This window comes from Felis catus, chromosome C1 (genome assembly GCF_018350175.1).
Source record: "Felis catus isolate Fca126 chromosome C1, F.catus_Fca126_mat1.0, whole genome shotgun sequence".
Taxonomy (NCBI): domain Eukaryota; kingdom Metazoa; phylum Chordata; class Mammalia; order Carnivora; family Felidae; genus Felis; species Felis catus.
Window position 1 is genome coordinate 197,417,843 of NC_058375.1, and position 144,179 is coordinate 197,562,021.

The 144,179-nt window shown below is 37.0% G+C and overlaps 1 long non-coding RNA gene across 2 annotated transcripts; it reads right to left on the reverse strand.

Moving 5' to 3' along the window:
- Positions 1–29,473: 29,473 nt before the first annotated feature.
- On the reverse strand, positions 29,474–82,959 carry LOC123379264. Of its 2 annotated transcripts, XR_006583519.1 has the most exons (5): positions 82,668–82,959; positions 63,439–63,551; positions 57,359–57,411; positions 51,324–51,561; positions 29,474–29,777 (listed from the first exon to the last, which is right to left on the reverse strand). It is a non-coding gene; the product is annotated as an uncharacterized LOC123379264 (long non-coding RNA). The 2 variants fall into 2 exon arrangements; XR_006583518.1 differs by lacking the exon at positions 29,474–29,777 and having other exon boundaries at positions 49,259–51,561.
- Positions 82,960–144,179: the final 61,220 nt, after the last annotated feature.

Here is a 144,179-nt window from a genome sequence, read left to right on the forward strand (position 1 = left end):
AGTCAACAGCTACCTGAGCAAAGTCAATAATGCAGGCAAATTGGAAGTGGTAGCTTGAGCAAATTCACCTACTCAGCAGAACACAAGAGTCTTTCCAAAGTCACACAATTAAAGCCAAGATGGAGGCACTTGCTAAATACAATGTAAAACAGACCATAGAGACTCTTAGAGAGAGGCTAGAAAAGAAGGGAAACAGTAAATGGTTGAGTCTTGGTGCCATGTAAATGGGGTTTAAGGTTAAGGAGACAGCCATCCTCAGATCAAACAAGTAATGTTATTTGAACCGACAAACAGGTGAATCCTGGTGAGATAATATTTACATATTTAAATATCTCTAACAGAAGAATTTAAGCAAACTTTCATTTATTTACTTCCCCTGTGACATTTTTCCTTGCAAGCTGTCAAATAATAAATTAGGTTTCTCATTTAGTGTGTGTGTGTGTGTGTGTGTGTGTGTGTGTGTGTGTGTGTGTGTGTGGTTGTCATTTCCCATAGCTGGATTACTTCTGGCTCAACTGGTAAAATTACTGGTTTTTGAAAACTACAAGTTGAGAATCCAAATCTAGAGGCACTGTACACCTAAAAGCACTTACATGGTAGGAGGGGGCATGAGATACTTACTGAGCCTTCTCTCACAACTTCCCTTTAATTCATTTTCTCCATTCCTTACTGTCATAATCATAATCCAGGCCCTAATTAACTCATTTATCTATCCAGTGAATCCAGTGAATCCTAAACACTGCTTCCATTATGCCTTTTCTAACTCCATTACTTCTACATAAAATGCCTCTAAACTTGCCATATTTCAAGGTCCAGCTCAACTATTACTTCCTTCATGAAGATTTTCCACATCACCCACCCAGATATTAACTACTCCTTCCAGGAAGCCTTATGGTAGTGTACTTATGTTACACAAATAGGGCTTCTTTACCCCCCTTTTTGGCAGTTTGTGTGTGTGGAGACAGTGTGGGTGTAGGTGTGTATATTACCTTATAATACTCACTAATGATTCGGAAAGTTCCTAATAACAAGCACCACATCTTTACTCCTTGCATAGTGTTCTCCGCTCATGCAAAGCCTGCACTCCCACCCTGTTTGTCACCCATCTCAGGATGCCTCTTGTATTTTTAATTTTTTTCCTTACTTCTTTTTTTTCTTTCAGGGCTATTATCAATGCCTGTATAAACTAATGTCACATATACATAAAAGTATGGGAATTTTGAGAGAGGACAAGATTAGAAAAAACTATTTGATCTTCATCAAATCATATATTCCCTCAATCAGGAATGTAGTTGAGCCCTCAAAGCCCTTAAATTTTAATAACTTTTTTTCAATTATATTCAAATACCCCCGTTATCCATAAGCAGAAAAGCTTGTCAGACACATAAAATAATGATAAATGATTCCTATGAGATTATCCTTTTTACCTAGAGCTTCTATTACTTGGACAATATTTGATGAACATCATGTTGATGACTCACAAGCAGATAATTCATCATCAACCAAACAAATAAAGTCAAAAGTAAACGAGTCATGCTTTTGTGTCAATGCTGCAAATTATACCATGCCTAAAAATTCCTTTCAATACCAATTAGTTAAGTGAAACGCACCATCATTTAAAGCTAAATAAACTTCAAGGAGGACCAATTTTCATGGTCTTTCAATAGGCAGGTGCAAATGTACAAGACATTCCTTCAGTATTTGTGTATGTGAGAATTCTGTAAAGCCTCTGCAGTTCTGCCAAATTCAAGTCTATAGTTTAAGTAGACCAAAAAAAAAAAAAAATCAAATAGTGATTTTTGGTAACTAACCATTGGTTCTGGAATGGTTCCGGAATGAAACAATTTTCATTCAAGTTATAAGATACTTGATCCTGAACCACCAAAATAAATCTAAGCTGGCCTCACTCCAATTTCTAGTAAGCTCTATTTGCTCAGGAGGTGACATTGGCCATACTATATTGTGCTCTGGTTTCCTCATCTGAAAAATGGACATGAAAATTACTACCTGATTCACAGAGTTATTGTGAGAATTGAAATAATCCATATAACTCTGTATAAGCCAGAGTTCATGCTTGATAAATGTCATCTATTATTACTATGTGATAATTCTTACATTTATGCCAACACTGCATTTATGCAATACCAAAAAAACTGATGAAAATTAAAATATCAACTATGCATTTTACTCTAGAGACTAAACTTTGAAGAACAAATGGATAAGCAACCATGATTTTAAAAAGCTGCAATGTTTTTCTAGGACTCAAATGTTTTGAATTTCATATTTATTTATTTTGATTTAGAACATATGAATCTATTGTAAATGCTAATCATTTGTGCCCTTGAAGAAGATCAGTGTGTAAACCTGCCAAGTGATCTTGAGTTTCAATAATAAAATAATATTTGAAATTTGCACAGGTTATAAACTTTTAGCATGCTATCTCTATTGTACATCTATGACAAATCAAGCTAATGTGGGACAGCTCAATTTAAAAACAGCAACTCAAAATCTTGTGCTTGGCTCTTTCTGATACAAACATTAACCTTAGTTCAGCCCTTATCTCCTCATTTTTTCAAATTTACAGATGTATTGATTCACTGAATTTTTTCATTTTCTGTCTGAATATGTTGGTGTCATTAGAGTAAGCATAGTATAAAGCTCCTAAATGACTTACTGATGGGGACAATAAGCATTTAAGTAAACAATTTATATTCCTGATAGTCACACTAATACCTCTTTAAAAGAGAGCAAGTCAAAACATTAAAAAACAAACTTCATTTCCTCTTATTATTAATTGAAATGATTTTCATTAATGGTGATAGAATAAATGCATTTACTAGTTAGACTACTAAGTGTCCATTATCAAGTGCTGATAAGCTGCAAGAAATTACCCTTCCAGGAGCAGTGTAACCTGAATGCTTTCTGCACTTCCATCAGCTCAGATAAGGTTCACCAAATTATCTTTCCAACTACAGTGTGTCACCTGAATGCAATTAACACCTTATTAAGTGTTAAGGCATTTCTACAGGTAATAAATTAGTCATAACTCAGTACTCTGCAACACTTCTTTGGTACAGTACTTGATACACTCACTGTAGGCTATGGAAAAAACTAAAAACAATTAAATTCTTTAGAGCAATACAATTACAGAGATAATTTTATATTTGTCTTAGTCATGCTGACTGCTTAAGCAGTTAGAGGATAGAAGAAAATAAATCAAAGATGTCTGTTTTTATGATTGTTGTGTTTCTTCTGGGTTTAGGCAAAGTTTTATGTCAGAAAGCTAATAGTGTATTTTTGGAAATTTTTCAAATTTAAGTCACTAAATATTTCCTTTACAAATTCTTACCCACTTTCTTCCCTGAACTGAACATCTTAAGACATCAAAAACTATTCATTTTAGCTAAAGAATTTCAAGATGAATGTGAAGCAGTTCTTAATACTTAATATAAAAAAATAATTTTAAAATTTTGTAGCCACTTTATATATCTAAAAACCTTACCCATTTGAAAATATCCCTTCTCCACTTTCATTCTACAAGTTAAAACCCAAATACTAACAACTTGTTCCATAAAGAAGGAATGGATGAAATATCCTTATATAATAGAAAAAGATATAAATGCTGATAACTCAATAAGTTTTACCCCCCATACACACAAATTTTAAAATAATTTCTATTTGCATTTCTTCTGAGATTCAAATGTTGTTTCCTTTCCTTCCCCTAAAGAATCATTATCAAAGTCTAAAAGTAGGCACAGAACTTGTAATTTGTAACAACATCGGTTCTTCCATGGGAACCGGAGAACTTTCCTTGGTTCGGATGATAGAAGTTATAAGATATTTGATTTCCCCACTAAATATAAGCTCTAGTTCTACTACTGTAGAAGTGAGTTTGCACTATATATGCACACAGTAGTAAAGAATTCAAAAGTTATTTGCAAATAAACATCTCTTTAGAATTTGTCTGCATATATTTTTTAAATGTAAGTGATATGATTCTTTTTTCTTTCCTTGTTAGGAAACTAGGCACTAGTATTAAGTGCCACATAAATAGCTAATTGGGTGGAATGATCAGAAGATTACATAAACTGCTTCTCAGGTTGGAACCTCTGAGACAAACTACAGAGAAATGTGGGTCAAATGTTTAATTGCCCTTTTCTGTGCATATAAAGTTAATATTTCTTAGTGAACTCCAGATGGGCAGATGAACTTCAGCTTTTTTACTAAACTATAAATCAGACCATGATTACAAATCTATTAGGAGGCTAAAATCACTCTAGTCCACTTCCTCAAATTACAGTTAAGAAACTAAAATCTAAAGAGGTTAAATCTTGCTCAAGGTCACATAGTGAGAACCCAGATCTTTTGATGCCTCATCTGGAGCTTCTATCACTACATTATTGGCATGTACCTTCCAAAGAGGCTTTGGGTGCCATGTTCTATTACTTATCTCTAATCTCAGAAGTTGGTAAATTAAAGCATATTTTAATATACACACAGTATTAAATTTAAATACTCTTGTTAGTTAACGTACAGAGTGATATCGGTTTCAAGAGTAGAACCCAGTGACGTATCACTTACATATAACACCCTGTGCTCATCCCAACAAGTGCCCTGCTTAATTCTCATCACCCATTTAGCCCATCCCCCACCCACCAACCCTCCAGCAACCCTCAGTATATTCTCTGTATCTAAGAGTCTCTTATGGTTTGTCTCCCTCTCTGCTTTCATCTTATTTTTCCTTCCCTTCCCCTAAGTTCATTTGTTGTGTTTCTTTAATTCCACATATGAGTGAAATTGTATATTTGTCTTTCTCTGACTTATTCTGCTTAGCATAACACACTCTAGTTCCATCCACATTGTGACAAGTGGCAAGATTTCATTCTTTTTGAATGTCAAGTAATATTCCATTGTGTATCTATATCACATCTTCATCCATTCATCAGTCAAAGGACATTTGGGCTCTTCCATGATTTGGCTATTGTTGATAGCGCTGCTATAAATATTGGGTTGCATGTGCCCCTTCAACTCAGCATTTTTGTATCCTTTGGATAAATATCTAGTAGTGCAATTGCTGGGTTGTAGGGTAGTTCTATTTTTAATTTTTTGAGGAACCTCCATACTATTTTCCAGAGTGGCTGCACCAGTTTGCATTCCCACCGACAGTGCAAGAGTGTTCCTCTTCTGCACATCCTCACCAACATCTGTTGTTTCCTGAGTTGTTCATTTTAACCATTCTGGCAAGTGTGAGGTAGTACCTCATGGTAGTTTTGATCTGTATTTCTTTGATTATGACTGGTGTTGAGCATTTTTTCATGTGTCTGTTAGCCATCTGGATGCCTTCTTTAGGAAAGTGTCTTCATCCAGCTACTCTTTGACAAAGCAGGAAAAAATATCCAATGGAAAGAGACAGTCCCTTCAGCAAATGGTGCTGGGAAAACTGGACATCTACATGCAGAAGAATGTAACTGTACCACTTTCTTACACCCTACACAAAAATAAATTCAAAATGGATGAAAGACCTAAATGTGAGACAGGAAACCATCAAAATTCTACAGGAGAAAACAAGCAGTAACCTCTCTGACTTCAGCTGCAGCAACTTCTTACTACACATGTCTCCAGAGGCAAGGGAGACAAAAGCAAAATGAAATATTGGAATCTCATAAGTATATCCTAAAGTTATAGTGATTTTGCTTTGATTACATTGGAGTAGCTATAACAATATAAAATATTTGTCCTGTATTGTGACATTTTTCTTATCTGAGGTTTCAGAATATTTCTCCATTTTTTTTTACATCTCTCAGAAGTAAGACAATAGATTTTTCACAATGTTTCAGCATTATTAAAATTTTTATTGAGGCACCTGGGTGGTTCAGTCAGTTAAGCATCCAATTCTTGATTTCAGCTCAGGTCATGGTTTGTGAGATTGAGCCCCACATCAAGCTCTGTGCTAACAGTGCAGAGCCTGCTTGGGATTCTCTCTCTCTTCCCTCTTTACCCCTTCTTCCCCCCACTCCTTGAAATAAAAAAATAAATAAATAAACTTAAAACCATTGATCTTACAACTTGCAATTTTAGGCCAGTTTGTCAGTTTTATCTTATATTTTTCTTATATGATTTATCAAATCCTAAAATTAACTGAAATAAGCTATATTTCTTTTTTCTCAAATGCAAAGCCTTCCATAACATAAGAAATAATTGAAGAGATCTATGAAAAAAAGAAGTAAAGGCATCATTTAAATAATAGTCACAAAATACTAAGAAAAAAAACAATTTAAAAAAGATTCTGCAACTTTTACAGTCATGGTGCTAACAACATGATTTTTCCACAGTATTCAAATAATGAAGTTTAAATAGCATTTTTAAAAGCAGCCCTTTCATTGCAGTTAGTTTAGAATAGGTTACAGGGATGATATGCATCAGAATTAGTGTTTAATTATTCCTTTGAATCAATGGTATTTTTCCCATGTAGCAATCACTGGTGTCTACAGAAATGGTTAGTTATATGGTAAACAGCAAGCCTACTCCCACCATTGTCCTTGGATGACAACACTGAAATTTGATAAATGACAATAAACATTAAAAACTATTTTTCTTGAGGGGCGCCTGGGTGGCTCAGTAGGTTAAGCGTCGACTCTGACTCAGGTCATGATCTCAAGGCTCATGAGTTTGAGCCCCATGTTGGGCTCTGTGCTGACAGCTGAAAGCCTGGAGCATGCTTCAGATCCTGTGTCTCCCTCTCTCCCTGGCCCTTCCCCTGCTTGCATTCGGTCTCTGTCTTTCAAAAATGAATAAGTGTTAAGAAAAAACAACAAAACTGCTTTTCTTGAACATCCAAGGTAAGGTGCCTATATTACTTCCAGCAAATTATTAACCAATTTATTTCTGAAAATACACACTGACTATGGTTGAGTGCTATTTTTCTCTACAATGATTATAAACCCCACTGTTTATATAATTACATTTCTAGAAATATATGTTGTAGAAATCAAGATAAAGTCAAACATTCATAAAAAAATATTTATTGTAGCATTATCTAAAATAAGCAACAACAAAAAAATCCTTAGAAGCTAGAAAATTGTTACCCAGTAAATCATAGAGCATAGTTTTACCTTATTACTTTTATTTTTTTTAAGTAGACTTCATACCAAGTGCAGAGCCCAAGGCAGGGCTTGAAGTCACAACCCTGAGATTAAGACCTGAGCTGAGATCAAGAGTTGGATGCTTAACTGACTGAGCCACCCAGCCTCTACCTTATTCTGCTTATTTGTTAAGCTTCCCTTAATAAAATGTCTAAAGGCTTTATAAATATTTTAAAATGTCCTTTAACAATAATAAAATTAAAAGGTTCAATAGAACCACAATATTGTACATGCCAGTGTCAGAAGCTATGTTCTAAATGTATGCCGAGATAGACTGTATTTTCCAAAGAGGGGCACAGTACTGTATTTCATCTTACATGCTCTTCTTATCACATGCCATCCAGTGGTGATGCCTAAGTCCCCTTTCTATGAATCTTCCCTGACATTTATGAGTACCTCTACCAACAGAGTACATTGAAACCATAGTACATTGGAATCTTTCTGATTTCCAAGGTTAGGTCATAAATATGTCGTTCATATCTACCTTAGTTGTTTGTTTGTTTGTTTGTTTGTTTGAGAATATTCTTTCTTCAAACTCTACCACCACCATGCTATGAGGAAATCCAGTCTAACCCACATAGAGATACCACATATTGATGCCTCATATAGATGTTTTGGATAACAGCTCCAGCTAAGGTCCCCCAAAATAGCCAACATCAACTACCAGATATGTGAATGAACAAGACAAGAGATGAATTCATCCTCCAGCTATCAAATCATTTTTCTTTAAATTTTTCCAGTTGAGCCACCAAACAAATCGTCCTTTCTGTGCCCTTTCTGAAATCGTGAAACACATAATCTGTGAGCAATAAAACAGCTATTGTTTTTGCACTACTAAGTTCAGGAGAGTTTGTTTTGTATCAATAAATATTTGGAACATATACGTCCTCCAAAGAGAAATAGTTACTTTCCCCTAAGAGAAAATAAATAAATCAATAAGGTGTTCAACTCTCAAATACCCAACAGAGCAAATAAAAAGTTTGCAAACAACATTATGAGTTGATAAAAATAAAACTGATATGTTTAAAAGAATAGTCAAACTATCTTGCTTTAAGTGTTTAGAATCAAAATTGAATTTTCAGAAAAGATTTTGAGTACTAAGTGAATCTCTTACTCTAAAAGAAAAGTTACCAAGCTTCACTCTAAATGTTGAAGACCTTGGGGCACCTGGGTGGCTCACTTGGTTAAGTGACCGACTTTGGCTCAGGTCATGATCTCACAGTCTGTGAGTTCAAGCCCCGTGTCGGGTTCTTGCTGACAGCTTGGAGCCTGGAGCCAGCTTCAGATTTTGTGCCTCCCTCTCTCTCATCTCCTGCCCCAACACACATCTGTCATTCTCCCAAAAATAAAATAAAACCATATTTTTTTAATGTTGAAGACCTTGATTTCAGCCTCAATTATACATAACAAAGACTACCAAAATATGAGAAAAGAGAAATACTACATTTTCACTCTGATTGAGAGTATATATTGTAGTCCATAAGACATTGCTACAATGGAATGAAACATGAGTTCTTGAGGATTAAGTCAATTTTAAAAATAAAACAAAAAAAACTTTTAAAGATGATTTAAAGCTACACTTCCTGAGTTACAAGGTGAATAAAATACAACATTTTTAGTACTATCATAGTCAGGAATTACTGTATGTAATAATCTAACATCTATCATGTTAATATAGAACAAAATGTCCTCTTTTGCTATGAATGTGTCATTTGACACTCTGTGATACAATCTGAGTATAATTTACTTGTTCCTTTGGGTGAGTGATTGTTGTCCCATCTGTACACATAAATGTCAGAAGGAGATGAGACTAATTAAGTACATCTTTGCTATAATAGAGTCATAAGCTAAAAGGTCATTAAATCATTCATTCATACAGTGGGATACACTTTTAATATAAAGACTAAGTATAGGGTATTAAAGGATATCTAACAAAATCTTAGGTTGGGAATAGAAAGAAAAGGTCTATGTTGGTTTCCCCAAAGAGATCATGTTTAAGTTGATACCTGAAAGTGAATAAGACTGCAGCAGATAAAGAGACAAGTGGTAAAACAAGTAGAATTAAAGCCTGTATAAAAGCTCAGAGGAGAAGAAATGTATGGTATTTGGAGGAAATTCAAGTTATTTGGTTTGTCTGGATCTTAGACTATTAGAAGGGGAGTGGCAGCATTGGAGACTGAAGTAGGGAAGCAGGGCTGGGACATGATGTGACCATCATATAATTCTGTATTTAGGTTTTATGCTTTGACCATGAAGTGTTTAGCTAAGAAAGTGACATGGTCAAACTGATTTCTATCAAGATCTCTCAGGATAGAAGCAGAAAGATCAAATAGATGGTAGTTTGTATTGATCTAGGAAAAGGACATTAGTAGCCTCAAATAAAATACAGACAAAGAAAATGCAGAGAAGTGTATTAAAAGAAGTGATGTTAAGGTAGAAACATCAATAATATTTGTTGATTTATTGATTGTAAGGCTGAAGAAGAGATTTGGAATTGAGAAAGTACCAGAGTATCTGGCTTGAACAACTGATAATATGGTAGTCAGAATCTCTGAAACAAAATTTTGATTTGGGTGGGGTTAAAGAAATGCATAAACTTTTTAGAGATGATGACTTTGAGATGTCTATGGAACATCCAGGTAGAGATATTAAGGATATTCTTGGATCTGGAGCTCAGGGAAGCAATTCATTCTAGCACTAGTGAGCTGGAGACCAGTGGTTTGTAGATGGTACTTGAAACATCATGAGCAAGTGAGATCATCTTGGGAGAGTATGTGACATGAGTGGTGTTACAAGATTAAGTATGTGAACACCAATGTTATTTATGGGTAAGGTAGAAAAAGGACAACATTCAGCAGGTAGATAAGAGGAACAATCATAAAGACGGGAGGATGTCCAACAGGGAGTGGAGTCACAGAAGTAAAGAAAATAGAACTGTTTACTAAAGAAGGATTTGTCAATAGTTCAAATGCTACAGACAAGCAAAAGGAACACTGGAAAAGTTCCAGTGAATTTCACCTATCTTTTTGCTAGTCCCAAACTTTCAATTTGGTTGCTTCCTCAATATCTTTAGGTTTCTACTAACTTCAGAAGGAGAACCTGTTTATTTACAGCAATCATACATGCAGGGACATTTAGGATAATTTGGTGATGATGATGATGACAATGACAATGATGATGATGATGATGATGCCATTCAAAATATATTGGATAGAAAAAATATGGTAGAATTTTTTTCTCTAAAATTACCTTTGTAAGTTATCATCATAATAAATTTAATCTAATAGTTATGAATTTGCTACAAGTTTCTAATTTGAAAATAGGTAAACTAAAACAGGATCATTTAGGTATCACCTAAGGCTTATTAAAGTATATGAAATGGTCTTTAAACAGGGACTCATATATTCTGATGCAGACACTTATGAACCAGGCTCTAAAAAGCACAAGCAAACAAATATCTTGTTAATTCCTGGTAGAACATTTTTATAATATCACATTATTCAGCCTTTATCATTCTTAAATAGACATAAACAACTTCAGAGTTTCATATAATTAAAAGTTTTACACGTTGTGTGTGATTCTTTAAAGCCCTCATCAGTTTGTCAATTAACAAACAAACTAAAAAACTCATTTATCCTAGTTATGCCTGGAAGCTGATGTTCCTAATAAAAAGGCTTCTTACATAAATAAAAGTAAGTGCCTTAAAGAATTGACTTTCCCCAACTTCCAGAATTATAAACCAGTTATTGCTCTTCCTGAGTACATTCAATACTTTCTAAGTGCAAAACAGAGAGAGAATGTGTTAATCCCTTCTGCACTATAATATTTCTGTGTTTAACCACAGTGATCTATGTACTATTTCAGCAGGTGGACAGCAATGGTAGATGTGCAAACCAAACTGACTCACAACTGCTGTGGTACCTGCTATATATTTGTCAAGACTCATTCACCACATCCTGCGGAAGATAAATCCAGGGTATGGTCAACAAAATGCACTCATAGGCCACATTTAGGCCTGAGCAACTAAAAGAGATAGGTAAAAGAGGGAAGGCAGTTTTCACTGCTTTAAAGTCCAACATGTTTTATTCAAATAAAACACAGAAATGAAATACATTCAACATTCTAACATTAGTATAAGAGATGAAGAGCTGGTGGCACCAGATAAGGCCACACCTTAGGATAACCCTTAAAAATCAACAGCCACCAGCACAACAGAAACAATAAGATGTAATGATTAAAGAAATCTTTAATTGTTCATTATTTCAATGGATATTTGCTGAGCTTCTATCCTTAGTGCTCAGCACTAAGGATGCATATGTGAAAAAGTCATGATCTCACCCTTGAGGATTTACTAGAATGCAAAGTGGGAAACTGAATCACAAAGGAGAGCACTGGGAAGTACTTTAGCATAATATAGCATGTCAGAAGACACTCTTGGCTGCCCACCCAACAATCATCATCTTTCAACCCTTTCTCCCTTTTTACCCCAGACATTTGCCCTCCTATCTCCAGCCAAGGCTTCAAGAGAGGGTAGCCTCAGACCCAGTTCCAAAGAGTGAATCTTAATTGGTAGAAGGCATTCATTCTCTACTGATTCCTCTGGCCATGATTGGTATCAATATGGGTACATGATACAAGTTTATCCAATGAGATCAAGGAATTCTGCCAGCATCTTCTGGAAAATGCTTCCTCAATAATAATGAGAATTATACAGGAAGAGAAAGTCCCTCATTCCACTGGATGTTGTTGCATCGTGACAGGTATCTCATTCTTTTTTTTCCATTTTATGGCCATGAAGGCTTCCAGCCTACGTACTAGTAAACCTACTGAGAACTGTAGGGAAAGGAAAAGATACGCACACATACACATCAGCTCCCAGTGATGTCTTCTAGCCACTAACTTTTTCTTATGGTAGATGGTAAATTGTCTATGTTGTTTAAATCATATGGATCAGTTTTCTGACTATTGCTATCAAATGCATCCTAACCAATACACATACTCTCAATGCACAGTAGAGATAATAGAGACCCTGTAATTAAAGGGATCAGCCAGATGTCAGACAACTAGCTATATCTAATATTTTTATCTCCTCTTAAATCAATGACCATCACATTTGAGATGGTTACTCTCCACCTATGCTAACCTGACCATGCCAAGTTAAGGAAATGCCCTTCTGTTCCTGATCTATTGTCTTGATTTTGAAAACATCATTCCCATTAATAAACAAAGAAGAAATTGAAAACTTGATGAGGAACAGAATATTACACACTTACAAAGTACCATGTCAAAAAACACTTAACAATTACAAAAAGAATAAAAAGTAACTTCATAATGGAGAAGACTGGTAGGCACCACCTTAATCAAGAAATCATCAGTAATGGGACAAATCAAACTTGTGCACTGACTGATAGAATGCAGTGAGAAGAACACATTGTTACTCCTGCGACATCTCTATGAAAAATGCATAATCAGAATCTAATATCATGAGGAGATTGTTTTAAATATAGGTTTATTATTAGTATTCAGGGATAGTGAGGTCAACATAGCAAAAGATGATTGCCATCAAAAGACAGTTTGTTATTCACAGTTTCTAAGATGGGGGGGGCGGGGGGGACATGCCATATCATGCAAGGCTACACAGGGAAGCACCCGGGTTGGAGAGGAGACCGAAAGAGCAAGAAGACAGCATGGGCAGGTGCCTTTACTGTAGTCTTTTCCAGGAAGGTAAGGCAAGGCAAAATAAGCAGGCTTAGGATTGGCCAGCTTGAATAATTTGCATAATACAGCATGTCAGGAGACACTCTTGGCTGCCCACCCAACAATCATCACCTTTCAACCCTCTCTCTCTCTTTTTCCCCAGACATCTGCCCTCCTATCTCCAACCAAGACTTCAAGAGAGGGGAGCCTCAGATCCAGTTCTGAGGGTATAGGGGCTATCTCTAGTTGTCTTGTACCATGGCTCTGGGATGATTAGAGAAGGGGAATATTGCTTTCTTAAGTGTGAGAACCAGATAGAAGAGGTAGTTCTCCATACTAGGTGGACCCTAGCAGTGTGAGGTCTAAATAGGTTGGTTTGCATATGAAAGACAGGTTCTCATGGAGAGTTGCTTCCCATCTCTAAGAACTAGCCTTCCCCAGGAGGGGCAGTCTCTCTCTCTAGTCAATAAGACCCCAAATACCAAGTATCAAAAATATACTAACAAAGCAAGATAGTTAATATAGAGATTTCAGACAAACTCATATTGAGGGTACTCAAAAAAAACTTGCAATATTCAAAAGTGTCAAAATCATGAAAGTCAAAGGAAGACTTAGAAACTGCTCCAGATTGAAGACTAGAGATGTGACAACAACTAAATGCAATTCTTGAAGTGAATCCTTTTTCTATAAAGAACACTACTGGGACAACTGGTACATCTGAAGGGGGTGTGAGTATTACATGGCAGCAGTGGATCAGTCTCTGATTTTGAAGGTTTATTGTGGTTATGTAGTAGAATGCCCTTGTTTCTAGGAGATCAAATTGTTCGGGGGGGGGGGTTGTTTTATACTTGCAACTTTTCTGCAAATATAACTTCTGCAATATAATTTTAATTGTATTTTAAAAGGTAATACAAAATAGTAAAGACATTAAATTGGTGTGCTTTAAATTCAGAAAATATTCTTAGAACTCTTAATCTTGAATTTTTTCTTACAAACTACAATTGTTTCAGACACATTATCTATAACATTTGATTCACAGCATGACTGTAGTTACTTCAATTGCCAGTGTGGGATGACAAAAAAAAAACAAAAACAAAAACAAAAAACCCAACAAGTTAAGGGGGTATGGATGGGGTAAATCTCAGTCAGGCAAAAATGCTAACCGAGATTCAGGCTTCTCTGGTAAATACCTCAGAAATTCACAGGCTGGGCTAGGATAAACCATTACAATGCCACCCCAAAGCAGGCACAAAATAAGGGACAAAGAATAAGCAGCAGCTGTAGACTTCAAGGAGGTACAGGAATACAGGTAAGACTGCATCACTTCCCTGTCTCCATGAGATTCCTCCCTTTTTATGTGGACAGAGCCAAGCTCTCTTTGACAATCCCAATCCCATATTTTCAGAGTTGTTGACTGCATGTGACTATATTCTGACTATTCCTTTCCCATTATTTCTCCTCACTTGGAACATAAAAAAAATACTGGAAAAATGATTTGCCAGCAGGCTGATTTTTGCTGATTCCTAGGCATAACTGAAGAAGACCGGATTTCTCCCTAGGCCTTGGCCTTTAATACAAACCTATCTTTGGCTTGTTTTATTCATGGTCTTTTTTATATATATAAACATGGAATTAATCAGGGAAAAATAAGTTTCTGTGCATTAACAAATACCACATATTAATTGTGGCAGGATAGTACCTCCTCCCTTATACACATCTAACATAGCACAACCCTGTAACAGAGCACAATCCACATCCAGTCTTGGAGACCACAACATTCATTGATTCAGCAATAATTTCCTGAGTATCTAATATAATCCAGGTACTGTACTAAGCATTTAGGATATATCAGTGAGTGAAACAAAAAATTCACAGAAACAATTTGGTTTTTATATTTAGCAGAAAAGAAAATAAATAAGCAAAAAAACACAATTAATAAGTAAATTACGGTATATGCTAAGGTAGTAAATGTTATGGGAAAAAAATGTAGATCAGGATAAGGGAGATTAGAATGACAGGGTTTGGAATATGCAAACAGCAATTTTAAAAACCAAACTAATAACAGAAGGGAGTTTTACTTTGTCAGGAAAAAAAAATTATAGTAATACATAAGATGGTGATAAGAAGTAGTCAATTTTAATAATACAAAGGTTTGTTTTGTCCTCAAGTCTTTATCCCCAGGTCCATGGAGGGGAAAATGGAACTGAGGCAGGGGAAGAGCAGAAGAATCAGCAGAACTTTGCAAGGATAACAGAGGGATAAGGAGGCTGAGGGGACTGTAAAGGAGGAAAAGATATGGGAGGAAGGCCCTGGAGGAAGAATTCCTCTGTGTCATCCAAGATGAAGTCAGAATCATCTGATGGGTAGTAGCACAGACATCTTTTGCACCATTCCCTAGGCTCCACCAGTCTTCTTGATTACATATTAACAAGGTTTCTCTGGAAAAGAACCATGTCTTCTTTTCCTGTATTTACTTATCAAGGCCACTAATGACCTCCAGGTTACCACATCTAATGGTCAATTCTGTCTTCACCTTATTTGAATTCTCAGTAACATCTGTGTGAACATTCATTCCCATTCAATACTCTACTCACTTGGCTTCTGAGTCTCCACATAGTCTCTGCTGCCCTCCAGACAGACTCTCTAGCCCCATTTCTTAGTCTCCTTTGTTGGTTCTTCTGTATCTTCTCAAATTTGAAGTATTATAGTAACCCAGTCCTCTGTATCTATAGTCACGCCTGAAGAAACTTGTATCCAGACTCATGTTTTTAAGTTTATTTATTTTAAGAGAGGCAGACACAGCACAAATGGGGGAGGGGCAGAGAGAGAAGGAGAGAGAAAAAATCCCAAGCAGGCTCCACACTGTCAGCACGGAGCCCGATGTGGGGCTCAAACTCACAAAACCGAAAGATCATGACCAGAACAGAAACCAAGAGATGGATGTTTAACTGACTGAGCCACCCAGGCACCCCTAGACTCACGATGTTAACTATCATCTCTGGGGCACCTGGGTGGCTCATTTGGTTGAGCATCTGACTCTTGATTTCAGTTCAGGTCATGATCACAGGGTTGTGGAATTGAGCCCCATGTTGGGTTCCATGCTGAGCAAGGATCCTACTTAAGATTCTCTTTCTCTTTCTCTCTCTTTCTCTCTCTCTCTCTCTCTCTCTCTCTCTCTCTCTCTCCCCCCCCCTCCTCCCTCTCTCTCCCTCTGTCCCTTTCCACCATTTACATGCACACTCTCTTAAATATATATATATATATATATATATATATATATATATATATATAATCTGAATGATGATTGCTGCCAAATTCATATCTCTACCTCTGAACTTGGCCTACTACTCAACATTTCCACTTGGAATTCTAATGGCCATCTCAAATTTAACATGTCCAAAACCAGACTCTTGATTTTTCCCATACACACCTCTAGACTTTTCCATCATAGTAAGTTACAATTTCATTCACCTAATTGCCAAGTCTAAAAACCTTAGCATCATCCCTGATACTCTTCAAGCATATTAAGAATACCCCTTTCTCAGGGACTTGGCATGTACTGACCCCTCTGCTTAGAACTTCTTTCTCTCTCTCCATCTACATAGCTCACTCCTTTCCCTTCCATCTCTGCTCAAATGTTGCCTTCTCAAAGAGCTCTTTTCTAATGACCCTCCTAAAAGTAAGATCCTCTGTCATTATGTAGACCCTTGCTTTATTTTTCTTCATAAAACTTTCATTACTTGATATATCATATTTTTGTTAAATTATTTATTTAGCACCTGTATCTCTTATTAGCAAAGAATCTCCATGAAAGCCAGAATTTTAAGTTTGTGTACCCCTATGGCCAGAATTAGTGCCTACTATATAGACATCCAGTGCAAATTTTTAGAATGAATGAACAAGAGAAATGATGTCATATAATACAGATGTAGAATGTGTACCAAGCTACACTGTGCTTTTTTTATTGAGATCAAGATGCTTCCTGTGCTATCTGAAAGCAAAACCACACGGAACTTGTGGATGATTGCAACAAAAACTATAAGTAAATCTTGATGAATGCCTATAATCTTTAGGAACACTTCTGACTATAGATCTTTGCTTACAAGATGATAGCATTTAGCCATGTGTGGCTATTTAAATTTAAATTAATTAAAATTAAATAAAATTAAAAATTCAGGTTGTTAGCTACACTCACAACGTTTCAAGTGCTCAATAACCCCAGGAAACTAGTGCTTACAGTATGGACATTTTCATCATGGCAGAAAGTTCTATTGAATAGCACCGCTGTAGATCAACACTTGCTTTCATCACATTTCAAGATTATAGTTACTTAGATCTTTTCCTCACTCACAATTTGCAAAATGTCAAAAAGTCTCTGATTTAGGTATTTCAGTGTTTATTTCTGGAGCTATCATAACCTTTCAAGGGATCCACTTCCATATACACAGAAACACACACATACGATTTTTTCCGAAGAGGAAAAAAATGCTCACTTCAGTGTTTTGCTGCTATAGATTCTATACAATTTTAATTCACTGAACCTACATGTATTATTGAATGCCTCCTATGTTAAGAACCCCAAGTTTGCCCCTCAAGAGATAATAAATGCACAAGTAACAATTAAAGGTGCTAGATGACTTAAGGAAGGGAACACGTGGAGATGTTGAAGCCTGTCATACTATATCCAGTGACCTAAACTAAAATGGTGGATTAGTAAATGCATTGAAGAACCTTCACAGATATTAAAGAAAAATAAAGGAAAGTCAACAAGACATAAGGACTGAATGGACATGGATAACATAGAGGAATAAAAGTCAGCTGTAACTCTTGAGTTGTGTGGGTTCCTACTATATGCACTGTGCTGACGTTAGAAGCAGCCAAACTTAGGGCATTAAAGTATTACTGATGCAAACAGACAAATCATGTGTGAAAGGAAACTTTTTAGGGGATTTAATAACGTTGTTTTTGAAACAATAATAGTAAGATACTCAAACAAAAATATCCAGCCAGCAGCTGGAATGGAGAGCAAAAGGTTTGGAAATTATCTCTAAAAATCTGTAAGAATGAATGAAAATGACAAAGACAAAAAGGGAAAAATAAACAGCATTTATCCTCTTCATGGGCACCAGCACCTTCAGATATTTTCAGCCTATAATTATGTCCTTCTCACCATCCCCTAGTCAATGTTTTGCCAATTTTCATTAGACCTCTACTCCAAGCTTTCACTGTATATCAAACATTCTATTCATAGCATTATGGTATTGTATACTCCAGTGAATTCTCATAATTTGTCTACTTCTTTGTACAATCTCCTAATTACCATTATGAACAGAAAAGTACTTTTATACTGTAGAAATGTACATGCAAAGTTTGTATATTTTGGAACATAGCCCAGTTAAACTGTAATAACATAACACATTAATGTACAGTTGTTTACATGCATCTCAGGCAGTTAAGAGTGTCTTTCAGGTTTAACAAGTACTACAAAAGCAACTGAGAGTTTGTAGTATAAACTCTGTCAATTGTTGGTTGCTTTTGATGTTGAACCTGAGAAACAGCATTTTAAAACAGAAATGAGAAGGGTAAAGTGCTTTTTTTTTTTTTTTTTTTTTTTGCTAAAGACAAGTGATGTCTACATATTTCTCTAAGGTTGTCATAGGGAAAGTAAAATTAAATTTCTATGTTTAACGAATAAGTACATTTTTACATTTAATATAACTTCCTTTTAAGAACCTGGTTCAACAGGACCATCAGTAAACCAGAATTCAATTAGCCATGGTCTAATTCAAAAGAAGCAAAACCAAAACAATATAAATATAAACAAAAATAAACAGAACTTCAGATCATTTCTATGCTATTTAGGAATACTGCAAAATTAAGGTCATTCATTCATTGATGAATGAGTTATTTTTATAACCAAAGTACAGAGTGCCAAGGAACTACAGAAAAGGTAAGCTTAGCCTTGTTTAGGGCATCAGGGAAGCTCCCCAGAAAGTAATTTTTTGACTCAGTCCTGAAGGATGAGTAGGAGCAATCCAAAAGAAGAGGAAAAAGGAAAAGCATCCAGGAACAGGCAACAGATCCTGTTACCACAACTTCCCAGCCTTAAAAAAAATAATGTAATAAAGCCATAACTGTAGCCTTTCCAAACTTCTGTGAGCCACTTGAAAAGTGAAATCACAATTATGAAAATGCATGGTACTATTACATAAAATTATATAAAATTTAAAATGTTGACATGATCTTATTGTGTGAGATGTACAGGGGTAAAATACTACAAATATTGGAAAGAATCATAAAACTACAACAAACAGACAAAAACACCTTTCTTGGGCCTTTTGAAATGGCAGCAGTTAACTGGAGAACTTTATTTTCTATACTTGCTCATATTTCTCAAAGACTAAAACCATCTCTAAGGGACAAGAAGAAAGTATGATAAAACTACCATCTTCTCCTGAATAAAATGTTATCAGCAACTCCTAAGATTACAAACCCCAGCTTGAAAAATATTATTCTAAAACTCTGGAAAGAATTGATAGATATATCCAAATACTAACAAAAGTAAACAGCAACTTTTGGTATGATTTCAGTTGCTTTTACATGAATCAGATTACTATACTATTGTAATCTTCCTTCTAATTCTAGACCATCAAAACAATTAAAAGAATTTTTAAATGCACCTTACACTAGCAAATGTGATTCTGATCTTTTTGTTCAAGGAAAGAGACTATCATTATTAGAAACAAAAAAAAAATATTTAAAGTTTTGCCATATTATTGTAACACTTAAAATCATAACTATAAAAACAGAAAAAAAAACATAAAATTAAGTGAAACACAATATTTTAACATTAACAAGCTTACAATTTAATTAGAAAAAATAAACACAACCAATCTTATATAAGCAAATCATTTAAATAAAACACTGGCTATGGCTTTGAATCCCTGTCCCACCTAGCTACATGACTTTGTGAGAGTTGCCTCATCTTGAACTTCAGTTTCTTAATCTGTAACACAAAGGAAATAATCTCTAATCTGAAGATTTTCTTTGAGAATAGGCAATAAATTATATAAAGTACCTATACAATTTGGGGCAATAAACACTAATGCCTTTTTCTCTCCTTTTCCCTGAACCGTTATGTTAAGTTCCATTAGTGACAAAAAAATCCACTACTAAAATGGGGAGATCAATACATTAGTAAGGAACACATTATAAACATACTTGATCCCCTCCATTATTGAATTAATCTTGATTCTTGATTTGAAAAATCCTATTGTTTTATAAAATATTATCTTTTAGTACTGATGTCCAAATTAACACCTACCTATTAAGACACAGCTGATAAATTGAAAGAGCACTTACAACATTTGTGAATACACGAACATTGTTTTTCTTTCTTGAGTCAGCATGTGAGGCATGGTAAGTTTTCTAAGGCCAAATTTCAGGATGAAAGCAACATAGTCATTACATTTTCCTCAAATATTTTCACAGTTATAATCATATAAAATATACTTCCATTTACTTATACAGAAACTCCTTTATATATACACATAGGTTTTACTGGGTTCTGAAACTGCAAAATGACACTTTACAAGTAATTGCTACTGCTTCTGTTGGTCTTAGAGTTGCTTGTGGCTACAGCTTCATTGATATCCACCAAAAGTGTATTAGTTAAAAGTCTATACAGGATGTATTATGCATACTACCAAAGGATATCAATGTAGTCCACTCAAAAAGATGTGGTAAAGATTTGTGACTGTGTCAGAGATCATAAATTTCTGATCTGTTTTTTACAGTAATTTATATGTTCATTTAGATCCAACTCTGATCTCTCATATCTATAGGGCGATTTTAGTAAAAACAATGAGCTCCCAAAATTACTGAAGTCTACAAACTTTATGATAATTTTATAGAGGATAATAAACTAGAGTTTAAAAGGACATGAGGAGCATAATAATTTTTTTTTACAAAAGTGTTCCTTTTTATCACAAATTTAAAATAAAAATAAATATTTGGATAAAAATTAGAGATCATGAAAAATTAGCTATAGTCTGTCTATAAGATCTATTGACTCTATTGTCTCCAAATGATACCCATTTATTATAACCGTTCTACGACCTTATAGAAGGTGTTCAGAATATATTTTATTATTTACTTGGCACAATACAGCTACAAGATGGGAATGATAATCCTTATTTTACAGATCACCTGAAGCTCAAGGATTAAGAAATTTTTTTCAAGATCTCACAGCTAGGAACTGAAGAAATCAGACCTGAATTCAGGTTTTCTAATTCTCCAAGATCTTCCTATCTCCAAGATTAAGAGCAGGCATAATCTTTCAGTGTTTTTGGTAAATGGGTCTTATATTATGGCCACAAAATCAAAACCACTAAATAATTAAGTATATTTATTGTATATTAAAAAGATTCTATGTTGTAGAGAAATTATAAATAGGGTCTGAGTCCAGGAACTGGTTCTAATCTAAATATTTTTAAGTAATATAATTCTTATACTTATTACTAATTATGTGAATTTCAACCAGGCAATTAACTTGAGAAGAAACTAACAATCTAGTTCAGTCTATCCAAGTGCTAAAATTATATTACAGACATGTGATATCCTAGATATTTTCCCCATATTTTAACTTTAGTAATGTTTAAAAATTATACGAACAATATATGCCACTGGTAAATATAAATAATAAAGGTCTAAAATTAAAATTAAAATTTCTTCTCTCCAAATCTCTAGTCCCAGTCATTAGGCAAACAGTAAAGTTTCCTTTGTATGTATCCAGAAAATTGATTTTCTATGATACATTCTCAAAGTTTTTATTAAATTATAACATATATAGAGAACAGTGCACAATTAGTAAATAGAGAGCTGATGAAGTATGATATAGTTAACACACCCAGGTAATTATCCCTTAGATTCAGAAATATAATATTACAGGTATCCCAGAATCCCCCTTGACACCATCTCCCGAACAAAACTCTCTCCTTCCTCCACAGAGATAACACTTATCCTGAATCCCAGCCCCACAAATCACTTTGCCTGGGTAAACAAGACCATACAAAATGTGTTCTCCATCAGGCCATTTACTCTCAACATTATGCTTGTAAAATTTATCCAAGATATTGCTTGTAGCAGTAGTTTATTTACTTATTGTATTACAATGAAACTTCTAATACATAGAAATATAGAAGATGTATATAGAATATACTACGTTTAATATATAAACATCACAATTTATGCATCCATCCTACTGTTGATTGACACTTGGAATGCTTCCAGGTTTGGGTTATTATGTATAATGCTGCTATAAACAGTTTTGCTCAAGTCTCTTGATGTACATACGTTTGAATTACTGATAGGTATTTACATAGAGGTGTAACTGCTGTGTCATACCATTTTTTATGCTGCTAACTTTAGGAGACAGTACAATTTTTCAAAGTTTTATAATGTAGTCTCCCACCAGCTATGAATGTGAGAGTTCCAGTTTCTCTACATTGTCTCCAACTGTATTAATCTAATTTTTTTAATTAGCCCATTTTGGTGGCTGCATAGAAGTATCTTATGTGATTTTAATGTTTCTTTTCCTAATGATTAATTTTGTACATGTTTATTGGCACTTTGGATATTCACATACTTTGCCCATTTTAAAAAAAAATGTGTCTATTGTCTATTTGTCTATTGCTTTGTCTATATAATATTTGTATTGTTAAATGTAAGTACTATGTGTCTTTTCTTACCATTTTTAATGATGTTATTTGATAATGAGAAATTTTTCCATAAATTGGTAAAGTCTGGTTAATCTGCCTACATTAAGTTTATCATTATAATTTATAACTTATAATTGCATCAAAAACAAACTATCTAGGAATAAATCTAATGAAAGCTGTGAAAGACTTTTCTCAACCAACTATATACCAGTATTGAGAGAAATTTAAAAAGACCTAAATAAATGGAAGGGTATGCCAGGATCATAGTAGGGGAGACTCAGTATTATTAAGGTGTCAATTGTCCCCAATTGACACATGGATTCAATGTAATCAAAATTTTTAAATGAGTAAGTAAATGAAAAAAAAATTTTAATTTCACCTTTTATATGAGGTTGGAATTAACCAATTACAAAGCTTTTATGGAAATACAAAGAGCCAAGAACATCCAAGGTAACCTTAAAAATGTAGAGAGAAGTAGGGGCGCCTGGGTGGCGCAGTCGGTTAAGCGTCCGACTTCAGCCAGGTCACGATCTCGCGGTCTGGGAGTTCGAGCCCCGCGTCAGGCTCTGGGCTGATGGCTCAGAGCCTGGAGCCTGTTTCGATTCTGTGTCTCCCTCTCTCTCTGCCCCTCCCCCATTCATGCTCTGTCTCTCTCTGTCCCAAAAATAAACGTTGAAAAAAAAAAATAAAAATAAAAAAATGTAGAGAGAAGTTGACCCTGTAAATCAAGACTTATTACAAAGCTAAAGCATTTAAGATAATGTAGTATTGGCATAAGGAGAGACAAGTAGACTAACAGAACAGAATAGTAAGGGGCACTTGGGTGGCTCAGTCAGTTGGGCATCTAACTTCAACTCAAGTCATGATCTCAGAGTTCATTGGTGTCAGAATCTGTGCTGACAGCTCAGAGCCTGAAGCCTGCTTTGGATTCTAGGTCTCTGGCTTTCTCTGCCCCTCCCCCACTCATGGTCTGTCTCTTTCTGTCTCTCATGCTAAAAAAAAAAAGAACAGACTAGTGAGTCCAGAATCAGCCACATTTATATTCATCCTTGAATTATAACAAAGGTGGCACTGCAGAGCAGTGGAAAAAGGAATATCTTTTCAGTAAGTGATGCTGGGCCAACTGACTATCTAAATGAATACATGCTGTTCTGAACTTTCCCTTCTTTCTACTGAACAACACATTTTAGCAATCTTTCCATATCAACACTTACAAATCTAACATATTTTTAATAGCTGCACAATAGTTCATTGTATGAATGTATCTCGACTAAATCATCCATTCCACTCTTGACTGATACTTAATTTGTTTCCATTTTTTCTTCTGTGGACCCTTTTGTCAGTGTATCTGTAGTAAAACATTCTAGAAATAGAATGCTGGATCAGAGTATATGAATTTAAAGTTATTGACATTTCCCTCCAAAAAGGCCACTGCTATGTATGCTCTTACCAAGAGTTTATGAAAGTGCCCAAATTGAAACATAAATGAGAGATGCTCCACACTTCCCATTGCTACTATCCATGACTCACAAAGGACTCTGTAAACAAATTTAATTAATCACACTGACCACCAATAAGTTAGAATGAAAGTAATGCCACCTCTGCAGAGATCAAAGTTAGGGCTGACAGAGCAAACAGGGTGAGCCACTCTATGATCTGTGTAAGGAACTGGTCTTAGGGCATGGGTTGTGAAAACATAGAAACCCCTTCCTGAAAAGAAGGACATAAGACCAGTAGCCACTCTTGAGTTGAGCAGAGAATGCTAACTCAAGAGGCAATATGCTGACTAGAAGTAAAGTGTCCTCAATTTCTATGCTGATTAAATTACACCCAATTGCAAGAGATTGAGTAAATTGTCATGTCATCAAGGAATTCTGCAGTACTGAATATTGTGTGGTATTTAAATAAGTGGGTCATCTGCTGGGATGCAGAAATCTCATTAAAGCTTTTCACTGGAATGGTATTTTTGTAACTGGATTGGACTTTTATCACACCCACGCAATTCAGCTAGTGCTGTCTTCCTTGAAAAAAATGACTCCTTTCTCTCAAATTATACAAATTCTCCTCCCGTCTTTGAAAGTTCATCTCAAGCCCCATTTTCTCCCTGAAACTCCATTCCATATTGACAGAATTTTTCTTACAAGTCAGCATTGCACTTTATCAAGCAGAGTTTTGTAGTGTTCGTTCACTGTTTCATATCTAATTGCATCACACATATATTGAGTTTCCCCAAGTTTACTATGAAAGAAATGTGAGATGAGAACCTACTTTGTTTGCACCTTTACTATTCCAGTAACCTTATTTGTCATATGTAACCTTTGCAACTACTCCCCAAGATTTGTATTAATATCACCATTTTTCAGATGAGAAAATAGAATTCCAAAGATCTTGGAATACTCTTGCTTGGGTACATACCTACTTAAGTGCCACTCCAGGATTCAAACTCAAGTCCTCTATTTCAAAGTCACTTACCAGAAATATCTTCCCAAAGACTGCTCTGCAGGCTTTTTGTGTTATTGTACCTAATTCTGGAGGCATTTGCACTATCAGCAGCATTCCCACCATTAAAATAGAAATGTCATGGGCTTTAGGTATTGGAAACGAGAATTCCAATACTGATCATACTACTCTGAACACTATTCCTTTCTCTTTTGGGGAAATACATACAAAATTTATCCAACCTCCAAAAGATGCAATCAGTCAAAAGGTATTAAATTTAATTCTGTGCATTCTTGGGGCACCTGGGTGGCTTAGTTGGTTGAGCATCCGACTTTGGCTCAGGTCATGATCTCGCAGTTCATGAGTTCAAGCCCCATGTAGGGCTCTGTGCTGACAGCTCACAGCCTGGAGCTTGCTTCAGATTCTGCGTCTCCCTCTCTCTATGCTCCTCCCCCTGCTCACACTCTGTCTCTCTCTCAAGAATAAAGATTAAAAAAAATTGATTCTGTGCATTTTTTCAGAAGTCCTATAACATAGTGTTCAAATTAAACTTTAGACTAAAAAGATTCAGAGTTTGAATCCAGGATCTGTCATTATTAAATTATTCAAATTTCAGCAAGTTATTTAATTTCTCCAAGCCACATATCCACATTGGTAAAATAGCTTTAATAATCACCATCTCACTGGATCATTAGAAGGATTAAATGAGATTATATACAAATTCTTTAGCCTATTTCTGGGCCATGGTAAGTGCTTCATAAAACTATCTTTTGTGTTCATGCTCACTAGATTAACAGAAAATAGGTATCTATGCTATAAGTATACTAATAATTATGCATTAGCACAGAAACTGATTAAATCAAAGCAAAGACGTGTAGAAAAAAGAAAAACATTAATTTTCTTTAGTCTTGGTGTCTGATACTTAGAAGGCCCAATGTCAGAGTACTAATTAGACTATAGCTATTATTCATGGCTGTGCAGTCAAATATTGTTGAAAATCTATAAAGAAAAATCACCTTTCTCTGTATGGATTGGAAAATAACTTAATCATGTAAAATTTTCTCAGGCATTGGTCCCATTTTCTCACAGAATTTTTTTTAAATTATGAGTAATAACAAACATTAGGACTCAGATCATAAACACATACACATTTTAAGAATCTTGTGTATTAGCTAAAACAATGAAAACATAAAATTATCTTATTTTCTCACCTTTGCCTGCATGTAAGCAATGAAAATAAAGCTAGACAGACCTAAAACAAGTAAAAATAACTCAGTTTAAAAATGGTGAACATAGATTTTATTTCTTTTACTGAGAACGGTTAAAATATCTTCAAAAAAATACATTACTTTCATTTATTTATTTATTTATTGTTTGTTTGTTTATTTGTTTGTTTGCCTGAGAGAGAGACACACACACAAGCAGGGGAGCCCTAGGGCAGAGGTAGAAAGGGAAAGAATCTTAGGCAGGCTCCACTCTCAAAACACAGAGCCTGACAACGGGGCTGAATCCCAGGACCCTGAGATCATGAACTGAGTTGAAATGAAGGGTTGGACACTCAACCAACTGAGCCACTGAAGTGCCCCAGAAAACACATTACTTTTAAATGAGCTCTTTGCATGTGACATAACATTGTGGATGCATTTTTCATGAGGAAACATACCAATATTTTAAAAGTTCTCTTAAGGGGCGCCTGGGTGGCGCAGTCGGTTAAGCCTCCGACTTCAGCCAGGTCGCGATCTCGCGGTCCGTGAGTTCGAGCCCCGCATCGGGCTCTGTGCTGACAGCTCAGAGCCTGGAGCCTGTTTCCGATTCTGTGTCTCCCTCTCTCTCTGCCCCTCCCCCGTTCATGCTGTCTCTCTCTGTCCCAAAAAATAAATAAACGTTGAAAAAAAAATAATAAAAAAAAAAATAAAAGTTCTCTTAAACAAATTGGAAGTATTTAAAGGATGTAGATGCAACCGAGTCAAACTTTACTCAAAAGCCTGTATACTTGTTTGCAAGAACCTCATTTGAATGCTGGCCTATCAAATCAAGCACAGCTATTTTAGAAAGAAAAAAAAAATGGACAGCAGGAGTTAAATTTGATGTTCATTAACATGAAGGAAATTTCTTGCGCCATTTAACTAATATCTTAGTTGGTACAGTCACAACAAACAAATTTTAGCTGTTAAAATCTATTATACCTGCTTTAAATTGCATCTCCCTGTAGCCAGAGGCTCAATAGTTGGTTAAATTCAATTTGAGTTGCCAGAGGCTGTTAATGGGTAGGTTTTTCTATTTGTTCTCTTAATTGTTCTCTATCTAAATTATCACTGATGATGAAATCTTATGTGACTACATTCTCACATAATAAGAAAGTCTAAATAATTTTTCCTCTTCAGGATAATGATATGGAACTAAAGGCCCATGAATATCTTCAGGGACAGTTTTGTTGTTGTCGTTGTTGTTGTTGTTGTTGTTTTTGTTGCTTTTATAATGTGTCACATTTAATTTCAAAATAAATAATTCTGCTTGGGCTTCAACAACATTAAAAAAATTAGAAATAATAAAAAAAAAACTAACTGAAAGTAATAACTGTTAAGCCCATAGTAGGCTCTTAATAAATGTGTAAATGAGTACTGATAGACTATCACAGTATATTTCTAGCATTAGGAGGCCCTTCTAAACTTTTAAAATGCAATTTTTTTTCTGTCTTGAGTACCTTTTTATAATTAATGTTATATGTATGACATGACACTGATATTTCATTCTTTAATTAGTTACTGAGTTTATGATATAATAGCCAAAGTAAAACACAACGAATTGGAAAGGAAACTTTTTCCCAACTTTTCCAGCAGAGGTCTCTAGAGAGCAACTAAAGTTATGGAAATAAAGGCTATATGTTCAGTAATTTACATAGAAAATTTAACTCTTCAGCTTTACATGAGCCCTTTCTTTTCACCCACGCCCCTTTCTCTTTTGATGTCTGTGCTCCTTCATCAGATAAAAGGCTGTCTAAAAAACTGATCAGAAGTAGACACAAGAGAACAGGTTAATCCCAAATGCACCGGTGTAATGTGTCACAAAACAGACAATGTAATTATCTCAGCAGCCTGTTTAACCAGCTAATTCGGCAGCTTTGCATACCAGGGGTGAGCTCATCTGTTCACTATATTACCAGCCAGGACGTTTTTCACCAAGATTACTACAGTTTTACAAAAGCTTATAAAAGCCTGAGAATTGAGTATTTCCTTCAATGTGGTATAACAGCTTTTTGCGATCTTTTATTTATAGGGAAGCAACAGACTAACAGAAAGAAGAAAATGCTGATTAGTATTGCTCAATACCAAAAAGATGAAGTCAATGATATAAATCTCTGTACATGCTCATTTAAAATGAAATACCCTCTCTTTACTGAGAATCTCTGGGGAAATACTAAATGACTTAACAGAAACGTGATTTTGATGGCAACGATTTATAAGCTCAGCTTTGCTTTTCTTAGAAGTAAATTTATTTGTCCCAAATGCATTCTGTATTTTGCTAATACTAGTTCTCTTTGGGAAAGTCAGTGTGGGCTTTACAGTCACATTGACCTGGACTTGAATCCTGGTTCTTCAATTTTATTAACTCCTGGTTTGAGCAAGTTAACCCCACAGTTTCTCTGTCATTAAAATGTGAATAATACATACATATTGCATGGTTATTGAGGGGCTTAAATCATATATAGGAAAATCCCTGGCACAAAAATACAGCCAAGAAAATGGTAGCTATTTTTTTAATTTAAGTTTATTTATTTATTTTGAGGGGGGGCGGAGGCAGAGAGAAAGGGAGAGATAGAACCCTAAGCAGGCTCCATGCTGTCAGTGCACAGCCCGATGCAGGACTCGATCTCATGAACCCTGAAATCATGACCTGAGCTGAAATCAAGAGTTGGACACTGAACCAACTGAGCCACCAACGCATCCCAGGAACTATTTCATTACATGATATACACACATGTGTATATACAAACATACATACATAATACACAGACACACAGACACACATATAACACATTATACTTACATAACTCTAGAAAATGTTAATTAACCAAAACCTGAAGAAATTATTCCAAGTCTTTTCCTTAAAATGACTATCCATTGACCATAGCGATAAACACACAACATGCAGGTCCTATAGCTAGCACAGTGCTTTGTGTGCTCAATAATATTTGTTGAATAAAAATAAGCATAACAGACTGAGGGAAGAAAAATACTGCAGCATATATAAATTTAGTCAACAGTATTGACAATACTTTAAAGTGATGTGTTTTGCTGTTCAATATTTTCAGCAAATTAAACTTCTACATCAAAGGACAGTAAGGTCTGTGTCTAACAGCTTAGATGTAGGTTATACCTTTGATGTCACATGTCTCATCATTTGACACAGCAAAATGACAACAGTGCCAGAAGAGTCAGAGAATAATGAAAATAGTCTTGAAGGTGAGGCAAAGATAAAGGAGGTTCTGATTTATAGTAAAGCCTGTGGAAGTGCCTATTATTAAACGAAAGTGAAGAGAAAACATAGATGAATTGCCCTTGAGGTGCAAAATGCCCAAGGAGATGGGGTGGAAAACCTCCAGAGCCAGGGATTGGTCAGGAGATAGACTTCAGAGTGAACCAACCGCCACCTCCCTAAGTCTTATGGCAGAGAAGTCTCTGTTCTTCAACAGCAAGTTCAAAGTCCAGGGAAAGGACAACCAGAAAGTACCTACCTTTGGCTTCCACTTGATTCCCCATAGAGCTTGTCTGCCACATAGCTGAAATGAAAATTGGGTTATTCAGCTTCCTTACTCCAAATCCTCCTACAAATCCTTTGATCTACATATTCCATATTGTTTCAAACCATTTTTATTTCAAATCCCTCTACCAAGAGGGATTGTCATTTTTTTTTCAACAAAAGCCTGGGGGCATTTTTGCCTACCATCAACTGTCTCTTCCCCTCTGACTTCTGTAAGGTGTGCTTCTTCATTCCACTTTCCCAGGACCCTATTTAAATATCACCCCTTACAAAGCAGCTGACCACCTATTTGGAAACAGCAACTCTAGTCATTCTCTGTCTTTTATGCTGCTTTCTTCTTTTTCATACCACTTACCTAAACCTCAGTTTACATTATTTACTTGCTTATGTATTTACTGTCTCTCACTCCATTGGAATATTAGTTCAGTGATGCTAAGAACTTATTTCATTCATTGGTCTATCCCCAGTGCCTAGAAAGGTCCCTAACACATAGTAGTCATTTGGTACACATATTTGTTGAGTAATTAGTGGAAAAAGAGGTCAGTAGTTGAATGTCTTTGTTTCCACCACATTGTGCTCATTCTAGCTTCCTATTGTACAGTGATTGTGAATTTCCATATTCTAGGTCCACCATTAGTCTGCCAGCTCCTTAAATATTGTAGAGCTAGATCTTAATTGAATTTTGACTATAAGGTCTGGTGCACTGTGGTACCTGAGAAAATACTTGTCTAGTAAACATAAATTTCAAAAATGAACAAAAAAGACTAAATATGAAAGCTATTGAAGTGTTTTTAAAATTGAGAATCATAGTGTATTTCCAAAAATAATTAAACATATCAAGATAATACTGCTGCGACATCAAAACTGGTCCAGTAACAAATATCTCTCTGTCTCAGCCATTAATAAAAGTACCAGACACTGATTTTATCTTGTAGGATTCTCAATATACCCCTGCAGGGTCCCATTATTATCATTCCTAAATTATAGGTAGGGAAATTGAGGTGAAAAATTGTTAAGCATCTTGTCCAGAATCACACAGCTAATAAATGCTAGGATTTGAATCTTAGTCATATTAAGAACTGTCTTTAGGAGTCCTTCAGTATCTACTCTTCAGACTGATCTGATATTTCAAATATTATTTTCTCCATTTCCTTTTACCATGAATCCCCATTTTCTATTTCTCTCTTCTAACAATCAAGTTAATATCACTAACTTAAGAACTTAAACACTGCAAAGCTTCATTAAGGTTTGGATGCTAAACTCTTAAAACATACTTAATAATAAATATGTATCCCCTTCCAAAAAGGGAGGCTAACAAAGGTTAATGTCGTCCTTGGGGTGGTAAAATTTAAATTTCATTAGAGTTTCCTAAGCTTATTTTAGAGGAAAAAAATGTTACAATCTTTTCATAAAACCTGCATTTCAAGGCACTTCTAAGATTTATGAATTTCTCTCCCATAGAAAACGAGTGATATATAGCTGGAGTCTAATTCATTCCAACTCATCTGATGTATTTTGTAATTCCATATTACCTTTTGAATCAATAGGCATTTAATACGGAGGAGATGTATTTAGGTTTGAAAGAGGATAAAAATTAGACAGTGAGCTATTCCTTACATGGAATCCTGTTAACATATTTTCATATGGTGTCAGGTCAAACACCTTTTTTTTTTTTTGACTCATTGCCCAATATTCTTTAGCTGCTGTATAATTTACTTACACTATGCTTATAGGCAATATTAATTTGCATGGGTTAAAAAGGGTCATTAGTGTATTATTAAGTATCTGTATGGCCTTTGACAAAGATAAAGTGTTATATTAGTAACTGTGTGTACCAAATTAATATTTCCTTACTCAGAACCTTAAATTTTAAAGTTTTTGGAGGGAATCCTGGGAAGATGGCGGCGTAGGAGGACTCTGGGCTCATCCCGCGTCCTGCTGATAACTTAGATTCCACCTACACCTGCCTAAATAACCCAGAAAACCGCCAGAAGACTAGCAGAACGGAGTCTCCGGAGCCAAGGACAGACGAGAGGCCCAGGGAAGAGGGTAGGAAGGGCGGCGAGGCGGTGCGCGCTCCATGGACTGGCGGGAGGGAGCCGGGGAGGAGGGGTGGACTGCGGGCCAGGCAGAGCCCCCAAGTCTGTCTGGCAAAAGCGGAGGGGCCGGACGGAGTGTGTTCGGACAGCAAGCAGGACTTGACATCTGGAAGGTTATAAACTAACAGCTCTGCTCAGAGAACAGGACGGCTGGAGGACAACGGGAGGGAGAGTTGTTGAGCCCCGGAGGACCGAGCTCAGCTTTGTGGGGAACAAAGGCACTCGCCAGCGCCATCTCCCTCGCCCATTCCCCAGCCAAAATCCCAAAGGGAACCAGTTCCTGCCAGGGAACTTGCAGCGAGCAAACACCCAACGCTGTGCTTCTGCAGATCCATCCCTCCGGCGGGTCTGGCTCCCTCCCAGTGCTGCAGGGCCCCTCCTGAAGCAGATCTCCAAAGGAAAAGCGAGCTGAGCCTGCCCCTCCCGCTCCCGTGCACCTTGCTGATCCACCGCAACTAATACGCCAGATCCCCAGCACCACAAGCCTGGCAGTGTGCAAGTAGCCCAGACGGACCATGCCACCCGACAGTGAATCCCGCCCCTAGGAGAAGGGAAGAGAAGGCACACACCAGTCTGACTGTGACCCCAGCAGTGGGCTGGGGGCAGACATCAGGTCTGACTGCAGCCCCGCCCACCAACTCCAGTTATACACCACAGCACAGGGGAAGTGCCCTGCAGGTCTGCACCACTCCAGGGACTATCCAAAATGATGAAACGGAAGAATTCTCCTCAAGAAAAGTCCAGGAAATAACAACAGCTAACGAACTGATCAAAAATGATTTAAACAATATAACAGAAAGTGAATTTAGAATAATAGTCATAAAATTAATCGTTGGGCTTGAAAACAGTATAAAGGACAGCAGAGAATCTCTTGCTACAGAGATCAAGGGACTAAGGAACAGCCAGGAGGAGCTAAAAAATGCTATCGATGAACTGCAAAATTAAATGGAGACAACTACGGCTCAGATTGGAGAGGCAGAGGAGAGAATAGGTGAACTAGAAGATAAAATTATGGAAAAAGAAGAAGCTGAGAAAAAGAGAGATAAAAATATCCAGGAGTATGAGCAGAAAATTAGAGAACTAAGTGATACACTAAAGAGAAATAATCTACTCATAATTGGTATTCCAGAGGAGGAAGAGAGAGGGAAAGGTGCTGAAGGGGTACTTGAAGAAATAATAGCTAAGAACTTCCCGGATCTGGGGAAGGAAAAAGGCATTGAAATCCAAGAGGCACAGAGAACTCCCTTCAGATGTAACTTGAGTCGATCTTCTGCACAACATATCATAGTGAAACTGGCAAAATACAAGGATAAAGAGAAAATTCTGAAAGCAGCTAGAGATAAACATGCTCTAACATACAAAGGGAGACCTAGAAGACTCATGACTGATCTCTCTACTGAAACTTGGCAGGCCACAAAGGAATGGCAGGAGATCTTCAATGTGATGAACAGAAAAAAATATGCAGCCGAGAATCCTTTATCCAGCAAGTCTGTCATTTAGAATAGAAGGAGAGATAAAGGTCTTCCCAAACAAACAAAAACTGAAGGAATTCATCACCACTAAACCAGCCCTACAAGAGATCCTAAGGGGGATCCTGTGAGACAAAGTACCAGAGACATTGCTACAAGCATGAAACCTACGGACATCACAATGACTCTAAACCCATATCTTTCTATAATAACACTGAATGTAAATGGACTAAATGTGCCAACTGAAAGACATAGGGTATCAGAATGGATAAAAAAACAAGACCCATCTATTTTCTGTCTACAAGAGACTCATTTTAGACCTAGGACACCTTCAGATTGAGAGTGAGGGGATGGAGAATTATTTATCATGCCACTGGAAGTCAAAAGAAAGCTGGAATAGCCATACTTATATCAGACAAACTAGACTTTAAATTATAGCCTGCAACAAGAGATGAAGAAGGGCATTATATAATAATTACAGGGTCTATCCATCAGGAAGAGCTAACAATTATAAATGTCTATGTGCTGAATACGGGAGCCCCCACATATATAAAACAATTACTCGCAAACATAAGCAACCTTATTGATAAGAATGTGGCAATTACAGGGGACTTTAACACTCCACTTACAGAAATGGATAGATCATCTAGACACATGGTCAATAAAGAAACAAGGGCCCTGAATGATACATTGGATCAGATGGACTTGACAGATATAGTTAGAACTCTGCATCCCAAAGCAACAGAATATACTTTCTTCTCGAGTGCACATGGAACATTCTCCAAGATAGATCATATACTGGGTCACAAAACAGCCCTTCTTAAGTATACAAGAATTGAAATCATACCATGCATACTTTCAGACCACAATGCTATGAAGCTTGAAATCAACCACAGGAAAAAGTTTGGAAAACCTCCAAAAGGATGGAGGTTAAAGAACACCCTACTAAAGAATGAATGGGTCAACCAGGAAATTAGAGAAGAAATTAAAAAATACATGGAAACAAATGAAAATGAAAATACAACAATCCAAACGCTTTGGGATGCAGCGAAGGCAGTCCTGAGAGGAAAATACATTGCAATCCAGGCCTATCTTGGATACAAATACAAAATCTAACAAATTTGTACAAATACAAAATCTAACAGCACACCTAAAGGAAATAGAAGCAGAGCAGCAAAGACACCCTAAACCCAGCAGAAGAAGAGAAATAATAATGATCAGAGCAGAAATAAACAATATAGAATCTAAAAAAACTGTAGAGCAGATCAACGAAACCAAGAGTTGGTTTTTTGAAAAAATAAACAAAACTGATAAACCTCTAGGCAGGCTTCTCAAAAAGAAAAGGAAGGTGACCCAAATAGATAAAATCATGAATGAAAATGGAATTATTACAACCAATCCCTCAGAGATACAAGGAATTATCAGGGAATACTATGAAAAATTATATGCCAACAAACTGGACAACCTGGAAGAAATGGACAAATTCCTAAACACCCACATGCTTCCAAAACTCAATCAGGAGGAAATAGAAAGCTTGAACAGACCCATAACCAGCGAAGAAATTGAATCAGTCATCAAAAATCTCCCAACAAATAAGAGTCCAGGACCAGATGGCTTCCCAGGGGAGTTCTACCAGACGTTTAAAGCAGAGATAATACCTATCCTTCTCAAGCTATTCCAAAAAATAGAAAGGGAAGGAAAACTTCCAGACTCATTCTATGAAGCCAGTATTACTTTGATTCCTAAACCAGACAGAGACCCAGTAAAAAAAAAGAGAACTACAGGACAATATCCCTGATGAATATGGATGCAAAAATTCTCAATAAGATACTAGCAAATCGAATTCAACAGCATATAAAAAGAATTATTCACCATGATCAAGTGGGATTCATTCCTGGGATGCAGGGCTGCTTCAACATTCGCAAATCAATGTGATACATCACATTAATAAAAGAAAAGATAAGAACCATATGATCCTGTCAATCGATGCAGAAAAGGCCTTTGACAAAATTCAGCACCCTTTCTTAATAAAAACCCTCAAGAAAGTCGGGATAGAAGGAACATACTTAAAGATCATAAAAGCCATTTATGAAAATCCCACAGCTAACATCATCCTCAATGGGGAAAAACTGAGAGCTTCTTCCCTGAGATCAGGAACATGACAGGGATGTCCACTCTCACCGCTGTTGTTTAACATAGTGTTGGAAGTTCTAGCATCAGCAATCAGACAGCAAAAGGAAATCAAAAGCATCAAAATAAGCAAAGATGAAGTTAAGCTTTCACTTTTTGCAGATGACATGATATTATACATGGAAAATCCAATGGACTCCACCAGAAGTCTGCTAGAACTGATACATGAATTTAGCAAAGTTGCAGGATACAAAATCAATGTACAGAAATCAGTTGCATTCTTATACACTAATAATGAAGCAACAGAAAGACAAAGAAACTGATCCCATTCACAATTGCACCAAGAAGCATAAAATACCTAGGGATAAATCTAACCAAAGATGTAAAAGATCTGTATGCTGAAAACTATAGAAAGCTTATGAAGGAAATTGAAGAAGATATAAAGAAATGGAAAAACATTCTGTGCTCATGGATTGGAAGAATAAATATTGTTAAAATGTCAATACTACCCAAAGCTATCTATACATTCAATGCAATCCCAATCAAAATTGCACCAGCATTCTTCTTGAAACTAGAACAAGCAATCCTAAAATTCATATGGAACCACAAAAGGCCCCGAATAGCCAAAGTAATTTTGAAGAAGACCAAAGCAGGAGGCATCACAATCCCAGACTTTAGCCTCTACTACAAAGCTGTAATCACCAAGACAGCATGGTATTGACACAAAAACAGACACAGAGACCAATGGAATAGAATAGAAACCCCAGAACTAGTCCCACAAAGGTATGGCCAACTAATCTTTGACAAAGCAGAAAAGAACATCCTATGGAAAAAAAACAGTCACTTTAACAAATGGTGCTGGGAGAACTGGACAGCAACATGCAGAAGATTGGAACTAGACCACTTTCTTACACCATTCACAAAAAAAAACTCAAAATGGATAAAGGACCTGAATGTGAGATAGGAAACCATCAAAACCCTAGAGGAGGAAGCAGGAAAAGACCTCTCTGACCTCAGCCGTAGCAATTTCTTACTTGACACATCCCCAAAGGCAAGGGAATTAAAAGCAAAAATGAAATACTGGGACCTTATGAAGATAAAAAGCTTCTGCACAGCAAAGGAAACAACCAACAAAACTAAAAGGCAACCAATGGAATGGGAAAAGATATTTGCATATGGCATATCGGACAAAGGGTTAGTATCCAAAATCTATAAAGAGCTCACCAAACTCCACACCTGAAAAACAAATAATCCAGTGAAGAAATGGGCAGAAAACATGAATAGACACTTCTCTAAAGAAGACATCCAGATGGCCAACAGGCACATGAAAAGAGGCTCAACGTCACTCCTCATCAGGGAAATATAAATCAAAACCACACTCAGATATCACCTCACACCAGTCAGAGTGGCCAAAATGAACAAATCAGGAGACTATAGATGCTGGCGAGGATGTAGAGAAACAGGAACCCTCTTGCACTGTTGGTGGGAATGCAAATTGGTACAGCCACTCTGGAAAACAGTGTGGAGGTTCCTCAAAAAATTAAAAATAGACTTACCCTATGACCCAGCAATAGCACTGCTAGGAATTTACCCAAGGGATAGAGGAGTAATGATGCATAGGGGCACTTGTACCCCAATGTTTATAGCAGCACTCTCAACAATAGCCAAATTATGGAAAGAGCCTAAATGTCCATCAACTGATGAATGGATAAAGAAATTGTGGTTTATATACACAATGGAGTACTACGTGGCAATGAGAAAATGAAATATGGCCCTTTGTAGCAACATGGATGGAACTGGAGAGTGTGATGCTAAGTGAAATAAGCCATACAGAGAAAGACAGATACCATATGTTTTCACTCTTATGTGGATCCTGAGAAACTTAACAGAAACCCATGGGGGAGGGGAAGGGAAAAAAAAAAGAGGTTATAGTGGGAGAGAGCCAAAGCATAAGAGACTCTTAAACTGAGCACAAACTGAGGGTTGATGGGGGTGGGAGGAAGGGGAGGGTGGGTGATGGGTATTGAGGAGGGCACCTTTTGGGATGAGCACTGGGTGTTGTATGGAAACCAATTTGACAATAAACTTCATATGTCGAAAAAAATTTTAAAGTTTTCTTATTTTTCTTTTGCTATTATATAATTTATATGGTTCTGTTCATAAAACTCATCATTTTGAAGTACTTTTCTTTATTCACATATTTATTCATTTACTCAACAAATACAAATAGAGAGCCTACTTATTATAACAGGCTCTATGCTTGTACTGGGAATACTGTGGGGGGAAAAACAGACACAAAGAGTGAAAAATAATGTGCAGAGGCATCTCTGAATGCCATTATAATTATAAAATTAAATGAATAGTTACAACTTATTGTCAGATATTACATACAGGCCAGGTCCTGTGGTTGAGGAAATGATGTAATACTTTAAGGGTTACATCAACTCTCTCCATTAACTATGGTACCATTTAAAATATATGTGCAATGTAAACCTATTATATATATCCCAATATCTAAGCATGCAAATTATAAATATATAGGTTGCTTCACACTTTACTAAGTTACTGCGGCATATTTTGAATTTATTTCTGTGCAGTCTTTGAAAAAAGAAATTGTTATTATCTTTTGGTCATGGTTTAGGTTTGCTTGGGATGGAAGACAGAAGAATGGGTTAATTTTTGAACCAATAAAGTCCTGGCATTTCATGTAGAAGAAACCATATGAGATGAGGCAGGGGGTCTGTGTGCCCAGGACAGCAATTAATCTCATTTGGTTAGGGCATAATGGTAGTGAAGAACACTGGGAGATAATGTTGAAAATGCAGTTTGGCAGGGGTGTTGAGAATTGTACTTAGCAAGTCAAGGAGTTGACAATTCTTGTGCAGGAGAGTAACACGATCAGAACTGGGCTCTGAAGAGATTATTCTGACAACAACGTAGAGAATGAATTGGGAGAGGGGACAGAGGAGAAAAAGATGCTAATGGAAGGCATAAAGGTCAAACCTAGTGAAGGACTGAACTACAAGAGTTGATGTAAGAATGCGGAGGTAAGAAAAAGTGCTGCAGAAAGACAATTAACACAGAAAGACAATTAACAACACTGGGGAACAGATTGGATTTGGACCAAGAGGAATCTTCTCACAAAATAGGGCAAGTTTTTTTAGAATTTGTCTCATTAAAGTTTCTGATAATGACAAATCAATACAAGGGGTTTTAAGGTTTCCTCATCTAAGATAACTGCCTCTGTAGAAAATGTTAATATTTATTAAAAATGAAATATCACACAAAATCATAGGCTAAATATTATATTTATATACATTTATTAAAGTTATTTTAATAATAAATAGTTATCAAGCACTTACCAGATAGCATGTTAAAATGTACCAGATGGCATGTTAAAGATGTTACATATTACATTCATTATCTAGCTGAAACCACAACAAACCTACAGGGAGGTTCAGTTATTATCCCCTTTTTACAACTGAGAAAACTGAAAATCAGAGAACTGAAGCAACATTAATCCAGAATTTGGACTCCGCTCTGCCAGACTCTGCAGTATGAACACTTAGCCAAATTTACACATGAGAGAATAATAATTACTTCACCCTGAAGACCAAAGAAGTTAAAAGAATTTGTACTACTTACTTATCAAAATGAAATGAAGTCTTTTGCCAAAATAGGACAAATGTCTATCTACTGAGTATGTACTGTGTGCCAACCTATGCTTTAAATGCTTAGATACTGGATTCTTAGGTACTGAATTCTTACATGACAAGGATAAAGAAAAAAATATATATAAACATTCAGAGAATATTTTCATTCCTATTGCTCAGCTACTTAGACACATTGCTGACTGGTAAAGTAGCAGAGAGAAACACTGGAGAGAGCTAAGAGGCAAACTTATTTCACCTATGAAGCAGCATAGGACTGCCCAGTGAAGAAGAAAAAAGGGCTGGAATGAAGAAGTAAGGATGGACTAAGATTGGAATTGGTGTATGCTAAGGCTTTGCAGGAAAAGAGGACAGATTAAACTATTTATGGTGCTGGAGATTATTGATGGTATTTGAGGGAAAAGGAGATGTTCAAAGGAAATGTTTTAGAAAATTTTACTCAATGGTGTGCTATGCAACCACTTCATTAATATTCTCAAGAGATATTTAGGGAAGACACATATTACATTTCAAGACGTTGGAGGATTGGATTTTTGTTAACTATGGATACATCACCATGCTAACCAGAATATACTTAGAAAGCAGCCTCAACGTTTTATATACATGTGGAATTATGTATCATGCCTGTTCTGAGATGTGGTCCCATGTAATCTATTTCTAATCATCTTTAAAGTATGAAAGATTAAAAATAAATAAATTCCTAGAGCACCTGGATGGCCCAGTCTGTTAAGCATCTGACTCTTGATTTCGGCTCAGGTCATGATCTCACAGTTCGTGAGATCAATCCCCACATCAGGCTCTGCACTGTCAGCATGGAGCTTGCTTGAGATGCTCTGTCGCCCTTTCTCTCTGCCCCTCCACTGCTCACTCTCTATCTCTCACTCTCTCTAAATAGAGAAATAAACATTTTATTTTTTATTTTTTTTAATTTTTTTAACGTTTATTTTTGAGATAGAAAGAGACAGAGCATGAATGGGGGAGGGTCAAAGAGACAGGGAGACACAGAATCTGAAGCAGGCTCCAGGCTCTGAGCTGTCAGCACAGAGTCCGACGCGGGGCTCGAACTCACGGACCATGAGATCATGACCTGAGCCAAAGTTGGACGCTTAACCAACTGAGCCACCCAGGCGCCCCGAGAAATAAACATTTTAAAAAAGAGTAAATACGTTCCTTTTTCTTTGTCAATTAGACTAGATTTAAGGATATCCTTATAATAATATTGTCACTCATTTAATTTCTGAAATTGGTTTTTGTTTGTTTGTTTTTTTAAGAGGGTGACATTGAGGTGGAGGCATAACTAGCAGCAAGGTAGTCAAATCTAACCTATATAGAATACAGAATGGCAATTACAATCATCTAACATAGTGGAGTTTAAAGATTAAAATAATCTACTTGGGTGGAAAGGAGTGGGAAATCCAAAGTGACAGTGGGAAATCAGGGATTGAGAATGGCAACCTTAGATAGAGCTCCCACTAACTAGTAAATGACCATCCACCTCTCTGTCTCCAAATTGTATAGTCCTATATTCAACCTGCCCCCAAATTCTATTACTATGTCCATATTTAGAGGGCACATAAGAAACATTAGATCAATAGCTCATTAGGGAAAGCCCAAAATTACTTCTCATCCTCCTCTACCTTAATATTTCAGAAACTAGTTTTGGAGTTTTGTTTTGCTTTGCTTTGAACCCCATTTTCCCTTATACCAGCCTTTTCTTCTCTACTCATGTTCTCCCATAATTACCATCACCAATGGATACATATTCCTAAATGGTAACTTAAGCTCTGATAAAGGTTTAAAAAAAGGTCTGTGAAAAGGAAAAAAAAAAACTGACAAAGATTATTAAACATAATATCCTGCTTGATTTTTTTTCCTTTTTTTTTTTTTTTTTTTTTTTTTTGCGGATCAATCTCCTGACCCATTTTTTAGGTTTGGATTCCTGTGTAATTCCTTGAATAACTTACCCTGTTTTTATTCTCAGTTTTGAATATTGTCTTTACCTTTGTCCTGACACTTTCGCATTTTTGTTCATCCATCTTGTGGCCAGATATGCCTCCCTTCTTTTAGACTATGAAACAACTCTAGCCTTGCTCTCTAATACTCCATTCTCCAAACCAACCCCACCCTCAGTTCTCCTGTTATTTTACTGCTGAGTCACCAGGGAACTGAGGAAGCCCAGGCCAGAACGAGAAAACTAGCCCAGCAGGATGTAAAGCAAGTGCGGCATAGAAGAGCTCATGTCTTGAGAAGTTCATATTGTCAGGAGCCATGGGATTCATAAATTCATTCAGGAAGAATCTTGGTTGGTATCCAAGATCTAAGATCTAACCAAAAGAGACTCATAAGACAGAGTTTGAGTCAGCCACCTGAAGTTGACTATGGACATAGACACAAGTTAGTCATGGTGAAACAAGCTAAAGATGGTCAGAGACCAGATTAAAATAGTGATGGGCAGGATGGGGTACTGGATAGAATCTGGATCAGGAAACCTGAAAATCATTTTGTTGTGGTATAAACAGCCTAAATAGGAATAAAGAGGAGATGTGAATGATCCTAGGGCAAGCACAGGGTACCTCCTACTCTAGTTATAAATGTCCTTCCGAGTATACATAATCTTGACTGCTTTGCAGAGTGAGTTGGCACTATAAAGGAAGGTACTTTCTGCTAATAATTGTAAGAGCAAGAAAGCTACAGACTTTTATTTAACATTCATCATTAACTTCTATAGTCATTATGTATCCAAATACATAATCTATTTGCCTTATTTCCCTATTGATGGTTTCTTCTCCCAAAGTATTTGAGCATTTTCTGTATATAATGTCTGCTTATTCAGAAATTAGCCATAATTTAATGTAAACTGAATAGTTACTATTTACTCTATATTGAAAAAGTTTGTCTAATTTTTTCAAGTAATTTCTCAGAAAACAAAATGTTAAATGCTCATCTGACAAATGGTATGCATATTGGTAACCTATTGGTAGGGTTAAGAATGGGGTAGGTAAGAAGATTGAAGGAAAAGAAATTGTTGACTCCAATTCTATACTACAGTTACAGTGAAGAATGTAGATTTTGTCCTCATCTTTGCCAGCACTGCTGATGTGTTAAATGTGCTAGATTACCTTATTTCCTCATTCTAACCTAATGTTGACTTTTTATGTACCTCATAAACATATGAGGGATAATTGTGAGATTGTAGGTAAGGTCATATGAGATCCCCTGAAAAATGTATCTTTGGAAGCACAGCATATTATAATTAAGACAATTTCCACAGCCTTGAAATCCTCAAAAGGTCCCAGGCTTAGTTTGGTTTGGCGCCAGAATATATCAGGTTGACAGCCAACAATCATTGCTTCTTTCTTTCTTTCTTTCTTTCTTTCTTTCTTTCTTTCTTTCTTTCTTTCTTTCTTTCTTTCTTTTTTTGTTTTCTAATAAAGAGAAGACTTCTGTCACACTTAGTCCTACATATTAAATTACCATACTACCACAGGAGTTTGATGAGTTTCCATTGATTTGAGCCAGCACTCAATATAAAACAATAGATGCTGACCTGACACATGAGGACAGGACAGTCATTTTTATCTTGGCAAAAAAAAAGGGGGGGGGCAAGGTTAGCTTCTCCTTTAAAACAATTTAGTGCTATCTCCTTATTTTGTTCCTATTAACTTTTCCCACTAAACAATATTTTTAAAAAAGGATATAATATTATGAAAATATGAAATTATAAATACATCCAGGGATGCCCAGGTGGCTCAGTCAGTTAAGCATCTGATTCTTGATTTCAGCTCAGGTCATGATCTCATGGTTCTTGAGATCCAGTCCCACATCAGGCTCTGTGCTGACACTGCAGAGCCTGTTTGAGATTCTCTCTTCCCGTCTATCTCTGTGCCCTTCCCCCACTTACTTTCTCTCTCTCTCCCAAAATAAATAAACTTAAAAAATATTTTTAAAATAATAAAAATACATACACACATACATACATACAAAGAACACATACCAGTGTCATGAACAGTTGTTGAAAAGGTGTTCACTATCACTCATCATCAGAGATGTGTGAATCAAAGCACAATAAAATATCACCTCACATGTTACAACAGCTACTATCAGCATCACCTGGTGGCTCAGTCCAGTAAGCCTCCAGCTTTGGCTCAGGTCATGATCTTGTGGTTCACAAGGTGGAGCCCTGCATTGGCTGTGTGTTGACAGCTCAGAGCCTGGAGTCTGCTTCAGATTCTGTGTCTCCCTTTCTCTCTGCCCCTTCCCTGTTCACACTCTTTCTCTCTCACTCTCAAAAATAAATAAACATTAATTTTTTTTAAAAAATTAAACAAAAATTTAAAAAGATTGCTACTATCAAAAAGGTAGGAGATAGCAAGAGTTGGTAAGGGTGTGGAGAAAAGGGAATCCTTGCACACTGTTGATGGGAATGCAAATTGGTATAGCCATTATGGAGAACAGTATGGAGGTTATTCAAAATATTAAAAATAGAACTATCATATGATCCAGCAATACCACTTCTAGGTATCTATCCAAAGGAAATAAAGTCAGTATCTCAAAAAGATATCTACCATTCCTACATTCACTGCAGCATTATTCATAATAGCCAAGATATGGAAACAATCTAAGTGCTAATGGATGAATAGAAGAAGAAAAATGTGGTGTATATATATAATGGAATATTATTCAGCCACAAAAAGGAAGGAAATCCTTCCATTTGTGACAACATGGATGAGCCTGGAGTACATTATGCTATGTGAAATAAGTCAGACATAGAAAGACAAATTCTATATGATTCCATGTATATGTGGAATCTTAAAAAGTCTACCTCATAGAACCAAAGAGAAGAGTGGTTGCCAGGGGTTGGGGGAAGCAGGAAATGCAGAGATGTTGGTCAAAGGTTACAAACTGTCAGTTATAAAATGAATAAAATCTGAGAATCTAAAGTATAGCATTGTGACTATTGTTAATAATACTGTAAAAAATTTGCTAAGACAGTAGATCATAAATGTTCTTACCACACGCACACACACACGCACACACACAATTATGTGAGGTGATAGATGTGTTAATTAACTTGATTATGATAATCATCTCACAATGTGTATATATATTAAACCATCACATTATGCCATTGTGCATCCTAAACAATTACAAATGCATATTAATAGGTTGTTTTCTCTATCAACATTAAGTAGCAAATGTTTTTGAAAAGTGGATTTAGGATTGGAAACCTTAGAAACACTAAAATGTGTGGGGAGCTGAAGAAGAATCACCCACAAAGGCACAGAGACAGAATGGTCAGGGAAGCTCGGAGATAGCCACAGAAAGCTTTATCATGGAAGCCAAAAGGTTATAGATTTTTCACCAGAAGCGTATGTTAGGTATGGTAGAGAAAATGTGCTCAGAAAGCAATAAAGAAATTGAATATGAAAAGGCTTGGAAGTGACCATTGACATTGACAATTAGGATGATGTTAATTTCATCATAAAGTAGCTTTCACAGAGTCCTAAGCTACATTGTGTGAATGTGTGAATAGACAGGGTCTGGATTCCAGCTGGAAATGGGAGTGGGCACAGTCAGGAAAATGACAGGGAAAGCCAAAGAGAAGAAAGGTCAAGAAAGACATTTTTTAAGACTTAGAGAAAGGAATATATTCAGTGCCCAAATGGAAGGAGTCAGTAGAAGAAAACAGACTGAAGACTTAGTTGAGAGAGAGGAGTTCTGGGTCCATTTTGAATCCTACCTATGCATTTAGCTATCACCTGGACTCCGGGACTAATTCTTCGTCCAAAGAGAATGTCACAAGCTTTAGGCTAGCATTTGAGTCTCAAGTCACCCTTGCAGATTTCTGCTACTTTCTGACTTTGTTACAGGTCCTAGTTCCTAGGCTCTGGCTTTATCTCTTGCGATCAAGTCCTATACTTGAGCCATAATTCACACAAATTCTCCTATTCCAAATTTCTACCTGGATTAATCTCCAAGATTCTTTGTTCCTCTCTCTAGAATTTAGATATTTGACACATATTCCACTGTTTTTCCTCAGGTATGATATATACACTGTGACCTGCTTATCCCTATGCCCTTCTTCCTGTTAACATAATCCCAATTCTGCTTAAGTACCAAGCGACCATATGTGTTAAGGGCAGTGAGCCCCTTCCCACCTCAGGAAGAATTTTTCTTAGTCAAAACTAGTTGTGGAAATTCTATCCCCCTGAATATTGATTTGCTCTCAAACAGAATGTGTCAAAATTTTCATCTGCTGATGGTCTAGGAAAGGAGAAGCCCTGGAAGAAAAATGTCAACTTTTTTTTTCTTTTTTTACTTGATATGACTGTGTCTACACAGAGTATCTGGCATGCAGCCACAGCCAGTGACCACAAAAGAACATAGGACTACTGAGCAAGAAGAGGGAGAGAACCCAGGTTTATCAATGAGCCTCTGAATTTGTCACAGAATTGCCTACCTTTAGTCTTGTTATATGAGATTATCTGTTTTCCTACATATATTTTATTGGATTTTTCTCTTTCTTTAAACAAATAGTATATAAATGACATATTGCATAAGTAAAATCTAGAAAAAAAGTGATTTCACTGAGGTCATACTACATGTCAGTTATTTTATATGCATTATTTTATTTAATTTTTACAACAACCCTGTGAGGTTCATGTTTGATCCACATTTAAGGGTGGGTCTGACATTTCCCCTGTGAAGTTGAAAATTCTAGGATGCATCTTTTAGTGTTGCTTCTAGACTTCCCTGATACCAGTTTGCTTGACCTTAAACTTTTCTCTTATGAATATCAAAGTTCTGTAGTAGAGCATAGGGCTATGAGTATAGTTTGAGAAAGAAAACGGACTGTTCAAACCTTAGTACAGTTATTAGATGTGTAAACTAAGACACATTACTCAGGTTCTAGACTCTGTATTATTATTTGTAAAAGACAATAATATTACTTACCCCCAAAGGGTTGTGGTAAAATATTAAGTTACAGAATGCCTATGTAACTTTTAGCCAATACAGATACCAATACCAATACCAACACCAATTTGGTCATATAACAAGTGTCTTTTTATTCATGTTACTACTGCTACTGAAAAATGCAGGGTCAATTTTTAAAAATCACATCATAGAATTTTAGGACTGTAAGAGACTGCAGAGATGAAATTCTGCCATATCTTCCATCAAAAGGTAATCTTAGTCTAATTAAAAATGTAGCTCAGGGAAAAATATGTAAGTGATCTTTTAATGAATTTTTTTAAAAAGTTGAATAGAATGAATTTAATTACTATTATGAAACATTTAGAATCAATGACCAGTTAACTATTCCAATAAAGCTACATGGGGGTAGGAAGAAGAGCACATCTAGTTAAAATTTAAGAACGTGATCATCTCCACTGCATTTTACCATACCTGGCTGACAACTTTGTAGTGTTGTATAGTTCAAAGAACACTGAACTTGGAATCAAAAGATGTAGCTGTGAGCAAGCCCCTTCTCTATTATTTATTAAGTCTGTAACTTACCATCTCTAAATCTCACCTTCTTTATCTTTAAAACAGGGTGATGATTTAACACTTTGCTTATCTCACAATATGATTCTAAAAATCAAAATATATGCAGAAGACATTTATACATTGAAATGTGCAGTATAAATGTAAGGAAAATAAAAATTTCAGGGAACACAAATGGTGGAAACTTCAGACTTTGCATTCTATCACATGTTCTTCAAGGTTTTTCTCCCCTTGGGATATTTACTTATTATTTATTCAGCAGCCTTTCTGAAACCTCACATACTAACACAGCACAGTGCCATGGATGGCTGTAGATTCAACCAGAGCCTTTTGATGATGGTGATCTTTGAAGGTTTCCCATGTATAGAGCTACTCTCACTTTGCTCACTACAATTGATAGAATCAAGCTACAGGCTTAACATATGATAGTCAGTTTGAGTCAAGGTTGGAAATCACTCAATCAAGAAACCACTCAGTCACTCTGTCTAAAAAACAAATGGATTAGAGAAGAAAAACCAAGATGACTCAGACCCAATTCTGAAAACGTTTTTAATGGGGCATTGATTCAGCCTCTACTGAATATTTACTAAAAATAAAAAATAATATTGGCAACACTCTTTGTGCAGTCTTTTCTAGACAGCTGTGACATCTAAGGAATACTTGGAACACTGCATATAAAAATTCTATAAATAATAGCATCATTCTTGTCTATGATTATTTTTCTCATTCTAAAAAGTCCTTGAATAAAATGAGCTATTTTTCAGGAATGTCAGAAAGCTCCAGAAATTAATAAAGTGAGCACCACTACTCATTAATCTATTATTGCAATTTTTAGTTAGTGTGAAAGCTCAGAATCCTTTTCTCCATATAAAATATACTTTATGGGCTGGTTAGATTCTCAGACTGGCCCAAAACTTGACAGCAAACTCCATGTGACACAAAAACGGTAAGAGGCTACTCCGAAAGCTAAGGTAATCACTGACAGCATTGACAGTGGACATTATATAAGAGGCAAAACAAACCAGGAACGAGAAGGCCATGGACCATTTCTGTGGGCCACATTTGAGGAGGAATATGTCCAGAAAAGACCAGTGAATCATATAGAAACCACAGGTTACCACTCTGTTTCCCTTCACAGCCAAGGATTCAAAAGGAATAGTCTACATTAATTGACTATGCAGCTATTCATTGAAAATTTGTTACATGCTGTTGATTATAATAAAGGAGATAACCAGTTTGGAGATATTATACACTAGAGTATACCTATAGGACTACAATCATTTGGTTTTAGGGAATGCAAATGCTCAACTTTCCAAGGAAATGTCAAACTGCTTTCTGAAGTTATTTAACCAATTTATTATCCTACTGGCAGTACATAAATTTTCACACTCTTCTCTATCCTTTCCAATACTTGATATAGTCAAATTTCTTGATTTTTGTCAGACTAATTGGTATAAAATTGTATCTGATTATTCTCTTAAGTTGCATTTCCTGGCTATTAAAGAGATTAAGCACCTTTTTTTCCACTTATTCCTCATTTTGTTTCATTTCTGTTCATATTATTTGTCTATTTTTCAATTAGGTTGCTTGTTTTTCTTATTGATTTATAAGGATTTTAGAAGAATATATATATATATATATATATATATATATATATATATATATTAGAAACTAATAGTTAATTGTCTTGCAAATTTTGTCTTCAGTTTACTGCTTGTCTTTTTACTTTATTTACCTTTGATGAATAGCACCTCTTAGATCCAATGTAGTTAAATTTATCAGTCTTTTCTCTTATGTTAGCACTTTTTATTGCTTAAGAAGTCTGTCCTTACTCAGAAGGCATAAGATGGTCTCCTGTATATATTTTTTAAAGTTTCAAATATTTCACATTTAAATCCTTTATCTACCTAGAATTGATTTTTGAGTATGTGGTCCCCAGTAACTTTTTAATTCATGCATTTTCAATTGTGCTGCAGTCCTTCCCAAACCAAAATCGCTCTGGTTCAGGTCATAACTGGCCTTCCTGTTATCAAATCCAATGGGTAATTTCCTATCTCCATTTTCTGTTTTGTTTGGTTTTTGTTTTGTTTTGTTTTGATTTGATTTGTTTTGTTTTGCAGCATTTAAGAATCTCCAGAACCCTTTCTTCTTGAATCTGTCTTCCACTTCATCTTTCACTTCATGGCATTAGTCTTCCCAATTTTCCTTCTACCTCTTGATTGATCTTTTCTCAGCCTTCATAGCTTTCACTATTTGCATCCTAAATGGTGGTGTGACCCAGGGCTCCATCATCAATCACTCTTATCATCTATTTAGTAGTTCCCAGTATTCTCCCCATATCCTTGTTTAATTAGACACATATATTCTAATGACTCTCACATCCATTAAATTCAGCTCAGGCCTCTATTCATATTGCTAGGTCTCCTGACCCAACTGTCTACTGGAACTGCCATTTTTGAGAGACAGGGACAGACTGCAAGCAGGGGAGGAGCAGAGAGAGGGACACACAGAATCCGAAGCAGGCTCCAGGCTCCGAGCTGTCAGCACAGAGCCCGATGCAGGGCTCGAACCCATGAACCATGAGAGCATGACCTGAGCTGAAGTTGGAGGCTTAACCAACTGAACCACCCAGGTGCCCCTCAAAATAATCATTTTTAAAAGAAAACTTTTCTTCCATCCATCTACTTTGCAAAATCTGTTCTCTTGCTTCATTCTCTAACCTAGAAATTGATGCCACCCTCTACCTGGTTAACAAATCAGAAATAGAAAGCCATCCTACCCTCTTGCCTTGTCATCACTCTTCTTTATCCTCTGCATCTAATCAATCACCTAGTTCTATGGATTCTTTTACCTACATATCTCTCGTGGGTTCAGATCCCTCTGATGCTGCCTTAGTTCAAGGACCCATCATTTTTTACTTTTACAGTAGTCTTTCAAATGGTCTTCCTGGAGCCAGGCTGGTCCTCCAGAATCCATGATCTGTACCTGTCAGAGTGATCTTTATAAAATGCAAATCTGGTCATGATGCAGAAAGGAAAAGCCTTATCCTCAATATAATATTCCCACACTCCTCAGCCCTCACAGTGCTCCAGCCCACACTTCTGGTGCATCACTCCACACAGAGATGACCATCAATCTTCCTGCAGTTCCATCATAGATATTTCTGCTGAGATATCACCCTTGGATTAAAGGGGATACTCTGCTTACCAGTCCTTACTTTTGCCAGTTTCTGGTTCACCCAGCTGCCACTACAGTATAGACTCTCCTCTCAGCCTCTCTCTCTTTGTCAAATTACCACTTTATTAGCCCTTTAATGCTGATATATGAATCTCCCTTTCCACAATTAAAAGACTCTGCAAAATCAAAATTCTTTACAAAATTCTCTATATAGCTCCTCACCTGAGCTAAAATATGGCTCTCACCTGAAGCTATACAATCAAGCACATGAAATCATGCTGGTCTTTTTCTTACCTGATATATCCTATGGGGTCTGCATAAGGTTCATGTCATCCTTGCTCCTCACTACCACTTCTGGGGTGTAAATGTTGCATCATTATACAAAGTACCTGTTCCTTTGATGTCTGTGTCATTCTTCTATATGAACCTTTATTCCCCATTGTGGCTTTATCTACAAATTTTCTGATGCTCTCCCCCATTCACTGACAATTTTTACATCTCCCCATGACAAGGGGAGTAATTATGGGTGTAATCAATACTTACATAAACAACATATCCAAACCTTGGCTCTTCATTTCTTGACCTAATCCTTAATAACCTCCTAATTATCTCCACTACTTATCTCACTCTATATATCCTCCCTCTGGACAACCTTGTCCTCTCACATAGCTCTAAGTTCTTCCTATTTTACATTTCCTGCCAAAACTCTTCCAACCAGACTCATGCTTTGAGCTCCAGATGTGTAAGTAACTCCTACTGGAATCTTCATTTGAATGTCTTCTAAACACCTTGAATTAAAAACTGAATTCACTATATGCATCTATCTTAAAATCTCCTTCTCTTTCTCTATGATACCATATCTCAGAAGAAGGTACAACTATCTACCCAGTTGCCAAAGGAGTTATTATTTCCTTCTATTTTGTTATTCTCCAAATTAAATCAATCATTGAATCACTATCTCTTAAATATACCTCAAATCTTTTCCCTTCCTTTCATCCTCATGACACTATCTTAAATCAAACCATTGTACATCTTTGTCTGATACAGCAACAGACTTCTGATGGGTTTCCCTTTCTCCAGTCTTTCTTTGTTTTAACATAGTTTTACATGGCATGGCAGCACGAGTCATTTTCCAAAAATCCAAATCTGTTTATACCCTCTATTAAAATCCCTTGGTGACCTTAGCACTTCTTCCCTCTTGTGAACTAAAGTAGGGGTAGGGGGAAAACCTGCTTTTAAATGCTTTATTTTTCTGCCTCAAACATACAAAAAGGATCTGGATAACTGCACAAAACTATTCTTTACTTGAGGCTAAAGCTATAGTTACTCAAAAGAATTACGGGGTCTCTAAGGGAGGTGTAGGTATCCAAAATTAGCCCTTCCACCCTTTTGACCACCCTCCCCAGCATCCTCCTGGCCAGCCTCAAATATATTAGCCCTTTTGAACTTCATATACTTTTGCTCCCTAACAAGTATTTTTTATGCCATTTTCTCCTCATTCTCAAGGTCATACCTCTTCTTGTGCAAGTTGTCAGTCACTTCTGTTTTCCTACTAGATGGGGATAGAAATGAGATTCAGGGAAATAAAACCTCACAGTAGTCAGCTCTCCTCAGTGGTAAGGTCTCCTTGAGCGGGATGTGAAAGATAATCAGAATTTTCACATTGCAGTAGAGTTTTTCCAACTTTCATTATGTTAAAACAACATAATATGTGTCTGTCTCGTTCTATTATCTTAGAATATGCCTGAATCCTGAAAGAGGAACATAAAAGAAATATTTTAAAAAATATAGCCATACTTTTATAGCTTGTCATTGCCTTTAGTATAATTATTAATGCCTACTTAGTTTGTCTCATCTTTCCCCATGTTCCTACTGGTACTTGATGCTTACAGAAGACATTGGTTCCCCTTGCACGTCTGGTAAGCATTCACCATTTCTGTATGTCCTAACATCATATTGTAAGGTACCTATGACTGATTACTTTCTCCAGTCACAAGAGCATGCTTGGCTAATATTCAGGGCAGGCCAGATGTGCTGGGGCATTAGCATACTCAGGAGGAGCTCTCAACCAACTATGATGGGAATTAAATAGAACAATTTTGAAGAATGCTGTATATGTCCTTTCAGAGGTCCCCAGTGGAAATAGGCCCTAGTGATCTTCCAAGGTAATCTGGTCATTAATGTACCCTGTATTGTCTTTGCTACCTTCTCAGTGTCTCTTCCTCCTTATCTACAAAAGCTTTTTCAAACAACCTCTTATAAATAAACTATTTGTACTCAAATCCTTTATATGAAGGACTGCTTTTGAGGGAACCCAACTTCAGATAAGTAGTACCAGAAAAAGTCCTAAAAAGCAAACTTTGGGGACTGAATTTTGTATTTGGATCATTCACCAGTGAGATGGCAACAAGAACCCCATTGCTGGTGACAAGCCCTAATATGCTGTGGCATCACTATTACAAGAAATTCTTAGATGTCATTGGTGGTGAATTGGGATCAGGTAAAGGTGGGAATTAAAAATACTGCTCTTAAAGACTGTGAAATAGGTTGGCTAGTGTTAATAGGTATAGAAGTTCTGAAGGAGGAAATGACACTCTCAGGTCAATCAACTATCAACAGGGATCAGGGAAAAAGCCAGAAGAATGCCTTCATGGCAGAATTTGAAAATACTTTATTGTCCATTTCTCAGATACTGCTTTAAGTCAGCCCAAACTTGGATTGTGGTGGTAAATGAAAGAGTTACACAAGTGGCTAAATTCAAAGCCTCCAAAAGTCACCTATGCTGATTTCTTCAGGGAAGAAGTAAGATCCTAAGATTCAGAATGGAGACATCTGAGTAAATACGCTTGACAATTTTCAATTTCTAGATTTCTTTGGACAGGAAAAAGTGGTTCCCTCTACTTCCTACAAGAGAGCAGGTTCCCCATACCTGTAGTCCAAGAAAAATCCTCCTCTGTCCCAAGGCAAATGACTGGCATGAGAATGCTCACCCTGCTTAAGATCTATACATGCCTCACCTCATTGCGTCTAGACCAGCAATGAAAATCATACGTCAGAATCATTTTAGTGGGGAAGTACTGTTCCCACCATGGGAGGAAAGCAAGTATTCACCAAAAGAATGGGAGGATCTAACTAATGTTCCTACTAGGAGAAGATACCTTGGGATAAATAATGGGAATAAGAGATGGGAACTGGGAGCAGGAATATAAGCCACAGGAATATAGTAGAGAGTTATTGATTTAGGAAACCTATTCTGTGTCTCTAGTTTAATATCCTGATAAGGATGTCTGGAGATGGTATTAATATTATACTGAAATGTTGATTTGTAGCTTACAAACAACAATGGCATATAGCACATGAAGTAAAGATGTAGAAATAGCCTTGATAAAGTACTAAGAAGGGGTGTAGTGTCATAGAATGTTCACATGCAAAGATGAATTTGGTACACAAGATGAGAAGACGATCCACATTAGGTGATAGAGATTACTTAAAAAATAGGAGAAAGCCCAGTAGTTACCTATGTTCTCCTTTGAAGGTAGAATCGGATAGAAGAAACTCTTCATTAAAACAACAGAGAATAAGAAAAGTGCTAGTGGGCAGGCCACCAGTAATCATTGGAAAACACAGTGGTGGCTTTCTCTATAGCCCAGAGTTCATGAAAGGAGATGCTATAATAGAGCTGGGCTACTGAGTGTCAGTGGGGATGCTAGGATTCTGCAATAGCAGAGGCTAGATGGTAACAGTTACAGCAAAGAGCAACAAGGCCAAAATGGTAACTATGGGGCTTGACCTATAGGTATTTGAGGTAATGTCTAACACATTATTGGTGTCTCTAGTGAAGATATAGATGGTTAGCCTATGATTGTGTAATTTGACCATCACCAAAACAAAAATATCAAAACAGATGAGAAAAAGGCTAATATCAACTACTGCATTAGAAAACCATAATTCTATACCAAATTTCCCTGGTTGAGCCAGTTTTCAGATTCAGAACACCTTAAGTAAATGACAGGATGGTTGCCTTGAAGAAAGTCCCCAGAATGTCACAGCGTATATACACAACAGCTTTTCCCAAAGCTTTGACATTTGCCAAAGTCACTATACATTGGGAAAGAGAAAATAGATCTTCTGAGGGCAAATGAATACAAGATCTAAGATGACACTGGTAGGAGGGAACCCAACATGACATCACGTCCCCCCTATTTCATTGAAAACAGATAGAGGTTGGTGATAAATAGAGTCCTAATCAAAGGCCATCTTACTCTGAATCCATTGATCCTGTGGTCATTTATTTGAATCTTATGTGTATAAATTTATTGGATATATTTGGTTGCTGAGAGAACAACAGCTCATTCATGGAGTTAGAGCCATTATTATAATAAAAGGCTGAGTGGAAATCCCTAAAACTATCTCCCCAAGCCAAGAGAGCAAAAGTATTATTACATTCTAGGTAGAATGGCAAAGAATTGTTTTCTCATTCAATCCCATTTAACTCCCTGATATGATCCTGTAAAACTAGATGGATCAAGATATGTAAAGATTATCTATATCTATATCTATCTATATATCTGCCCCCAGTTCCTAGCATAAACCTCCCTAAAACCTTTGTAATTTCCTAAATGATAATAGCACTAGGAGCACCTTTTGTTCTAAAATTTGGTGTTTGACCCTGGCTACTGCCACAGGGCTCCTAAATCTCTTGGAATTTCCTAGATGATAGCCAAGTGTCTTTTGTTCTTATGAGGCAGTGTTTGGTGGGCTCCTGGATGTGAGCTGATCACCATGATGAAGACATGATTAAAAAAAACAAGACCTGATTGAGGCACCTGGGTGGCTCAGTTGGTTAAGCATCCAACTTTGGCTCAGGTCATGATCTCATGGTTCGTGGGTTTGAGCCCCGTGTCGGCTCTGTGCTGACAGCTCAGAGCCTGGAGCCTGCTTCAGATTCTGTGTGTGTGTCTCTCTCTCTGCCCCTCCCCCACTTGCACTATGTATCCCTCTCAAAAATAAACATTAAAAAAAAAGACCAAGATATGATTAAAAGTTTAGAATTTTCTCACTCCCCATTCTTCAGAAAGGGAGGGGGGTGAGAAATGAAGTTAATAATCCATCGTGCCTATAGTATGAAGCCTCCAAAAAATATCCCAGAAGTATGGGATTCTAAGAGCTTTCACATTTATAAACATGTGGAGGTACTGGGAGAGCAGTGCACTCAGAGAACATGGAAGAAGCTCCTCACCTTTCCCATATACTTTGTCCTATGTATCTCTTCCATCTGGATGTTCATCTCTACCTTTTGTTGTATCCTTTCATAATAAGCTGGTATCAAAAGAAGTACACTGTTTTCTTGAGTTCTGTGAGGTTCAAATTGAATCTAAGGAAGGGAGTCATGGGAGTGTCCAATTTATAACTGGTCTGTTAGAAGCACAGGTGATAACCTGTACTTGCAATTGGCATCTGAAGTGGGGTGCAAGGCATTCTTGTGGGACTGATCCTTTAAAATATGGGATCTAATGCTATCTCCATGTAGACAGTATCAGAATTGAGTTAAAATGTAGGATCCCTAGCTGGTTTCATAGAATTGCTTGGTATGGGAAAACCTCCACACATCTGATGTCAACAGTATGGTGAATATAGTAGTCATGTGAGAATAAAAGAAAAACTCAGGAATAGGGTGGGTGTTCTACACAGAGACCTAACTGCAGGTGCTTTTCCAGATGTGGTATCTTAACTAGAACAGATCAAAATGGCTTTGGAACTTATAGAAGGCTATTCATCTAGAGATTACATTATTTCCAATTTCATCAAAAAAGAACTCTCTCATCAAGAGAAGTTTGCTTTCACCTGGAGTGGACAACAATATACATTTATAGTCTTGCTTCAAGCCTAAGTTAACCCTCTTTCTCTCTATCATAATACAGCCTTGATAATGACATTTTCACAAACATCACACTAACCTATTATTTTAATGGATCTGAAAAGCAGGAAATGACATAAATATGTGCCACTGATAAGATATCTGTTCACCAGAGGATGACAGACAAACTCTAAAATGATTCAAGATCCTGCCATATTGGTGAGGTTTTTAGAGGTTCATTATCTGGAGGTATTCTTGGATATCTACTCAAAGTGAAAGGATAAGTTCCCACATGTTTCCCCTTCTACTTCGATATGTTAGATATAGCAAACGCTGTATTTGGAACGACTGCTCCTACACATTTATATGGTAATATGAAAGTGAGAAGAATTGGGTCCTAAAAGGCCCACATGGTACAAGTTAACATGAAAAAAGTAGCTCATACCTACCCTTCTCCTTCAGTTCACATATACAATCCAATAGGGAAATTCTGAAGATGTGATAGGCTACCTCAATATATTGAGGTGGGCCACAAATGTCAAAATGGCCTTGAAAGACCACTGTAAAGGCAAACTGAATAGCATACCTAATTGTCAACTTCATGTGGAAAGAGAACAAAATGCTCAGACTACTTGGAGATGAAGGGAAGAAATTCTGGGTAATCCCACCAGACAAGCAATTTGGAAGAGTGAGTGTTGACCAAGGTGAGAGGAATCTAGAATAACTGGTAGAAGACACAAATTATATATTTCAAATTTTGCCTTGGGATTAACTGCAGCAACAAAGACTATAGTTGTCCCCATATCCCTCCCATTATAAGTTTGTTTGTTTGTTTGTTTGAACTGTGACCAACAACCTTGAGGTCCATTGAGAGCAGAGAGGACTCAGTATGGGACACTGTACCTAAACACATTTTATTTCAAATGCCTGTGACTCTGCATGAGAGCTTTCTCTGGCTATAAGAGCTTATTTGACCTACATGCTAGCCAACATAGAAATTCTGGGGAGGTAACATCCCTAAGAACAGCCTTCAATCAACTGCAGATAGAATTGATAAATAAATACCTTGGCTTCCTCACCTTTCAGATATCACAATTCTCAGGCATATTCTATGCAGTTTTCCAGAGTTCCACAGTGAGAGTAAGCCCAATGTTCAAAGAAGTAGCCTGGTCATGACTGCATTCTGTACTGGGTTTCCTACCTTCCCAATCTTTCTTGTTTACTTTTCTCTGATCATGTTCCAAATAAGCTACTTTCACTCAAACTCATGCCTCAGGATCTGCTACTGAGGAATCCAACCAAAGATAATGTGAACTTTATTTCAGGTGCTAAGATATTCCCTGTTTTGTTTCCTCTTCCAGTACACTGTCCCCACCCTATGAACCTCTACCTCCCAGGTTCTTCTAGCTAAGCTTTATATGTCTTTCTAGTTTTAGCATATTGGGTATGGCCCTTAGAAGGGTTACTGTAATCCCAGAACAAATTAGATTTAAGAAATGTATGCTCTCATGGCTTTTCATATATCCCTTACTATAGTTACCAGACTTGTTATTGTGTCTTTATTTTCCAATTAACTGTAATTGTTAAGAAGACAGGGATGATGTCTTTGTTCTCAACAAATCTCAAATGTATAGCACAATGCCAATATATAGTAGTCACTCAATAAATATTTGTTGAATGAAGCCACTTACCAACTAAATTTATTACAATGGCTTTCTGAGTTTGCAGTTAGATGCTGGGAATGCTAAAAAGAAAAAAAAAAAGGCTTGTTGGTTGCAACAACTGCTGATGTACAGTTCCTTCTATCAATTCCTAAATACTAAATACTGCTGTTGGTGGTTGTTAACAGTCTGATGCATATCTGTACTTGTTGATAGCAAAAGGCTTGGAATCTAGCTGCCTGGGTTCAAATACCAACTCAGCCTCTTAACAGTGGTATGACCTTGGGCAATTCAGTGCCTCAGTTTCCACATCTGTAAAATGGGGATAATAAAAGTACCTACTTCCCAAGGTTGTTGTGAGGATTAAATGTGAAAGATCATATGTGAAACACTTAAAATAATATGTGCTATGTAGATGTTTCCTATAGTAAAAATTATTATTTTTATTAAATCTACAAAGTCAAGAGCAGCTGGGTGGCTCAGTCTGTTAAACATCAACTCTTAATTTCAGTTTAGGTCATGATCTCGCAGTTTGTGGGATTGAGCCCCATATCAGACTCTGCGCTGACAATGTGGAGCCTGTTTGGGATTCTCTAGTTCTCTCTCCCTATGCCCCTCACCTACTCATGCCCTCTCTAGATCTCTCTCAAAATAAATAAACATTGAAAATAAATAAATAAATAATAAATAAATAAATAAATAAATAAATAATAAATCCATTAGTCCAGAGCAGCCTCACAATGAGTGCAAGTGTTAGAAAGCAAATTTTTATTCAATCTAAAAATGACTTTCCAACAATTTATCCAACAGTGGAATTAACTGTCTTGCAATAGTAAATGTTACACCACTAGAAATTAAACCATCCAATCAAGCTGCAGCTGTCTATTCTGGAATGCAGTAGAGATTATTTTTTAATACTAAAATATTCTATGACTTTCCCAGTACCACATTACGATAGCACATGCTAATTTGTACACAATGTCTTTTTTAGGAACCTCAAATCCCTTATATTTTAAAACTTTCTTTCCCCTTTAAGAGGTAGAAAACTAAATATTGATCCAAGGAGGCAAAAGAGAACATTATCATAAACTCTTTCTTAAGTATCTCTTCCAACTAGATAACAGCCATAACTATTCAGCTAAAAATGATACTACTAAAGTCTGGCTATAACCATAAGAACTAGAATAAAAGCACCCATTTTCTCTCTACTTAGTTAAGACACTTCTTGGGTTTCACGGTCTAGAAAATACATATAAGAGGATCATAATAGTGCTAGTCAGTCTACCACATGCATAGGTAGGGGGATCCTAGAGAAAAGGAATCTTGAAAAACATGAAAAAGCATAAGAAATATCTAAATTCTTTTACTTTGCAAGAATCTGCATGCCCCCAAAAGAAAAGTTAAAAAATAATTCACTAAGGCCTACCTCTGAGGTTTGATCAGGAAACAGCACTATTTTTCCCCCAATTCTCCATATTATCTAGCACCCCCTGGCTCACTCCCCAGGATAACTATCTAACCCTGGCCACACAGGAACTATATGTAGAAACAAACTTCTATATTTCCCTGACAAAACCATTACATGAGATTGTATTCCTTGTTCCATTTTTGTTCCTTCTAGCAGTATTTTGCGTTATATAAACCCAACACTTAGAAAAAGAAATTGATACAGAGATTGAATTGAATCATTTAAGCATAATGGTCACATTGAAAGTTCTCTAATGACATTAGTATAAGAACTGGAACTCAACAATGAAGTTTCTAAAAAAATTCGTAGGTCTTACTACATTTTCCTTGACCATTCTTTAAATGCAAACCGTGTAGAAAATTAAAACCTCGATTAGCACAGAATTGTTCTCTCCTAAATTCATGGAGACAAGTTGTAGCTCTAAAAGGACAACTTTATTAAGTTAATTGTACATTTTAAAAAACTTGTCACCATATTCTTTTCTCCTCTGTTGTGTACTAATTAAAATTTGGTCTTAGAAAACACTATTTGGAGTTTTCTTTTGGAATTCTTAAGTGGTATTAGTTATACGGTGGTTTAACCCTAGACCAAATCCATATAATAGCTCATTTCTTGTCTTACAGTATCTCCATTGTGACATTCTTGTCATTTGGGTGTATATTAAAAACTGAGTATGTGGGACTTGCCCTTCTAAAAAAGCAAACCAACTAGTTTAACTTCCCAGAGCAATTACACAAGAAAACTCTAAAACTCTCTTTGCCAGGTAAACTTTTCAGTTACTTTCTTTCTTTTCAAGAGAGAAAGAAAGAAAGGAAAGGAGGGAGGGAGGAAGGAAGGAAGGAAACTCTTCAGAGTCAAGTAAACAAAGGATAAAATAATTATAATTGACAGAAATGTCCTTAATATTAAGTTATTAAATACTGTATAAATTTTTTTAGAACATTAGTTCAGTGAGTCTACAAGTAATTTTTTCGTAGTTCTAATCTTTTGAGTTTATAACCTTGAGTAAACCTTTTCACCTCAACCTTTTCTCAAATCCTTTACTCCTTATGCCATATAAAAATAAAAGGGCAATGGAAGTCATAGCTCATAGATTGTTTTGAGAATTCCAAATTAAGGTCACTAGTAGACAAATTCTCAAACTTTAGTCTTTGTACCAGGAATGTTTGTCCTGGTGAGCCACACGATCTGGGGCACATTTGTCAGCTTCTTGCCAGCTCATTGTCCTAATTATCCATTATTTCTTGTATTACATAAATCATTCCAGAGAAACAGGTACTGAAAGTATGGGAGGATTGGCCTGCCTCAGATGGCAATCCACAGTTCAATGTTGTGTGTGTGTGACTGTGTGTGCGTGTCTTAAAAACAGAGTATGTGGTAAGATTTTGGTATCTAAGAATTCAAAGAATCCCAGGATTTAGGGGGCAGTATCTATGCTATGAGGACAGTGTTTACACTAGATCTATCTCCCCTCAAAACCTCAAAAATCAAGATTTCATCCTATTTTTTTAAAAAATCTTTATTGTTGAGAGACAAAGAGAAAGCATGAGTGGGGAAGGAGCAGAGAGAGAGAGAGAGAGAGAGAGAGAGAGAGAATCCCAAGTAGGCTTCATACTCTCAGTGCAGAGCCCAATGTGGGGCTCAAACTCACAAACTGGGAGATCGTGACCTGAGCCAAAACTGAGTCAGATGCTTAGCTGACTGTCCAGACATGCCAAGAACGTGCCCTATTTTTGAGTTAGTTATCTGGTGTGTCTATTATACTGGGCTAAATTGTGATTCCCTTCTCCATAATCTCTGTCTTCATGTAGAGGACAGAACTATTTTCTCACTTTCCTTATATATCTTATGTGATAGATAATTAATAGCCTCAAATTCTTCCCATGCCAATACTCATGTTTCTTTGTTACATGACTTTACTGTTTCTCCCATGCAGAAGTTGAGTTTATTTTTCAACTGCTTTGAATATGAGCTGTCCTTGTTACTTGCTTTGATAGAGTATGCCTGAAGTGATGTGAATTTAGGTATCTAGACCTCAAGAGGCCTTGCAGCTTCTGCCTTTGCCCTCTTGGAATACTGCCCTGAAACTTCCAGGTAAGGAAGCCAATCTAGTCTACTGAAGAAATAGAGGTCACATGGAGACTTGAAGTGACCCAGCTGACAGCTACCACCACCTGCCTGCCATCTTTGACACTCCACCTGAACCTTTAGCAGAATGTAACCACCTGAATGACCCAAGGCAAAGTAGCACAGGAACCACCTTGCCTACTGATAGAACCATGAGAAATAATACATCAATTTTAACAAAGCCACTAAATTTTGGACTGGTTTGTATAGAGACATATGGACAAAGTAAGACTACAAGAGTCTGAACTTAGATTGATTCACGCTTCTCAACTTTTAGTGTCTTAATTCATGCTGCTAAGATTGTACCCTGGTTTAGAGTTTTAACTTTTGAGTGTGAATTATTCTTGGTCATCTGAAAAGATCCAATATGGCTATTCTGGAGTAATCATATTTGGGAATAAATAAATAAAATGGGAAATAAATAAATAAATAAATAAAATTTGGAAATAAAATTGGAAGCCATTTTATTTACATATAATTTTATTCAGAATGTGGAAGGATGAACATTCGTGGGTTACTAGTAAGCTATCTGACACAGGAAGTAGGCTTAGGAATTTTGGACAACGATGATTCCCAGTCCATTGTTTTCATCTAATGATAGCCTTGTGGTCTATTCCTATCTTTTTGACCCTTGCCTGGGAAGAAGGAGCCAACCTGGCAAAACGCCTTTAAAGCTTTTTTGGAAGTGATACAATCTAAATGTGGCCATAAGTGTAACCAAAGAAATACTAGGGCTTTGATAGTACTTTAAATATTTTCCCACCTTCCAAAGCTTATGGTGTGTTTGAAGAGGAAGGGGTGAACCATCATGACTAGTATTTAGCAACAATTTTGTGATTTGTTTCTTCTACCTAGAAACTGCCTCAGAATAATACAGGCAAGGATTTTGTAAGCATTTAAGTGCTGTTTTGTTATAGTCGACTCAAAAAAGAAAGATAACGATGTGGTCTAGTGGTTTTCACATGTATTTGAATGTCAGCAACTTTGAGTTGTAATCTCATCCAACTGTCTTTCTGGCTGACTCCGATTACGTAAGAAAAGTTACCTAACTTCTCTCTGTCTCATTTTTCCTACTTATAAAAATGGAAGAAATTGTCCTTAATGCCCAGAGTTATTTAAAAAGTAACTAATATTTAATAATACATACATACATACATACATACATACATAAATACTGATTCATTTTATTATTTCTTTTGTTAAATATCTCAGGGAAAAATTTATATGGGAGCAGTGAGGTTTATGATTTTTTTTTCCCCCATTTTAAAGCAACTCACTCCCAGGTCAGCAGCATGGAGAATCTGATTTGTTGTTAGCTCCTGTGCTGGGCAGTGATTCAAATTCCGGAGGTTAGTGGCAGCATCTCAGAGAGATTCTCAGATTTTCAAAGCTCCATTTTCTTTTAATTAGCTCCTTCTCTGCCTCAGGCAACAAGTTCAGGGAATCAATAGGTTAGACTGAGTACAGACTTTGTAAGTATCAGGAGCTACGGTATTTTGGGACTTGTCAGACCCTGGATTCAGGTTTCAGGAGGTAAGCATCACTGGTCCAAGAACACTCAGAAATTTCTGAGATTTCAAACAGAAGCACCTCACCAGCTTCTGGAGACTGTCTGACCATGATTACCAGACAGGGACTACCATTACTTTCAACCACACTTGGCCTTTTACAAATCACCGAAGCTCCAGCGCTTGCCCTAGAGGCCTGGAGACCTAGGCAGCCACTGGTTAAGTGTTAATATCACCTTTGAAAGAAGCTGAAAGCATGAATTCAGCTGAGTTCCCAACTCCACACACTATCTGTTCCCCTACTCTTATTATTTCTCCTGTCATAAGGCTTTCTCAGTACCCAGAAGACATTTTGACTAACACTGGTTATATTCTGACTTTGTTTAAATTCTTAATTTATAGCATTACTATTCCTCACTTAATGTAAACATGAGCTGCACAGAGGCTGACAACAGCTTTGCTAAGTGAGGCACAATGGATTTGTTTCTAGGGTTCAAACCTCGATTGAATAGTTCCTGTTGCTTTAGGTGTTGCAATAATTGTTCTGGCACAGACTATACAAAGTCAAGGGCAAAACATTTGGGATTCTTTGTGAGCATTCATTATTTATGCTGGAAATGGAACTCCAAAATTCCTTTAAAAAAATCAGATTAAGTGACATGAAAAAAACAAAGAAGACAAAGCCTTCATAATAAATCAGTCAGTAACCAGTATTAAGTGACAGTAAATACCATTAGGACTTGTTCTGTTTAAAACTATAAGGAGTATGAAGCAGTATGAGCCTGAGTGTTTGTCTGAAAGAATCACAAGTACCTAAAAAGTTGAAAAACCAGTAAACTAATTTTTAAATTGTATGCTAGTTACATTTTTAAAAATGTTCAAAATATTTCAAAATAAATATTTTGTAATACCTCTAAATTTCAAGCAATTTTAATCTGGAAAAATACAATGAATATACACCCAAATGTCCAAAAAGTCTGGAAATACAGGGAAAGTACTCTACTTACTGTGGGTTGTTGTTTGTTGCTGTTGTCTTTTGCTTCTTTCTTCTTGTTTTTCTTTCAGATTAACACCTGAACTCATTGCTTTAAATTTCAAAATGCTTCACTTGAAAATATGTCTGGAGGTTGAAAAAAAACATCTGAGTTGAAAATGTGATCAACATACTGTGTAACAATGAACTTTATTGGATTCCCTAATAATGATAAAAGATCCAATGTTGCTCATGCCATACACCAAAAGAAAGGGCTTAACTAGAATCAACTGATTATTTTCAGAAAGCTGGAGAAAGTTGATTGTGTGGAGAGACGGGAAAGTGAGACTGTAAGAGATAAATGGGAATCAAGACAGTTAAAATTTACCATATGGAGCCTGAGAGATAAATGTGGGGACAGGGATTCTGTATTCTGTGGGTATGTTGAGCCGGGGCATTTTATCAGGCCTCACCAGGTCTGAGAAGAAACATCCCCAAGGCTAGCCATCTCTCTTTGCTTGAAATTCTTGCTCTTGGGAAAACCTTCAGGATTGCTAATTCCTGCTTTCCAGATATCTCAAGCCTGGGAAAGGGAGTACTTTGGTTCCGATTTGGGCCTGAGGCATGGAAAAGATTTATGTCTTCTCTCAGCCCTTTTTCTAGTTTCAACTTTCCTTCCTAATATGTGTGGAAGCGAAGGAAGCACAGCTGATATTTGGAATTTTAAAGCAGAGTTCCATTCACTGCAGTTCAGAGATCAAAATATTAAACATGTAAATCCTCCTCTACCTTTCCTCCCCTCAACCATGGAAATCAGGTATTTCTTAAACTTTGGCAATAGGGGAAAGTGAGCAGGCAGTGTCCACCCTTAGACTTGGATGTAAGGAAAGTTAGCAGCACCATGACAAACGGCTCTCTGACCCTTTCTAGCTACCGGACAGCTATTGCTGAGCCCTTACAACATTTTGGTAGAGAGTTAGCATAGAAAATCCATGTCAGCTCTGACCCTGGAGTCTCTGTAGTGGTGGAGAGATGCCGGTCAGGAAGGTCTCACTTACGTGCTTGACAGGGGTCTATAATCTCTACTTCCTAACAGCAAAAATGAAGGACTGGTCAGCCATCATCAGGTACCCTCTGACCCTTTACTTTTGAACCATTGATACTTTCTTCACATTTATCCAAAAATCCCTTAATGTTTATTTCCCCCCAAAACATAGCACAAATATTCAAAGCAATAAGGTATACCTATCCAGATGATAAGCACTTGCTAAAATCATTTTATCCTAGAATATGTGGGTTAGCAAATCAAGCAGACCTGTCAATGTAAACAATCAATTAATTACAATTCATTATAACTTGTATCAGACAACATTCTGCCGTGGATTTGGTTAATGGCATCACTTGGCAGTACTCTCTAAGGGTACTAACAAACTAGTTTCTGGATCTGCACGGCTGGTGATTAGATTCCATAATCTGATGAATTCACATATAGGCATACTCCTTTTTGTTTTGATGTCTGAAATTCTGGGTTTGCTTATTAAGATTTTATCTTTACAATGTAATGTATCTACAGGCACTTTTAGAACAAGATTTGGACCAAACCCTAAAAAGGATGAAAGCATCACTCAAATTCCATGTGTTTCCAAAGAAATAAAAAGAAATTAAAATTTTTAAGTAAACAAGTGCAGTTTGAAGGAGACCTTGCTTTAACATCTGGGGTCTGATAGATTTTTCTGTTCACATTTCTATCTTATTTATTTCACTTTCCTTTAAAGTGGGAGGTGAGTTTGACAGCCCTGGAAAGAGAGGCTCTAATAGCAGTGTCAAGGGCCAAGGATTGAACAAGCTTTCGTACATCACCCCTGTGTCTCAACAGGGCTGTACCAAATGTCTAATTTTAGTATCTGGCTCAACACCAAACACCTGGAAATGGCATTCAGCCAGAGATGAGCACAAAGCTAAACAGTGGGTGAGCAAATGCATCTGTCTCCTATTTTCTTCTTCTCAGCTATTAGGTAAATAAGGTAGTCATTAGGTAAATAAGGTACTTATTAAATGATGACTTATGCAAAGCCTACAATTTTAATGTTCACATTTCATCTTACCAACATTTATAAGCTCCTCAGCAAGCAACATTTTGGTAATATTTGTTATAAAAACCAGTTTGATTTCCTATTCAATGCTATCTTTGACGGTGAATTCCAACCTGTTTTCTTCTTAGAGCAGAATGTATACATGAAGCACATCAGGGGTCACATTTGTTGAAATGGAAAATTCAAAACTGATGAGTTTTCAATTGCTGGTTTCCTCATGAGCATGTTCCTATGCCCCTCCACACATGAACATGTCAGAGCACTCAGGACTCCTGACTCCATTTCTTCACCCACAGAAACCACATTTCCTCTGACTCCTTCTCACTTCACCAATCCACAAACCCTTTAACTACCCCTGAAATATGGAGATATTTCCCGACATCTCCACAAATATAACAGAAAGCTTTTGTGGTCTCACGTAACCAAACTTATAACCATACGCACGCCTCGTGTGACCAAGAAAATCACTCATCTCTCTAGAGTGTCCGATTCAGGATTCTTTGAAATAGACCACAGTACATGGAATTTGAAGACTAAATGCTGGTGCTAAGGACTTCAGGGGCAGCAGGCACATACACAAAAGCAATGAAAGCCATGCCAAATTTTATTTAGTGCTTTATCTTTTCAAGTGTATACTTGTTTACTCATTTTTAAAGACTCTAAATTTTGCTTGCTCTCTGGAGGGAACATGTGGCTATTTCCCCTTGGTCTCACAAGAGTTCTGCATAAACATGATTTAAAACAAAATTTACTAATATAATTATGAGGTCATAAACCATATATATTCCTAATGAATCCTACATAAATCCAGGAAGCAGCAATAAGCAGTTTTATCCTTGATTATTATTAATAACAACCCTATAGCTTTAAACTGCTTTTGCATAGTGTATTAATATCTTCTGTGCACCTCCTTGGGTTTCTCTTCATCTCACCTATCCAGACACCAAATTGGCCACTTGGTTTGTGAAAGATCTGGTCAGTGCCCCACATGTGTATCTAGACAGCACTTTGCCTCAGAACCCCATCTCTTGCTTCCCACTGTGTTGAAACCTCATGTTGGGGACAGGGAAGGAACCTACCATCAACTCACATATGTACAATCCAGAATATGGGGGAGTCAACACCTAGTATTAGCTTCCTGGAGCCACCATAGTAAAATACCACAGACTGGGTCGCTCAAATAATGGAAATGTATTTTCTCCAAGTTCTGGAGGCTAGAAGTCTGAGATCAAGGTGTGCACAGACTGGCGTATCTCTGTCCAATCTTCCTCTTCTTGTAAGCATGCCAGTCAGACCAGATTAGAGCCCACTCTAAGAGTCTCACTTTGACTTAATCACTTTTAAAGGCCCAATCTCCACATATAGTCATATTCACAGGCACTGGGGCTTAGGGTTTCGACATATAAATTTGAGAGGAATACAATTCAGTCTATAACACACCCCATGGGGGACTAACGGAGGAAGGAAACTGATTAATTCTTTTCTCATTCTTCCTCTAGGAAGATGTTCCTGATTCACATTTCACGTGAAGGCTTTCAAACAGGACTTGGTGACCAAGCAAGCAGGCACTTATAGCAATGGCCTACTAGCAACTCATCTTTGTGTTGACTCTACTTCCTCCTATTCCTCAATACTTCCAGTTCCCAAGATCACAAATTCCAAAAAAACTTGCACTGAGGCTCTGCTTCCTGGAGAGCTCAGGCTAAGACCCATAACAAGAACCATGACAATTATGTCTTCCTATTATTGCTTCACAAACAGAGAAACAAGAGAGTCAGAGGAGAGTCACAGTTAGTGAGCTACAAAGTGAGAACTCTGACTTAAATCTTTTGATACCCAATCCTGCATTATTTCTCAGGTATCATAATATCTCCTAGCAATATCTATGCATAATCAGATAAATTTAAGCCATTTTCCCTACCAATTTTTAAAACTGTTAAAATGTACTAGAGATAAGAGTAAATAATCTACCTCCCTATTTTTAAATGCTATTTTTTCCTCTTTCCCCAAACCTAACAGTTTGATATTTCTTTTTCAAAGCTTACCTATATCTGAAATTATTCTTTTTTTCAATAGAAATTATATACGTTACAATCTTTATTGGTACTATCATAAACTATATTTTTCCAAGCAAACCACATCTCACAGTCAAATTAGGGAGGCTCTTATATCTTAATCAAAGCTTAACAGTTTAATCGTTCATTAAATATGAGAGTAATTTAGTGTCCTACTATGCAATCATTATTGTTTCCTGAAAATCTGATGTGATGAGGTATAATAATGCATACTGAAATATTGCCTGTGGAAGGTTATTTATTATTTCTCCTAGGTAAAAACATTCATAACTGAAATTTATTGGTCCATACTCCCTTCATTATAAATATTTTATGTTCTGCCTCAGGGATCCATGTCTTAGCATTTAAATGTCTCAATCTTGTGTCAGTAACAGGAAGAACAAGTTCACTGGGTGGAATTTTTGCCCTTTACTTCAGAATGTTACAATAATAATAGGCTATAAATATGTTATAATTATGCCTTTGATCACTGCTGTAGTTTTCTCGTCTGAATGAATTAAATTCAAAACTAAAGCTGAGCAGCTCAACAAAAATGACAGTAGTTCTCTTAAACTAAGATTTTACTGAAAGCCGTATTAATATAATGAAAATATTAGAGTGGCCAGGATAGTAAACCATTTTTCCTATTCTACCTTAATGTGAACTAGCACCTGTGCTCATCACCACTTTTACACATCAATAGCGATTTACATTTATCTGAGGCTTTACATTGTTAGGTGATCCTGATCACCACAACAGCCTTTAAGGTACTGAGCAGTTGTAAAAATCTCCAGTGTTCAAATGAGAAAACTGAGATTCAGGAATTACATGTGTACCATTTTTGTTTTAATTTTTTGAAATTTTAATCATGAGGTACAGGAAAATTGCACAACAGTGTGAATTTTACTCCTCTGTTTTCTGCAGAGGTAGGAGGTGAGGTTGTGGAGAAGGGTATATCTGAGAGGAGAGGACAGGAGTAGGTGACAAAACAGCAAACAACAGGTAATCCTGGTTGGAAGAATAGGGATGTGAGACTGAGGGAAGGTCCTGCATCACTTAAATTCTCCCAGATGTATCTCCCTGGGTAAAGCCTACAGGTTAACTGGGAGGTGCCTAGATTTGCTGTCATCTTCTTGGAAGTCCCAGCCAGCTATGGGACCAAGAGTTGCCCTCACTGATATAAGGCTTGTTATGTCACATTCGTTCATGAATTTATTAGACCATACTTGTTAATCAGAAGACACTTCCAACATCTTTATCTCACTGGTTCTCTTCTAAATAAATTCTGGACATAAACTATTGAAACCACCCTACACAAGGGAACACACAGAAGGAAGAAAAACTGAATTTCATCTCAGTGAATATTGAAAGGAAAATTGTATCCTGGTGTTAAATTATCCATATAGGAAATACCTGAAGAAAGGGCTAGCCTTTCAGTGTATATAAACATGTTGACAGGGAAAATTCCTGAATAAGTATTATGTAATTTGAGGGGAGGTGATTTTTGATAGTTTGGATCCAGGGTTTCGTGACCACTGAATTTTTCTGGGCAATACTGTGAGTCTACCTGTCCTCAAAAGTATTCCTTGAAACAATGGTACCTCTAGATGTACACAGGTTTACATGAAAAGAGTACGCTGTGATCACATTGTCAAATGCTGATTCCATGAAACATTCTGTTGACAAAGCAAGGTTGAGTTTCTTGCTTACCATGGGAAGAAAAATAGCTGCTTTTAACAGTCTTAGTAGCATCTCAAAGTGGGGAGGCCAAAGTAGAGATATGAGATTTGGGGAGTCTGGTTAAAGGGGGGTCTGACTAGGACTGCAAAAGGTTCATCATATAATAGGATTGGTTAACACAGCATGGATTTGGTTTCAAAGAGACTCTTGAAGAGTAAACTCTCTTTTGATGCTTTATTATCCGAGAAAGGCTATTTCACTGATGAGGATAAATGAAGTATTTCTATAAAAATGGATTTTCTTGGAGTTCCTAAAATTAATAATCATTTTTTTTGCAACTTTAACTTACTGAACAAGTTTCCTGAAGAGTGAAACCACCTAATAAAGATAGCCATAGTAAAGTCATGTTAGAGTATAGACAATAAATTAGTAGCTGTAAATGGTTTTGGTTCTCAACATAAATTTGTTAATCCCTGGGTTAAACAAAGCTAAGCAAATATTTTTACAGTGGTACTTTTCAAAGATTTTTTATTATGTGAATGCACATGTAATTTTAAAGGAAGGAGTATATAATAAATATTTCTATTTTATTCTGAAAATAAAATCTGCCAGGACTAGTATCTCATAAAATATAATTGCAGAAATAGTGACCAAGACTTTAGTACAGTCATTAAATAAATGTAAATATAAAATCCAAATAGAGGAGTAACTATAATCTCAATTTGGCATTTCCCTGCACACAGGCATGAATGTCTTTTTTTTTTTTAATGTTTACTTATTTTTTTTTTAATTTTTTTTTTCAACGTTTATTTATTTTGGGGACAGAGAGAGACAGAGCATGAACGGGGGAGGGGCAGAGAGAGAGGGAGACACAGAATCGGAAACAGGCTCCAGGCTCTGAGCCATCAGCCCAGAGCCCGACGCGGGGCTCGAACTCACAGACGGCGAGATCGTGATCTGGCTAAAGTCGGACGCTTAACCGACTGCGCCACCCAGGCGCCCCCGTTTACTTATTTTTAAGAGAGAGAGAGAGAGAGACAAAATGGAGCAGGGGAAGTGCAGAGAGAGAGAGGGAGACACAGAATCTGAAGCGAGCTCCAGGCTCTGAGCTGTTAGCACAGAGCCTGACGCAGGGCTTGAATTCACAGAAGGTGAGATAATGACCTGAGCCGAAGTCAGAAGGTTAACTGACTGAGCCACCCAGGTACCCCCAGGCATGAATGTCTTAAGCAGCCAACACAAAGGCACCCAGAGATGAAATTCAGTTCCTGAGTTAAAGCACAATCAGAATGCATCAGTAACTGAAATAAAGGCTCAAGGCACCAGTGGCTTGAGGAGGAAAGTGAAGCAGATGATATAAAAAAAGAGGAATCCTTCCAAAAGAGATAGTTGCTTAGCTAATAAAAAGAGTCAGGGATCTTTTTTATGCCTTCAATTTACCCTACAGTGTCAATATTGAATTGTTACACAGAAATAACACTCTTATTAGATGCTACTCTTCTAGGAGGTAAGAAACACTGCTTACTAAAAGTAAACAACAGTTAAAATAGCATTTTATCTTCATGCACACATAATTTGAATGGTCATACAGAGTTTTGATATTTTCTATTAATCCACAGAAAAGTATAGCTACTATCAGTAACAGGACATCTACTTAGTCTGGAATTGGTAAATACCACTGCAAGATGACATTCTTCATTTGATAGTGAAAGTATCAGTCACACTGTTTTGACATTATTTGAAAAAGCAACTAAGTGAGGACCTTTAGAGAAACAGTAGAGGCAGTAAAGCAAATTTAAAATATCAACTAAAGCCCCTCCCCCGCTTGTGCTCTTCCCAAAATAAATAAATTTTTTTTTTTTTTTTTAAAAGGAGAGAGCACCGAGATGGTTCAGTTGATTGAGCATCTGACTTCAGCTCAGGTCATGATCTTGCAGTTCCTGAATTCAAGCCCCACATTGGGCTCCTTGCTGTCAGCCTGTCAGTGCAGAGCCCACTTTGGATCCTCTGTCCCCCTTTCTCTGCCCCTCCCCAGCTTGTGCTCTCCAAAAAATCAGTAAATATTTAAAATATCAACTAAAATATTTAAATTAATTATATATTAACTGGGGGGGGGGGGGGAAGATAGGCTTGGTTTTTATGCCAGGAAATACTGAGTCAATTCCAGGAGATACTGAGATGATTCCAGGAGTTCACATAAATGTAATTCTGACTGTGCAGTTGCAAATGAAGCCACAGAGGAAGAAAAAGTCCAGATATCCTACAGAAACCAATGTGGTTGCTGAGCTCAGATTTTAAAGGGACATATATAAAGTCCAAACATCATTGGCCCTTTTCATGGCTGTCCTGAGCATGGTGATGTATGCAATTCAACAACTGCCAAGAAAGCATGGAAAAGTAATTCAGATCTTTACAGAAGTCTCTTAAGAGATGCTATATAAAAATACCATATACCTTCTCTTTATTCCTCATCCATTTTCATGGCAGGTGCTTCCCTAACACTAAACATCTTTCTGGATTCTTCCCTTTAACTGTTCCCTAAAACCTTCCATTTTTAGTCCAAACTCAAATGCCTATAACCACTTATTTTTCTAGGGCTTTTTCTGTTAAAAATCAATTTGGTCTTTCTCTGTTCTAAGGACCCAAATCAAAATGTAAAAGCCTAGCCCTAAAGATCAAAAATAATAAAGAATTCTTCTCTCTTAGAGCTATAGGGAAGTGGGAGGCTGACCAAAGTCTCTAAATATTTATGTTAATATCTTTGTTTTCTCAACATTTTCAAAAGATGAGATAAAAAAAAAAACATACCTAAGAATTCCTATTAGAGAGTGGCACAGAATCAATAGATTATGGAAGTCTGTGACACCAGATGAACTGGTTTGCCAATGAATCAGTCAATCAATCAAATAAGCTTTTTTATCCTTTGATCAGAGCAAGTAGAAGGTAAGGAATGAAATGTGCTCTGTTTGAAATCATTAATGACTAATGACAAAAAAGAAAAAGAAAACTTTTGTTTGTATTGAAAAAAGAGAAAACATTGATAGGGAATTCATTGGAGTTTCAATGCAGGAAAGATAGGTTAGCTTCTGGTCTTGAATTATCTCAAAAGGTCTCTAAGGAACTTGCAAACTAGATCATTAAAGCAAACATTGGCAGTGAACTTTCAGCGGCTGTCAAGAACGATAAAGAGTAATAAAACTGGTGATAGGCAAATGCCAATGAATTTTGCAAACTGGGATGAAAGGAGATTTGAAAAATTAGAGATAAGAGTTACACTGATTTCATCAGCTAAGATTTTAAAACTTTTTATAAAAGACTAGGTTCAGAAAACCTAAAGAAGCCATGATTAGTAGGAGCCAATAAATCATACTCTTCTAATTTCTTTCTTTATAGTCAGGGTCCTGGCATGGAACACACACAACCAGAGGGACACTCAACAAAATTCATAAAGGAGCCTCTTCGAGAGCATGGGGTAGGGTTAAAGGAAGTTTAGAGGGACAATGAAGCAGCTATGGAGAACTAGTACCATCCCACGCAGGACTGGCTACACAGTTTGCAGGACCTAGGGCAAAATGGAAATGCAGAGCCCTTTATTTATAATTTATTAAGAATTTCAAGACAGGGACCAAAGAGCATCAAACCAAGCACAGGGCCCTCTTGACCACACAGGTTGCAAACCTTCTGCAACCCTCCCTGACCCTTAGATTTCAAGCACAAAGGAGGGAAACACATAGGAGGACCTGCAGAGAGTTATAGTTGTATCTTTAGCTGAAGGAGAGGAATTGGTAGAAAAACTGAGCCACTTATACTAAGCCACTGATTACTGTGACTGTAAAGAGAGGGATCTGGAAAAACACATACCTTAATCTCATTATTTTCCTGCCCTTTTACAATTCCTGCCTGAATAGGACGATGGAATCTAGTCAATATAATGCTTCCAGGGGCACGAAGCAGGGTGGAGAGTGAGTTGGAAGAGTCAGGAAGAATATGGTGCACACCTTTATAAAGGGACTATGCCATTACATCTGTAAAACCTGGTAACCTTAGTCTATAAGGACTTTAGAAAGGTGTTTGACACAAGTTCTCAGGAACTCTTTTTGGACAATATGGAGAAATATGGTCTAGAGCAAAGATAATTATATGAATCAATAATAGGTCAAACAAATATATCTAAAGTCTACTGAAAATTAGACAAATGAAAACCTAAAGGGAATTGTATGTGCATCACAGTTCCTTTACCTGCTCCTATTCAGTTCACTTTTACTATTGATTTACAAATATAGAACTGCTTATCAAAGCCTGATTTACAGATTGCTGAGTGGGGCAGTGACTAACCAGGATGAAAGGATTAGAATCCAGAAAGGATCTTGACATGGGATGAAAAAAAACTTGGCCAATGGAGCAACTGAATCAATCTCATAGTAGTAAATCTTGGGATTTGCTCTCAAGTTCAAAAAGCCAATGGCACAGGTTTGGCACAGAAGAGACAATACGGATCAAAGGCAAAGTCAAGGTGAGTCATGAGTGTGATGGATTCTCCAAAAAGGAGATTAGGTTTCGGGCAGCATTAACTGAACAAAAGAAGTGATAATCCAAGCCTGGAATTACGTTTATCAAACCACACCCAGAGGTGCACCTGGGTGGCTCAGTCGCTTAAGCCTCTGACTCTTGGTTCCAGCTCAGGTCTTGATCTTGTGGTTTCATGAGTTCGAGCCCCTTATGGGGCTCTGTGCTGGCAGTGTCCATCCTGCTTGGGATTCTCCCTCTCTCTCTTTTTGCCCCTCCCCCTGCTCATGTTGTTTCCATCTCAAAAATAAATAAACTTAAAAACTACACCTGGAAATTTTGGTTTATTTTGAATGTCATATGTAGCTTGTGATGTACTCTGAGAAGAGGACAGGAGAAAAGACTTAGGATCAACTAAAACTAGGACCAACCACAAAAACTGATCTGGCTTTAGTAACTGATGTAAATGACAAGTTAAATGTGACAGTATTGAAATTATTGAAATTTTCTTTGATCAGCAAAGAAAATAAGAGCAAAAATCATAGATGAAATCGAAGATATGTATGAGTAGATGAGGCAACTCTTGCCTCCTCAGTTCCTCTCCCTGAATTTGCAGAGTTAAGAATCCTCCCCAAAAGAAGACCCTAGAACCAAAGGCTCACCGCCTTTTGGAAGGGAAGCGGAGAATTTTCCCACAGGGATTCACTTTATTATCATATAAAGAAATTCCTGTTAGGCCACAGTTACATACTTCTGAATTCTCTTTCTTATTGTGTCACTATGCCTATTTGAAGAAAAAGCCATGTACTAACACAGAACATAAATTATGCCTTAGTAGTAATAATTGAAGAGATTGAGGGCTAATAACAAAAGACCACTCAGGAGAGTAATGGTATCCAAACTGTATCCAAATATATTAAAGACTGCCATATGGTAGAATAATTACCATTGTACTTTACTAGCTTAAAGTATAAAACAAGACCTTTTTTTCTTTTAATCAGAGAGAGAGATGTCGTTAATGGTCAAATTTTCTGAAGACAAAATGAACTGCCTTGGAAAGCAGAAGGTTCCCCATAACTAAAAGTGAATGCCATAGTAACACTGCCTAGATTACTCTTTAGCAATGTGTTATTTAGGCAGTTCCAGCATTAGATGGATGTTTAAAGTATTTTTAAAAATCATTTATATATTTCATTCTTTCATTCAGTAACTATTTATTGAAAACTAGCCATATACACAACATGGTCCTAAGAACTGAGGATACAACAAATAGAAATAAGCCATTTCCTCATGGAGCTTAAATTCTAATGGGATAGGTCGATAATAAATAATTACTGAAATGTCACAGAGTAGTGGTAAATGTGGTGAAAATAAGTAAAGCAGGGTAAGGAGCTCAGGAGAGAGAAGAAGAGAAAGAAGAATGGAGAGGATGGTCAGGAAAGGCCTCTCTAGCCAATGAACTCATTTCCTTATCTACTAAACTTCTCTAAATCTCTAATTGTGGTCTCTTCTCAAGGATCTTATCATTTTTCTTCCTTATGTTAATTACCCTCAAAATGGTTTAATCTTTAACTCCTAAATGGAAAATAACTTTAACTTTTAAACCCAGAAGAACTTAGTAGTAAATCTATTATAGTGTAATTTACAAGCAGGATGTGCCCAATACTTACAATTTCAATTAGAACCATGATGTGGGCATCTTCATACATCTTGTACACAGTATACTACTCTTTCCTGACCAAGTAATATTTTGTAATATTTGGGCTCAGATCTGTCTTAATAATCTCAAATTGTTATTTCTTTGAGGAGGGGGAACAAACATTTGTTTATGTCTGTTGCCCATCTCCCTTTCATCTATGTCATTCTATTTATTCTATGAATAAATAAAATTTCCTGATAATGAATTGGAAATTTTAAGTTCATGACACAGAAGGAATTAAGATATTTCGATGCCAACATTTAATCAAATCTACTATTGGACAAAGGTAAGAAAATAAAGCAGTGTTATACTCCAAGCTTCAAAGTTAAGAGGAAGACAAAACAATTGGATTATAGACCCAAATTAGACACATACACAAAAATATCTTGTGGCCTTAATTTTTTTTTCTTTTTATTTCTGTTTTCCTTCCTTTCTTTCCTTCTTTCCTTCCTTCCTGCCTTTCTTCCTTCTTTCTTTCATTTTTAACTACTATTTTTAAATAGCTGAAGTACAGGGAGGAATTTGGAATGTCAGAGGGTTGAAAAGATCACTAGGACAAAAAAAAAATTCTGTTAATACAATGTGCTAACAAGTTGTTGTTATACAGTGTACTGAGGTTAAAATCACCTTAGAGAACATTTACTTTTCCTAATACCTATGGCATCAATAACACCTTGCAGAAATAGTCCTAGTGAGGTAAAATTAATTGTACAAGATCATACACTTACTCTTACAATAAAATAATTAAACAAATGGCATTCAGTTCAAGATAGGAGAACCGCATAATTCTCTATTTTTCTCTTGCTCCTGGTCACACTGAAGTTACAGGGGAAAAAATATAAATAAAAATTAGCAGTACTGGAAAAAAAGAGATTCTGATGACATCTGGAGAAAATACTAGAAGAGAAAAAGCAGACAACATATGATCATTGGGGAAATCACAGCAGGGAAACTATGGTCTCAAATATCCTAAATAGAATGGAAAAGGAGTCTGATTTTCCAAGGGATTCTCAAAGGTTCTCCATGCTCAGAGTTACAATTACAAACAGCACAACTAGACTGTACAAAAATATCAGAGTAATTAATTATATAATCACACTGGAAAAAGGCATGACAACTAACTCTTACTCCTCTTCCTTAGGAATATGGAACAAATAGCGATGACCCAAAGATAAAACCTAAGAGCTCTTCACATATCTGTACAGTCACATTCCTGAAGTTTCTGGCTCCTCTCACTGCTTCCTGACATGGATGAAACACCACACTGCAGGATTTCCCAAGCAGTAGCTAAATGGTCTAGATAACCCAACCCAGTTATAGAGGAGTTAAAGTTCTATGGGATAAATTCTAAGCAATGGCAGACAGGATGTGGGAGGGTACGAAGCAAGAAATAAGTCCTCTTTCTTCACTCCTTGGGATGGACTTGTTTGAGTTTGAATTTGGGGCAAGTAGGCACATCTGCCTTGCAAACTACTGTGTTTTACTGTGGTTGGTTGTGAGGTACAGCTAGAATGATAACATTTTACCATTAATTATTCCTTATTCCTTCCTGTTCTACTTCCCTTTTCCTTTATTCTCACAGCCCAGGCATTGAACTTCTCAAGTAAAGAGCATCAGCACTTAATCGTTTGCTCAGGCTATTTTTCTAAGGAACATTCTTTTTTTTTCCAACTTTTTTTTTTTTATTTATTTTTGGGACAGAGAGAGACAGAGCATGAACGGGGGAGGGGCAGAGAGAGAGGGAGACACAGAATCGGAAACAGGCTCCAGGCTCCGAGCCATCAGCCCAGAGCCTGACGCGGGGCTCGAACTCACGGACCGCGAGATCGTTACCTGGCTGAAGTCGGACGCTTAACCGACTGCGCCACCCAGGCGCCCCTCTAAGGAACATTCTTAGTTAAATTGTTCCCCTCCACTGAAGATATATTTACATCTTAACCCCCAATATCTCAGAATGTGACCTTATTAAAAATGGGGTTATTGCAGATATAATTAGTTAAGAGAGGTCATGCTAAAGTGGGGTTAGCTTTTAATCCAATATTACTGATATCCTTATAAGAAGAGGAGATGAGACAGATACACAGGGAGAGTATCTCATGAAGACTTAGAAATTGGAGTTAACCTTGCCACAAGCTGAGGAACTCATGGGCCAACCAGAAACTAGAAAAGACAAGAAAGGATCCTCTTTTAGTTCAGAAGGAGTAAGCTCTTATCAACACCTTGATTTTGAACTTCTAGCTTCTAGAACTGGTAGATAATAAATTTCTGTTGTGTCAAGCCATTCAGTTTATGGTAATTTGTTATAGCAGCCTCTGAAAATTAATATAAGGGTTCAAACAATTAGTACCAGAAATTGTTCTAGAACACAGATCTTTGGGATAGGATTTTGGAGTTAGATGCTCATCTGCCTGAAAGCAAGAGAGACACAACTGCTGGTGTTAAGTATGACCCTGATAACTCATGGCAAACAATGGCATCACAATTAAACTTTCATCAGTGGTTAACTGGCTTGAGGTAGAGGTGGAAGAAGAGGGCCACGTATCTGCAGTGCTTAATCACTGTGGAGAAAATGACAGATAAAAAGATAGTGAAACAAGCTTTTAACAAGGCCAGATAACTTTTAAAAAGAAAATGATAGACCCAAGGCAGTTAATTACTAACTTAAAGCATTCTCAGAACCCAGAGGGCTTCTGTGGCACCCTTAAAGGAGATTCTCATCTTTTGAAGCCTCAGGACAGACTGGTGAAAATCAAGAACAGAATTTGATGATAACAATGTTAGAACTGCAAAGGAAACTAATTGTACAGCCTCAGGAGTTTTCCCATGTCAAAGCCAGGACTCTGATAGAAAAGAAAAGATTGAGACCCTTAGATCTGGCATGAGGACACTTGGGAGGATAAGCTTAGGAATCTTGACTCCTGAACTCTCCAAAGGTCTCCTGGCTGATAGAAGCAGCCTTATCTTCCTCACCAGACCACAGCCTCTGCTTGCCTTGGGACTATTTAATGACTGCACTGAAATTGGACATTTGCAAGACCCAAAGATTTGCCCTCAGAGTTTCTCACTGCTTCTAGAGCAATAACCAAGTCAGAACTTAGCACAGTTGATTACAGAAATGCAGTACCAGCTGTCATGTTAAAGGCATTTCAGGATCTAACTAATAATATATACCAGCTGGGAGCAGATCTTGAGAGAGTTAAATGGAGACGAGTGGAGTTTGGAGTTTTGGATGGGGAGAATTCAATGACATGGTCCTGACCCAAGACCTGTATTCAATGTTATGCCTTCTTCTTTTTTTACCATTTTCTTTCTTTCTCTCTTTCTTTGAGAGGGAAAGAGTGTGCGTGCAGTGGGAGAGGTGTAGAAAGAGAGGGAGAGAGAGTCCCAAGCAGGCCTCAGCATTGTCAGCACAGAACCTGACTCAGGGCTCTCTCCCTGAGATCATGACCTAAACCAAAATCAGGAATCCAACTACCAGACTGAGCAGCCCAAGTGCCCCTGAGCTCTTTTCATTCTTTCCTTTCTCATTACCTTTCTCCCTATTATCATTTAAATTATCATTGTTAGGATATGTAAATAAATTATAGTCTGTCCATTCAATGAAATTCTATTCAGCCATATAAATGAATAAGCTATAAGACATAGCAAACGTGGAAAGATATGCTTTAGACACCAGAATGTACCACCAACTCCATTCGTTTCAATAGACTCTGTGTCCTAGCTGTTAAGGTGGTAATTGGTTGGGACTGTACTTACTAATAAATTAGCCCACCAGCTTTTCCGGGAAACTCTGTTTTCTAAGGAACTTGATTCAAGGCAGATGTTTGTAATATAAGGTTACATGAAAAAAGTTAGTTATAAGATATTACGGAGATGACAAATTTAATGTGACAAAATGTATAAGTATATACATGTTGAAAAATATGGTTGAAAAGGTAGAAAAAGAAGTCTCAGTGGATATACCTCCAATTCTTGAAAATGAGTAGAAGACTTTGATTATTTAAAAAAAATGTTTAATGTTTGTTTATTTTTGAGAGAGAAAGAGAGACAGAGTATGAGTAAGGAAGGGGCAGAGAGAGGGAGACAAGAATCTGAACCAGGCTCTGGGCTCTGAGCTGTCAGCACAGAGTTCGACAAGGGGCTCAAACTCGTGAACCATGTGATCATGACCTGAGCAGAAGTCAGACACTTAACTGACTGAGCCACCCAGGTGCTCCTGATTGCTTATTTATACTTCTCTATTTAAAAAATTTTAAAGTCATCTATTATATTATATTCATCTATTATATTTACAATTTTAAAGAATACTAAAAAAGAAAAAATATAAAATATGCTGATATGATGGCATACTACTTTGAACATGTTGCGTATTTTCATATTATTGATAAATAATTTTAAGAATCAGAAGCAAAACAGTTGAAAAATGGTCATTATTGGAAAATGAGTTACATAAAGTAAATGTTCACATCTTTTTCTATGTGCTTAACATTCACTAGTCCTAAATTGATATGCTTCTGTACTTATAATAGGGAATACAATACAAATAAATGTTTTTCAAAGTTGTATTTATACAATACAAAAGGAAATGCAAATCTATCAGTTAACAGATTTAAAAAAAATTTTTTTTTAATATTTATTTTTGAGACAGAGAGAGAGAGCATGAACGGGGGAGGGTCAGAGAGAAAGGGAAACACAGAATTGGAAGCAGGCTCCAGGCTCTGAGCTGTCAGCACAGAGCCTGACGCGGGGCTCAAACCCATGGATTGTGAGATCATGACCCAAGCCGAAGTCGGACGCTCAACCGACTGAGCCACCCAGGCACTCCAACAGATTTTTTTAAAAATCAATGTGAATAAACAAACAAGTAGATGAAAACTCCTTTTAAAAATGTAACTGAGACAATATTTATTGCAGTTGTGCTCTGAATAAGAGTATTTCACTTGTTGTCTGAAGACAGAGCCAAACTCTTTATCTTTGAAAAAAAAATTAAGCTCCTTAAGAAAAAACACTGAAATTGAAATCTTTGGTATAATCTGATAAGATTAAAATTATAATTTTCTGTAATTAAAATTTAGGCATATACAAACTATTGTGATATCCTAATGAATATAATACTTCTTTAGCTATCCATACATATGTGTTTTTAAGATGCATTATAGGGGCCTCTTTAAGATACCATCATAAGTTGGCTTAAAAATAATTTTCTTCATTTTATGCTGAAAGTGAGAAAATCTCCCACAGAAAGGGTAGCATGTCTATAAAATAACAGAATATTAACAGAAGGTGCTTATATAAGTTATTCTAAATTGCTTTTAATGCTATTATTTAGTTATTATCTTTAAACTGCAAAATACACTTAAGCCACTTTATTTTCATAAAATAAAATTTTCAGTTATGCACTGCTGAATAATTTCTATTTGATTTTTTGGCAATTAGAATAGATCATTGATTTTAAGGGTCCAAAAGTAAATTGTAGGCCAACATAGACTATACTTTTGTTTGTAGTGAAGGTAAGAGACTTTGAAGACACTAGAGAAGGAAACTGATTACTCACACATTGCTTGTGGGAATGTAAAATGGAAAACATTCTGGGCATTTCATAAAGCACTAAATTTGCAACCATCAAAACTCAGTGATCACAATTCTAGATCTACCCCAGAGAAATGAAAACCTAGGTTCTTGCAAAAACCAGTACAGGAATGTGAACAGTAGCATGTTTTTTCATAGCCCAAAACACGAGATAACCTCTATATCCTTCTAAAGGATGAACAGTTAGGGGCGCTTGGGGGGCTCAACTGGTGGCTCAGGCTAAGGGCTGAGCATCGAGCCTGCCTTGGATTCTCTCTCTCCCTCTCTCTCTGCCCCTCCCCTGCTCATGCATGTGCATAAACACACACACTCTCTCTCTCTCTCTCAAAATAAATAATCATTTAAAAAGGGGGGTTAAAAAATAAGTAAATAAAGGTGGATGGTTAAACTGACTGTGGCAATTCATACCATAGGATACCATTCAGCAAATAAAAAGGAGACAAAGTATTGATATATTTGTACACTGGGGTACTCACTTCCCAATACAGAAAACAGGTGGTTAGGGTTTATATAGTGGACACTCTGAATGAATCTCCAGAGAATGATGTTGAAGGAAAAATTTAATTCCCCGAAGATATATACCGTACAATTTGCATTTATACAGAATTCTTGAAATGGCAGAACTCTGGAAATGGGGAATAGCTTAGTAGTTGCCAAGCATTAGGGGAATGGGACATAAGGGAGGTGATATAGTGATGAAAAGGCAATGAGAAGGATCCTTGCAGTGAGGAAACGGGCTGTATATACAGTATATGGAGGTCTGGATCCTGGTTTTTATACTGTATTACAATTTTCCAAGACATTATCCATGGGGGAAAGTGAGTAAATGGTACGTGGGAATACCTCTGTATTATTTCTTACAAATGCATGAGAATCCACAATGAGAGGACAGCAATATTTTAATGAAAAGAAAAAAGAATAGAGTCGAACCCTCTAATAGTTGAAAAGGACCTGAGTATTCTGACAATCCCTGCTTGGATATCTTGGTGGTAGATCAGTCCCCACGGAGGTTCTCCCTTGGTAATATCATCTCTCCCCCCCCCCCCCCCGGGGACATTCCTCAAATGCCGAGAGTACCCGAGATGACTCAGAACAACCAAGACAGCAATAAAGTTCTCAAGCAGAGGTGGAAACGCATACAGAAAGCAAGAGCCAGAAGCAAAGAGGAATCCCCAATGTGACAGTGGGCCCATTAGTGAGAGAGACACTGATTAAAACAAACAAACAAAACCAACCAACCAACCAACCAAACAAACAAACAAAAAACCTGAGGTGGACGGGATGCGCCCAAAAGTGCGAACTGATAGCAGTCCAAACCTGAGGTGCTGGAAAGCACCCACAGCCTGGGATCCACTGAATGAGAGCACACACTCTATACTGCAGTGGGGTAGGTTCCCTCTGGGGTTTTGCACTTCCCCTCCGCCGGGTGGCGCTTGGTCTGGCACAGGAGCCTCAACGATTCAGAGGTTACGTTCTGGGCCACGTCAGCTTTGGCGGACGGGGGCCTCAGGACCCTGACCCACCACATCCCTTTTCCTTGCTGCTCAGGCCCCCAGTACCATGGACTAACCCGCCTAGCACACTTGCCCACCCACGCCCTGTCTTTCAGGTGCACTTCTGCCCTTCCCTTGACTTCTCCTACCTGCCCTGAGGAAAGGCTGAAGCTGGGTCATTGCCCTGCCCTCCTTCACTGTGGCCTGTGGGCCTGAGAAGTCCTACAGCTGCCGCACCACCAGTAAAGGGTCGTCACGAGCAACTCTGTCCAGCGGGCTGTATACAAGGACCTGGTGCTCCGACTGCCGATCCTCTCAGCCAGGCAACTAGAGGCCAAAGGCATCTGAGACTGTAGCGGGACCAGCTGCTGCAGGGCGGCAGGTGGGGCCGCAGGCACGACTGCACCTGGAGAGGCCGGCCAGTTCGGCTCCGCCCATCACCGGGCGCTCTTCCGCTTCTTCGCGCATGCGCAAGGTCCCAGTACATGAAGGATACCCTGGAGGAGCTGCGGTGTGGCAAGCGTACCTGGATGTGGGCCTTACATTCCTGACCCTGGGGCCTTTCCAGGTATAGCCAGGACTTCCAGAGGAGCTACCAGAAGGATCTGGAGAGGCTGTGATGGAGGCCAATCATCTTCACCTCGGCTGAGGCCAGAGGGTACAACTCGAATGCGCTGGACCTACACTTCTGCTTCCGGCATGCGGGGCAGCACAGTCAGCAAGAAGACGTGCCCTAGGACATGAGCGCACCATTGCCTCTCCTAGCTGCTGCTGGCTGGACCTCCTCTGCCGAGACCCGGTGGGCAGATGGATCAGAGATGGCTTTGCCAGCAGATATCCAGGCTCAGTGGGCAGGAGGCAGCCCCAGGACGGGAGAGGTGACGCCGGCAAACGGGCCTTGACCTGGTTCTCACCATGTCCTCCTGCACCGGGGTAACCTCTGTGCCCTTTTCCCAGGTGCTACCACCAGGTTCCATTCTAGTGCCAGAGCCCCTGTAGGCACTATAGTGTGGGCAATTCGCCAGTGATCCTTCAGTGTGAGAGGTGAGATATACTGGAGAAACAAGCTTGATGATTGCCCTTGAGCCGCATTTCACAAAGCCTGTACCCAGTACTGAAGCATAGGGTCCCCTTACGCTTCCCGGCACCCCTGTAGACCACGCAGACGCCAGTGAAGGCGCACAACGCATGACCTGAGTGCACCTAGAGATAAGGCCTGAATAGCCAGACCGAGACGTAGGCTTTTTCCCAACGTGGTCATTTGGTTGGATGGACTAACCAGTTGCTGTCACTGAGACCTGCCCTTCAGTAACCCTGCCATGGTGAGAGCTTTTTAGACTTCCTACTCTCACTAGTGAATAGCCTTACACATTCTTCATGCCAGAGCCTAACCCCATTTTTTGGCGAGAGGGCAAAAACCCAGACCCATACACCATTCACGGCTGAGCATTTGTGCAGAAATCACTTCTAAATGAAAAAGTACATACATACACAAGGTTAAGCCTTATCTGAGTCTTCAAACAGTATTCTCCATAGACACACATCTCCCCAAAAAGTAACAATTTTGATCTTTAAAACTTGACATTTCTATTAAGACTTCAATATCACCATTAGTTTTTAGATACACTTATAGAACTTAATCCCCAATGCTTTTAGCATAAGTTGTCTTGCATTTGCTTTAATTAAATTCATCTGTGCTTCAACATAACATTCATTCTTTAAAAAAAAAATTCATTCACTAACACTAACACAAGATTTTTTTTTTCTGTTAGAAACATAATCTCTGCTATCAAGCTCATCAAATGCCTAGCACAAATTTTTAAAATAGACTTGCTTCTTGGAGAAATTTTAGATTCACAGCAAAATTGAAAGTAGAGAGTTCCCATTCACTTCCCATACACAGCCTCCCACGCTATCAACATCCCACGCCAAGATGGTACATTTGTTACCTTTTATGAAACTACATTGGCACATCATTATCATCCAAGGTCTGTTTTTGTTTGTTTGTTTGTTTTTTTACATTAGGGTTCACTCTTGGTGTTGTATACTCTGGGTTTTGGCAGATGTATAATGACATATATCCACCATTATAGTATTATGCATAATAGTTTCACTGTCCTTAAATTCCTCTCTGTTCCTTATCTTCATCTTTCTTCTCCTCAACCCCTGGCAACCCCCTATCTATAACTGTCTTCATAGTTTTGCCTTTCCTAGAATGTTGTAAGTTGGAATCATACAGTAAGTAGCATTTACAAATTGGCTTTTTCACTTAGTAATATGCACTTAAGTTTCTTCCATGTCTTTTCATGGCTTGATACCTTATTGGATTTTAGTGCCAAATACTGTTTCATTGTTCAAATGTACAACTTTTTATATCCATTCACCTGCTGAAAAGACCTTTTAGTTGCTTCTAAGTTTGGGCAGTTATAAATAAAGCTAGTTTAAATATACATGTGCAGGTTTTTCTGTGGATACTAGTTTTCAACTCCTTTGAGTAAATTCCAAAGGATGTGATTGCTATTGCAAATGGTTAGAGTATGCGTAGTTTTGTAGGAAACTGCCAAACTGACTTCCAAAGTGCTTGTACCATTTTGCATTCTCAGCAGCAATGAATGAGAATTCCTGTTGCTCCACATCCTTGCCAACATTTTGGATTTTCACCATTCTGATAGGTATGTAGTGGTATTTCATTGTTTCAATCTGCGGTTCCCTAATGACGTATGACACTAACAATCTTTTCATATGCTTATTTGTCATCTGTATATCTTCCTTGGTGAGTATCTAGATCTTTTGCTCATTATTAATCAGTTGTTTTCTTACTGTTGAGTCTTAATGGTTCTTTATATATTTTGAATAACAGTATTTTATTAGATATATCTTTTAGAGATACTTTCTCCTAGTCTGTGGCTTGTCTTCTCATTCTCTTAAGCGCATCTGTGGTGGAGCAGAAGTTTTAATGTTTAATTTTAATTAAGTCCAACATATCAGTTATTTCTTTCAATGATCATACCTTTTCATCATTGCACCAAACCAAGGTCATCTAGATTTTCTCCTATGTTATGTTCTCACAAGGGGGTGGAGTTGTTTTTGTTTTTGTCTTTGTATTTAGTTTTTCAATTTACATTTAGGTCTGTGAGTTAATATTTGAGTTACTATTTTAAAGGGTGTAAAGTCTGTGTCTGGATTAATTTTTTCTCATGTCGATGTCAGTGGTTGCCTGAAATTGGATAGTGTCGGTCCTCTAAGTTTATTCTTCTCCTTCAATATTGTATTGCTGATTCTGGGTCTTTTGCCTCTCCATATAAACTTTAGAATCAATTTGTCTATATCCACATAGCTTGCTGAGATTTTCATTGGTATTGTGTTGAATCTATATATTAGATTGGGAAAATTGATATATTTACAATTTGAGTCTTTTTATCCATGAACATGTAATAAGTATCTCTCCACTTATTCAGCTCTTTGATTTCTTTCACCAGAATTTTGTAGTTTTTCTTAATATATGTATTTTGCTCTTGTATATATTTTGTTAGATTTATACCTATTCTATTTTGGGGGATGCTAATTAAATAGCATTGCATTTTTTTTTTAATTTCACATCCCAATTGTTCATTGCTGGTATGCAGAAAAGCAGTTGACTTTTGTATGTTTAGCATATAAACATATAAAACCTCTCTATAATCACTGTTGCTTCAAGGAGTATTTTTGTCGATTCTCTCTCTATAGGTTTTCTACATTGACAGGCATGTCGTCTGCTAACAAGTACAGTTTATTTCTTCCTTCCCTGTCTGTATACCTTCTATTTCCTTTTCTTGTTTTATTACATTAGCTTAGTCTGCCAGTGTAATGTTGAAAAGAAGAGGTGAAACAGGACATCCTTGTCTTCTTCCTGATATTAGTGAGAAAGCTTATAGTTTCTCATTATTAAGTATTATTTAGCTTTAGGTTTTTGTGTATGTTTTTTAATCAAGTTGAGGATGCTCCCCTCAATTTCTGGTTCCTCAGTTTTTATCATGAATTGTGGTTGGATTTTGTCAAAGGCATTTTCTGCATCCATTGATGTAAACATGTGAATTTTCTTTTGTAGCTTGTTGTGATAGATTACATTAATTTGATTTTTGGACATTAAACTGGCTTTGCATGTTTAGAATCAATCCTACTTGGGGGCACCTGGGTAGCTCAGTCGGTTGAGCGTCCGACTTTGGCTCAGGTCATGATCTCACAGTCTGTGAGTTCGAGCCCCGCATCGGGCTCTGTGCTGATGGCTCAGAACCTGGAGCCTGCTTCCGATTCTGTGTCTCCCTCTCTCTCTGCCCCTTCCCTGCTCATGCTCTGTCTCTCTCTGTCTCAAAAATAAATAAAAACATAAAAAAAAAAAAAAGGATCAATCCTACTTGATCATGGTATATAGTTCTTTTTATACATGGTTGGATTTGATTTGCTTATATTTCTCTCGAGGATTATTTCCTGTATGTTCTTGAAAGATATTGGTCTGTAATTTTCTTTTAATGTGTTTATCTAGTTTTGGTTTGAGAATAATGTTAGCCTCATAGAAGGAGTTAGGAAGTATTCCCTTTGCTTCTGTCCTTCAGAAGAAACTGTAGAACATTGGTATAATTTCCTTAAATGTTTGGTAGAATTTACCAGTGAATCCGTCTGAATCTGGTACTTTCTGTTTTGAAAAGTTATTAATTATTATTATTATTATTAAATGTTTATTTATATATTTTGAGAGAGAGAGAGAGAGGGAGAGGGAGAGCACTCATGTACGTCCAAGTGGAAGAGGGGCAGAGAGAGGGAGAGAGAGAATCCCAAGCAGGCTCCACACTGTCGGCACAGAGGCCAGATCACAAAATTTTAAATTATGACCTGAGCCAAAATCAAGAGTCCAATGCTTGACCTACTGTGCCACCCAGGCACGCCAGAAGGTTATTAATTACTGATTCAATTTATTTCATAAATGTATGTGTATTCAGATTGTCTATTTCTTCTTTATGAGCTTTGGCAAATTGTCTTTCAAGGATTTGTCCATTTTATCTAAATTGACAAATGTGTAGGCATGGAGTCGTTCATAATGTTCCTTCTTTTTTTTTTTTTTAAGTTTATTTATTTTGAGAGAGAGATAGTGCTAGTGGGGAGGCCCAGAGAGAGAGGGAGACAGAGAATCCCGAGCAAGCTCTGTGCTGCCAGCACAGAACCAGATGCAGGACTTGAACTCAAAACTTCAAGATCATGACTTGAGCCAAAACCAAGAGTCTGATGCTTAACCGAATGAGCCACTAGGGCGCCCTTAGTGTTCCTTAATTATTAATTATTATTCCTTAATGTTCCTTAATTATTATTCTTCTAATGTCCATGAGATCTGTAATAATATTCCCTCTTTCATTTTTGATATTAGTAATTTGTGTCATCTCTCTTCTTCTCTTAGTTTTCCTGGTTATTACTGATCTTTTCAAAGAACCAGCTTTTGGTTCCATTGATTTTCTCAATGGATTTTCCTTTTTTTAATATCTTTGATTTATGCTCTAATTTTTATTATTTCTGTTCTTCTGCTTACTCTAGATTTAATTTCCTTTTCTTTTTCTTATTATCGAAGATGGAAGCTTAGATTATTGGTTTGATATGTTCCTTCTTTCCTAATGTTTGCAATCAGTACTATGAATTTCCCTATAAACACTGTTTTCTCTGCATCCCACAAATTTTCATATTTTTATTGTATTTTTACTTTCATTTACTTAAAATATCCTTAAGTTTTTCTTGAGGTTTCTTCTTTGGCCTATAAGTTATTTGAAAATGTGTTGTTTAATCTCCAAGTATTGGGGGATGTTCCAGCTACCTTTCTGTTATTGATTTCTAGAGTAATTCCATTATAGTCTGAAGGCAGACATTGTATGATTTCTGTTCTTTCAAATTTGCTAAGATCTGTTTTAAGGCCCAGAATGTAGTCTGTCTTGGTGTGTCTTCCATGTGAGCTTGAGAAGACTGTTTTGTTCTGGGATGAGGTATTTTATAGATGTCATTTATATTCAGTTATTTGATGGCACTGTGGAATTCAACTATATCCTCACTGATTTTTTGCCTGCTGGATCTGTCCATTAATGATAGAAGGTGCTGGAGCATCTGGGTAGCTTAGTCGATTAAGTTCTTTGGCTCAGGTCATGATCTCACGGTTCACTAGTTCAAGCCCCAGGTTGGGCTCTGTGCTAAGAACTCAGACCCTGAAGCCTGCTTCAGATTCTGTGTCGTCCTCTCTCTCTGCCCTTCCCCTGCTCATGCTCTGTCTGTCTCTCTCACTCTCTCTCTCTCTCTCTCTCAAAAATAAATAAAAGCATTTAAGTGATAGAAGGTTTTGAAGTCTCCAACTATTATGATGGATTAATCTGTTTCTCCTTACAGTTCTATCAGGTTTTCCTCATGTATTTTGATACTCTTTCATTAAATGCATACATATTAAGGGTTCTTAGGTCTTCTTAGAGAATTGGCCCTTTATCCTTATGTAATGTCTATCTTTATTCCTGGTAATTGTCCTTGCTTTGACATCAGCTTTCTTTAATTAGAGTTGGCATGATATATATTTCTCCATCCCTTTATTTTTAATTGATGTGTGTCTTTATATTGAAAGTGTGTTTCTTGTACATAATAGTTGTTTTTTTTTAATTCATTCTGATGATCTTTTAATTGGTATATTTAGACCATTGACATTAATGTGATTATTTGTATAATTTGGTTAATACCTCCCACACTTGTAACTGTTTCCTATTTAGTACCTGATCTTTGTTCCTGTTTCTGTCTTCCACTCTTTTCCTGTTATTTGTTTTGTGATTTTAATTCCATATTTCATGGATTCTATTTTTCATAGCATGTTAATATTACTTCCTGGTTGTTTATTTTATGCTTTAAGTTGCTTCTCTAGTGTCTTCAGGATACATTACAATTTATCCAGGTTTACTTTCAAATAATGATATACTGTTTCTTGGGTAGTGCAAAGTTCGCTGTACATGTCAAACATATTGTTGCTATTATTATTTTGAACAAATTGTTTTCTGTTCAGTTATGAATACAATGAATACAATAATGAACGTTTTAATTTTATTTTCACTTATTCCTTCTTTTATGCTCTTCTTTATATAGCTTGAGTTTCTGATGTATCATTTTCCTTTTCTCTGGAAAACTTCCTTAACATTTCTTATAAAGTATGTTTGCTGGCAATAAATTCCCTCAATTTTTGTTTTTTGAGAAAGTATGTCTCCTTCACTTTGAAAGATAATTTTCTAGGATACAGAATTTTAAGTTAGTGTTTGTTTTTCTCCCTATGCTTTACATATTTCACTTCACTCTCTTCTTGTTTGCATGATTTCTGAAGAGAAGTTTGATATAATTCCTATCCTCATTCCTCTATAGGTAAGGTGTTGTCTCTGGCTTCTTTCAAGACTTTTTTCTTTGATTTTCTGCAGTTTAAATATGATATGCCTAGATGTAGATTTTTTTTTAAATTCATCTTGATTGACATTCTCTGTGTTTCCTCCATCTGTGGTTTAGAGTCTAACATTAATTTGAGGAAATTTTCCATCTCTGTTGCTCCAAATATTTCTTTTGTTTCTTTCTTTCCGCTCCTCTGCTATTCCCATTATGCCTTCTTTAGATGCCCACAGTTCTTGGATATTCTGTTACATTCTTTTTTTCTCTCTCTCTCTTTTGTTTTAGTTCTGGAATTTCTGTTGACATATCCTCAAGCTCACTGATCTTCCCTCAATAAAGTGGGTATACTAATGAGCCCATCAAAGGCATTCTTCGTGTTGGTTACAGCACTTTTATTTCTATTTTTTTTTTTTTGAGTTTTCATCTTCCTGCTTACATTACCCACCTGTTCTTGCATGTTTCCTGCTTTTTCCTTTAGAGCCCTTAGCATCTTTTTTTTTTTTTTTTTTTTTTCAAAATTTATTTATTTTTGGGACAGAGAGAGACAGAGCATGAACGGGGGAGGGGCAGAGAGAGAGGGAGACACAGAATCGGAAACAGGCTCCAGGCTCTGAGCCATCAGCCCAGAGCCTGACGCGGGGCTCGAACTCACGGACCGCGAGATCGTGACCTGGCTGAAGTCGGACGCTTGCTTAACCGACTGCGCCACCCAGGCGCCCCCCTAGAGCCCTTAGCATCTTAATCATAGTTATTATAAATTCCTGGCCCAAGAATTCCTACCAAAGACCTGAGTCTAGTTCAATGCTGGTTCCATCTTTGCATTTTTTCCCTTTTAGTATATCTTGTAATTTTTCATTGAAAGCTTGACATAACGTACTGGGTAAAAGGAACTGTGGTAAAATAGCCTCTAGTGATACATTGGGAGGATGGGTTGGAGGAAGAAGCTGTTCTAAAGTCTTATGATTAATCTTTTAGTGAGCCTAAGCCCCTGGACTGTGACTTTCATAAACGTTTTTCAGTTCCCACCACCACCACCTTAGATGGGATAGGATGACTAGAGGGGGCTGGAATTGGGTATTTCTCTTCTACCAGGTTAGTTGGGCCCTGAAAACAAATCCAGTAGATTAGGATCTGGTAAAATAGTTCGTCTTCAAGTCTGGCCTCCTTAAGGACAGAATGACCTGGGCATATTTCCGTATTGCTACTTTCCCCTTCCCCTTCCCAGAATAATGAGATCATTTTTCTCTCATCTTCACTGTGAGACCCTGGTAGGGCTCCTGGAGATAAAACTTACCAAAGTGTGGGGACTCCCCTAAGACTGTGCTCCCCTATAGTTTTTAGTTTTTAGATTTGTCCATGTTGAGCTTCCAGCAGTTTATCAATTGCAGTTAGGGTTTTCCTAACCTAGTACTGGTTCCTACCGAGGTTCTTGCTTGTGGGTTTCTGCTCCAAAAAGTTGTGATTCTTTGTATCTGCCTGTCTTTCCAATTCTGGGCATAATGGTTTGCCGTGTGGCCTCAATTCTCTGACAAATCAAGGACAAATTTGTTGATTTTCAGTTTGTTTAGCTTCTTGCTTGTTAGCATGGAGTGATGACTTCCAAACTCTCTCCTTATATGCTGGACCCAGAACCAGAAGTCTGGTCTAGCACATGTCAAAACGTCTCAGAGAACTAAAGCATATTGCAATGTAAGCTAGACACCTCACTAAACGGTGTCTCACAATCTTCTCGTGTGATGTTTTAGTCTCTAGTGCTATCTCTTTTCATAATTTTTACATTCTTTCATTGCTTGGTTAAAAAAATTGGTATACTCCCCCATCAATTATCCTTGCTTAGAATGTTACTAGTGATTACACTTACTAGAAATACCACCCCCATGTAATGAGATGAAGTATGGATTCACGCAGCCTGCTCTCAGTCTCTGTCTTTACATCCTTTCTCCAGCTTAAGTGTGGTTATCGTCTTGGGATAGAAGTCCTTCTGTCAGAATACATGCTGCAGGATGGCAAAGTAAACAAGACAAAGTGAACAGCATCCCACGTTCAGCTTCGTTACATGTATGGGAAATTAAAAGCAACATTGGGGCACCTGTGTGGCTCAGTCAGTTAAGTGGCCAGCTTCAGCTCAGGTCATGATCTCACCAGTTTGTGGGTTTGAGCCCCGCATCACACTCTTTGCTGCTCACTCGGAGCCTGGAGCCTGCTTCCAATTCTGTGTCTTCCTCTCTCTCTCTCTGTCCCTCCCCCACTCACACTGTGTCTCTCTCAAAAATAAATAGACATTAAAAAATTTTTTTTTTAAAAAAGCAACATTTCCATCACATTTCCTCAATCATCAATGTGGTAGAGTTTCCGTAATGAAAGCGGGAGATTAACACATTGTGATGTAAAGTGTTTCCAGGGATATTGCCTGAAAATAAATATGGTTCAACATTTTCTCACTGTTAAGTTTATGCTGAGCCCCCTTTTATCTCACTGGTCTTAACTCTCGGTAGCAGGTTCCTTTGAAAAAGGCTCCATTCAGCTCCCATACTTTGTTAGACTCTCCCCACGTTTTCCTTAGACCATAAACTCACTAATGCATACGTGTGGCAGGGACCAAGTCTCATCTCAGTGCATCTGTGTCACACTGTACCCATCAATCCACCATGTGTGGAGGGAAGACTGCAGCCCTACAACCTCTTTACCAGGGTTTTGTGCATGCTGCTTGATTTCACTGTGTCTGTCAAGCCATTCTTTATCGGAGAGTCTAACAGCCTTTGAGTGCACGGTGCTCTATCACTTATGTAGGGGTTATATTGATCTTTCTGGTGTGTGCTCTAAAGTGGCTGGCATCAGAAGCCAGTGAAGCAGCCGGTTTGAGCAGTATGGGTCATTTACAAACTTCAGGATGAGATGCCGCAGGATGCCAGGGAAAATGTTTTTGTTTTTCCAGAGGGAACCATAGTTCATGAAATGTGGTTACCGTACCATATTTGTATACCCTTAAAATCATTTTATAACCACACTGAGTGCCTCTAAACATTAAATATATTTTATAAGTAGTTGGTTAACTAGCTGTTGTGTGCTTTAAATAGTAAATAAAATGGAAAGGCACTAAACAGTGACTATATTTCATAGAGTGAGATGCTTTTCCAGCCACTCAATAATTCTCAATGTTAAGAAAAATTGATTTTCTAACTGCTGAGTGCCTCTAAAAATTAGCATCTTATCTTCCTAAGGGGATGCTTTTCAGTTAGCCTCCTTTCTCCCAGCTTTTGACTTAATGATCTCGAAGGTTCTTTTCTTGCTAAAAAAAAAAACGTAGCTTCTATTGGCCTATAATTTCATTTGGGCATATATGTAATTGACTGGACAAAATGTAAAACAAGAAACAATTCCATCTTACCTTTTGAATGTTCCTTTCAAAAGAAGTAGTTCTTCACCTAATGACTATTCTTAACTCCCACCACCTCCCTCTCCCTCCAAGAGCAGGATTGCATGGATAGACCTCGGACAATGACATTTAACTTAAGAGAGTTAATTTCCAAGTGCCTTCACACAATGCATGTGAGCAATGGATGGTTTTTGCATTTGTGAAAACCTAACAAGGGAAACGAATTACCTAAGAAGTGGTAATAGTCACATATCTTCATGGCAAGTTAAATCATTTTCCCAGTTCTTTATAAACTCTGTGTGGCCTTTAAAGAATCAGAGTGCCAATTCTGAGACCTTCCAGACATACATAATAATGGCTCATAGGATCACAAAAGTTGAAAACTAAAATAACCGGACAGCCGGCAATTTCAAAAAGCAGCATTAAAAGAAGATTCAGCTCTTAGTATTGTCTAAAACACAACCAGCTGAATGACCCTTGGGATGTCACAAAGCCTCCTTCAGTAACCTATCACAATTTTGTCAATGTAGCTTCATTAGTAAAATGCATGGTTAAAACTAGATTCTAGAATTTGGCTGCCTGATAATCCCCATGAGTTCCTTTTAGATCTGATAATTTAGAAATTTTTTTTCTAGACCCTGACCACATCTAAGGAACTGTGTGTCTCAAGTGTGCTTACCAGTTCCACAGCAGTAGGTGACTCGTGTGTCCAAGCCTGGGGAAGAGCAAATAAGCATCAAACTTCCTGGGACATGTGCTTACACTCAGAAAGAATGCAAAAAGTAAATAAAATGATTCTCAGATATACTCTCAAAATTCCCACTAATGTGACCAGGAACTATATGGGATCAGATGAAGACAAGTTGCTGATTTGGGGCCAAACTCAGTGATGAGCTGGCACTTAGTTATCTACATAAGACTGATGTGGTCTCCTGGTTCCCAGGTTTGAGCAGAGATGTGGCCAAGAGCAAAATAGCCCCAGGAGACTGTAAGCTCTCTGGAGTGAGAGTATTGTTTGAATCACCATTGTTTCTGCAACATTTAGTCAATAGTATTTGCTCAGTAAACATTTGTGTAGCTAAACTGAATCCCTTAAGCAAATTCAACCTACCAGACAGAAATGTAAAGTGTCTAAGATGGAAAATCCCAGAAGACTCAAGATAGCACTCATTATGAGCCTTCCATTCAATGGTGCTACAAGAGAAACATCATGAACATCATACTTGTCAAAGAATGAGTCATTTTGCCAATTGGATTTAACCCAGAAACTGCTCTTCCAGCTAAAAAGCAGAGTAAAGTCCCTCGCCCTCCTCCCAAAATATAGAAGAGAGAAACTGAGAACTCAGATCTAAAATGCATAACATAAAGTGTCACCTTAATACTGAAGTAAGCAATAATAGTTAACATTAATTGATGGTATGTTATGTACCAGCTACTGTTCTGAGCTCTGTATGTATTATCTAATTTAAATCTCACTCCAGACCTATTAGGTAGACATTTTATTACTACTTTATAGATACAGAAGAACAAGCACCAGTGTTTTTGAAAAATTTCAGAATCTGGGTAATTAGCATATAGATAACTGAATTTATAGCAGCAGTCATTATAGATAGTTCTGTATATAAAATCTGAACTTCTAGTGGTCAACCATTATGCAAATAAGAATATTCTGTAATTAATGTAAAACCCCATGATGAGAGAGAGAGCATCATAGAAAAGAACAATATGAAACACAGGAAATGAGTCAGCAAACCAGAAGTCAAAAATGATGTGGCTAGGAAAAGGAACAATTACCATAGCCACAATTGGAGAAAGATTTTATCTGTCCTATTGGGTATGATCTCAGTGAGTACAATCCCAGGAACAGAGTCTGTATATATTCATACCTTTTGATGCATTCGAAAAAGAAAGAAGAGGCTATCACTTCAGTATGTAAAAGGGTATATTTTTCCCATGGCTGGCCCTAGGCAAAATTGTTGACTATGATGGAGTAATGAGTTTATGTTTCAGATCTGAATACAAATTGTGATTCTGTTGCTAACTGGTCACATGACCTTGGGCAAGGTTACTAACTCTCAGTCTGAGTTTCCCTCAGGTGATAAAATGAAGAACATGGGCTAAACAAATGCAAAGTCTCTTACTAACTCTGAAAGTCCCTGTCTTGGAAGGTTGGTTTATCTTGGTGTCCTCCAGAATCCGATTTCTGACCTATCTCTGACCCCATGCTTCTGCTCCTTCTTTACAGTCTCCTAACAATTATCTTCTTATGAAATGTGTATCAGTCAGAGTTCCAGCAGGAAACACATGACACTTTGAAAGATTACCCAAGAAGGTTTAGTAAAGGGACTGGGAACAAAGGTATAAGGAAGGTGGACAGAAGACATGGTACAGTTCCTTGGATGAAAGAGCAGTTCTCAGGATCCAAGAGGAGAAAAATGTATAGACAGGGCCACTTTGAGAAAAGCTTTGAATCAAGGAAATAGATAATCAGAACTCATACTTCTTCTTTCTGATATGCTAATGGGGCTCTGCATTGGACGAACCCAACTGGACAGCAGAAAAAAGGAATGTTGTTGATGTGGTTCATGTAGCAGGGTGCAGAGTGTGGAAAATAGATCTGGAGGACAAATGGAAGATATCCAACAGATTCATTGTTAAGGAAGGCCCTGCTATTGATCCATCTATCATATTTTAGGGTAAATTATGTCACTATGTTGATGATGTCACATGTATCTTTTTCCTTTCTTACAAAAATATAATGCATATACATAAAAAATAAATAAAAGAAGCCAACAACTTGAAGAGAATATTAGCCTTTTTAGTAGACTTCCTCCCATACCTAACCCTTAATGCCCAGCCTGTCCTCCTCACTCCCACACTTCTGATTTGATCACATTAGTTCCATTATGAAAAGTAGAAAAACTCTCTGGGAGGAGCTCCGGGGCAATGCAAGCCCAAGTTAGGCACATAACTTATGTAGCTAACCCTGGTAGGATTTCACTTATGCCCCCTCAAGCCAACCCTTGTGTGCAGCTCTTAACCTATATAGATGTCCATGAGTGTCCTAACAGAGGACCATATCTCCTTCCTGAAAAGCAAGCATAGCTAACTAGTATATTTTAATTCTTCCTTTTAAATGTGGAATGCAAACCTGTATTAATAAGGTTTTGGAAAAATGGATGAGTAAACAAAAAGAGAAGTAGACATGACTTTTGAGCCTCCAGTGGTACGGGCTAGTGTCTACTTCACCTATATAAAAGACCAGCCATGATTGTTATCTTATTCAGTGTTTAGTCAGCAAATGTTTGTTGAAACATACAATGTTTCAGGTGCTGATCTAGGTTCTGGGGATAAATCAGTGAAAAAATCCTCTACAAACATTTTTAGTGGGGAAACAAATAAATATAATGAAGCACTGATAAGAGCTATGGAGAAATGGAAAGTAGGCTAGGTGGATTGGGGGAGGTTGGGGAGAAGAGTATGGTTATAACAGATGATCATGGAAGGCATTATAGAAATTATATTTAGTACGGAACTGAAGGAGGTGAAAGATTAAGCCCTGCAAGCATTTGGGTGAGAAGTGTGAAATATTAAAGTTCCAAGGTAAATGCACGCTGTCATATTCAATGAGTAGCAAGGAGGAGGGATTGAGTTGGGGAGTGTAGCTAGTTAGCTCAGAGAAACCTGGAGTTAAAGCCCTAGTCTTGTGGTCCATAGTAAGTTCGTCAGTTTTTATTGTGAGATGCAGTATCTGGGAAAATGATATGGTATCATTTGGGTTTCAAAAGGACCATTCTGCTGCTGGGTTGAAAACAGGAAGGAAGCAGGGTAGAACAAGGCAAACAAGTTAGGAGATGGTTGCAAATCCAAGCTTCCTTTCAAGGTTTGGGCAAGAATGGTTTTGATGGAGATGGTGAGAAAAGATTGATTTGAGAGATTTGGGGGGGTTAAAGCCTCAGGCTTTTGAATGCAAACCGTGAGGAAAAGGAAGGAGGCAAGAATGACTAAGTTTTTTGCCTGAGCAGCCAGAGCATTGACTAAGTGATTACAGTATAATCTTAGTTTTGTTTCCTCAAAGTAATCTGTTTAACTTTCAGGGTAGTTATGGCTCCACACAACTTATCAGCACGCACACAAAATAAAAGTTACTCTTACTGAATTATATTTACCTGCCACCTCCTAAGATGTGTTGAGATCATCTATAATATTACAACCTAAATAAAGCCAAGTTGTTAGAATGGAAATAAAAACATGAGTAGAACCGGAAGACATAAATACCTAAGAAATGGTCTCTATTTTTGTCTCTCACTGAAAGAACAAGCAAAATTACTTGAATTACATAACTTAAAATAAAGAAAGATGTTTCTTTAAGTGCTCCACCCAAACCTTAATAGTTTTTAAGCTCCATCTCACAAATCCGAACTAACACAATTTGCTAAAGCAGTCCACCACCTGCCCAAAGGTGCATCAGAGACAAATGCTCCAGTGTAGAGAAAAAGGTCATTTTCCAGATTTGGATTTCTAAAGAATTCTTAATTATCCACTTCCCCACCCTCAAAGGCAGGCTTTCTCCAGCCAATCCCCTTTACCAGCTGAGTCTCAGCTGGTAAGTCTGAGCTGCTGAGTCTCAGGTTCCTAGGTAAAGTGCCCCTCCCTGTTTTCCTCAAACCTTTCCTGATTGCCTGCACATTTGTTTTTTTCTCCCAACCCATTCTCACTGAAATTAACCCACTTTATGAGCTGAAAGTCCTTTGTGTTTTGTATGACCCCTTTCTGCTTCCCAGGGACCCTTAGCATATTCCTAATATGGTATAGAAGGAACCAGCATTATGTGTTCTCCCTACTTAAAGCAATGTGTGAGAGTCATTTCCTTTGAGCCATTGCCCTGACACCTAATGTTTTTATAAGGAGTAAACAAACTGCCAGGTTCAACCAGATCTCTACACTCCTCCTAACCATCCTCACAATTTAAAGTCACCAGCACTAAGTTTACTCCCCTTTTCAGACAGGCTCTAATATGAGCTTCCTGTTTGAGCATTGAACCAGGCTGACATCCTTTGCATTGAGTCCATTATTTTAGCATTAGGATTTGATGGAGCCCTAGGAGTTTCTCCTAGGACAGGCTCAGAAAACACTCTATAATTTCATCAATCCTATAAGATTCCAGGAACTAGAATTAGAGGGATGGAAATACCCTAGGGTCCAGTATCCATGCCCAAATTCCCATACATGTGGTTTAAAACTCTGGATCTGATGAGAGAGTTAAAAACACTTTAAATGAGAGGGTCACCTGGGTAGCTCAGTCAATTAAGTTTCTGACTTGATTTCAGCTCAGGTCATGGTCTCTCAATTCATGGGATCGAGCCTCACGTAGGGCTCCACACTGACAGCACAGAGCCTGCTTGGGATCCTCTCTCTCCCTCTCTCTCTGCTCCCCCCCCCCGCCCTCCTTCCCCCCACTCTTATTTTCTCTCTAAATAAACTTTAAAAAATTAAAAATAATAAAAAACACTTTAAATGATGGAAACAAGCTAAGTTTTTAGGCTGTTTGAGACATCACCATACTTTTAGTTAGGAAAGCTAGTAATTCTTCTATTAAGGTAGTGAAGAGAAGCAGAGTCCCTAGATCTGGTGCTTGGAATTAATACCAGGGCCAGAAAGGCCAAGAGAAGCAAGGCAGCCAGACATAACCACACTGAAATAAAAGAAAATTGCAACAATAATCTCTTGCCACCCTTCCCACGTACAAACTCTGACCTGTTTGTGGGAATAAGGGGACACCTAACATCCTCCTCCAACTGACCACATCCACTGGGATGGGAATATCTTTGATAGTATTCCCCAGAGCTGTTCTCGGAAAGCTATTTTCATAGATCTTTTCTTTTACAGTAAGTTTTACTGATTACTTATTCTCCAGGGACTATATGATTTTTTTGTAGTTGTAGGTCATGGTAATTTTAGGGAGTGCTTTTGTTTTCCTTAAGATGCACATTCCTTATCCTCAGTAGGCTTTCCTTCACCTAACTCTACACCTGTGCTTATTTACATTGTTCTTCAGATGTTGAGGAGTAACAACACTTGTTGATTGGTTAAGTTCAGAATATGTCAGAACCTAATGAAAGTGACTTGAAGACAACATAGCCTGGAGTTAGAGTCCGAATTTCACCTCTAAGTCATACTTAATAATTGTTATAGGTTCCCTATTGCCTCCTGAATAGTTAAATTAGATACTATCCCCATTCTGAAGCTCAGACTGGATTAGAAAATTCGACTAGGTTCCATAAGATGTCCCAGTATAGTTGTATAAGGCAGGATGCAATCCCTACTCAACAGCTCTTATGACTGGGAGACACCATGGGTGGGGCTGAAAGCCTTCTGAGAACCCAGAGATTGTGGGTGTGACAGAGACACTCCCCCCTGCCCCAGCTCTCTGATGTTTAAGCTGTCAAATGATGATTCCTGAAGATTCCAATTATGCTTCTCATTCGAGGACAGAAACTGTGCTTCATTCTTCTTTGTAACCCTATACCCAGCACAGGGCCTGACAGGCAGAAGATGCTCAACCATGCTTTGGGAGAGAAGGGAGGGAGTGGAAGAGGGAAGGATGCATGTTTAAACAGAACTAGACCAAAGAGTATGTTCGTGGATAAATACTGGCCTGTGCTGTCTCTTCTGTTTTTAATCTCAAGGTAATTTTTAAATAAGACTTTTATTTAACACTTTATCCTTTTATTTTTTTTTTCTCTAATGGGAATAAACCATGAGAATAAGGATTTTTCTTTTACTTTTATTTTTCATGCAGCAAGCACAGGGTTAGCAGAGGCTTTAAAATATTTATGGGTTGATGATTTATTTGCAACCAGTACTTTTCCATATTGAATTGAAATTTAAATTAAAATTTTAGTATAAAATATTTTCTAAATTTCTAAATCCATATCTAGAAGTTTTCTATTTTTTTTTTTGCTTTTTAAAAACTCTCTTCAGATTCTGCAGAATCATGTCTATTTGTATATTTTTCTATTGTGTAGCAATTATTTTACATACATTTCATGTGATTTTAATAACTCTTCAAGTAAGTTATCATAATGCTACCTAAATTATTAATTAAAAACGTTAAGTACATACTCAAATACAGCATTCCAAAGCAATTTCTACTTCTTCTTTCTAGGATCCGTTATTACACTTTTATTTATTAGCAAAAGGAAAATTGTTTTGATTAAGCTCCCTAATTAAAAAGTTTTAAAGTATACACTCATACCCTAAAGAGCCTACAGCTTTAGTCTAATCTCCCCAAATTGTAGATATGCAGATTGGAATTGTTTTAATCTATTTATTATAAATTCAGGGAACAAGACTGTTCTTGATTTCCTTGCTGTATGGTCCTAGATGAAATCATTATTAATAATAAGCAGGACAAGTTAACACTCCTTCCCTATTAACACAGAGATCTAGATAACAGTCAAGATCAAACCAGAATTCCTTATATGTTAGGAGACGTGGAGAGAAACCAACAAGGGTTTGTTCTAGGAAATAATTTTTTTTAATGAAGTGTTGGTTAAATTCTAAATTTGGTAAATTAACATGATTGATTTGAAGTTGCTGGTTATGAAAAGTCACTTTTCAACACTGGTAGATTGTGTTCTTGAACCAAAAAGCCAACAGATATTTCCTGAGTGTTCACTGTCTATATAGCCCTTTTAAGTGCTGGTGACAGCTACAAAGAACTATGCAATATGATTGATTATTATTTACATGAAGCTTATAATTATGTTAGAAAGGAAAAAAAATATATTTAGTGGCAAAAAAAGTTGCAATACTAACTACTATTCTGCAAATCAGTCCGTTTTCCCCATGTTCTGAATCTTTTTTTACAACATTCAAGAAGCAGCATGTGACTTGCAGGAAAGGTGATAACTGAAAACAACATTTAAAGTCTGGCAGAAAAAAAAAAAGGCCGAAATAAATATTTAAGTTATAAAACTCAAGCAGTTGTTAAAAATATATTTTGCAGGAAGAAAAAACATGGAAATCATATGTATTAAAACTCAGATGATTAGAAAAGCAACTGAGGGAGCTAAATAAAAGAAAGTTCAGTGTAATACTTATGTAGAAACACAGCCTGGGTACAAAGAGAAGTATCCAGAACCAGGAGGGTTCCAATCAGAGAGCCTCCTTTCTCTCTGGACCCTGCAGAGTACAAAAGTCTCATGAGTGCATCTGTAATCATTTCTTCACATAACACAGAAGCACAAGCAGCTTTGAAATATTAGCTAAAGAATAGGAACTTAAGTATCAAATGGAAGTACACATAAAAGAGTCCTTTCTCACTTAAGTAAGTAGAAATTGAACTATTGTGCCACCAGAAAGGCTAAGAGGCCCCAAAGTACACTATTTGCTATGTGTGCAATAATTTGTATAATCAAGTAGTAAAATGGATAGATGTCTGCCTCACTGACTACTCACCTAGAAAGCCATTTTAAAGAAGGGGGGGGGGGGAAACAGCAGATCAAAAAGTACTAGTAGAGCATATTTTCTGATGAAAATATTATACGTAAAAAGAAATACACTTTTATTAGCAATGTCACATTCACTTTCAGGAAACAATCACATTTGGGAGTTGAGTCTGGAACACCTTGTATTTGATGTAGACAGGGGGAAATGTAGGGCAGGTAATTATCAAGTGTGAAGCACTTACCTCCTGTAAGAATATGGGAAATGTTGGAAAATGCTTTCTTATTAAATAAGCAAATAAAGATGAGGGTGTAATAGAACTCAATTTAGGAAACAGAAACAGTACAGAAAACCATAAAGATCAGCAGAAATATTATTGCCGCTAAAGAACAAATGATTTGCAAGGTAAATGGTGACAGATAGCAGAAGCAAAAGAGTGTAAGCATTTGGACTTCAGTCCATGAACAATGGAGGGTTCATAGGGAATGGGGCCAGTTGGAATATATGAATAAAACTCCTTTTCAGAAAGCTTTATCTGTCAATGTGCACAGCTCAAATCAAAGGAACAAAAAGCCGGAATCTAACAGACCAGTTAAGAAACTACAACGACAACCCAGATATGATGTTATTAGGGGGTACAAAATTATAAAAACAACAACAGGGGCACCTGGGTGGCTCAGTCGGTTGAGCGTCCGACTTCAGCTCAGGTCATGATCTCACGGTCTGTGAGTTCAAGCCCTGCATTGGGCTCTGTGCTGACAGCTCAGACCCTGGAGCCTGCTTCAGATTCTGTGTCACCCTCTCTCTCTGCCCTTCCCCTGCTCATGCTCTGTCTCTCTCTGTGTCTCAATAATAAATAAAAACGTTAAAAAAAATTTTTTTTAGAAACAACAACAAGCAGAGAATTTTATGGGCGTGAAAGAAACTTCTTTTGTGGGAAATAGGATAATTCTGTTTTAGAAATGCTGAGTTTAAGGGACAGAAGGGACCCATGTGAAGATTTAAAATGAGAAATTGAAATTTCAGGTCCAGAACTCAGGATAGTAGTGATGGCTGGAGGTATAGATTTGTGTCATCTACACAGAGGTGGTTGAGCCATAAAGGGGAAATGTCCTCAGAAGAAGACAAAGAGGAGCGGAGGGTCCAGATTGATACCTGCATTAGGAGGGCAGAGGAAGGAAGAGAGTTTAAAAAGGAAATAAAAAGAACAGCCTGATAAATAGGAACGGAAGCAGGACAGACGCCAAGGGAGGAGGAAATTTCAATAGTTGTGGAATGAAGCAGAGAGAGCAAAGAGAATGAGGTTTGAGAAAATCTATGATGATAGTGGTGAAGGCAGGAGTACAAGGTGCTAAATAATAATGGTTGCAAGGAATGGGAGAGTAAATTAGTAAAGAAGCTCGATAGCAGGAACCAAAAGAAACTTGGGAGATCAACTCTAAAATCCAAATGCACCATACAGGTGGCTGCCAAATTAACCCCCTTAAGTGTAGTTTTGTATACCATTTTCAACCATAAAAAGCAGACAGTGGCTTTTCACCACTGATAGGATTCAGTCTGTATCTCCTTATCCCAGAGTCCAAGTCTCCTTATCCCTTTCACCACTGGGCCTTGCCTATATCTTCTCTTCTACACTCATAAATCTGCTCCAAACTGGTCGCTGTTGCCAGCTTAACTGACATGTTTATGGTCTCAGCATCGTTACCATTCAACTTTTCTTAACACACTTCATTCTCTTCCTTAAGTCTAATATTTAATAACCCCCCATTCATCCATATAATGTTTTTCTAGGAAGTCAATCCTTTTTATTTATTTATTTTGAGAGAGAGAGAGAGAGAGAGAGAGAGAGAGAGAGAGAGATTGCATGCAAGCCGCATGAGCAACGGTGGGGAGGGCAGAGAGAGGGAGAGGGAAAATCCCAAGCAGATTCCACGCTTAGCTCAGATCCCAATGTAGGGCTTGATCTCACCACCATGAGGCCATGAACTAAGCCAAAACCAAGAGTTGTATGCTTAACTGACCGAGCCACTCAGGTGCCCCAGAAGCTATTCCTTCTTGCACTGGCTCTGGGAAGGTCACTTCTGTTATCATTTATATGGTACCTGATATTCTGAGGGCAGAAATGCTGATATTCCTAATATCTGCTCTGCTTGTTAAATAATGCACCTATCCTGAATTAATTCTTTTATCCAGTGATGGCTTCTATACTCAGACTTCAGAACTTTGCTGAATAAAATTGCATAATTGGTTCATTTTAAGGTCTCTTACCAAGGCAATGTCATTAATGTGCTGAACAGGCCTTTGTACTTCTCTCTTACCTCAGTCTCATTCTCCCCAACTTCTTTAAATTATCCACTTGTTCGTCCATACCACCCTTCACCTCCTACCCCCTCCTCAGCTTTTTGAATTAATCAGTCAGCATAAATGAGTTCCTTTGGTGGGGATTCCTTCAACTTTCCCTCCTACCCACAACATCTATATCCACACCAATCTTTAAGAACTCTCTTTTCTCCTAATAACTTCTCCTATGCTCTGGGTCTCATCTTCGCCATTTATCCTTTCCTGACAAACTCTCAATCCCACTCAAAATTCTCACCCTCCCCATTTCCTTTCAAAGCAAGTTTCTTGAAAGAATAATCTGTTTTATTTCCCTGTCTCTCATTCTCTTTATTTTCTCTCCTGCATTCAGTCCTCAATCTGCTGCAATCTGACTTCTGTTCCACAGTCCTTTGAATACCCCCTCATCAGTGTCAGCAGCACCTTGTAATAACCAAATCCAGTGGCCATGTTAATGTCTGTGTGACATTTAACAGTTAATCACATCTTGGCTCCTATTTGAGAGGCCCCTTTAATGCTACAAATGTGACTTTTTCTTGCATTTTCTCCTACCTCTAGCATTGTTCTTGCACTTGTGCTCTCTTAACCCTCCACCATAGGCTGTCCCATCTGTGCCAATCCCTAAATGCAGTGGTTTTCCATAGTGGCTGAACAGTAGAATCACTTGGGCACTATTTTAAAAATACTAATGCGAGAGAGATTCTAGTTCAAAGGGACCGGAATGGAGCCCAGGCAGAAATCTTTTTCAAGCTCCCCAAATGATTGTAGTATGTGCCTGTAGGTAAAAAACACTGCCTTGGGCACCTGGATGGCTCAGTCAGGTAATTATCTAACTCCTGATTTCAGCTCAGGTCATGATCTCATGGTTCATGTGATCGAGCCCCGCATCAGGCTCTGTGCTAATGGCATGGAGTCTCTCTCTCTCTCTCTCTCTCTCTCTCTCTCTCTCTCTCTCTCTCTCTGCCTCTCCCCCACTTGTACATGCTCTCTTTCTCTCTTAAAATAACTAAGTAAACATTAAAAAAAGACCACTGTTTTAACTCATGCTTCCCAAATTTGTCTCTTCCATGGAATCACCTGGGCAATTAAGACATGAATATACCAAGATCCTGTCTCCTTGATATTCTAGCCAAATAAGCCAAAGCTCAGAAGAAAAAAAAAATAACCAAACTCACTCTTCCACTCACATCTATAGGGCAACATTTACAGTCTTTATGAGCATCTACTTTGTGCTGGATAATCCCATTTATTTTCTAGTACAGAGCAATCCTCAAGCTAAGGATTTCTGTCATGTGCTTTCAGAGCATTTTCTATACATCAATTACTTGTTTGTTTGTGTCTTCTTTACTTGACTGAGTTTCTGCAAGGCAGAGATTCTGTCTTACTCATTTTTACATGAAATTTTTGTGAACCTTTTTGTCCTATACATATTAACTCATTCATAAACAAATTTTTGTTGAAATAATGAATGCATAAATAAACTATTTTTATATATATTATTTTTCTAACACAAAATATAGATAATGTTATAGCCTTTTTATATTCTTGGAACTTACACAAACTAGGCTAGTGTTCATAATGATGAGTTAAAATTGTTTGCAATCTGTATTTTTACCTATAAAATCCTGTGTTACTGTATGATTTATTTTTGTTTTCATTTTTGTATTTTTCTTTCCCAGTTTCTTCCTTTTTTGGCACTGGTTCCAACTTGGCCAAATGATTTATAAATGCTATGATATTTGAGGGAATCCCCTTTGTGGGAGGTGTAAAGCCAGGGACTTCAGAGTCAAATAGATTTGGACCTTTGTCTCCTTTCTCCTCATTTGTGTAGTGGGGATAAAACATATTTGTGATAACTAAAGATAAGAAAAGCTCTGGCCAGAAATTTTAATTTTTTTTCCTATCAGAGTGTTTGCTTTTATGAGAAAAAAATATACAACTTCTATAATTTTAAAGGATAATCTTTCTTTTTAAAAAAAAAATTTTTTTTTAACATTTATTTATTTTTGAGACAGAGAGAGACAGAGCATGAATGGGGGAGGGGCAGAAAGAGAGGGAGACACAGAATTGGAAGCAGGCTCCAGGCTCTGAGCCCGATGCAGGGCTTGAACTCACGGACTCACTGACCGTGAGACCGTGACCTGAGCTGAAGTCGGACGCTTAACCGACTGAGCCACCCAGGCGCCCCAAGGATAATCTTTCTTTAGCTAACTTTCTCATTGCCCCTGCCCCATCTTACATATAACTATATCTTCACTAATCCTTATATTTTTCCCCCTACAATCTCAGGAAATGTTGGATCTCTCTTTTAATTCAAGCCTAACTAATCCATCTGTGTCTTTAATCACATCGGCCCTTTCTAGAGGGTGCTACATCCTTTGCCTATCTGGAAAACTTTGGTCCCTTAAAATCCTTCTGATACAAGACTAGTAATTTCTTCCTTTCTACTACCACTGTCTAAATACAGGCTTTTTTATCTTTGCACTTGTCACAGTGGACTATAATTTTGGTTTACAAGTTTTTCCCAGTAGTTTTTGAGCTCCTCTTGGGCAAACATCAAATTTTATTAGTCAATCTCAAGGCTGGGTGCAATGCTAAAGTATGGATACTTGACGTTTGTGAAGTTGAATTTGTGGAAGCCGACTTTCAGTCCTCCTTTACCATCAAATCTTCTAAATTTTCATTCCCTCACAATTAACTTCAACATTAACTTTGGAGTCAGAGAACTCTAAGTTCAAATATTTGTTGACCCTTGTTTTGGATTTGTTTTGTTTTGTTTTGTTTAACTGTGAAATGGAGATTATTAGACCTACTTACAGTGTTGCTTTTAAAATTAAAGTAAGTAATGGATATAAATAGCTTATCATAATAGGTTTCCAAGTAAGTTTCCAATAATTTCTGATAATGCAGTGGTCATAATTATGGTGCAGTTGTTTTTTGTTGTTTTTGTGGTTTTGTTTTGTTTTTAACTACTTACTACAGGATCCTACTAGTAAATTGTAGTACTGAAATTTCAGCTCTCTGTTAACTCATCAGGCATATTGATTAAATCTAAATTTTTCTTGTTTAGTACTGCTATCACAAACTCTTAAATCCCTCTTTTCACCTTTCATCCTTTCTTTGCTACTTCCCAAAATGATGAGGGGGCTGAGCAATCCTTTCTGCAGATAACAGAATCTTGTTTCTGGACCACAAGTCATCTATCATTACTTGAACTCATCCTCCTGGATTTTAATAGCCCCTAATCTAGAGCACTCTTCTGCTCTTTTTTTTTTTCTCTCAAGTCCATCCAGTGTACCCTCTGAAATTCCTGGTAACTCATCAACATAATCTCCAGGATTCTCAAATTCTTTAAATATTTTCTTCATTTTGCTACTCTAAAACCTGATTGCCCTTGCAGATACTGTAGTCCCTGTAGTCTCCAAAAAGGCAATTTATTTTTTTCCTACATTCCATAAATCTAGAGGGTGAGGTAAATGTTCATTTGTTTCTTGCCATTTTTTTTCAACCCACCACTACCTGCTTCCATAAAAACAAATAAAAACAGAAGTCCCAGCTTCTTTGACGTTCATGCCTTACGACAACCTCTTATCATAGCCCCTCTCTGTTCCAATCATGTGCAGACATCGAGGTCACTCCTCCTCATTCAGTGAAAATTTAGCAAGTAGCTCACTGAGTGTCTTCAATCATCCTTGGTGATTTTGATATCCATGTAACTTACACTATGCAGAATTCTCTCAATATTCTGGTTCTCTGTACCTTGACCTCCTCGTGCCCAGTGATCTTGTCCTCACCTCCCTCAGCTACCTGCCCCCAGGTCATATCCTAGGTCCTATTGTGGACATCAACCACAGATTTCAAAAACTTCCATTTGAAGTACCCCATTTTGTGATCACCTCTATTTATTTTCAGTTAATTACTTTCAACATCCAAAGATTCTTCAATTACATGGGGAGATTGATCCTATCAACTTTTGCCTGTGTTTCATTATCTTCACATCCTTTCTTCCCTTCTTACCCAGAATAAAAGATATGGTCCATCATTATAAACACTCTTCACACAATCCCTTGACATTTCCTCTCTTCCTTCACTGTATAGTTGTCTGACAAAACTCCACTCTGGCCAATTCCAACTTTTACCTATTCTGTGCTTCACTCTGAGAAGCTGGGCATGACTTGACAAAACATGACCTGTCTCACTTCAGATGTATGACCACCACCCACAGTGGGCCCATGCTGCTTCTAGCGATCCTATTACATATCCCAATTCAGTTTACCCTTCCACTTCCAAAATGTCTATTTTATCACTTATCCTTTCTCCTTAGGATCTCTAACACTCCCTGCTCTTCTCTACTTTAGGTGATGCCCCTACTTCATATTTCCCTGCTAAAGTAGCAGCAATCAGAAAAGAACATCTATATGGTCCCACCACCGAATGTATACTTCACTGTCTCTATCAGGTACTTTACCTTCCTTCCTGTTGCAATGGATGTTATCTAAAGTCAGTGTATCATCTCCTACCTGTTAGAGTGGCTATTATCAAAAAGAAGAGTGCTAAAAGTATTGGAGAGGATGTGGAAAAAAGGAAACACTGTATGCTGTTGGTAAGGATGTAAATTGATGCAGCCATTATGGAAAACAGTATGGAGAGTACTCAAAATATTAAAAATAGAACTACCATATGATCCAGCAATTCTACTTCTGGGTGTGTATCCAAAGGAAATAAAATTAGTTAATTCAAAGAGATATATGCAACCTCTGTGTTCATTGCAACATTATTCCTAATAGCCAAGATATGGAAACCACTTAAGTGTCTGTACACAGATGAATGGATAAATAAAATGTTACACACACACACACACACACACACACACACACACACACACAAATATCAGCCATTAAAAAATTAAGAAAATCTTGACATTTGTGATAGCATGGATGAACCTGGAGGACATTATGCTAAATGAAATAAGCCAGACACAGAAAGATAGATACTGCATGATCTCATTTATATATGGAATCTAAAATGGTTGAACTCACAGAAACAGAGTAAAATGGTGGTTTCCAGGAGTTGGGGGAAGTGGAAGATGTTGGTCAAAGGGTATACAGTTTTGATTGTGCAAGATCAATAAGTTCTTCTGATCTAATATACAGTATGGTGACTATAGTTAATAATACTATATTGTATGCTTGACATTTGCCAAGAGAGTAGATCTTAAGTGTTCTTACTATACGCAGAAAAACAGTAACTATATGAGGTGATAGATATTTTAACCAGCTTGATTGTGGTGATTATTTCACAGTGTATACACATATTAAAACATCAAGTTGTACACCTGAAATATGCATAATTTCTATTTGCCAACTATACCCCCATAAAGCTGAAAGAAAAGATAAAGTCAACCTCGCCGTACATTCTCACCAGGTGTATGCAACAGATCCCATTCCCACTCTCTTTATTCAAGGGCTTCGTTTCTACAAATGTCCCCAACCTCTCTTGAACCATCACTTATCCCTTATCTAGTGGGATCATCATCACATGAACATGCTGTAAACTCCTATCTTAAAACGAAGAAACCAAAACAAACTTTCTTTGAATTTACATCCCCATTTTCGATCTCATCTTCTATTTCTCCTTTTACTTTTTCATTTCTGCTCTTTTACACAAAACCGACAGAATTTTTGACTATGTTAATGTTCCCACTTCCCTCCTGTTCTCTCCTGAAAGCACTCCAGTCTTTCAATTCCAACTCCATGGAAACAGCTCTTAACAACATCGTTTTTTCCCATATCACCAGATCCAGTGGACAAATGTACTTGCCTTCATAGCAGCATTTGACATAGTTGACAACTGCTTCCTTCTTGAAACATTTTATATTGTCAGTGTCTAAGATATCTAGATATCTATTTCTATCCCACTTCCATATCAATGTCCTCCTAACATCTGAGTTTTACCTGATAGTGTATTCTCAATACAGCAGCCAAATTGATTTGGTTAAAATACAGATCAGATTATTTCACTGCTCTCCTCAACAGAACTCCATGGCATTCTATCTATAATCAGTCAGCAGGAGGGAAAATGTCTTTTCAGTAACTCCTAAGGCCCTACCCTGATTTGATTATTGCCAGCTAACTGAGTCACCACTCCCCTCTTTGGTGACTCTGCTCCAGCCACATAGACTCCTTGCTGTCCTTAAATATGCCAGGCACACTGTTGCCTCAGGGCCTTTGTGTTTGCTGGTCTCTCTATCTGAAAAGGCACTCTCTACATATCATGATGATTGGCTTTCTGTTTCATTTAGGTTTCTTCCCAAATGTCACATTCTCAAAAGAGGACTTCTTAAAATTGGCTACCTACTCTCCCTTTTTTGGCAATCACTATCAATCTATTAACCTGCTGTGTTTTTCTTTATAGTGCTTAGTGCCATTGGACATATACATATTCTTTATTTGTTTGTTTATTTGTTTAGTGTTTCTCTTCCCCACATAAAATTAAAGCCTCATGAGAACAGGAACAGTTTCTGTTTTTTCTTTTCACTGCTGTATTATCAGCAGCCAGCAGTATTTATTGTGCAATAAATATTTGTTGAATGACTAAATAAAACCGTCCTCTTGATGTCTGAATCCCTGTGATCAGCATCTGCATATGCTCTCCTAGAATCATTAAACGTCTTTATCCATAACTTAAACCAAATCCCTAGCACAGTAAATTGAGAATTTAGGCAAATACATTGACCATAACCCTCTGTTGAGTGTGTTTCCTCTGTCCTAGCACTAAATTTATTGACTCACTCTTAAAACTCTTTCCATTTCCCACAAAATGCACCGTGGTTGAAGTCCAAAATCAATAAAAATAAGAATGCTTAGAGCAAGAAAGAAGAAAAATAAACAGATAATAAAAGGAGGGAAAAAAATTAAAGGAACTCGTACACATCTTAGAACTGTATTTGAAACAGAAATCATGCAGAAGAATTTTATAAGAACAACACTCGAAAAAACTGTGTCTTTTCTCTTCCTCCCCCTTTTCTCTAATAGATTCTAATATAATTCTTGCCTAGGCTGTGCTGTGCCCTGTCATGTAGAACAAAGGACAAGCCTTTGGCCTCAGCTTCTAGTTATCTGAGCCCAGATAAAGACAAACAGGATAGGCCCAAGGCAAAACTGTCAAGTGAAAAAACTTGGCTTGTGTCTGGAAATTCCCCTTTCTCTGCTATCTCCCAACTTGGAGATATCCCCCCCTTGGACCTCAAGTGCCCAATAAACTCTGCTACTAAAATTTTCCCTCTATCAGAAAATAAAAACAATGTCTTACAATACTAACATTTACAAGCAGGTTGTAATTTCACTTTTACTGCATTTAAATAGAAAAGACAATGCAAATTTTGAATTTTCCTGATAACTGATCTGCTCTTCCACTGGGATAGGAAGGAAAAACATTAGACTTAATCTAGCCCAGGAAGTTCACACAAACCCAGGTATCTTCAATCAGTATTTGCACATAAATACTTAGCATCTCTAGGTAAATACCCAGTTTCATATTTTCCTCCCTTTTGGTGTGTAGATGTGTGTGACCCCATGTCAGAAGTGGGGAGGAGGTACCTGATCCTAGAATTTTTTTCTGCATTTTCCCAAGTTCTGGCTTCAGAGTAATTCATTTATTCAGTTGCTTGAATTGATGACTGCTCGGTTTCACAGACTGGTCTGCCTCTTGCAGGTGGTAACCACTTCTTGGCTCTCTGCCTCAGCTTTCCAGTCTGCTGCTTCTCTTTGCTCTTTGCCTTCTGCAGGTTCATCAGCCCTCTTGGAAGCTCGATGGCTTCTCAAATGAGAATGCAGCTCTGTGGTTTTTCAATTGAGAATTTCCTGTGTAGGAAATGAAGAAGCAGAGTGCTGCCTCAGGCTTCTCTGTCTCCTACCACCATTTCAGCTCTCTAGCTACTGGGCCATGCCGGGTGTGAGGATTCTGCTAGATATTGACAACTTACCCCACCACATACACCCTGGGAAGCATGCCAATGATAACGGTGATGTGAGGCTTGCCCACCCATCTGGATGTTTCTGTGACACACTAGGTTGAAAGTGTGAGCCCCGAAGTAGAGGATAATCAAGGACTCTGTCTGGCATCTGCTTCCTTACTCTGTCTCCCCTTCTCATGCCCACACTCCAAAGGCCAGAAGCATTCTCACCCTATCATACACGATATACCCTTTGAATGACAAATAATTTGTGCCACTGTCTTTGTTCTTCTGAATGAAAATCATAGATAATATGACTCCTCACATAACTTCAGAAAAATCAATATTATATCATAACTACAATAAAAAGAGAAATAAAGCACAATTTATCCTTTATGTATTTCAAAAGGAAAACAAATGCTTAGTCATAATTACAAGGAAAGACATACTGAATTGGTCTGATGGTTAAGTCTATATGCAGAATCACCTGAATGTGACTGTTATCAATTCTGTACTAGAGACTCAAACTCCATGAGTACTTTGTTGACAATATTCTGAAACACTGACCAAATCACGGTAAAGTTGCAAGTGAAAGTATGATTTTCCTACCACTTATTCTATATGTAGTAACACTTTTAGAAATTTCAGTATGTATTAAAATTGGACAAAAATATACTGTTTTTAATGTCAGATGGAGTACGGTTCTAGGCTCAAGATGACTTTAAGCAGGTCTTTGACTTGCACAAATATGCCTGTAGCTTAAGCTACTACTTTATTTCAAAGAATTGGACCACTCACTCTAGCTGTCTAGAATCCCTGGACTTGACTCATTGTGTATAAAAGGCTGCCTGTAAGCACCATGGGTCAACAATAACAAAAGAGCCCCACAGTTTTGAAAAATGCCCCCTTAGAGGTGATGTTGTATCTCTTGTAAGAACTGCTTCTCTGCATCATTTCCTCCTTCTTCACTGAAGGAGCAAGGCTCATGGTGTAGTGGTTATTACAGAGGGGCATCTGCATTTCTCTCACCATAAGAAGAACCAACAGTAATTTTCCGGTATGGCTCTTTATGTGGAAGCTCACTGGATAACTGCAGGCAGAGATTTCTGAGGATGAAAATGCATTGATTTGATATTGCCAAAAGATCATCTTTATTACACATTATTAAACCTCATTCCAATTATTAAATTACCCAGATATTAGCACCTTAAAACTTCCTATTATAATTTATTAATTTGATGTTTTCTAAATTATGAATTTTCCAATACACAACTATAGTAACAAGTTGAACAATATGAAGATGATTTCTCTATTCTCTTATTCAATTTCCTCTCCTACGTATAAGCACATACACCGATTTACATACATGCACACACTCCCATACACACATGTATACATGTGCACACACATACACAGGGCTTTGATTTTTCTTTTTTAAAATCAAAAGCATCATATTCTAGGGGCGCCTGGGTGGCACAGTCGGTTAAGCGTCCGACTTCAGCCAGGTCACGATCTCGCGGTCCGTGAGTTCGAGCCCCGCGTCGGGCTCTGGGCTGATGGCTCGGAGCCTGGAGCCTGTTTCCGATTCTGTGTCTCCCTCTCTCTCTGCCCCTCCCCCGTTCATGCTCTGTCTCTCTCTGTCTCAAAAATAAATAAATGTTAAAAAAAAATAAAAAAAAAGCATCATATTCTACACATTACACTGGGTGTTACTTTTTTTTCACTTATGGCTATCCCAAAATCTATAGAAATTAACTTTTTCTAATAAATAATACATAGACAAAAAATAGTATACACTCACATATAAAGTGATCCATGAATAGGATTGTATCATATCACTTTCCAAGGCAGTCTTCTCCTTTATCCTTTATCCTTTACCTTTATCCTTTATCCTTTATCCTTTATCCTTTACCCACTCCCCCCTGTGCACTCCACTCTCTTTACCCACTCTCCCCTGTGCACTGCTCCATTCTCTGCTAAACTCTATCTTCCCTGCCTTTTCTTTTTCTCCTTCTATAATGACCATTATTCAAATGAGGGAATCCCTTGGGACACCTAGGTGGCTCAGTTGGTTAAGCTTCCAACTATGGCTCAGGTCATGATCTCATAGCTTGTGAGTTTGAGCCCCGTGTTGGGCTCTGTGCTGACAGCTCAGAGCCTGGAGTTTGCTTAGGATTCTGTGTCTCCCTCTCTCTCTGCCCCTCCCCCACTTGTGCTCTGTCTCTCTCAAAAATAAATAAGCATTAAAAAAAATTAAAAAACAAACAAAAGACAAAAGAGGGAATCCCTAGTAGCAATTCTACAGTTATTTTGATTTTTATCCCACCGGATCTTTTTTCTTGTGATTTTAATCTCCCGAATGTTTTGCTCTGTGCTTTATGATATATCTTCTTGATCTTCAAGGTCACAAAGTTAGATTTCAGTGCAATTCAGATCCTGTACTGAGATATGTATTGTTTAGGTTGCCTTTTTTTTTTTTGGTAGTAGAAAACCTTCATTATACTGCGTTAATCTCCTAAATGCTATTGTGTACTGTATAATTGTTCAAATTCAGTTGCTATTTGTCCTATCATCTTTTCCCCATTAGTTTTCATCAAGACACTTGCCCTAAGTCTCTCTTATTCTTCTTATCCCTGGAATCTGGGTCCCCATAGGCATTTGTTATGTCTGTATGTCTGCTCAGGGGGATTCAAGCAAGCTTTGGAGAACTTTCAGATGCTGCTATCCCATATATTGTCTAAAACACAATTGTTTCTGCCCTCACAGGACCATAGTGTAGCCAAAAAGGTTGTGGTCCCTTGGTGAGACACCAGTAGGAAGATGCACAGCTCGCCAGTATCCTCATGCCCTCCCAGCCCCAGAGGGGAATTGATCTCCAATTCCGTGACATCTTGGGAGACAACACTCACTCAAACAAGTTGATATCAAATTTCATCTTAGGAATTCTCAGATCCCTGCAGCCCTGAATCTAATATACTCTTCCAGGCCAATCTCCAGACCTCATCCAGCTGCTAGCAGTGAAAGTACAGCATTAGTTCTCCTTGTCATAACACTGACGGACTGCAGCTTCACTTGACTGTGAAGGCCTCTTCTGTAGGTCTGTAGGCCTCACCATTAGGTTGGCTCAGAAGGAGAGAATGGGAATGGCAAGGTTTGCCATGTTCCAGGAAGAGTATGCCATTTCCCAAGAATCCCCCAAGGTTGTTATTTCTTATCATAAGAATTAGGAAGCGTTTGAGAGAAAGAAATAGGTCATATTTATCTTCTCAATCATCTTTGAGCTCAGTTTCTTAATTTTCATATACAGGAATAGTTCACCTATTCTGTAAATTAGAAAGGCACTCCTTATAAGGGTTAGATGAGGTAGTATATGTTCTGTGCCTGGCATGCTGCTTGGCCCATAGTTGTCAATCAATAATCATTTACGTCCTTTCTACTTTGAATGCCTTATACAATGCCTGGTACATAGTGAGCACTCCAAAATAGTCACGGTCTGAGGGATTGTTACTATTAAACCCAAAGTAAAACTTGAACAATGGTGATCTTTAAAAAATAGTATGATAGTGAAAAATAATTTTGTTCTTTTATCTACTTTATTCATGAATTCAATGGTGTTCACCATAATGCCATAATAATAGCATATTAGAGGTTACATAAATGATATCAGATACTACAGATATTTTTCAAATTCATTCTGGAGTCAAAACTTCAAAATATGCTGTAGTGATCATTGTTGGAACCATCTCAATATTACCACCAGTACAAACATGCATACTCATAGCTGTGAAATGAATGAAACCACCATACAAAACTACATGTAATTAAATATTCCATGAGGCTCCTTCAAAATAAGGAAAGCAAATCAACAGAATATTTTGGAAGTAAGAATAGGTAATACATTTCAAGATTTTCCTTGTACATTAGCATGCCTATATCCTGAAGCATCTAATCAATCAGGAAAATAATTATTCCTCATAGTTACCAGTTGCCTACTTATGAGCTGTGAGAAGGCAAAATAATAATACGAAATGTGGCTTAAGTATTATTTTTCCTAGAATAAGAAGAGAAAAATGGCTCTCAGAAGTTCTTTGGGTCTCCACACTGTTACTCATTATGTCCTGACATTATTTTATTTCAAGTTTAGCTTAAACAGGGATTCTAGAAAATTAGCCCATTCACTGTTCTGAGTGTTCAGTGGGCAGTACCAATCAATTGGAGTGAACAGCTATCTCCTAGAGAAGCAGGAGGGAAAACAGAAGGAAGGGAGCAACACAAAAACAACAACCCGGTATGATTGCCCAGTGCTTCTCTGAAGAGGTACAGGAAAGGATCATAGTTTAGATAACTCCCATTAGGAGGATTTCCGTTTTCCTATGCCAATCCAACTGCCTCTTTAACTTGCCTACTCTTCCGAGTAAATTCTTTCATTCAGCAATTATTTGAATATGTATCTGTTATGTGCTATATACTATTCTATGCTGTAGGGATGGGATTAAAATGCATAGCTCTTAGGGCACCTGAGTGGCTCAGTTGGTTAAGTGGCCAGCTCTTGGTTTTGCACAGATCATGATCTCACAGTGGTGAGTTTGAGCTCCATATCAGGCTCTGAGCTCACAGCACAAAGCCTGCTTCCGATTTTCTGTCTCCCTCTGTCTGCCCCTCCCCTGCTCATTCTTGTGCTCTCTCTCTCTCTCAAAAAAAAAATGTTAAAAAAAATTTAAATGCATAGCTCTTATTCTTTTGAGTATTCAAGTGTTTTTGGAAAGAGGCAGAAAATAACAACAAAATATGGCACAATAAGAACACTACTAGGAGCGTCTGGGTGGCTCAGTCGGTTAAGCATCTGACTCTTAATTTCAGCTCAGATGATTTTCTCACAGCTCATGAGATTGTCAGTTGGGCTTTGCACTGACAGAAAGAAGACTGCTTGGGATTCTCCCTTTCCCTCTCTCTCTGCCCCTCTCCCATTCTCTCTCAAAATAAATAAATAAACTTTTTTTTTTTTTTTTAAAGAAGAACACTTCTATAAGTGAATAGAAAAGTTCAGTGGGAACATAACAGAAGGAGCATTTAAGGACCAGTGCATATTTGGGACCCAGTAAATATTGAACAAAACCATAAATGAGTGAGTAAGTGATTAAAGACCTTCAGTATCAAGGAACGTTCATAGTAAATACTAACATTTAAACTGAAACTTGAGAAAAGCAAGAGTTTTTGGTAACATAGAAGGAGGAGAGTGTCCTAAGAGGGGAAAGCAGGTACAAATTCGGAGGATAAAGAGCTTGGCAAGTTCAGGAAACCACACATCATTTAGATGGCTGGAAGTTAAAGATTCAAACTACTAGGAGGGCCTGGGGCCAAAGAATTGAGGCTGGATAATTGGTGAGACATCATCAAGATCCAGGAGAGTCTTATGAAGGATTGTAGTTTTTGTCCTGTACGACAGAGGGTTGTTGGAGAATGTTGAACTGGAAAGTAGAATGCCAAATTTACCTTTGATGAAGATTACTTCCTGTTGCTCTATGGAGGAAAACTTTGAAAAGGAAGAGAAAAGAAACAGAGAAACAATAAATGTGTGCATAACAGTCTCTGGGGTTGACAATCAAAGTCTCTACCTTGGTCATGGAAACCAGGATGGGAGATCCTTAGAATATTCATGAGGAAGAATTAACAGGTCCGATGGGATATGGAGGGTGATAAATGGAAGAGAGAAAAACCTAGACTCACCTTAAATGCCAGTGCTTAAGCAGTACATGAATTAAGACTAACAGAAAAAGCATCTTAAAGAGATTAGGCTACAGAGCTAAGAATGGATTGGAGTGGAGCCAAAAGGGGCTGAGAGAATAGAAGGCTGCTAACAGGGTGTTTTCCTTAAATGTAGAGGCTTCCCTAGGCATGCCCTGGAGCTCTGTGAGTTCAAGCTTCCCAGGGATTGGCAGACTAAGTCTTCTAGGCAGAGCCTGAAACTCTTCCTCTCTTTCCTCTTTCCCTGAGGTCTCTCTGGCTATGTGGAAGAGCAAGTTTCTTTTGAGGCCCTTTTAGCCCAGAGTTATTTACAATTTTCCCTTAGAGCGCAGGTAATATATTCGATGTACTATCCACATTGGCTTTAGTGATTTGGTTCATGAAAAGTACTTGCATTAGAAAATTCATGACTGAGAAACTTAAAACCTTTAGGAAAAATTAAAGCCAGGCCAGGAGATTATAAATGAAATTATGAAAACTGTTAGGATTTTTTTAAATTGTAATTAAGATAAAACAGCATGAAAGGGTATTTAACTTCCATATACTATCTATTATTGAGGACTTCCTTTAAGCCCAGTACTGCACATTATCATCTCATTTAATCTCCACAGCAGCTTGACAAGTGAGATACTATTATTATTCCTGGTGATAAATAGTAATAAGCACTGTACAATTAATTTTCATATGCATTTCATTCTTCACGATAAACATTTAAGAATTTACTTTTTCTTCCTTGCAATTTCAACCAGACACTCATTGATTAACCTGTCTTGGCTGATTATAAAATGAATGCTAAAATTTACTCTTTATGCCCATTTCTTCATCTAAATGTTTACTATTTTTCTGATTTTATGATTTATAGTTATTTATTCTCATCTCCTATATTTCACCACAGTCCCAGAGACAGAGAGTAACTTTGATGCTTATAATGGAAGAAGCTTAGCTGATTTGCTACTTTTTTAACTCTCTTTTAATACATAAGGAGGTATAAAATGGTGGTTCTATCCAAGATAAAGTCACTCCAAAGCAAACATCATCAGTCCTCTTGACACACCACTTAAAGCTGAAATTGGAATATCTCTAATGCAGGATTTAACATGTCTTATGCTTCCTAAGTTTATCCTAAACAGTTCTATTCCTCCTCTATAGATCACTTTGTCTTCATCTTCTATGCAGATATTCAGTTTTCTGTCTAATTCTTGCCAAGAGAAATGGTTGGAGGGGCACCTGGGTGGCTCAGTCAGTTGAGCATCTGACTTCAGCTCAGGACATGAGCCCTGTGTCGGCCTCTGTGCTGATAGCTCAGAGCCTAGAGCCTGCTTCGGATTCTGTGTCTCCCTCTCTCTTTCTCTCTGCCCTTCCCCCACTTATACTCTGTTTCTCTCAAAAATAAATAAAAATTTTAAAAAAAGAAAAAAAGAAATTATTGGAAATCCAGGCTTATGTTAGGACCTAAGTATGCCCAAAAATGGTAAAGTTAAACTGACATAAACTAGCAAAAGCAGAATTTCATGCCAATAAAGTGAGATGTTGGTGAGAGATTACTGTATTTCTCTGTCACTTGAAAAAAAGGCCTAGATATCTAGATTCCTTTTGTTTTGTTTCACTAACCTCTATATATAGGAACAGGAATAACACTTCTACTTCCCACCATGAGGTTTGAGTGGAACTGACTCAAGTTTTCAGCCTTAGGAGTGGATGGATGCCCTTTAAAATGAAATTTTTGGCAATTTTTGGCTCCAGCACAGTTGACCTATGAGATAAACTTGCCAGACTCAGGTGGTCATTCAGAGCACTCCATGCCCTTGGCCTTGGTAATTACTCAGGGATGGCTACATGACACAAAAGGAGCCAATGGTAGCCATTCCAGAAACTTTAACTGGAGCAACAAGGACAGAGGCACTTTTATTCTTATGATGTTTCCAAACTAAATACAGAATATTTACCATCTTTGCCACTATTTAAATATCCCCTGCCTGGGAATTAAGGAAACACAGAATAGGCAAATTTGGGAGCCAAAATGAGGCAGCTTCATGACAATAGTGTTGATCATCTGGATCCAGGCATACCTAGAGGCAAATACCTACAAAATTTATATTTATAGGAATCAATAAATTCATTTTATGTTTAAGCTGTTTTGAATTTCTGTCACTTACAACCAACAGTTCAAAAATGGCAAATAAGGCAAAAATTCTGTAAGCTACAGTTCAGGCTACATATTCCCTACCCTAAATTCCTGTACCTTTGGGTTGGGTAAGGAATTGGGGGAAGTACATCTTCTTCTAACTGTGGTTTAAACTGGTATAATTGCATGTTTCCAAAATAAGTGAAATAAATTAGGTAAATTATTTGTGAATGTCTCTGAACATGAAAAATTAGTGCTTTATTGACATTTAAAAAAACTTTGGAATCTATGTAGTCAGCATAATGCATTATGGTTGCTAGACCACTCAAGTCTAGCAATTTCATTTTAGTAGATCAATTCTGCCCCACGGTTGTTCCTAGGCTACAGTTTGGCCAAATTTCACTTTAAAGGGCATTTTATGGCAAAGATCCAAGCTCTTTCACAGCAAAAGCTGAATGCTAATGGAGTTGTTGTGATTTAAAACTGTGAAACACAATCTATTTTTCAATGGAGGAAACAAAAACCATAACCACAAATATTTCCAGTTTCTTAACTCAACCTTGAAGGATATTTTTGCATTTTTATTCATTATTTAATGATGAGGGATACTGTAAAAGAGTATCAGATAATGTCAGAGCATCATATTAGGAGACCTGAGTTTTAGCAATGTTACCTACTAGCTGGGTGACCTAGAGCAATTTACTTAACATCTTGTAGCACCGGTATTAAATTGTACCATGGATATTAAATGAGAAGATACTTGTAAAATGTTTTCTTCTGAGCCTAGCACATAAAGAGTATTCAGTAAATGGCTGTTGTTGCTGTTATTATTATTGGTACTAATGCTAGGAAAGGTAGTATTATTACTAGTAAAGTATTAATCTTTCACTTTGGTTTTAGTGATGGGGAGTTTTTGCATGCATTACATTTCTTTCCTTCCTTCTCTCCATCCAACCACCCATCCCTCCGTCCCTCCTTCCTTCCCTCCCTTCCTTCCTTCTTTCTAACCTTTTTTCCTTCCTTTCTTTCTTCTTTATTTATTTTTCTTCCTTTCTTATCAGTTGAAAATATCAGAAGTGAAACTGCTATAGAGGAAATCTTAGGTCTGATAGAAAAAGATGTCACCGATTTCACAGAGAGTAAAGACAAGATGAATTTTAAATACCAAAGGATTCTTGAGAAATATAATTATGTAAAATGACTCACACATCTAAGAATCTAAAGTAAATTTCCCAACTCACAGACATTGACTCATAGGCTATGAAATCTTCAAAATTTCATAAGAAAATGAATATTTATTCTTAGAATGTACCTTAAATTTTGGAAATAAAGGTAGTGAAGTTGCCTCCTAGTGTAAAAAAAAAAAGGACAATAATATTTCCTGATTAGAAAACAAAGACTTTTTGTTATATAATGAAGATATTCAATCTCTAAGATTATCTTTAACTTTCATTTCATGCTTTCTATTATAACTTAAAAACATATTTTATAGCATTATTCAACAGAAATAACATTAAGATTCCCAGGATTCTCATAAAACCAACACAGATTTGCAACAGAAGGGATGTGAGAATTGTTCTGTTAGTGTAAAGAGGGGACAATAAAGGGCCAAGGTAGAGGAAGGGAAACAATTTAGGAATTTCATGAGGTCATCCAGAAAGACATGATGATGGTTTGGACCAGGATCCTAGCAGTGAAGATATTAAAAGTGGTTAGACTTAATATATAGTTTGGAGGTGAGGTGACAGAACTCACTGAAGGATTAGATATTGGGTGTGAGGTGTTGAGAGAAGTAGAGGATAACTCGGTTGACAGATGGGGCTAAAGAGGTTGCCAAGAGTTAGATTCCTGAGATTGGATTTGATCTTTTAAATTGGAGAGGGATTATGAGCCATGAAGGGGTTTACTGCAACTAGCCTTATATAAAATAAATCAAAGAAATTAGAAATAAGGGAGCTATAGTAACATAATTTGTTATGTATATTGAATTAATTTACACATAGATCTCCAAGCTAAAAAACTGGTAAAATTAAGTTTAAAAATTAGAATATGAAAATGATACAAATATAATAAATGAAAAAATATGACCAGCAAGATTCAAATTGGAGGATTTTGAAGGCCAAAAGTGAATTATAATATCTAACATTTGCTCACCTGTTTTTCTAAAGTTGTTCTGAGGACTCAATCATCACAAAGCACTTTCAAGGTATCTACTGTTATCCTTGTTCTATAATACAGTTGAGGAAACTGAAGAATAGAGAGCTTAAGAAATGTACCCAAATATATATGAGTGACAGAGGTAGAATTTTAATGTGGCATTTGATTTCAGAGTCCACAACTTTTACCTGTTATTCAGAAGGCTAGTGTCTGAGATGGATGGAAATCTTTTAAAACAAGGATTCAGTTCATACTGAGTGAAATTTAAGCATGAGTTTAAGGGAGATTCTTCTTCATGCTTTCTTTATGAAGTTATGTTTATCTGAAGCTCAGTAACTACTACAGCTTTAATCTGATTGTTGTTTTTTTTAATTCCTTTCAATTACAGTTGAATGCATTTTACTTAAATATTCCATTGTTTCAAAACATTTTTTGGCAAATCCCCTTTCCTTTCAACATATCTTCTTTCTCTATATATGCATAAGATATACCTAGAATTTGATTTACAATATGGTAACAGTGTTTTTTGTTTTTGTTTGGATGTGTATAATAATTTGTTGCTCTTTTTATTTGTACTTTTATGTATTGACTGATTTCAAATTATGGAATTTGAATTATTTCAATAAACTATTAAGTCAATATTATAATAAAAGAAAAAATGGTGGAATGTGTTGGGGATGAGAAGATCATATCATTCATGAGGTTCATTTGTTCTGTTCTTAAAATTGTTAAAACAAACAAACAAACAAACAAACACCTGTCATCTCCAACCCAGAGCAAATAACTTTTCTAGGTTACAAATATTAATTCCATATATAAAAATAATGAGTGTCTACTTTTAGCTTCACTACTTGTGAAAATTTAAAACTTCACTCTCCACTAGTGGAGCACACATAGATATTGGGGCAATAATGGAAAAACACTTTATACAAACAGTGAGCTAGGGAATGAATTTGCTATAGTCTTGTGGCTATTAAATTATTTAAATAAGTATAGTTAAGCTCCTTGAGTAGAAATCTGGTCATTTGTGTAATGAAGAGAAGAGAACAATGGTCTATAATGAGAGATAATGGTACAGCAGAAATTACACCAAGAATCAGGGATTTGGAGTCTAGTCCTGAATCTGTAACTGAACTTCAAATAACTTGGCCGAACCATTTTTCTGGGATTTTGTGTTCCTACAAAATAAGTGGTGAAACCAAATGTTCTCAATTTTTAATCCAAAACTTTGGGTTAAACCTTGGGGATTGAGCACATGTATTTATTTCAGCTCTTTCCCCAAAATGAACTATATAAAACAGGTATAAGCCCTCAAATAATACAGAAGAAGAAATTAAAGAAAAGACCAGAAGTCAAATTTTGGAAAGTGAATGGATGAATGGTACTCACTTACCAAAATACAGGAAGGAGACAAGCAAGATGAACAAAAAGCCGATACCCCTTGCAGAATGTTAGAAAGGTTTAGGAATTTCCCAATCCAGGTCCTTCAAAAACCACAGGGCATAATGGAGAATAGGTTTTGTTGAAATTTTTAAATAATATCTCTGGATCCTCTTCCTTTGTTTATATTCTCAGGCCACTAACCCATTTTTAGTCCAGCAATAGATTGAAGATTTGCTTTCTGGAAAAGCTGCACAAGACAGGATCTATTCAAGGAATCAGACATAAATTGAGGGTGGAAGTAAAGTGACAAAAGTGTTGAATAAGAGTCTGCATGCTAAATGATCAAATTCTCAATACCCTCTCCACTCTGCATCTAGGACTTCAGTTTTTAAAGAGCTTACTCTTAAATGAACCATATGAAATTACCAACACTCAAACATTTCTAACTTACAAAAATAGCAATTTCATATGAATCAACTTAACAAAAATATCAAAGGATCATTAGACACATGAGAAAAGTATTTAAAAAGTCAAAAACAGAAACAGACAAAATAGAATCAAAACAAAAAAACACAGAAATGATTATTACTATTACATCCAGGAAATGAGAACAATACCTATAATTTCTTATCTATTTTTGAAAATGTTTATTTATCTTTGAGAGAGAGAGAAAGAGTGTGAGCAGGTGAGGGACAGAGAGAGAGGGAGACACAGAATCTGAAGCAGGCTCCAGGTTCTGAACTGTCAGCACAGAGGCTCTGAACTGTCAGAACTGTCCGAGGCCCAGTGAACTGAGCCACCCAGGCACCCCTATACCTATAATTTTTTAAAAGTGAGAACCAGAGGGGCACCTGGGTGATGCAGTCGGTTAAGCATCTGACTTCAGCTCAGGTCATGATCTCACAGTTTGTGAGTTCGAGCCCTGTGTCAGGCTCTGTACTGACAACTCAGAACCTGGAACCTGCTTTGGATTCTGTATCTCCCTCTCTCTACCCTTTTCCTGCTCATGCTCTGTCTCCCTATCTCTCTCAAAAATAAATAAACATTAATTTTTTAAATAAATAAAAGCAAGAACCAGAATCATAAGAGAAATATTGAAAATTAAAAAATATATATATAATAGCAGAAATTCAAAGTTCATAAAAATAAAATTGGAGGAAAAAATGAGACAACTGTATAGTAAGTCTATGAGATATAATTTTCAAAACTTGGAGTTTTGATGAGAGAGAATAAATTAAAACTGTACAAAATTTCCCAGGACGAAACAATGTCAATTCCTAGATTGAAATGAGTCTCACAATGATTTAGAAAAATTTATACTGAGGGAATCCCTATGTAATGTCATAAAATCATAGATGAAAAGAAAATTTTAAAAACTTATAGAGACAGAAAAGAAAAAAAATCAGAACATATGAACATAAAACTTGTTAATAACAACACTGAAAATTGGAAGGTAATGGCAGAATCTCTTCAACATTTTGAAAAAAAAATACTTTCAATCTATAACAGTCACACCAACTACTCTCAAGGATGAGAGTAGAATAAAAGCATTTTTTAGACATAGACTCAAGACATTTATTTCTTATGAATAATTTTCAGAAAGTTATTTGATGGTATTTTCTACCAAAATGAGGAAGAAAACCATTAAAAATGTGAAGGAATGTATAAGGATATTAATTAAGGTAAGCCTTGGGATGATACTGCCATTGAAGGCCTACAGATGAAAAGCCCAGATTTTAAATGGATAAAACAAGGCTTCAAAAGGCATAACTTAAAGAACAAAATGATATTTGCTTTTTACAGTATATTAATTGGAGAATTTTAACTGTGTTAGAGAGTTAGGAGATAAATTAATTATTGGTATATGGGAAAGTAAACAAATAAAAACAAAAGCAAATATAAACTTCAGGAAAAATAGAAAAGTACTATAACACAAAATGCAGTTATCACTATATTATCTCTAAATAATATTTACATAGCAATAATTTGATAATGTGAGTTTTGAATATTAATTGAAGTCCAAATCATGAAATATCTCTATTAAAGAACAGAAAAAAAGTGAAGCAGACATAAGTGTGTATTGGAGGGAGGGTGGCAGGAGTGACAGAATAGGGGTTTACAGAGCTAAATTCTTGTCTTTAGTAACAGGAGGTTCATAGATAGTGTGTAAAGTTTGAAAATCAAGAAATAGTAATAAAGCATGTTACTTGGAAATATAGAATTAAATACCAGAATATATAGCTAAAAATGTTGCTGATAGTTGCCTTAGGGAACAGAGAAATAGACTGGGAATGGATGCGTTAGGTTTCTGCTGTTTTTATTACAAACTCAATGGTTTATAATATGACTTTGAAACATATATACACATATAAGATCTCTTGTAGCATATGTATTTTACTTAAAAAAATATTCATATATCCATGGAAGCAATAGCACCAGAAAAACTTGATGCAATAAAATCTCAAACATTCTCATATATATCTTCAAGGCAGGAAAAGAAACATTTTTGAAAATAGAAGGATCAGATAGAAGTTAAATAAACAAGCCTTTTCTAGCCTTTTTTTTTTTCCTTTTTAAATACTCAACAGATAAAGTCTGAGTGTCTAAGAAATCCTGAAACTAGTTTTTGAACTATACTAGCCGCAATCTCAGCTCATTCCTTATTTCTCCGGTAATCCAGTTTGGTGAAATTTAACTGAGGTTGGAATCTTCCATCTGGGGAATTATTTTATTTATACTTATTATAGAACCATGGCCGTATTCACTGTTTATCCAAGTTGCAAGTGACAATTTGATAATAGGTCATTTGGATATTTAATCCTTCTGTGCCTTTCCCCATGATACCTCATATGACCTCATATGACCTTAGTAGTCTAAGTGGGTCTTCACTGATGAGCTCACGAGGAAAGCTACTATATAATGACACTTAGGTTCTGAAAATTCTTTCCTCTGTCAGAAGAACACCATACACACTATGCATACACACACACATACACATCTTAGAAATAATATGTCGGGGCGCCTGGGTGGCGCAGTTGGTTAAGCGTCCGACTTCAGCCAGGTCACGATCTCGCGGTCCGTGAGTTCGAGCCCCGCTTTGGGCTCTGGGCTGATGGCTCAGAGCCTGGAGCCTGTTTCCGATTCTGTGTCTCCCTCTCTCTCTGCCCCTCCCCTGTTCACGCTCTGTCTCTCTCTGTCCCAAAAATAAATAAACGTTGAAAAAAAAATTTTTTTTAAAGAAATAATATGTCAAAACGACAGTAATTCATAATGTAGCATATGTGCTCAATGTCATTTTGTTTTGCCTCTATCAACAATAGGTTACTTATGTGAGTAATGCTTAAAAAACTGTTCAATCTTTTAAGCCCAGTTAAATTATTTGTTATAATTATTTCCTACATGAGTGATTTCTGTACATTATTTAACACTACCAAATACACATTCACTCTTTTAAATTAATTCATAGGCAACTTCATCAAGCTTTCTCTTGCCCCTTTATTTAATTGAGAACAATTAAACATAATGTATCCTGAAAGAAGTTTTTTTTTTAAATTTTTTTTCCTTCAAAGTTAAATGAGACCTTGGCAATATAATCATCACATAGTAAATATTTAAAGTACAGTGAAGGTTTGATCATTCCTTCATTAGTCACTGATGTAGTTTAATCTATATTAAAGAAGAGAAATTCTTACAACGACATAAACCATTACTGTACAGATTATCTTAGAATACTTTGCAACCTTCAAAGATAATGCTTGCTCACAGGAACCACTCTCCTCACAGAGGTAAATTAAGGAGAAGTTACTGTTTTCTTGCATATACATTTTTTTCTCTGTATGGACCCAGTGTTATAAAAGTTTTCACAAGAAGAGCTACCAAACTGATATTTCCTATCTTTTGCCAATTCAGAATTCATTGAAACTTGGATTATTACAAATGGTATCAAAATGTAGCCACTAGAACAGGGTGTTCATGGGGGGATTAGACTGAAAACTGAGGGTCCAACTGCTGGAATGTAAGAAGAAAAACAGGCAATAGCTATGGATCATCAAAATACTCTGAAGGTTTAATGATTCTTCTACTACCTCTCAATGTATATTAATCTATGTTAAGACAGGGAAGTTCTAACACAATCTAAGCTATTGTTGTAAACTTTTTTTTTTAAAGGAATTTTTTATGACCATGAAAGACAAAGGGAAAAGAGAACTGTGTAGTCAGAAAAATTAGTTATGGTAAGTAGAAATGCAAGAGCTGTGGAGCTGTGCTTTAGTAGGGATATAGGATCCTTGATTACAAAAGAGAACAAGAGAAGATGTAAAGCAGTAAAGGAAAAGGGCTTGTCAAGAGGCTTTTGGATGAAAAATCATAAGATTGGGACATATGGCTTACTTATTACAAGTGTATATGCTTAGGACATGATAGGCATAATGTCAGAAATAAAAATTGACCTAAAACATCTCAGATTTGTGGTTACTATTTATGATACATAGCTTTGACAAAACAATCAGAATATTAGACTACTATAGTTCAAAGACCATAGTGTCCCTTTATGTAATATTTTTTTCTTATGTGTGTTAACAAATGTCTTATATCAAAATCCCACAATTTATTTGGTTTGTAATATTCCTTTGTAATTTACTTTACAAAATAAAGGTTGGTTTGTTTTGTTTAATTTTGTTTAATATATTTTAGTTACATTTCTCCTAATGAGTGTACCCTACATTCTATGACATCAACAAAAATTACTGATATAGTGATTCCTTAAAGAAAGTTTTGAAAGTTCTAATAAACTCTGGTATGTCATTATTTTATGCAAGTGTTATTTCCCCATATTTAGCCTTAATAACTACAGAGGTAGAGGTTACCAGAATTCCCATGACACATCTAATATGGCATAAGTTTCACTTTGGCATTGCCTATTAAACCATAAATTAGCAGGGTGCAAAAATTAGAGAAGACACATTACAATTTGAAAAAAAAATTGTTAAACTATTTGTTTTATCACAAAGTAATATTTAATGATGTATTGGGTCAAAATAAAAGGCCTTAGAGGACTGAGAAAAATACAACACTACACTGAAAGGAGAGGCATAAATATAGATGGGCTGACGGGAAGTAAAAGCCCACCTTCTACTTAGTAGCTCTGTCATGCTCTTAACTGTGAGTTCTAGTAAGACCACAGCTCGTTGATTGCCAGAAGAGCTACACACAGACCCGTCATATACTGAGGCACCATCTGTTGACAGAATGAATAAAAACCACAAATAGGGCTGATTAAATCTGCATGAATTCCATACCCAAAGATGAGGGAGGAGGAAGCAGGGAGTCAAGGTAAAGGCAGTTACACTCCCTCCTGTTTCTCTCTCTGGCACTCTTACATATAATTCTAACACCCATCTTCCAAATTAACTGTCTTCCTATCACCAGAATTATGGAATATCCAATTGAAGAAAAATTGTATTTGTTTGCTTTTTTGGAAAAGAAGTAAATATATTTCGAGTGAATCTTTAAGCTTAGAACATATCTCAAGATGTCTTCACTATCTCTTAGGACTAAAGAGGTCATTATTTTCCCCTTCGTTAAAAAAAGAAAACCAAGTATTTTTAAGATTTTACCACCTGGAGCTAGAACTTGGTTTATAACTCTTTATCATGTAATTTTAGATTGCCTATATATCCTTAATGTGAAGTACAAAGAAAGATGGTTATAAAGTCAAATAAATGTAATGAAAGGATATTGGAGAAATAATTAACTGAGGATCAAACTACTTTTCGAAGATGCCAAGTACAGTTGTAAGTTCATCACAAATATTATCCCATCAACATGAATCAAGGACAAGAAAAACCTTTTTGGTTTTTGCTCAGTTTAGTTTGTTAATGCAAACTGTCCCACTCTCCTATTGGTACTTAAGTGTTTGTTGTTACAATAAAAGAACAATGAAGTCTGTGTTTCAAAGAGGCTTTTTGCTTGGTGGTCTATCCCTTTAAAGTCAATAGCTTTTCTGAATTCTCTGGCTGACCCTAAATGAAAAATTCTGGAGATGCTCCTGATTCTCCAGAAAGCCATTAGGCTGCAGGACTGAGTTAATCCTGTGTTTGACTGCACAGCAGAAGTATGGTGGCTCTGGTGGATTATGGTCTTAATGCCCTAGTGGAATTTCTCTGAGCTCAGTGGGGGTGAGGGAAATATTCTCCATGCCCTCCCTCCCAACAAACTACTGCTCTAAAGTCTAGGGAATATGATGATTTTTATTTTCCAAAACAAACTCTTTCACCTGTTTTAGTTAACTTGTACATTACTAGAAAAGCATGAGGGCACACAGAGGTAAAAGTAACCTGATTTTATTCATTCATTCATTCATTCATTCATTCACTCACTCACTAGTTCAACTATTTTTTAACAGATAGTAAGTGTCAGGTACCTTGCTAGGTAACAGAAAACAAATGGAAAAAAAGGAAGGAATGAAAAAAAGAAGAAAGGAAGGGAGGGAGGGAAGGGAAATGAAAATGTGTTCTCTGCTATCATAGAGTCCATAACCCAGAGATTGAGGCAGACATTAAACATTGCACAAATATTGCCCAGTTCATTATTTTTGCATTGGATTAAAGTCTAAAAGAGAATAGTACTGGGTGAGAAGAAAGTATATAAAACAGAATCCTATGTAGTATCATTTTTCATTGTTATTCAGTTTATAAAATGCCTTCACATGTGAAATCTCATTAAGACCAAAGTACAATCCTGTGAGGAAGGGACAGTGGTTATTAATGTCATTGCCTAGATGAAAGACTGAAGACTCGTAAGGTTAAGTGTATTTCACAAGGTCACATAGGCCAGGAGTAGGGCTCAGGTCTCCCAAATCTCCTTTCCTCATATCACACTGCCTTCCATTTTAATGCAGCCATTTTTGAAAACAAAACATTTGAGGAAGCCGTCAGTTTTGTTGGTGGTCTAATACAAGAGTCTCCAGCAGAGAACCAGCACCTCTTAGCATAGGTTTTTGTATTTAAGCCACTTGCCCAGAATTAGCCAGATCTTTTCAACGTAAAAATAATGGCAATTTGGGTCTCCTCACTTCAAATTTTTTAAAAAGCTCCATAACTAACACTTTAGTGAGAAATTACTCCTTCTGAGTTTTTCTGGTTTTTTTTCCCCAAAATGGACAAACATGGAAATAATCACATTGGTTAAGTATTATGAGTAGAACTGAAAATGTTCCTTCTGTCAAATTTGGGCTTGGAACAGGTAGTTTTGTTTCCTCCTTTTTAAATTAATGTATTATAAAAGTAATAAATATATACCTAACTTTTTTGTAATAAACTCAAACAATGGAAACGAATGTGAGAAAAACATAGTTGTCTCACCTGGCCACTTCCTTCACTGTGGGTAAACACCCATTGAACAGGTAAACACTGTGGCAGATTACTCCCAAAGTATGTTTTACACGTTAATTTTACTTTACAGTTTCTTCATATTATAAACAATCCCATAACAAATATCTTTGTTCATATATTTTGTGCACATACATAAATATTACTGTCCAATAGATGTCTAAGAGTAAAACTGCACATTGATATTTTCGCACATAGCTTTTTGAGTACTAAAATTGCCCTCCCCCAAATCTGTACCATTTTTACTACCTTTTGCATGTAACTGCCATCCTTTTTTTTCCCCTCAGCTTCATTGAGGTACAATGGACAAATAAAACTGTAAGATATTTAAATTGTACGATGAGATGACTTGATATACATATATATGTGAAGGGATTACTCTGTGTAGTTAATTAACACATCCATCATATCACACATTTACCTCCTTTTGTGTGTGTGTGTGTGTGTGTGTGTGAGAGAGAGAGAGAGAGAGAAAACATTTAAGTTCACTCTCTTAGCAAATTTCAATTACACAATACAGTCGACCATAGGCACCATGTTACAATGAGATCTTCAGACCTTATTAATCTTAAAACTGAAAGTTTGTACCTTTTTACCAGCCTCTCCCTATTTTCCCCATTCTCCAGTCCCTGGCAACCACTTTTTTATGCTCTGTTTTTGAGCTCAACTTTTTTTTTTTTAATTCCACATATAAGTGATACCATGCAGTATTTGTCTTGTCTTATTTCATTTAGCAAAATGCCTTCTAGGTTTATTTATGTTGTTGTAAGCAACAGGATTTCCTCCCATGTTAAGGCAGAATAATATTCCATTGTGTGTGTGTGTGTGTGTGTGTGTGTGTGTGTGTATTTTTCACCATTGTGTGTGTGTATGTGTATATATACACATATTTTCTTTATGCATTCATTCATTTGTTGATGGACACTTAGGTTGCTTTCATACCTTGGCTATTGTGATTAATGCTGCAGTGAACACGGGGATGCCAGCTTTTTTAATGTTTGTAATCCAATGGCAAAAATTGTCATTTAATTTTCATCCCTAATTAGTAGTGACATTAAGTGTTCCATCACATGATTTTTATTTCTATATTTTTTCTTCCTTATATCCTTTGCTACGTTTTCTATTTTTTGGTGGTTGTGGGTGGTTTTCCTTTCTCATGGATTTGAAGGGCCTCTTTATAAATTATGGATATGTATATATTTGTGTGTATATAAGGTATATGTTGAAAATATTATCTCCCGATCTATCAATTGTGTTTCAATATCATTATATTATTGTTGCACCATAGCTATGTTGTGAATTTGTAGGCAGCTGTGTTGGCTATTCTCAGTTTTTCTTGGGTTTCTTTTGGCTGTGTAACTTTCATTCCACATATTTTAGGAAAACAGCTTGGTTTTCTCTTCCCCATTTGATAATTTGATGGCTCCATTGATCAAGATGCCCTGCCCTCATATAACCGGTGTGCTAATACGAGACTTATGTTCTCTACTGGACAAAATCCATTTGCTTTGTAGCAGTGAACAGGACTCATTTGCTTCAACATGGCCATGAAACATCAGCAGCATCATCAGCCTTCCACAGCTAACGCCCATCTGACCAAAGACAATCAAATGTTCACACCCCCATGGAATCAGACAATCCCCAGAGGGTGGTATGCTAGATAACAGTATTCTACTGAAAGGGCATTCAGTAATCTTTTTCTTGCCCATTTCAAAAGTCTTTCACAATTATAATCCTCAAATCACTGCTTTCACCATCTATACTGGCCACTAGAGTTAGGTAGATTCTGTAATAACACACATTTATCATGAAAATATTGAAATGAGTGATTCTTAATCTTTTCTTCACAAATGCAGTAATTCACACATTTTACAAATTGTCATATGCAGAACATATCAAAATTAGTTTTTATAATATCTTTAAAAAAGCATAAATGGAAAAATTGTTTTATTTGTATATAAAAATATATATCTTGGGTAAGTAACCTGATTTTTTTTCCTCCACTACTTTATTTAAAAATGAAATAATTGCCCTGATTACTTCAGAGAGTGATTGAAAGGATTACCTAAGATAACATATGTGACATGTTTCAATGTATAAGTTACTTTCAAAGGCAAGTTATTATTTTCATTGCAATTAAGCCATATAGTAGAGAAGACAAAGCAGGGGGCTAGGAGCCAAGAGATCTGAATTCTAGTATTTTTTCTTTCATAAACTGGTTGTTTAAATATGAGTAAGTACTGAACCTCTGCTTACCTATAAATTAGAGAGTTAAAATCTCTGATTCTTTACAGTACAAAATTAATTGCATTTTTAACACTTTAAGAGACAATAGAAGGGAAAAGCACAAAGGTAATCAATGGGCAAATTTAAAGAAAATCAACAAGCATTTATTAAATGCCAGGCTCTGCGATTTAACAGTGAACACCTAGATCTTGCCCTGGAGGAGTTTATTCTTAAGTCTGTGCCTAGGAATAAAATAGGCATTTGGGAACAAGAAAGAGAATCAGAGTGGGGCAAGATAAGGACAAACTGGAACCTCTTGGCATCTCTGCATCTGTTCTATTTTACATTTAAGCAATGACCTAGAGAGTAGTATTCCTGCTTCACTGCTGCCACCCAAATTTCACGTAAAATGTCCATTCAGTAGCCAATCTTAATCTGAAAAATATAGATAAAATACTTTTAATTTAGCTAAATTGATGGTGTGAAACCACCATAATCTACTGCTTGTCAGTTTGGTATGTGTACCCTCCCCCGATATTTAATTCCTAGTAAGATAATAGCAAAATCATACTTCCATCTAACATGACGTAACCGTCACTTATACAACCAAAAACATGCCAAACCTTTCTCCAAAAGAGAATACAAAATCACTTTGTCCATATTTAGATGATGCCCATTCCCTTCTCAGTCGCCTATTGATATCTTGTACTTTAAATTGATAAAATGATATATAAACTTAACTCATATTAACATATCTTATTTGATAGGGAGATGAGAGGGGAGGTGGGTCTGGGCTATAAGCAGTCTTATCTATATTAGGTTGTTATATTTTTTCATTAATTTTATCATAGAATGGAGGTACTAAGGGACTCTACAAGGGATCTCCTGAATTCCAGACATTGACCTTACCTACCTTGTGTAGCCACAACTCAATTTCCCTTGATAATCATGATCAGTCACTCCAGCCAGTGTAGCAAAACCCCATTTTTTTTTTTTGCATTTGTGTTCACTGATGTGAGAAGTCCAAGGTTTTAAAGTAGCATGTTCAACTTTTAATCTAATGCAAAAATTTCTCCATTCCCTGGTGAAAGCATTTCTCCCTTGGGAACAAAGATCTCTAGACAAAACAAAGCCTAAAGTTGTGGAGATGGAGCAGAAATTCTGCTAATGAATCATTAGAGGTAAGAGTGAGAGGAGCTATTCCCATTTCTACCCCTTAGTTCCCAGAACCAAGAATCCTGGCTATGGGAGAAATAGCAATATTTGTCAGTGATTTAGAGTACATACCACACCTTCAAAGACATTTCCGTAGCCTTACAGTGTGCCACCAGTTGGCGTGATAACTGAGCCATCAAAAGACCTCTCCACCATTCTATCAAGTCAGCTGCTTCAGGGTGGTGGGGAACATGGTAAGGCATGAGCCCATTGCTGCACTTCATTAGTATAAAATGGGTTTTTTGGTAAGAAGCAATGCATGTGCAATACCATGGTTATAATTAATATATTCCGTAAGTACATGAATGGTGGTCTTTAGCTGAAGTACTGGAGGCAGGGAAGGTAAATCCATATTCAGAGAAGTGCATTTTCCCTTCTGTAATGGAAGTAATCCGGTGTAATCTACCTGTTACTGTGTGACTGGATGATTTCCCTGAGGAATGATGCCATGTCAAGGCTCAATGTAAGTTTCTGCTCTTGGCTGGTTGGACATTTAGCCATGACAACAGCCAGATTAGCCTTGGTGAGTGGAAGTTCATGTTGCTTAGTCCATGCATAGCATCCATCCTGCTGCTATAGTCACTTTGTTCATGAGCCCACTGGGCAAGGATAGAGATGGCTAGAAAGAAACTGACTGATATTTACAGAATAAGTTATCATGTCTGATGTGGGAAATAAAGGCAGAAGGAAATGGGAGATAAAATTAAATTTCCTTATAACCTGCAGCCCATTGACAAATCCTTGAGACAGGCAGAACAAAACAGTTCTCCATGAACTCTCTACTGTCTTAATGCTAATGCTTTGTTAGAAGGAAAAAGAACCTTAGCTTGGTAATAGCTAGACCTCCAGTATCCTGTGAGTCTTCTTTAGCATATGAAAATCTCACTGGAAACTTCCCCTGGACTTTACCTCCCCCAACTCCGTAGTATATAACTAGTCTTTCTTTGTGGTCTTGGGGCAGCTCTTTCTGCCCACAGGTCCTGTCCCTATGCTTTAATAAATATCACCTTTTTGCACCAAAGACATCTTCAAGAATTCTTTCTTGGTTGTCAGCTCTGGATCCCACAAGCCCCCCCCCCCCACCTCACCCCCAAAACCTTATCAATGTGCACTGTCTTCTGCTGAGGCTGCTCATGGTGAACATTCTCATCTGACACAAATATCTTCACATATTGTGCCCATTCAGAGAAGTCTATCTACATACACTTTCTCTAGTCGTCCTAATCTCCAGTTTTCAAAGTCCTTGCCTTGTTTTCTTCCAAATCCATGACCATTCAGCTAAACTCTTAGCCACTACTCATGAAGCAATGTAGATCGACATCTCTGTCCATCTCTCCTTTTAGGCAAAATGAGCATCAAGAAGCTCTGTTTAGTGCTTAGCTCACTAAGAGGATTTCTCTTCTCCACTGTCCTTTATAGTCATCCCAGTACAAGGCAGTAGTGCTTCAGCTATCTACTTTCAGGGAATTTCTAGAATATTGTACAAAACTTTCTGTAAACTGGGCTTCACTTTTCTTTCTTTGTCAACTGGTCATAGGGAACTCCCCATGAGATCATAGGTGTAAATTGAGAGGAAAGACAATGTAGCCAGTGCAGGGGCCATGGGCATCTACCTCTTACTCATGCATCATACTCACTCAGGACCTGCTTGAGTCTGATAATGTATATATCACCTCTATATCCTGTGTGCTCCTGTACACACTCAGGTTAGGGCTTGCTGGCTGAGTCACAAAAATACATAGTTTAGTTAATATGGTAACTTAGTGGCTCTTAGTCCTCTAAATGACTCAAATTCTACAAGGGCTCAAATAAAGTTAGGAGTTGTTTCTCAAAAGAATAGCTATTGAAAGAGGGTGGCACACCTTCCAAAATCCTAAAGGTCTGCACAATGATATAGCTGTACAGGCTTACTTAAAACTGTATCTTCCACAGACATTTCAAACACCATTGGATCTGCTGGTCAGATGCACCAAGTCACAGAACAGCTCATACAGTGTCCTGGACCCATGGCAAATACTTTTGTTCTGCACTCCATTCAAAACTGGAAACCTGTCAGTTTCTCAGTAAATGGGTTAAAGTAGCATACCCAAATGGGCCCACCAGATATTGTACCTCTTTCTTATTGATAGGGGATGCTAAATACAGCAACTTGTCCTTCACCTTGAGAAGGATATATGGATATGCTCCAGACCAACAGATCCCTAAAGATTTCTCCAACATGGCAGAGTTCTGAATTTTTGTGGGATTTCCCATGTTCTGGTATACATGTATCTTACCAAAGGGTCTTAAATAGCTCATGCAAAGCATATTCAGTATTTCATACTTTCCAGGTCTTAACAGTGTGATATTATCAATGTAATGAACTAGTATAATGTCTCCTAGAATTAAAAGCTGACCAAAGTCTGAAGGTGAAATTATGAACAAGAATAGTAGAGTTGATACAATTCTGAGATAGGACAGTCACCATGTATTCTTGGCTATGCCCATTGAATGTGAACTGCTTTTGATGGTAGCAGAATGTAGTTTCAGAGAATATAGCATTTGCCAGATTGATATCTGCATATATAGGTGCCAGGGGGTGTGTATGTTGACTTCAACAACAAAAATCACAACAGGGATAGCAGCAGGTACAGTTGGAGTCACCAGCTAAATACATTTGTTTTAATCCACTGTCATTCCTCTTGCTTCATTTGTCTTCTGCACAAGACAAGGAGACAAGTTGAACGGGAATATGGTAGGAATCACCACCTCGACATCTTTCAAGTACCTGGTGGTATCACTAATCTTTTCAATCTATCCAAGAATGCAGTATTGCTTTTTGTTTACTGTCTTTTTATGCAGAATCAGTTGTAGTGGCTTCCACATGGCCTTTCTTGCCTTAGTAGCATAGCCAATGTGAAGATTACAAAAGTTGCTGAGTATATCCATTCCAACTATATATTCTGACACTGGAAGGAAACCTTACTGGGAACATTTGAGGGCAGCCTTTCAGGTTTCTCAGTAAATTGGTTAAATTGCTTGGTTCATTGCCTTTGGGGACACTGTGGGCCAAGCCAATACTCTGAATTACTTTGAATGACTTTCCTAAGTCCCTATTCTGAGTGGTAGACCATTGGGTTTCCAGAATTAATGTCATTTCAGAGGCAGTGTCTAGTAATCCCTGAACAATTTGATTATTTACCCTTTTCCAGTGAATATTCATGCCAGTATCATTAGTTCCCTTTGGGGAAGGCTAGAAGGGTGAATATTCTATAAATTTTTGGCTGTATAGCAGCAGTTCTTCCTTTAGGGGATCTGAGCTTCCCTTTGTTCAAGGTAGTCTGAGTCTGAAAACCAGCTCCAGTCTGAGAACTGGTTGAAGGATTATTATTCCCTTTTGTGGTGGCTCAAGTCAGACTTCTGTTCATAATACTTAGAGCTTTTCCACTCTATTAAGTAGGAATTTAGTAAACTGTCAATTGATTTCAGTCCTAGGAACAATATCATCATCTAGTCTACACCAAATATGTCTGTTGGTTAAGTCATCATAATTACCACCTTAGCTCTGCTTCTCATTATAATTATCATATCTACATTGCCTTTGGTGATTATGTTGCCACTTACCTGTTGCCATCTAGGAACTCCAGTTATCTCCACTGAATTCCAGGAGTCAGTTTTATGTCAAGAATTCCTCTATCATTCCTGGCCTATATAGAATATACAACACAGAGCTCTTCATGGTTTCCAGAGCTCTTCTCATGAGTGTATATTTTGCAGTATTGGACAACCTTGATAGCGAGAGTGTCCTCTGGATCTTCCCAAGATGAAGGGGGATATGAGCAGATCTTATATAATAAACCAATTTTAGCTTTCCATTCTTCCTAAGACTTTGGATATCTTTCTCTACAGTGCATCAAAAAAGCTCTAGCATTATAATTTTATTTAGTGTAGTTAACTTTGTGTCTAGATTTCAGTGAACCAATCAACCAAATTGTTAGACTCTCTCTTCACTGCTCAAAGTGTCATCATGAACACAGAATTTCTACATGGTGCATTCTTAGCAACAAATTCAGCTTGATTTAATAGTATTTCCTTCTACACTAATCCAATTTGCTTAGCTGGGAATTTGAAATTCCAACCACATCATTTTCTTTTTCCAAGTTTTTCAGTGCATTTAAAAGCAAGCATTCTGCCCCATTATGTACCTCATTTTCACTAAAATGTTCCATAGCAGAAATTTGATCACCACAAAACCTTGTCTCCTATAGGCACTTGATTATAGGTGTCAGACGTGAACATTTACATAACTGTCAGTGGATTACTGGCACTCCTTTTACCACAGTACAAGGCCACAGTAACATGGATGCCTTTTAAGTCCAGTAAGATCAGAAAACCAATTCCAGAAACTCATCTTTAAGGTTCCATTACCCTGGAATCTTAAAGTTTTGATTACCAATAACTTTAGCATTTAATGTGTAATTGGGTAAGCAGAACAACTATGGATATTATAGAAAAACAATTATTATAGTAGTGACACCTTATACAACTGTGGAAGAAGCTGTGGACTAAAGGTATTGAAAAGACCAGAAAAATGTCACTGAACATCCCTGGCATGAGTGAACCAGTTGACTTTTTAGGAAGCATGGCCACCTGCTGCTATGAACCATACAGTAGGCTGGTACAGACAACTATGGGAGGCTTGTGGTCCGTTATGGATATTGCCTTTGTACTTTCACAGCAAAGCATCTGGTTGTGGGCCTGGCATAGCTCTTGATCAGAAGTGGCAGGAATTGGGAAGGAGAACTGGATGCAGAATGGGAAATGGGAAGAACACAATGAAAAAAGTATGTACAAAGTTCCCAAAGTAGGAAATAGTTTTTGGTTTATTTAAGACAGTGAAGGGGCTCCTGAGGGACCAGTTGGTTAACAAGTGTCCAACTCTTGGTTTGGGCTCATGTCATGATCTTGTGGTTTGTGAGTTCGAGCCCCGCAATGGACTCCACACTAATGGTGTCAAGCCTGCTGTGGATTCTCTCTCTCCCTCTCTCTGCCCCTTCCCCACTTGCACTCTCTCTGTCTCTCAAAATAAACAAATAAACTTAAAAAAATATAGTGAAGAAGAGCAGTATGGTTGAAGGTAGAAAAAAAGAGTAAAAGGCTAATTCAAGATGAGGTGGGAAAGACAGAAATGAGTCAATCATGTAAGGCCTAAGAAAAATTGCAGGTTATTCTAAGTATTTGAAAAATTGCAGGTTATTCTAAGTATTCTAATAATGGGAAGCCATTGAAGGGATTCTTAAATGTGATCATTATCACTATCATCATGTTTATTTACTTTGTACCAGGGACTATGGTAAACATTTTACATAATTATTCACATACCATTTATTGGTCATCTAATGCACTAAATACTATGCCATGTACCAGAGATTAAACAGTGAACAAGACTGTTGAACACAGACATTATTTTCAAGAAAGTTCGTAATCTGCCTGGCTCAATCAGTTAAGCATCTGACTCTTGATTTCAGCTCAAGTCATGATCTCAGGGTCGTGGAATAGAACCCCACATCGGGCTCCATGCTGAGCATGAAGCCTGCTTAAGATCTCTTTCTCTCTCTCTGCCCCTTGCCCTGACTCTATCTCAGATAAAAAAAAAAAAATTAATAAATAAATAAACAAACAAATAAATAAATAATTTAAAAATGGATTTTAAAAAGTTTGTAATCTAATAAGCATTGTTGCAATTAACCCTCACACTAATCTATGAGGCAAAGGAAGTACTAAATTAATTTAACTTAATTAGCTTAACCTTAACTGAGATTATCCAACTAGAAATTTACAGGGGCATATTTGAACCCTTCTCAGTCATATTCCCAAGACTACTTTTAAGTGGTAGTCCATCTACGTCCTATGCAGTTATGTAAGTACTCAGATAAACCCAAGGAAAAAATCATCAGAATGTGATTAATTTCTTAATCTCTTCATGGTCCTCAGTTCTGTATGCCTGCATCGATGTGTTATCTTAGGTTATAAATTTCACTTGAGCAAAGAAATGAGACAGACTTTACTATGTGAAGTGCCCTTTGTAGAACTCAGAACAATTAAGTTTACCAGCACCCTCAGTTTTTCATGTGTGTAGCGTACTCCCAGCAGATGCTTGGTTGTTCATCATGAGACTTGAAATTTCATATTATACTGGACTGGGCATGCTAACTGGAATTGACACATCCAATTTGGTGGCTCTTCTTGGAATCACATCATTTTGTCATGTTCTTTTTCCTAAAACAAGAAGTGAAATCCTATGTATTTTTGTTTGTTTGTTTGTTTGTTTTAAAAAGTTTTTCATTGAGACTAAGAAAAAAGAGTTAATGCTGAATACATTGAACCAGTGTTGGGCAGATAAAAATCTAAATTTGGTTGTCATAACTGTCAGACCATTTAGAAACCAAATAACTCACATCCTGCTAATTGCTTTTATGTTCATTTATCCAAGAGACATGAGTCATCTCTCACAGAATCCTAATTATGAATGACTTACACCTTGTTGATGACAGAGCTCTATGTTATTCTTACAGAAACTTTCCAAGATGTATTTATTTCAAAATATTTTTAACTTTCTCTGAGTTTAGTTTATCTGATAAACTTGTATTTCTTTCTCAGAAATATATGACCTAGGGGGCTTCACTTGCCTGCCTTTCTTTCCTGTAGTCAAAGGGTTATTCAAAAGCCAGGAAAACTGAGTTTCTAAACTTTTTTGCTGTGAAGAGTGTTGATGCTGTGATGACAGAGTAATCTAGGCACATGATTGCTAAAAATCTGTTTTAGAAGCACTCAGTTTTAGTAGGGAATCCAAAAACACCATGAAAGACACTAGAGACATGAAAATCATGTAGTGCATATTTGAGTCTTTTAAAACAAGGGTCAGCATATTCTAGAGAGGTCAAGAAGTTACTACATTACTATTAACAGTTTAGGTATACTTTTTTTATTTGGGTGTTAAATACTATGAGGAATTATTCCAAGATTGCGGAGGGAGAATCAATATAAATGTGACATACAGAATATAATGTTTTCAATATTTATTTACACAAAAAGTCTGCTGATTCATATTGAAATCTTTTCTTTCTTTTTTTTAAGTTTATTTTTGAAAGAGACAGAGACAGTGTGAGCAGGGGAGAGGCAGAGAGAGAGGGAGACAGAGAATCCCAAGCAGTCTCTGTGCTGCCAGGACAGAGCCTGATTTAGGGCTCAAACTCATGAAACTGTGAGATCATGACCTGAGCCAAAACCAAGTCAGACGCTTAACCAGCTAAGCCACCCAGGTGCCCCCAGATTCAAATGTTTTCAATACATGTGCATGTGCACAAACACACATACTTGAACATTAGGTAACAAAAATTTTTGGTTGATCTTTTGATTTTTCTGCATTTTATAGCACTGGAAATGGCAACTTTACTTAACCCCTACCATGCAATATTTCCTCTCCATACTCTTGCTTAAATCAATCCTCGCAAGGAGATGCTCAAAGCCTGCAGCAAATATAGTTTAGACCAATTTTGGCAAGTATTTCTTTGGTTTAAAATTCTTCTACACCATCAGCTGTCCATTCACATTGGGTTGTTAGTATGAAACATTAGGCACAAAGATAACTGTCCAAAAATTAAGCTATAAGGACTAACCCTTGATTCTACTGAAATAACCCTCAAAGACTTCTTATCCTACATATTTGGGAATTTCACATTACAGAAAGATTGATATGTGATTAAAACAGAATTCATGTATTGATCCAGCATAGGGAGTGGTAGTACCAACTGTCTGCAACATTATTCCAAATGGGAGGATCCCAGCAATAGGGATCAATCTTTCTGCTGAATCAAATGTTGGCTTCTCTTCTGAGAATTCTAATATATGGGCATAAAAAAATGCTGTGGTTATAGCTTTTCTTATGTGCAGATAGATCTTGCCAGTAGATACTAATAAAATTATTTTTCTTTAAATGAGCAACTTTCCTGATCTTATTGACATTAATATTTGTAAATTAGCATTTATAATTTATAAAGTACCCCAAGTTTTAATAAAACACAGGGTTTCTGTTTTTCATAAGTGGAAATAAGAATACAGATAGATAATTTCAGGTCATATGATTTACCAGAGACAGAATAAGTAGAAAACAAGACCTACCCTATTACTTTAAACTGACCACAGTAAATCATACACTTTCAGAAAGAGTCATAAAATAGGACTTGAACTCTAGGCCTGATATGATTTTTTGTCACATGAAGAGTTCTTAGGAGCTTAATCAGTTTCTCCCAGTTTAAGCCTCTTTATAGTCTATGCAATACAAGTGAATTTTTACTTGACACTGCATTAGGATCCCCTGGAGTTAAACAGTCTCTACAGGGAGAATACTAAATTTTCTAAATAAATTGTCAAATTGTCTGAAATATGTGATTAATGGGTCTTTTGGGAAGAGAATAGTTTCTGTCTTTCTCTTTCCATCTCCTCCCCCCTTCCTTCTTTCATTTCTTTCTTTCCTCCTCCTCCTCCTCCTCTTCTTCCTCCTCCTCCCCCTCCTCCTTCTTTTTGGTTTTATTGCATATTAAGACAGAGGATCTTATTACATTTATAAAACATGGTTGTCATATCAAAATACCACATTATTATAAATTACTCTGTACACAGTAATATAGATTCCTTCCCTAACATCCCTACTCACACTCTTGCTGCTGTCTCATTCTTAACCAAGAAACAAGTGCGTCATGACACAGGTAATAATTCTCCTATAATGCAGTGACTATCAATGACAATCTAAGTCACTCTAGGCCATTATAAATTCTATATGGTAAAGAGGGGTTTATTATGATAAAAGACATAAGATAGTGTTTTACTCTTATATACATTCATAGCCATAGGAAGAGTCCATATTGCAGCTCTGTGGTCAGTAGTTTAACTTTTGCATTAATAAGAAAATAAAACTATTACTGTCAAGATCCTCTTATTATAGTAAATTCACATCTTAAAGCAAAAGTTTATTAGGAATATTTAAAAAAAAAAAAACAGTTTGTAGCCAGGGTCTGGAACCAGGAGGCATGGTAAAATAGACAACAATCAGTAACATAGGACTTGGTTACCAAGCACTGGGGCAGGATCAGACAGGCTAGAAATCTGCTGGGCATCATGCTTCCTGGTTTTAAGAATATAAGCCAATCACAGGAGCTCAGTGCTGGGCCCAAAACAGGATGAATGAGTGGGAAAGGTAGGGGCGCCAAGCTGAAAATCAAATGCATGAGAAAAATATTTGTTACTCTTTCATCAAGCCACAGATACAAGGTCATAAACCTGATAAACTTTGATCACTGTGTATGAAATAGCCTAGATCAATAATTAACATCAATTAAACATCTTTAGGCATGGACTGGAAATGTATTTGTGATGATTGGCATCAGAGTTCATTCTTGTTGTAGATTTAAAAATTACAGAATTAGGGGCGCCTGGGTGGCGCAGTCGGTTAAGCGTCCGACTTCGGCCAGGTCACGATCTCGCGGTCTGTGAGTTCGAGCCCTGCGTCGGGCTCTGGGCTGATGGCTCAGAGCCTGGAGCCTGTTTCCGATTCTGTGTCTCCCTCTCTCTCTGCCCCTCCCCCGTTCATGCTCTGTCTCTCTCTGTCCCAAAAATAAATAAACGTTGAAAAAAAATTTTTTAAAATTACAGAATTAGCATAACAGGCTATACAGAAGTAACTTTCACTGTTTCTGAAATATAAGGATAAACGGTAGTGTTTTATTATTGCCAACAAGGGAACTTCACTCATTAAAGAAAAAAAAAGACCATGTTTCAGAATCTCATCAATAAGTTTTAACAAGGAAATACCTCTGAAAGTAGTTAAGTGAGCAAAGGCATAACCAT